Source organism: Muscardinus avellanarius (genome assembly GCF_963383645.1).
Source record: "Muscardinus avellanarius genome assembly, chromosome: 16".
Classification (NCBI taxonomy): Eukaryota; Metazoa; Chordata; class Mammalia; order Rodentia; family Gliridae; genus Muscardinus; species Muscardinus avellanarius.
Genome location: NC_137802.1, coordinates 69,478,004 through 69,607,030, shown reverse-complemented (window position 1 = coordinate 69,607,030; position 129,027 = coordinate 69,478,004). Strand labels below are relative to the sequence as shown.

Below are 129,027 nucleotides of genomic sequence, written 5' to 3'. Positions count from 1 at the left end.
GCTGAGGCTGGTCGAGAACCTGTGATCTTCTTGTCATAGCCTCCCAAGTACTGGGACTGGAAGTGTGCAACCACCACACCTAACTCCAACAGCCTTTTGGGCCTGTGCGTGTGAGCGTGGTATTTGGAATTGACCCCAGGGACATTCTGCTTCCAAGCTATACGTGTGTACTTGTGTGATTGAACCCAGGGGCATTCTACCTCTAAGCTACACCCCCAACCCGATTCTTTTTATCCTTTATTTTTTAAGCAAGATCTAAGTTTCTGAGAGTCTCACTAAGTAGCTGAGGCTGGCCAAGAACCCAGATCCTCTCGTCTCAGTCTCCCAAGTACTGGGATTACAAGCATGCGCCACCCTGCTCAGCTCCCCTGGCCCTTTTTTTTTTGAAACAGGGTCTCACTACCACTAGGTTGCTGAAGCTGGCCTCAAGAATCTTCGATACACCTGTCTCAGCCTCCTAAGTAGGGGGATTACAGGTGTGTGTCACCCCACCCAGCTTTTTGTTTTTTTGTATTGGAGACTGAATCCAGGGGAGCTGAGTACCCAGACTATCTTATTTTGAAACAGAGCCTAAATTGCTGAGGCTGGCCTGTGTCAGGCTCCCAAGTACTAGGATTACAGGTGTGCCCACCTCACCAAGCTTACAGCCCTTCAGGTCAAGGCCACACAGCAGGTACCTGGTGATACAGCAGGGTGAGAAGAGCTGGGTCCAGGTGGAAGTCGCCAGGAAGGCCACTGGGCAGAAAGGGCAGTGCCCTGGGTGGCCCACAGAAATGGCTTCCAGGCTGAGCACTGGGGCTTTGGTGTCCTGGGCTCCGCAGACAAGGACCAAAGAGGGCTCCAGCCTGGAAGCCAGGATTTGCCCATATCCCGCCTGCACTATCAGCCCCCTGGTATGGACACCCTCTGGACACAACCAGAGCAGTAGGGTGTCAGCGGGGCACCCCAGCACATGGCCCCCACGGCCCCACCCCTAACCGAGGCAAATAAAAAGCACCGCAAACCAGGGAACTTAGAAAAGTCTCTTTTAAGTTTTTAAATTCAAATTTCACCCTGGTGAGAGTCTGACTTGGGAACTCAACCCAGGGGCGAGCTCTTCTGTGCACCCTCCTCTCACCCTGGGTGCACTGGAGAGGGGCTGGGCAGACGCAGGACACTCAGGTCCCACAGTGGGCGGAGCCTGGCCTCCATCCAGGCCAGCTCTTCAGTCCTATTGGCCCAGCTGGAGACAGGTGCCCACAGGTACAAAGCCACCAAGAGCTTCAGCCAGCAACTGGGGGCGGCAAAGAGGATATGGGAGGAACCCAGGGCATGGCAGTAACAGAGCCAGGAGGCAGGGAGAGCCCCGTGGTGCCAAGAGGGTCCATCTGGAGTCCTCCCTGCAGGACCAAGTGGCCGCCCCCAGGGGGGAGCAGGAGGGGTCTTCGCCCTTTGGTAGGTGTGACTTCTCAGATACCTGTGAGATCATTCCGCCTGGCTTTGAGGCACCCCTTTGTACCCCAAGACTGGGGCAGGGTGCTGGCAAAAGATTCTCGTGGCCTTCCCCTCTGGCCCCAGCACCTCAGATGTGCCAGCCCCACCCTCGTACATTAGTTATATTTCTATTTCCATATATATTATAGTTATATATTAAAAAGAGAAAAAAAACTTGCCCAAAGAGAAACTCCTAAGGGACCCAAGTGGCCCAGGAAGTTTACTGCCCCCCCCCCACAAAAATTCTTTTATAAAATCTTCCAGTGCGGTCTTCAGGAAACCCCCGCCCTCTCCAACTCCCCCCTCCCTGGCCCTCCTGTGTCCCCACAACCCTGGACTGCTACCCTGCTCCAGCCCAGTGCCTGGCGGCATCCAGTCTCATCTCTGGCCGTCCATCGCTGCCACGGCTTTCTGCGGGGCACCCCCCTGCTGCGCTCCAGGGGGCCAGGTGGGCTGTGGGCAGTGGAGACGATGGAAGGAGGTAGTGGGGGAGGAGGGCGGGATCCAGTGGGCCTGGTGGCTGGGGGGGGACGAGGCCCAGAAGGGGCTGAAGTTTGCAGGGGGGGAGCAGGCCACGGCTGTCATGGGGCTGTTGCTGCTCTGCAGGCCCTCAGAGGCTCGAAGCTTGGAGAACATGACCAGCGCGTCGGGGAAGTTGGGCGGTGTGGCAGGTGTGTTGCTGGGGGTACACATCTGCGGGGAGAGAACACAGGTGTAGGGAGGGCTACTCACCAGGCCCTCACACGCCCCTTGGCTCGCACCGCTCGGCCATGGCCAGCTTCCACGGGACTGAAGCACCCCTCTCCCCCAGAGCCAATAAAAATGAAAAGCCAGGGCAAAACCCAACACTCCCATCAAGGCGGAAGGAGTGCCGCGTGGCGCTTGGAAACGACAAGGGCATAAGGAGGGAGTGGCCGATTCCGACACGCAGCTGAGGTGCCAGATCAAAGTGAAAGGACAAGGAGTAGCTGGGGACACCACTGCCCAGCGCCTCCCCTGGCCGAGGAGGCAGCTGCCTGCCTCCATCATCCAACCTCAGAGGTCCCAGGGTAAGGAGAGCGCTGGCTACCGGGAGGCCGCTTTTTGGCGTTGAGTCTGGCTCGTGCTCACAGGCATCAGGCCTTGGGGACTGTGCCTCCGAGGTCTGACTTACCCACAGAAGGCCCGGCTGGCTGGATTACTCTTTACTCTTGTTCTGTGCGTGTGTGGGGTACTGGGGATTGAACCCATTCTACCTTCAAGCTACACTCCCAGCCCTATTTTATTTTTATTTTGAACCGGTCTCGCTAGGCTAATGAGAGCCTCACTACTTGCTGAGGCTGCCCTGGAACCTGTGATTCTCCTGTCTCAGCCTCCCAAGTACCAGGTTTATAGGCCTGCGCCAACACACCCAGCTTACTCTATACTTATTCTTTACAAAATGAGTAAGAAAAATGAGGCCCAAGGTCAAGTTTTGAGAGAAAATGCCAGCTAGGCCTGAGCGTGAGTCCAGCAGATGGAATTTCCAGGCTCTCAGGTCTGCGGGCCCAAGTTCTAAACCTGTGTCCAGGCCACACTCTGCGTGTGCCCACTCGTTTGCTCACTGGAGGGTGATTTGGGCCTGGGCTCCCGCTGTCCTTGGCTAGAAAATAGCAGATCTGCCAAAACAGCCCCTCCCAGCCCTCCTCCAGGGGGTAAGTCCCAACAATTCTAGGGCCTTCCTCAGCCACAGCCCTGGGGGTGGGGCATGAGCAGCCCAGAGACCTACACAAACTGGTTCCAACCTCAAAGCCGCTTCTCCCTTTCCCAGGAAGCCCTGGGAGTCCTTCTCTGAATTTCTCCTAATTTTAGCAGCACTGGCCCCTCCCCTAGGCACAAGGCTGGGGTGGGGTGGGCATAAGACTCCAGGACTTCACCTGGAAGGAGAGCCCAGGAGCAGTTCTGTGATTAAACCCAAACCAGAAACTGAATGGGGCTCCCACCCCAGCCTGCTTACAGAGGCTGGCCCACATCAGCTCGGGGAGCTCTGGCCATTGTCTAACCCACGGGCCCTCCCAGGAGGCTAAAGGCCTGGGCCTGAGGCACAGCCCCACCCAGACATTTCCCTCCCCCCTTCAACCATTCCCTGCCCCCCCAGGGCTGACTTCTCCGCAGCAGGAAACAATGAATGGGGTGGGGGTGGGGGCCAATTGCATCACAGCATCGTGACCGACTTCCCCAGTTCACCCAGCCAGTGAGGCCTATCTCCCCCGACAGCCGCTGGCTCCAGAGAACAGCCTGAATGGCCAACAGGGCCTGTGCCCGCCTGCCTAGGTGAGCCTGGGCAAGTTCCTGCGCCTCTCTGGAGCTTCTCTACTTTGCTAAGCCAGGGGTTTGGATCAGATCCCCTAAAGCCCCCTCCCGAGGCTCTAGTGAACCCGGTGTCCCCAACCCTGGCCAAGGTCCTCTGCTTCCAGTCTGAATTGCCCTTCTCCTCCATCCCGTCCAGACCCCAAATGGGACTCTCGCTAGGCGCCTGCCTGGGAAGCTTCCAGCACCTGTGGGGATCTCCAGCCATCTACAGGACCATCTTTTACCAGTTAATCATGTCTTGGGTCACTTCTGGTATTGCCGCTCTGCAGTGACCAGTCCCTGGTGTTTTTATTTAACGAGTTCCTTTGGTTTATTTTGTCTAAAGAAACTGCCAACTCCGAGGGCAGGGACTGTGAGCCCGTGCTGATGAAGCACCTTGTCTGTCACTGATGCACACACTGATTACAAGGTCTGGTAACAAAACCTGCCCTCTCTCCAGGGAAGCTCCCAAAAAGGATTACAACGCCCCAGGGATTTGCAGAGCCAGGGAAAGAAGCAGCAAACAGGATGCCTGTCGCTGGCTCCTCTCCCTTGCAGCCACCCGGGCTCGCTCAGAAGGCTGTGCTGGACACCCTGGCCTTTTCAGGGCGGCCTCGGTCTCCAGGCTCTTTAGAGGAGGGGAAGGAGGCTGGGAGCGCCCAGGGTTTATTTCCTCAGATACTGGGGAGGGTGTCCTCTTAGAAATGAGCCCCCCCTGGGTTTTGCTAAGAACCTGGCCCCAGCAGCCAGCACCACTCTCATTATCCTCCAAATGCCACTCATTTGATTCATTCAGGAGCTGGTTCAAAAGTCCACAGAGACCCCTCTCTACCTGTGAGCGGAGGAAAACAAGAAGAGACCAGGAGAAGACACAGCAGAGGCCTCGAGGGAGCCGTGGGCAAGGACACCCAAGTGTAAAAATGCCAAAAATGCACCCTGGAAGCCCCAGCACCAGGCTCGGTCCCTCCCCCACGCCGGAGCTAATAGGTAACTAGGCAGGTGGGGTGGAGGGACGTCCTGGGCCTCAAGAAAGCAGGGTACCCCCTGGCCAGGAGGGCAAAGGCTCCGGCCTGGGGCCAGGCTCAGGGAGAAGAAAACAAATCCAGCCCTGAGCCACTTCAGTTTCCCGGATCGTGTGTCTCCTACCACCACTGAGATTAAACAAAATTCTTGGCCTTATCTTGGTCAAAATCCGTGTGTCCTCCAGGAGCTGGGTACCTTCCCCCGGGCTCTGGAGGGCCAGCATACCTCTGTGAGCAGGGCCGGCCTTCCGGAGCCAGGGTGGATTTATCCTTTCCCCGTTTCCTGCAGCGCAGGGTGTGTGTGGAGGGGGAGGGGGCCGCGCTGCACACAGCGAGAGGGGTTCCTCGGGACCGCGCAAATGCCCCAACTCTCAGTCGCCCTTTCCCCGGGGCTCCCCCGACGTCTGGCGACCACGGAGCCCCCTCCCCAGCCCTGACCTCCCAGCTCCTGCGCCCCTGCTGAGAGCCCAGAGACCACTCCCCGCTCGCCCCCCTAATCCCGGCGCCCCTTCCTCCCGGGGGGGCCCAGCCTCGGGCCCAGGCCCGGCCACCCGGAGGCGGGTCCCAAAGTTAGGCGAGGCAGCGCCGGGCCGGGAGCGCTCTTTCCTGGAAGACATTTTGGCTCTTTGTTTACATTCGCGGAGCGGCGCTCCCGGGCAACATGGCTGTCACCGCCGCGGCTGACAGCCACACTTACCATCTGGGGGTGGTGGTGACTGCCGGGAATGTTGGTTTCTTGGAAAAACGTGCTCAGGGCGGTCTGCAGACAAACACGGCAGAGCGGGTCAGCGCGGCGCGCCCCGGGGGGGTCCCCGCGGCCCTCCAGGCCCCCCCCCGGCCCGGCCCGGCCCGGCCCGGCCCGCGCACCTCGAACTGCCAGTGGGCCGCCTGCAGCAGCTGCTTCGCCTGGTCGGCCGCGCAGCCCGCGGCCAGCACGAACTGGTTGATCATGACCTGGTGCCGCAGCTCGTCCATGTTCACCGACATGGCGGGCCGGCCGGCTGCGTGGATCCGGGGTGCGCGGCCGCGGGAGGCCGCCGTGGGCTCGCGCTCGCCGCCGCCCGGCGAATGTTGTGGTCCGGCTCCCGCGGCGCGGCGACACCACAAACAACAGCGCGGGGCGGGGCCGGGCCGCCCCAACGTTCGGGGGCCGCGAGCCGCCGCCGCTGATTGGCCGGCGCGCCGCTCCGCCGGCTCGCGGCTCCCCGGCCGACGTTCGATTCGAATCCTGCGGCCAACCCGGCCGCTCTGTTTCTCTTTTGGCCCGGCCGCGCCCATTGGCGGAGCTCCGCGCCGTGCGGCTCCTCGGGATTGGCCGGCCGCTGTGTTTTGGCTAATCCGGGCTTGTGGTTGGCCGCGGCCGGATGTTGGGGGCGGGCCCGAGCGCGCGGATTGGCCTCGCGTGGGCCCGTTTGAACGCAACTTGAAAACCCCGAGTGCGTGCTGATTGGTCGAGGGCCCTCTGTTTGCTGTTGTAGGCTTGGGGGTGGTGCGGCCAAGTTCATTCATTACTTCATTGAAACTGAACATGCTCGGCTGGAAAAGCAAGACAGAGAGGCTTTGACTCATTTCCTCTAAAAGATGTGGTCATCTCGAGAAACAGAGTGATCAAAATAGAAAACAGACAGAACCTTTGCAGCTGCCCAAGTCTCAGAGTCTTTTGTTTTTAAAATAACTTTCAGTCTTTTTTTTTTTTTTATTAATTTGACAAATGTACAACATGAGGCCCAAGGTTCAATTCCCAGCGCGTGCGCGCGCACACCCCCCCCCACACACACCACGCAGAAAAAAAAAAAATAGACGAAGCAAGTTGGGCCGGGCGTGGTGGCACACGTTTGTAATCTCAGCATTAGGGAGGCTGAGACCGTAGGATCGCGGTTCGCGGACAGCCTCAGCTACTTAGTGAGGCCCTCTGCAACTCAGTGAGACCCTGTTTCAAAATAAAGAATAAAAAATAGGGCTGGGGGTGTAGCACGGAGGTAGAATGCTCTTGGGTTCAATCTCCAGTGCTAAAGTCAATCAATCAATTAACAAATAAATAAATATAAAGTTTTATATTTTATAAAGGTGTAGCTCAGTGGTAGAATGTCCGTGGATTCAATTCCCAGTAACCACACACACACACACACACACACACACACACACACACACACACACACAAGGGCAGAGGAAAAAGTAAAAATAAGTATTATGAGCCAGGGTTGGTGGCACACGCTTGTACTCCTAATACTAGGGAGGCTGAGATAGCAGGATTGCAGATTCTAGACTGGCCTCAGCAATTTAGCAGGACTTCCAGCAACCTGCAGAGACCCTGTTTCAAAGTAAAAATAAAAAATTGAAAAGAGGTAGGGGTGTAGGGGTTTAGCTCAGACAGAGAATGCCCCTGGGTTCAATCCCCAAAACAAAACAAAAAAACCCAAAACAAGTATTATGTGCATAAAGGAGAGCCATGTTCCAGGTGCAGCTCACAGACTTCACATAGTAAACGACACCTAGATTAATTAACAGAACATGGTTCAAAATCCAAGAACCCCCCCTTCCTGTTCCCTTCGAATCACTACGCACTCCAAGGATGTAGGGGTAGAACCCAGGGGCTTTTCTACCTCTGGGCTATACTCCCAGACCTATTTTATACTTTATTTGGAAACAGGGTCTCACTAAGTTACTGAGAGCCTCACTAAGTAGCTGAGGCTGGCTTCGAACCTGCGCGATCCTCCTGTCTCAGCCTCCCCGCGCGGGGATTACAAGCGTGCGCCACCATGCCCGGCTTCGTCTACATTTTTAAACCCAAACCTGGCTCTCTGAGGATGTAAACCAGTATCATTGCTACTGAGTTCTGAAGATAACTGCAAAAGGAAAAGTTACTTTCTCAAGTGACTAATATCTCAAGCTGATTTTCTTTTGGTGGTGCTTAGAATTGAATCCAAGGCTCCATGCCTGTTAAGCAAGTGTTCTACCACTGAGTTATACCCCAGCCCTAAATTGTGACTATTTATTTATTTATTTATTTATTGTAGTACTAGCGTTTGAACCCAGGAGTACTCTACCTCGAGCTACACCCCCTAGCCCTGGTACTGGGGTTCCTGGAAGCCCTTCTACCTCCGGGCTACACTCCCAGACCTATTTTTACATTTTTATTTAGAAGCAGGGTCTCCTAAGCCAGCGCACGCGGCTGGCTTCGAACCTGCGCGATCCTCCTGTCTCTGCCTCCCAAGCACGGGGATGACAAGCGTGCGCCACCACGCCAGGCTGTTTTGATTTCAAAACAGGGTCTTGCTAGGTTGATGAGAGTCTCACTACTTTCTGAGGCTGTCCTAAAACCTGTAATCCTCCTGTCTCAGCCTCCAAAGTACTCAGTGTGCAGTGAGACCGTTTCAAAATAAAATCATAAGCTGGGCGTGATAATGCACACCTAGTACTTGGGAGTCTGAGGTAGGAGGATGGCAAGCTTGAGGCCAACCTCAGCCACTCAGCAAAGCCCTTGGCAACTTGGCAAGACCCTGCTTCAAAATAAAAAGTAGCTCAGCAGTAGAATGCCCCTGAGTTCAATCTCCTATATCACAAAAATTAAAAAAAAAAAAAAGTAGAAAGGGCTGGGGGGTGTGGCTCAGTGATAGAATGCCCCTGGATTCAACTCACAGTACCCCCAAACAGCCTTGGGCAGTCTAATGAGTTTTCCCGTTTAGTTTGTCTTTGGGTTTGTTTGTTTTGAAAGAGTGAGAGTACCCGGATTGCCCTTGCACGCCCTGAAGTGCTAGGAGGCTGAGACCCTGAATGTGGCTAGAGGCCCTCGGTGTCTACAGGGGATCGGTCCCAGGACCCCTGGGAGATACCGAAATCTGTGGACACTCAAGTCCCTTAGATAAAATGGTTTAGAATTGCATAACCTATGCACGTTTCCTGTATACTTTAAGTCATTTCTAGACAACTTATACTACCCTATTCAATGCAAATGTTATGTAAATAGTAAACTGTATTGTTTTGTTCAGAGAATAATGACGTGGAAAAAGTCTGCATGTGTTGAGTGCGGGCTGTCTTTTCCCTGAATGTTCCTTCCTCTCTCTCTCTCTCTCTCTCTCTCTCTCTCTCCTCATTTCTTTCTCTTTCTTACCGGGGATTGAATGCAAAGGCATTTTACCTCCAAGCTACACCAGCTCAATTTTACATCTTATTTGGAAACAGGGTCTCACTAGGTTGCCAAGGCTAGCTTTGAACCTGTGACCCTCCTGTCTCCGCCTCCCAAATACTGGGATCACAAGTATGCACCGCCACGCCCAGCTTCCCCTAAATATTTTCAGCCCAAGGCTGGTTGAGCGCAGGGATGCCGAGCTCGCACATAGGAGGGGCAACTGGACAGCTTCCAGCCCTTCTCTTCCATAATTGCAAGGTGAAAATAAAAGCTAGCAGCCAGCAGCTTGCCCTGCCAGGGAGCTCAGACCACAAGCAGCCCCGGAACAAGGAAGGACTGTCACTGTGGGGTTCCAGGTTTTCACTGGGATGTGCAGGCGTCGAACATGCCAGAGCCGGGAGGAGTAGAAGCGAACACGGATGCAGACAGGACGAGCTACGGGAGAATGTGCCGCGCGCCGCGGGTCTTAATTAGCAAGTTCTCAGCAAGTCTCGAGAATTACCAAGCCTGTTATTTCCTGGACATCCAGGCAGTGTCTCCCCAAGGTCTGTTTGTTTGTTTGTTTATATGTCTTTAGCAGTACTGAGGACTGAATCCAGGACTTTGGACATGCTAAGCAAGCACTTTACCACTGGGCATTATTCCTAGCCCTTTTCATTTTTATTTTATTATTATTATTATTATTATTATTATTATTATTATTATTTGCAGTACTGAGGGTGGAACCCAGGGGCATTCTACCTCTGAGCTACATCCCCAGGCCGGTCTTTCTTCCTTTCTTTCTTTCTTTCTTTCTTTCTTTCTTTCTTTCTTTCTCTCTTTCTTTCTTTCTTTCTTTCTTTTCAGTACTGAGGATGGAACCTCTGAGCTACACCTCCAGCCCTATTTTTTATTTTTTTTTTTGGTGGTGGTACTAGGGGTGGAACCCAGAGGCTTTCTACTTCCAGGCTATATTCCCAGACCTATTTTATATTTTATTTGGAAACAGGGTCTCTCTAAGTTGCTGAGAGCTTCACTAAGTAGCTGAGGCTGGCTTTGAACCTGTGCGATCCTCCTGTCTCAGCCTCCCAAGCGCGGGGATTACAAGCGTGTGCCACCACACCCGGCTCAGCCCTATTTTTTATTCTTTATTACTAGGTAACTGAGGCTGGCCAAGAACCATGATCCTCCTGTCTCAGCCTCCCAAATGCTGGGATTGCAAGCGTGTGCCACCATGTCCCAGCCCTTTTTAAAATTTATTTATTTATTTATTTAGCAGGTCTGGGGATGGAACCCAGGGGTATTTGACCTCCAAGCTACATCCCCTGTCCTATTTTTTATTATTTATTTTGAAACAGGGTCTCACCAAGTTGCGGAGGGCCTCACTAAATAGCTGAAGTTGTCTGTGAACTGTGATCCTCTGGTCTCAGCCTCCCAAATGCTGGGATTACAACTATGTGCCACCACGCCCATCCCGGCCCTTTTTATTTTGAGACAGGGTTTCCTTAAATTGCCCAGGCTGGCCTTGAACTTGCATCCTCCTGCCTCAGTCTTCTGAGTAGCTGGGATTACAGATATGTGCTTCTGTCCCTGGCATCAAGGTTTATTTAATGTTTACCATTTGTGCTGGGCATGGTGCCACATGCCTGTGAACCCAGTACTCAGAAGTCTGAGACAGAGGATTGCAGGTTTGAGGCCAGCCTCAGCAACTTAGTGAGATCCTGTTTCAAAATAAAAAAATAAAAGAAGCCAAATATGGTAGCACACGCTTGCAATCCCAGCATTCAGGAGGCAGAGAACGGAGGATGGGGGTTCGCGGACAGCCTCAGCTACTTAGCCAGGCCCTTTGCAACTCAGTGAGACCCTGTTTCAAAAATAAAAAGACTAGGCCGGGCGTGGTGGCGCACGCTTGTAATCCCCATGCTTGGGAGGCTGAGACAGGAGGATCGCACAGGTTTGAAGCCAGCCTCAGATACTTAGTGAGGCTCTCAGCAACTTAGTGACACCTTGTTTCCAAATAAAATATAAAAAATAGGTCTGGGAGTATAGCCCGGAGGTAGAAAGCCTCTTGGTTCCACCCCCAGTATCACTAAAAATTTTTTTTAATTTAAAAATAAAAAACAGGACTGGGGGTGAAGCTTGGAGGTATAATGACCTTGGGTTCCATCCCCGTACCACAAAATAAATAAATAAATTTATTTGTATATTATTATTATTATTATTATTATTATTATTATTTGGTGGTACTGGGGTTTCTGGAAGCCCTTCTACCTCCGGGCTACACTCCCAGACCTGTTTTATTTATTTATTTATTTATTTATTTATTTATTTTTGGAAACAGGCTCTCTTATGCCAGCGGGGCTGGCTTCGAACCTGCGTGATGATCCTGTCTCTGCCTCCCAAGCGCGGGTTTTACAAGCGCGCACCACCAGGCCCGGCTTAAATAAATAAATTTTAAAATTAAAAATTGAAATAAAAAGGGTTGGGGGTGTGGCTCAGAAGTAGAATGCCCCGGGTTCCGTCTCTAATACTATTACTTCTACTGTTGCTACTGCTACTACTACTACTAATAATAATAGTAATAATAATAATGCTTACCACACACAAGACACAGTTGCGGGCAGCTGGGACAGACACATTGGTCAGGGCTCCCAAGCCAGGTGGGCTGGGGGCTGGTGATCTGCAGTGGGCATTAAGTCACTCCGAAAAGCAGGAGGGAGCCCCTAGAGTTCTGCCTGGGAGGTGGGGGTGCTTAATCAATACTTGGGCTTCTGAGACTGCTGGAAGGTGAGCTGTCAGGCCACGTGGGCGTGCCCCTCCCGGGAGCCAGGAAATGTATGAGCTCATGTTTGCTAGAGGACTTTGAGCTGCTGGGATGAAAGCAACTCCTCTAGTGCAAGGTATTATTAACTGAAGGTGTTATTATTTTAATCTGAGAGGACAATGTATGGCAGGTAAAAAAACAGCAATAAAAACATGTCCATTAATAACAAATAAAACACGGTCGTGGCTTCTGAAAGAACAAAATCCTCCCGACATCAATAGCCGAGGCTGCCCAACCACCGCTGATGGAGCAGCCGGGAAGGGAGCCACTCTCCACGCTCCTGCGGTGGGTGCGCTGTCTGATCCTCGCAGGCAGATGGCCGCCGGACCGAGCAGGTGCCTCTCTCCGGAGCTTAATGTCTGGGCACCCTCTCCACCGTCCAGAGATCCCATTTCATGGGCGAGGCAGCCAAGGGCCCGGGTGGGGAGGAGTTTCCCCAGGTCGGGAACCAGTGGTGCCACAGGCAGTAGTGATACACACACAGTCTACCAGCCTGGACGCCTGCTCTTCAGCTCAGCGGGGTCCCCCCAGCTCATCTCTGCAGCGGGCTGAGTTCCTATTCCTGTTCCTCCTCTCCACTAGAGCCCAAACAGAGCCAGCAAAACCGAGAAAGGGAACTTGAAGGCCGGCCTAGCAAGTCCAAGGCTCAGAGGGCACTGACCACCCCAGGCCACACAGCCCCCCATTCATGGTAGCGCTGGGATTAGAGCCAAGTTTGTAGAACCAAAAGCCGATTTCCTTCCTTCCCTCCCTCTTTTCTTTCTTCTCCTTTCTTCTTTCCTTCCTTCCTGCCTTTATTGTGTGTGTGTGTGTGGGGGGGGGGTCCTGGGGATTGAACCCAGGGGGACTCTACCAGCTCTTTTTTTGTGTGTGGTACTGGGGGTGGAACCCAGGGGCTTTCTACCTCAGGGCTATACTCCCAGCCCTATTTTATAATTATTTGGAAACAAGGTCTCGCTAAGTTGCTGAGAGCCTCACTAAGTAGCTGAGGCTGGCTTCAAACCTGTGCGATCCTCCTGTCTCAGCCTCCCAAGCGCTGGGATTGCAAGTGTACACCACCACACCTGGCTACCAGTCCTTTTTAATTTTAATTTCTTATTTTTATTTTTTGGCGCACCAGGGATTGAATCCAGAGTCATTTTACCTGAGCTAACCCCCCAGCCAAATTTAATTAATTAATTAATTAATTAATTTATTTATTTATTTATGGTCCTGGGGATGGAACCCAAGGGCCTCTATCTCCGGGCTATGCCCCCAACATATTTTACATTTTATTTTTTAAATTTATTATTATTATTATTATTAGTAGTAGTAGTAGTAGTAGTAGTAGTAGTGGTGTTGGTACTGGGGTTCCTGGAAAACCTTCTACCTCTGGGCTACACTCCCAGACCTATTTTTTATATTTTTATTTGGAAACAGGGTCTCTTAAGCTAACGTGGCTGGCTTCGAACCTGCACGATCCTCCTGTTTCTGCCTCCCAAGTACTGAGATTATAAGCGTAGGCCACCACTCCCAGCTTATTTCTTATTTTGAAACAAGGTCTCACTAAATTGCAAAGGGCCTCAGTAGCTGAGGCTGGCCACTAACCTGCCATCCTCCTGTCTCAGCCTCCCAAGTACTGGGATTACAAGCGTGAACCACCATGCCTGTCTTTTTTTTTTTTTTTTTTTTTGCGGGTCTGGGGATGGAACCCAGGGCATTCAACCTCCGAGTACACCCCCTGCCCTGATTTTTATTCTTTATTTTGAGACAGGGTCTCACTGACTTGCAGAGGGCCTCACTAAGTAGCTGAGGCTGTCCGTGAACCGTGATCCTCTAGTCTCAGCCTCCCGAATGCTGGGATTACAAGCGTGCGCCACCACGCCCGGCTTTTTAATTTTTATTTTGAAACGGGGTCTCGCTAAGTTTCAGAAGCTGTCCTCGAACTTGCAATCCTCCTGTCGCACCTTCCCAGGTCCTAGAATCACAGGGGTGCGCCACCGTGCCCAACTCCAGCTTTTTTCCTTTACCAAGACCTATATTTTGCTGCTAATTGCCCATCACAAATTGATGCTCCTTGTGCTCTGCGGGAGATGGGGTGGGGAGCACATTCTCCAGTTTGAAAGCATTTCCCCCTGGCCTTTTGCCTCAAAGAGGAAGGAGACTCAGCGCAGAGACGCTGCTTCTCCCTGCAAAGCCCAGACCTCCCCAGGGAGAACGGCACTGGTTATTGAGAACAGGCCACCGTCCGTCCCAGCTCTGCACTGGATTCTTTACTGGGGCTGCCTAATTTAACACGACCACATGATGCGGTGGGACTGTGCGAGTCCCCAGCTACGTAGCACAGGAGGAAAGCAAGAAAGTCAGAGTGGGTAGGGGATTCGTCCAAGGTCGTTGGCTCCTTCAGAGCTGAGAAATTCAGCTCAGGTGGCCATGTTTGCCTCCAGAGGCAGCACTCTGTGTGTTTGCACGTGCGCGTATGTGCGCGTGCGTGTGTATGTACGTATGTACGTGTGTGTGTGTGTCTGGGACTTGGACCCAGGGGTGTCCTACCTCTTGAGCTATACCTCCTAGCCATTTTTTTTTTCTTTTCTTTTTGCGGTACTGGAGATTGAACCCAGGGGCATTCTACCTCCAAGCTACACCCACAGCCCTATTTTTTATTCTTTTCTTTTCTTTCTTTCTTTTTTTTTTTTTGGTGGTACTGGGGTTCCTGGAAGCCCTTCTACCTCCGGGCTACACTCCCAGACCTATTTTTACATTTTTATTTGGAAACAGGGTCTCCTAAGCCAGCGCGCACGGCTGGCTTCGAATCTTTGCGATCCTCCTGTCTCTGCCTCCCAAGCGCAGGGATTACAAGCGTGCACCACCACGACCGGCTTTTATTCTTTATTTTGAAACAGGGTCTCGCTATGTTGTGGAGGGCCTCATTAAGTAGCTGAGCCTGGCCACAAACCTGTGATCCTCCTGTCTCAGCCTCCCAAGTACTAGGATTACAAGCGTGCACCACCACACCCGGGTAACCTCGGCCATTTTTATTTATTTATTTATTTTTATTTTACTTTTTTGGGTCTAAGTAGTTGAGGCTGTCCATAAAGCGCCATCCTCCTGTCTCAGCCTCCCAAGTGCTGGGGTTATAAGCGTGCGCTACCATACCTGGCTGAGGAGGAGCTCTTAAAGATCACATTCTAGATGGATGTGATCGCACACACCTGTAATGCCAGTACTTGGAAGGCTGCAACTGGAAAATTGAAGGTTCAAGGCAGGCCTCCGCAATTTATCAAGACCTTCGGCAATTTAGTGAGACCCTGATTTAAAAAAAAAAAAAAAAAAAAGAGCCAGGTGTGGTGGCACATGCTTGTAATCCCTGTGCTTGGGAGGCAGAGACAGGAGGATAGCGCAGGTTCGAAGCCAGCCTTGCTGGCTTAAGAGACCCTGTTTACAAATTTTTAAAAATATATAAAATAGGTCTGGGAGTGTAGCCTGGAGGTAGAAGGGTTTCCAGGAACCTCAGTACCACCAAAAAAAAAAAAAAAAAAAAAAAAAAAAAAAAGGGATGGTATATATCACAGCCTGCCTGGGGTCCCAGAGCTTTCCTAGATGGTACTGATGATCAAAAAGCTGTTTGCGTTTCCGGCAGGAGGCGGCAGGAGGGTCAATCTTAATCCCTCCAGGACGGCTTCATGCTGGTTTATACCAGATTACATTTTTCCACAAAATGTCACCTGTCTCCCCGGGACACAGCTGCACCACTCCCAGTACAGCTCACGACATTTCCCACAAGCCGCACTCCGGCCTGTACGGTCTGTCCTGCACCTGCCACCCCGTGATAAGGTGGCCCCACCTCCAGCCAGTAGGTGTGTCCTGTAGGTGAGTCTTGGCAGCCCTTTTGAGGGAGCTTAGCCAGACCCGAGAGGGGGAGAGGCCGGGAGGACGGAGGCCCAGCCTCCAGAGGAGGCTCCTCCTCAGGGAACGCCAATGTCTGCCCAGACACAGGCCTGAGCCCGTGGTCCCTGGACGGGACCTGAATCAATAGGCCTGGAGCTGGGCCACCCTTGTGTCCAAAACACAGGAGGCCCGTTACTATGGCAACCACTGACTTCTGGCTTTGAGCCAGCCTCTTTTAAACCTGAGAAATAAATCATCCAGAAAGCATGTATATAGCCTACATACACAATTTAAGAAAAATAAACAGCCACCCATGTATCCAAGAAGCCCCTTAAATGTCCCTTCCACAACACACACCCTCTTTTTTTTCACTAGGGGTGCTCCTACTCCTTAAATTTACTGGGCATGGTGAATCACATCTGTAATCCTAGTACTTGGGAGGCTGAGACAGGAGGATCACAGGTGGAGAGTGGCAAGGATCTTTTTTTTTTTTTTTCTTCTTAAAAAACAATTGTTTTAGCCAGGTGTGGTGGCACATGTTTGTAATGCCAGTACTTGGGAGGAGGCTGAGACAGGAGGATCGCAGATTCGAGAACAGCCTCGGCAAGTAGTGAAAGGCTCATCAACCTAGCAAAACCCTGCTTCAAAATAAAAATAAAGGCCGGGAGTGGTGGCGCACGCTTGTAATCCCCGCGCTTGGGAGGCGGAGACAGGAGGATCGCGCAGGTTCGAAGCCATCCACGCTGGCTTAAGAGACCCTGTTTCCAAAAATAAAAAAGTATAAAATAGGTCTGTGCGTGTAGCCCGGAGGTAGAAGGGCTTCCAGGAATCCCAGTACCACCACCAAAAAAAAAACAAAAAAAAACCCTCTTTTATTTGTTTATTTGTAATAGGTATTGAACCAAGGGCATTCTGCCTTCCAGCTATACCCTCAAATCTCTTATTTATTTATTTATTTATTTATTTATTTATTTATTTATAATGGGAATTGAACCCAGGGGCATTCTACCTCTAAGCTACATCCTCAGCTCCTTTTATCCATTTTTATCCTCCTATCTCAGCCTCTTAAATATCGGTAGGTGCCACTCTGCCTGGCTGAATATCAGTTCTTTTCCGAGGGGAGTGTTCCTGGAGACTGAAAACAGGGGCATGCTTCCTCTGCACTATACTCCAGCCCTATTTTATTTCAGAGTTTGAAAGAGGGTCTCGCTAGGCTGCGGGGATCTTGCCACCTGGCTGAGGCCTTGACCCTGTGGTCCCCTGCCTCAGCCTCTCCAGTCCTGGGATTACAGGTATGCGCCGCCGCGCCCAGCTGAGTGTCATTTCTTTTCTTACCTGTCGTGAGGTTGGTTCAGAGAGGCTTCAAATTCACCGGGAGAGGTTAAGCTGGGCTAAGGTAACACAATCCTACAGCTCTTCTCCTCACCCACATGAGGTTTGCCCGGCTCAAGAAAAACTACCCTCTGGGAAGTGATATCATGGTCCAGCCTGGAATCTTCCGTCGTCATGAAGTTCTGAGTTGGCAAACTATAGCCCTAGGTCTGATTTTCTTTCTCTCTCTCTCTCTCTTTCTCTTTTTCTTCTCTCTCTTTCATTCATTCATTTATTTATTTGTTTGCAGTACTGGGGATGGAACCCAGGGAATTCTACCTTTGAGTTACACCCCCAACCCTATTTTTTATTCTTGATTTTTTTTTTTTTTTTTTTTTTGGTGGTACTGGGGGTGGAACCCAGAGGCTTTCTACCTCCGGGCTATACTCCCAGACCTATTTTATACTTTATTTGGAAACAGGGTCTCACTAAGTTGCTGAGAGCCTCACTAAGTAGCTGAGGCTGGCTTCGAACCTGTGTGATCCTCCTGTCTCAGCCTCCCAAGCGCGGGGATTACAAGCGTGCGCCACCACGCCCGGCTTTTATTCTTGATTTTAAAAGAAGGTCTCACTAAGTTGCAAAGGGCCTCACTAATTAACTGAGGCTGGCTGCAAAACTGTGATCCTCCTGTCTCAGCCTCCCAAGTACTGGGATTAAAAGCCTGTGCCTCCATGCCTGGCTTTTTCTCTCATTTATTGTAATTATTATTTTCAGTACTGGGAGTTGAACCCAGAGGTATTTTACCTCTGAGCTACACCTCTAGCCCTATCTTATTTTTTATTTTGAAACAGGGTCTTGCCAGGTTAATGAGAGTCTTACTACTTGTTGAGGCTGTCCTCGAACCTGTAATCCTCCTGTCTCAGCCTCCCAAATACTGGGATTGCAGGCTGGTTGTACCACCATGCCCGGCTATGGGGCCTGATTTTGTGAATAAAGTTTTATTGGGACATAACTATGCTAATTTGTTTACATATACCCCATGACCACCTTAGTACTGTAGCAGAATTGCGTGGATACACGACAGACCACAAAGCCAAAACTATCTTCAGTCTAATCCTGTGCAACATCTGGGACAGGCCCGCAGGCAGGGAGCATGCGCAGAAGTGAACCGCCTCTGCTCACCGTTCCCGGTCCAGAAGAGTCACGTGACTTCTCGGAACAGCCAGGGGCGGCGAGCAGATGCTCCACATACCCAGAAGTGGAGAAGATGGGGTGTGGCCGTCCTGGCCGCTCTCCCTCCCACCGCCAGGCTGTTGGGCAACCTGGATCTATCCCTCTCACTTGATTATCTCCAAATCTGAGTCACAGAAGGAATTCTTTTATTATGCTTTTATTGGTGCATTATAGCCCCACATCATGATGTAACTCGTGTTGACTGTGTCATACAAGCTCTCACTATTTCGTGTGTATACCGTCTCCCCAATACAGAGTACCGGGGCTGACGCTGGTATTTTCATGTAATACGCGTTGTCGATGGTAGGATTTCCATTCAGGAACCTCATTCTTCCCCCTCTGCTTCCCTTAGACAACCTACCTCCCTGGCTCCACTGAGGTGTTTTCTCCATTACCTGGAGTTCCCACAGAGGGAATTTTTAAAAATTATTATTTTATAGCCAGGCGTGGGGGCACATGCTTGTAATCCCAGCATTTGGGAGGCTGAGACTGGAGGATCGCCGTTCGCAGACTACTTAGTGAGGCCCTCTGCAACTTAGACCCTGTTTCAAAATAAAAACAAAAAAATAGGGCAGGGGCGGGGCGTGGTGGCGCAGGCTTGTAAGCCCCTCGCTTGAGACGGGGAGACGGAGAATCGCACTGGTTCGAAGCCAGCTGTGCTGGCTTAAGAGACCCTGTTTGCAAATAAAAATATAAAAAAATAGATCAGGGAATGTAGCCCAGAGGTAGAAGGGTTTCCAGGAACCCCAGTACCACCAAAAATTTAAAAAAAAGAAAAAAAAAAAAAAGAAAAAATTGGGCAGGGGATGTAGCTTGGGGGTAGAATGCCCCTGGGTTCAATCCTCAGTACCACAAATAAGTAAATAAATAAATAAATAAAGCCCTGATTGTTTTTGCAAGTTTAGGGGGTGATAGATTGATTCCCTTCTTCGAAAACAGGGCAACCCCAGGACAAAACAATGGAGTGCTATTTCCTGACCCCCAAGAGCCCAAATCACACTGATTATTTTTTGGCGGGGTGGTGTTGATAAACACAGGGCCAGTGTTCTGCATAAAGGGGAAGGAAGGAAGGGTTTCCTGCACAGCCTCAGCATTGGGAAACCCCCGAACTACATCTGTGCCCAGCATGCCCTGCGGCCCGGAGCAGCCCAGAAAATCCTGTGTCTTACCCTCAGGCAGCCCCCAGACCAGAGCCGACCCCGCAGGGGGCTGCGCGAGGAGACGGGGCGGCTGTCTGTTCCAGAGGCAGGCAGGGGCTTACTCAGTTCAGGGCAGCATCCAGACTGCTCATTTGCCAGGGCTCCAGCAAAGAGGTTTAACACCCCAAAGGCCTTCCGCCCACACAGGGAGCCGCAGGTTCCTAGGGCCTGCAAAGAAAAGCACCCCAATTCAGAGAAGAGATGCTGCAGGAGGAAGTGGGTACGACAAGAACAGTAAACATGGGCAAGGCATGGTGACCGTGATGTCCCCACCTTGGCCCTCGATCGCTGGCGCTGTCCCGCAGCCTCTCTGGCAGCTTGGCAGCCAGCAGGCCTGGGACTCGGCAGCCAGCAGGCCTGGGACTGGAGAGGTTTTCCACTCCAGGCTGTGGATAGCCGTCTATGGGTATGACAGGAGCTTGACTCAGATGAACCTCAGACAAGTTCCTGCTCCCTATGCCTCGCTGGGTTTCAACTTCCTCAATCCAGAAACAGGAAAAATAATAGTACTCACGTCCTGGGGCTACGGGGACACAGGCCTGTGATCCCAGGACTTGGGAGGCTGAGACAGGAGGATCGCAGGTTCAAGGACAGCCTCAACAAGTAACTGAGTCTCATCAACCTAGCAAGACTGTTTCCAAATAAAAATAAAATAGGGCTGGTAGTGTAGCTTCGAGGTAAAATGCCCTTGGGTTCAGATTATACACACACACACACACACACACACACACACACGTGCGCACACACACACACACACACACACACAGTATATGTGTGTGTTACTGAGAATTGAATTTAGGGGCATTCTACCTCTGAACAACACCCCAGCTCTTTAAAAATTTTTTATTTTGAGGCCGGGCACGGTGGCGCACGCTTGTAATCCCTGCGCTTGGGAGGCTGAGACAGGAGGATCGCGCAGGTTTGAAGCCAGCCTCAGCTACTTAGTGAGGCTCTCGAAACATAGTGAGACGCTGTTTCCAAATAAAGTCTAAAAAATAGGTCTGGGAGTATAGCCTGGAGGTAGAAAGCCCCTGGTACCGCCAAAAATAAATAAATTAATTAATTAAAATTTTTATTTTGAAATGGGATCTGGCTAGAGCTAGAAAAGCTGGATGTAGTAGTGTACACTGTTTTCAAATTAAAAAATAAAATAGAGCTGGGGTATAGCTTAGAAGTAGAATGCCCCTGGGTTCAATCTCCAGTACCAAAAAAAAAAAAAATATGGCTGGGTATAGCTTGGAGGTAGAATGCCTCTGGGTTCAGGCCCCAGTACCACACACACACACACACACACACACACACACACACACACACGAACCTGAGAATATTTTTTCCCCCGTATTAGGGATTGAACCCAGGGGCATTCTACCTCTAAGCTACACCCCCAGCCCTATTTTTTTATTATTTATTTTGAAACAGGGATTCGTTAAGTTGCAGAGGGCCTTACTAAGTAGCTGAGGTTGTTCAGGAACCTGCGATCCTCCTGATCCTCCGGTCTCAGCCTCCCAAGTACTGGGATTACAAGCGTGCGCCACCACGCCCAGCTGAGAATCATTTTTATTTTATTTATTTATTTATTTATTTATTTATTTATTTATTTATTTTGTGGGACTGGGGATGGAACCCAGGGGCATTCGACCTCCGAGCTACACCCTCTGCCCTATTTTTTTAATTTATTTTTAAATTTGAAACCGAGTCTCACTGAGTTGCAGAGGGCCTCACTTAGTAGCTGAGGCCGTCCGCGATACGCGATTCTCCGGTCTCAGCCTCCCGAATGCTGGGACTACAAAGCGTGCGCCACCACGCCCGGCTGAGAATCATTTTTAGAACAGATAAAGGTAGGAATATCATCAGGTAGGAAAAGAAGACAGGACATGAAGATGAAACTGTCAAACCCCTTCTTGCCTGCAGGTTTCATCTTGGAACATAAAAGGTAACAGTATACAACTATATAATGTAATAAGTATAGACCTTATGTTATCTAGAAAAGATCTAAGGCTTCCAGCAGCTTACTGGGAGAGCCACAACCCTGAACAGTATCTGTTTATTGCTTTGTCAGGTGCAGCGAATGGTCTTTGAAGTGTCCTAATAGGACAGCAGTTATCATTGAAATAAACAAGCAATTAGCTCAAGGACAGTGTGTCACTGTCAATGAACTGCTGGCCCGTGGCTGGACTCTGGGGTACACCATGGTTTATATGTGAAGCTCACTGACCATTTGTGTGTGTGTGTGTGTGTGTGTGTGTGTGTGTGTGTGTGTTTGTGTGTGTGTGTAGTAGGGGTTGAAACCAGGGGCATTCTGCCTTCAAGCTATATGATAGCCTTATTTTTTATTCTTTTTTTTTTTTTTTTTCTGGTACTGGGGATGGAACCCAGGGGCATTCTACCTCTGAGTTACACCCCCAGCCCTAGTGTTTATTTATTTTTTTCTTTTCTTTTTGGTGATACTGGGGGTGGAACCCAGGGGCTTTCTATCTCCAGGCTATACTCCCAGACCTATTTATATTTTATTTGGAAACAGGGTCTCAGTAAGTTGCTGAGAGCCTCACTAAGTAGCTGAGGCTGGCTTCGAACCTGCGCGATCCTCCTGTCTCAGCCTCCCAAGCACGGGGGATTACAAGTGTGCGCCACCATGCCCGGCAAGTGTTTTTTCTTTATTTGGAAACAGGGTCTCACTGAGTTGCAGAGGGCCTCACTAAGTAGCTGAGGCTGGCCTCGAACCTATGTTCCTCCTGTCTCAGCCTCCCGGGTACTGGGGTTACAAGCGTGCGCCACCACGCCTGCTTGTTAAGAGTCAGGTCTCCTAACCCTCAGCGGCCCATCTCATTTCTCTCTTCTCTTCTGCCCTTCGGCTCCTGTGCCTGGGTGGGGTTGGGTGCTGGTTGAGGTGGATGTTGATGGGCTAAGGGCTCCTGTTCCGCAGTCCTGACCTCAGCTCCATTTTCAGCGGGAGGGAGGGCGTCGGACCCTCCAGCTGAGAGCAGCTCCGCGTGTTGCTATTTGGGCCCAGCTCAGCTATGGAGGAGAGCTTTTGGGCAAGCATAGTTTATTACTTGTTGGCACTGTTACTGCAACAGCTGAACCCTTAGGCGCCACCTGGGTTGGGTTTCTGGGCTGCTTCTGTGATTGGCTGGTACTCCTACACCAGCTGTAGGAGACAGCTCAACTCGAAACACAGCGCAAGAGAAAGGAAGGGAGGAAGGAAGGAAGCGAGGGATGCCAGATCCCTCCCAAGGAGGGAGGGAGGAAGGAAAGGAAGAGAAAAGGAGGGAAGAAAGGAAGGACGGAGGGAAGAAAGGAAAACAAAATCAGCACCACCAGCTCTCAGAGCCATGCGGGGTGCGCAGGGAGTTGGGGTTCCCGGGGTCTGAGCCATTGCTGCCCCTGGTACGGCGCTGGGCAAGTCCCTTCGCCTATCCAGACTGCAGCTGGCTCACTGTCAGTGAGGGGCCGTGTCTGTAAGGCTCCTTCCAGATCTGGTGATCCAGCCAGGGCTAGCATTCTTCTCTCAGTCTCTGTCTCTGTCTCTTGCTCAGAATGGCCTCAGACTTAAGATCCTTCTGCCTCAGCCTGATGAGTATCTGGGATGCCAGGAGAGTACCACCATGCCTGGCTAAGAGTCATTTTCAAGAGGAGGGGTGTGGCTCCGAGGTGGCGGTACTCTTCTCTGACTGCACAAGGTGCTAGATCTGCAGTACTCTGTGTGTGTGTGTGTGCGCGCGCGCGGCGCACGCATATGTGTACAGGATGGTGGTGATGGTGGACCGCAGGACCCTGGGAGAAGGAAGACAATTTGTTCTCACTTTCTTCCTTTGATTTTTTTTTTGGGGGGGCGGGTTGGGGGATGAAACCCAGGGGGCATTTGAGCTCCGAGCTACACCCCTCTGCCCTATTTTTTATTTATTTATTTATTATTATTATTATTTTGGTGGTACTGGGGTGGAACCCAGAGGCTTTCTACCTCTGGGCTATACTCCCAGACCTTTTTTTATATTTTATTTGGAAACAGGGTCTCACTAAGTTGCTGGAAGCCTCACTAAGTAGCTGAGGCTGTCCGTGAACCCCAATCCTCTGGTCTCAGCCTCCTGAATGCTGGGATGACAAGCATGCGCCACCATGCCCGGCTTTCCTTTGATCTTCTAAGGACCTACAGGTTATTTGTTTTGTTGAAGGAAGGTTTTGGGGGCAGCACCTCTTCCACATGCTGGCTTCTCTTGGTGCTGAGAGACAGATGCTCTGCTTCGTTTCCCCGAGAAGGGCAGCAGAGGCCGCTGGATGAACACTGGGCTGAAACGTAAGGGGCACATTCTTTTCACATTGGGTTTACCATGCAGAAGCGTGCAGCCCCAGGTGGGGTAAACCCAGAACCCAAGAAGGGCAGGGCCATCCATGAGGGAAATCGAGGCAGAGGTGATCATGCAGGGCAGGAAGCAGCTGGCAGGCTGGATGTCATAGAAACAAGCTGTGACTTTAGCAGCGAGAACAGAACGGACCTCTTCATTTCTCTCTCTTTTCCTTCCTTCCTTTTTCCCAGCCCTATTTTTTTTTTTCATTTTTATTTTGAAACAGTCTCGCTAGGTTGAGAGTCTTACTACTTACTGAGGCTGTCCTTGAACCTGAGATCCTCCTGTCTAACCCTCCCAAATACTTGGATTACAAACACCTGCCACCATGCCCAGTTTATTTTTATTTGGAAACAGGGTCTCACTAGGTTGCTGAGAATCTTACTATTTGCTGAGACTGTCCTTGAACCTGAGATCCTCCTGTCTCAGCCTCCCAAGTACTGAGATTACAGGCATGGGCCACAATGCCCGGCTTCCTAATTTCTTTAAATTAGTTACTGAACAGGACTAATGTTCCAGGCCTCTCATTTTTTTCCAAATGCCAGATGCCGGACCATCAGGGCCAGAGGCAGAGGAGGCAGAGGAGGCAGAGGAGGCAGAGGAGGCAGAGGAGGCAGAGGAGGCAGAGGAGGCAGGTGAGGCTTCCTGGAAGGGCAGACACTGAAAGTGAGATTTAAGCAGCACCCCCCCCCCACACACCCAAGGGTCCCCAACAACCCGGGCGGTGTAAACATTGTCTCTTATTTCTCTTATTTTGCTCTGAATTTGAAAAGTAAAGGAAGAAGCTACAGACTCAGTTGAAGTTTGTAGCAGCTTGGACAGTTCTCCTTTGTTAGCGATCACAGCTGAGGGCGAAAATAACAATGAGGAATTCACATTTGGCAAGAAGCAAAATAGGAAAGGCTGACCGCTAACTTCCTCCCCCCCTTGTGTTTGTTTTTTTTCTTTGGTTCTGGGCATTGAACCCAGAGCTTCCACCATGCCGGACCATGCCCGACGAGTGCCCTACCACGGAGCCAGAGCTACATCCCTAGGCCTTTTAAAAAAGTTTTTATTTTGGGAAAGGGGCTCACTAAATTGTCCAGGGTAGCCTTAAACTTGCGATCCTCCTGCCTCAGCTTCCCAAGTAGCTGGGATTGTAGACATGCACCAGGAGCTACACCCCCTGCCCTATGATTCCTGACCTCGTGTGTGTGTGTGTGTGTGTGTGTGTGTGTGTGTGTGTGTGTATGGGGTGGGGGGAGGGGGAACTGGGATGAAACCCAAGGCATTCTACCTCTGAGATATATGTCCAATCCTTTTTCCCCAAGCTATACCCCCAGCCCTATTTTAAATTTCTTCCCTATATACATTTTTTCTACATATATATATATATATATATATATATATATATATATATTTTTTTTTTTTTTTTTTTTTTTGGTGGTACTGGGGGTGGAACCCAGGGGCTTTCTACCTCCAGGCAATACTCCCAGACCTATTTTATATTTTATTTGGAAACAGGGTCTCACTAAGTTGCTGAGAGCCTAAGTAGCTGATGCTGGCTTTGAACCTGTGCCATCCTCCTGTCTCAGCCTCCCAAGCTCTGGGATTACAAGCGTGCGCCACAATGCCCCAGCTCCTAGCCCTATTTTTTATTCTTAATTTTGAAACTGAGTCTCACTAAATTGCAGAGAGCCTCACTAAGGAAGTAGCTGAGGCTGGCCACAAACCTGTGATCCTCCTGTCTCAGACTCCCAAGTACTGGGATTACAAGTGTGTGCCACCACGCCCGGTCTTTCTTCTTTCTTTCTTTCTTTCTTTCTTTCTTTCTTTCTTTCTTTCTTTCTTTCTTTCTTTCTTTCTTTCTTTCTTTCATGGGTCTGAAGATGAAACTCAGGGGCATTTGACCTACAAGCTACAACCCCAGGCCCTTTTTTTTTTTTTTTTTTTTGTGGTACTGAGGGTGGAACCCAGGGGCTTTTCTACCTCTGGGATATAGTTCAGACCTATTTTTATACTCTATTTGGAAACAGGGTCTCACTAAGTTGCTGAGAGTCTCACTAAGTAGCTGAGGCTGGCTTCGAACCTGTGTGATCTTCCTGTCTCAGCCTCCCAAGAGCGGGGATTACAACCATGCGCCGCAATGCCTGTCTGTCTTTCTTTCTTTCTTTCTTCCTTTCTTTCTTTCTTTCTTTCTTTCTTTCTTTCTCTCTTTCTTTCTTTCTTTATATTTTTTTTGCAGGTTTGGGGATGGAATCTAGGGGCATTTAACCTCCAAGCTACACCCCCTGCCCTATTTTTTATTCTTTATTTTGAAACCGGGTCTCACTGAGTTGCAGAGGGCCTCACTAAGTAGCTGAGGCTGTCCGCGAACCGCGATCCTCAGGTCTCAGAGGATCCTCCCAAATGCTGGGATTACAAGCTTGCGCCACCACGCCCGGCTTTTATTCTTTATTTTGAAACAGGGTCTCACTGACTTGCAAAGGGCCTAAGTAGCTGAGGCTGTGTGCAAACTGCAATCCTCTGGTCTCAGCCTCCTAAATGCTGGAATTATAAGCGTGGGCCACCACATCTGGCTTCTGCTTGGCTTTAATTCTGTATTTTGAAATAGGGTCTCACTGAGTTGCGAATGGGCTCACAAGTTGCTGAGGTTGGCTGCGAACCTGCGATCCTCTTGAACTGCTGGCTGTGTGTGTGTGTGTGTGTGTGTGTGTGTGTGTGTGGTACTTGTGGACTGGGGATGGAACACGGGAATTCTACCTCCGAGAAGGACACCCACAGCCCTATTACTTATTTATTTATTTAGTTATTTTTGCTGTACTGGGGATGAGACCCAGGGAGCATTCCACCTCTGAGTTACACCCCCAGCCCTATTTTTATTCTTTATTTTGAAACAGGGTCTCATTACATAGTAGCTGAGGCTGTCTGTGAACGGAAATCCTCCTGTCTCAGCCTCCAGAATGCTGGGATTATAAGGGTGCACCACCACACCTGGCTTTATTCTTTTTTACGGTTTTTTTTTTTTTTTTTTTTTGCGGGTCTGGGGATTGAACCCAGGGGCATTTGACCTCTGAGCTACACTCTCTGCCCTGTTTTTTATTCTTTATTTTGAAACAGGGTCTTATTAAATTGTGGAGGGCCTCACTAAGTAGCTAAGTAGCTGTCCATGAACCCGAATCTTCCTGTCTCAGCCTCGCAAATGCTGGAATTACAAGCGCGCACCACCACGCCCTGCTCTGTTGACTTCTAAATGGATATAAGGTTATTTCCCTCTACAGAGAGCCAGAGAAACCTTCGCAGGGTCCTGATGCATTCAGTAGTAGAGGCTGGCCTCAAATCTTCAATCTCTTGTGTCAGCTTCTCCAGTACTGGGCTTACAAGCGTGCACCACCACGCCCCGCTGGGCATTATCTATTGGAGAGACCCATACGTTCTATTTTGGGTCTAGAAAGGTCCTCAGAAGCTCACGGTTTGCATGGTCCCCAGTGCAGTAAAGCTCAAAGGTGGTGCTGCATAGCTAAAAAGATAGACATGGCTTAAGGACTATATCTGTCCCGGGTCCCCTCCCTCCCAGCTGCCGGGAATTAAGCAGCTTTTCTCTACCACACCCTACTGCCATGATATTTCTGCTACTTTAGCCAGAAGAACATGGACGGAAACTCTGAAACCATGAGAGAGAATCTTTACTCCTCTAAGTTCGTTCTTTCTTTCTTTCTTTCTTTCTTTCTTTCTTTCTTTGCAGTACTGGGGATAGAACCCAGGTGCATTCTAGCTCCAAGCTACACCCCCAGCCCCATTTTTTATTCTTTATTTTGAAACAGGGTCTCACTGAGTTGCAGAGGGCCTCACTAAGTAGCTGAGGCTGTCTGTGAACTGCGATCCTCTGGTCTCAGCCTCCTGAATACTGAGATTACAAGCGTGCACCACCACGCCCAGCGTAAGTTAATACCTCTTGTCAGGTTTTGGTTCGAGCGACAGAAAAACTGACGGACACACTGGACTCATTTGGAACAGCCAAGACTCCAACCTCCTTGTCCCCGGCAGAGGCCCATCTGAGGGCCCGAGGTCACGTGAGGCCCCAGCTTGCCTAGTGCCCTGCTGTCTCTGCATGCTGCGCTCCAGGGCAGTGTCTGTTAGCTTTTACCTGCGGGCAGCCTGTTCCATGGGTGGAAAATGAACATCTGGGCTGAAACCAGGGCAGCCGAAGTGAATAAAATTAAAAGCTCAAAGGAACTCACTGACCTAGAAATTACTTGTCCTTCTGTTTCCTTTGGTCTTGGAGAAGGGCTCCAACCTGATAAAATCCTGGGCTTCCACAGATGTTTCAAGGAAACCCTGAGACCCACTGACTGCTGGGTTCTCTGCAGGGATTCTCCCAAGGGCCACAGCTCCACCATGGAGGCTGGTTACACAGAGACGCCGTATTCATGGGTAATTTCCCTTCACACAGTGCGCGATCCTCCTCAGATCATTTTTCTGAGTTAAAAGCACTATTATGACTCTCCTGAGAGCAGTCACTTCTAGAGTCTTCTTATCATCTGGGCCTTTTCCCTGGGGCACGCTCCTTGGCCCAGATCTCTGGCAAGAGGGCCCAGCAGAGCCAAGAAAGGAGCAGATAAGAATTCAGGGCCCGGCCTGCCTCAGTGGGGCTGCTGGGAGACTTAGACCCTTATCTCACCTGTACTGAGGTTATATTATCTCACCTGGCTGAGGTTATATTCCCAGAACCTCAACGCTGATTATACTATAGTGTCAGACTCTAAGTAGTCTTAATACTATAGACTGTGGGACACTAAATCAATCCACAGAAGGTCTCTTTGATCTAGAAGTATTATTTATTTATTTGAAGTACCGGAGATGGAACCCAGGGGCATTCTACCTCGGAGTGACACCCCACCCGTATTTTTTTATTCTTTATTTTTATTTTTATTTTTTGGTGGTGGTACTGGGGTTCCTGGAAGCCCTTCTACCTCCGGGCTACACTCCCAGACCTATTTTTACATTTTTTAAAATTTGGAAACAGGGTCTCCTAAGCCAGCGTGCGTGCGGCTGGCTTCGAACCTGCGCGATCCTCCTGTCTCTGCCTCCCAAGCGCGGGGATTACAAGCGTGCGCCACCACGCCCGGCCTTTATTCTTTATTTTGAAACAGGGTCTCAGTGAGTTGCAGAGGGCCTCACTAAGTCACTGCGGCTGTCTGTGAACCGCCATCCTCCAGTCTCAGCCTCCCGAATGCTGGGATTACAAGTGTGCGCCACCACGCCCGGCTAGAAGTATTCTGAATTATCCCCTCTGCCTCTTCTGCCACTGTTCATCACTTCTTTTTATAAGGAGTCTTGAGTTACTTATTACAGACAAAGAAAGAAAGTTTCTTGGGGATTAGCCCCAAATTATACAATTGCTTAGAGTCTTGGTTTTGTCCAACTTGGTGTCCCATTTTCTTCCTCTGCCTTGGTCTCTTCAGTTGAAAAACAGGGGTATTAATAGCATGTACTTCCTGGAATCCAAGTACTTGGGAGGCTGAGGCAGGAGGACTGAAAGTTGGAGGCCAGCGTGGGCAATTCAGCAAAACCCTGTCGCTAAAAAATAAAAAAAAAAGGCACTGGAACTGGTGGTGCACACTTGCAATCCCAATACTTTGCAGGCTGATAAAGTAGGAGTGCAGGTTTGTGGTTCAAGACCAGGTTCAGAATCTAGCCAGACACTCAGCAATTTAGAAAGACCCTGTTTCAAAATAAATAAAAATAGGGCTGAGGGTTTGGCTCAGAGGTAGACTGCCTCTGGGTTCCATCACCAGTATCACAAACAAACAAATAAACCCCAACAACAACAAAAAAAAAAACACCAAAGTTGGGAATGAACCCGTTTCCTAGGCTTGGGGCAATCTGAGGTAGGAGGAGAAGATACCTCTAAGCAACTGGGACATGACACCCATAAATCCATAAGGGGAGGGATGACCCCAGGAAGAACAAGGGCTTTTGAAACACAGCCCCAAATTATAAGGCAATATTTTATTCTGTGACATGCTGAAGGTGTTCTATTTAGAGCCTTCAGGGCTTGGATTTTACCTTTACCGACTAATTGCCAGGTAGGACGTGTGTGTGGAGAAAGGTGTATGGAGGAGGACCCAGTTTCCTCCCAAAGGTATGTCTGGAAGGCTTCTAGCGGTCAGAGCCCGCTGCTATGGGAAAGCTTGCAACTCGGGCTGGGACTTGCCCTGTCGCTCCTTGCCAGCGGTCACCCTACATGACAGGGATGGCTTCCTGCCACCCTGGAGCCCTCGGAGAAAATCAAGGCAACTGTGAGTAGGTAACTTTAGTGCCAGGTTGGTTGGCTACTGCTGAAAAGGGGGTGACAGAAGATGGAAAACATGATCAGGAAAGAAGACTCTAAAAATAGCTTTGCAGACTTGATCAAGAGAAGGCTTAATCCCAGCATTCGGGAGGCTGAGACAGGAGGATCATAGTTCGTGGACAGTCTCAGCTACTTAGTGAGGTTCTCTGCAACTCAATGAAACCCTGTTTCAAAATAAAGAATAAGAAAATAGGACTGAGGGCTGGGGGTATAGCTTAGAGGTAGAATGCCCATAGATTCCATCCCTAATACCGCCAAAAAAAAAAAAAAAAAAGTCTTAACCCAAAGCGTACTACTACTCTCAATGTTGACAGTCATCAAAGTCACGTTCTATTTTTTTGTGTGTGTGTGGTTTGTGTGTGTGTGTGGGGGGGGTACTGGGGGTAGAACCCAGGGACTTTCTACCTCCGAGCCACACTCCCCCAGCCCTATTTTTTTTTTTATAATTTATTTGGAAACAGGTCTCACTAAGTTGCTGAGAGCCTCACTAAGTAGCTGAGGCTGGATTCGAACCTGTACGCTCATTCTGATTCAGCCTCCCAAGCGCTGGGATTACAAGCGTGCTCCACCACGCCCGGCTCAAAGTCACGTTCTAGCAGTTGAAATTTCTGCTGACCAGTCAGTCTGTCCTTTCAGAAAAAAAAACAAAAACAAAAACACCAGAACCGCAGATAAAAGAAAAAGGTCGAAAACACACATGACTGTAATTAAGCTTTGGAATGACGTCTTCTGCCTGCCCTAGCTGCCCACTGCAGGGAGGAGGGGGGGGTGCTGTGTTTATCCAGGGAGCCCCCGGGTTCACCCTGCTCGATCCCTTTCCCCGATTCCTCTTCGCGGGCCGCAGACCACACGCACAGCCTTTGCAAAGGTGTCCAAGAACAGGCGGAGGGGCAATGCGCCATCCTCTGGGAGGGATGCTCTCCTAACTCTAGGAGCCATCAGCAGCGTGCGGAGTTCCGAGCGCTTGGAGATGCCCTGGAGAGGACCGGCCACATCTTCCCAGCCGGTCCCCAGCATCCACTGGTCCTCTGGCTCCTGGAAGATGGGCTTCGCGGCGCGCTCGGGCTTCAGCGCTGGGGGACGCGCCGAGGCTCCTCGGCTGGGGGCGGCGGGCGCCCTCCTCTCGGGCCCCGGCCTGGGGTCCCCGACCGCTGGGGCCCCGGGGTGCTGCGAGGGCAGCGCCGGGACAAAGGCGGCGGGGGAGCCGGGGCGCCGCCGGCCGCGAGTCCCGAACCGCGAGTCCCGGGCCGCCCGCCCCGCCGCCCGCTCATTGGCTGGCGCGGCGCGGGCGCTCCCGCCCCGCCCCGCGATTGGCTGAGCCCCGCGCGAGCCGCCGTGACGTCACGCGCCCGAGGCGGCGGCGCCCCCGGCCCAGCCCGACCCCTCGGCAGAGGCGCCGCGGCCGGGCGGGCGGAGGATGCTGCGCGGCGCGCCGGGGGCCCCCGCCGCCACAGCCGCAGCGCCGCAGCCCCGCCGGCCGCGGCGGGCAGCCGACCCCGGCGGCCATGGGGGCCCTGACGAGCCGGCAGCACGCGGGCGTGGAGGAGGTGGACGTCCCGTCCAATTCCGTGTACCGCTACCCTCCCAAGTCCGGTGAGCGCCGGGGCGGCGGCGGGGAGGGCGGCGGGCACCTGCGGGCGGCAGCGGCCGGCCGGAGCCCGGGGTGCCGGAGCCGCCGCGGAGGCCGGGCCTTCCCCAGGAGCTGTCACTGGGGGACGCGGGCGCCTCAGCAGGGAGGGGGGCCCCTGCCCGGGTTGTGGGGTAGGACAGCTCCGCGGTGGAGGCCAGGCGTGTTTCAGATGTGTGGGGTGTCAGGTGTGTTTGCAGCAGCAGCAGCAGCAGCTGAGCTTCACTTTAAAAAGGCAAATAAATGCCTCCCGTCCCCGGCCGCGGCGGCCTCAGCATCGCGGTGCGGGAGGATCTTGACGGCGGAGGAGACAGGGCAGGGGGAATCAGCCCGTCCGAACTGTGGGCGCATAACCCAACCTACCCGGCCTTTCTTTCTTTCTTTCTTTCTTTTTTGAGGGTCTGGTAATGGAACCCTGGGGGATCGACCTCCGAGCTACACCCCCTCGGCCTATTTTTTATTCCTTTTTTTTTTTTTTGGTGGTACTGGGGGTGGAACCCAGAGGCTTTCTACCTCCGGGCTATACTCCCAGACCTTTTTTTTTACATTTTATTTGGAAACAGGGTCTCACTAAGTTGCTGAGAGCCTCACTCAGTAGCTGAGGCTGGCTTCGAACCCGTGCTATCCTCCTGTCTCAGCCTCCCAAGCGCGGGGATTACAAGCGTGCGCCACCACGCCCGGCTTTTTTATTCTTTTTTTGGAAACAGGGTCTCACTAAGTTGCTGAGAGCCTCACTAAGTCGCTAAGGCTGGCTTCGAACCCATGCGATCCTCCTGTCTCAGCCTCCCAAGGACGGGGATTACAAGCGTGCGCCACCACGCCCGGCTTTTATTCCTTATTTTGAAACAGGGTCTCACTAAGTTGCAGAGGACCTCACTGAGTAGCTGAGGCCGTCCACGAACCGCCGTCCTCCCGAACGCTGGGATTACCAGCGTGCGCCAGATGCTCGGCTATCTATCCGATCTTTATTTTTACTTGTTATTCGCCAGACTTCTGGGGACTCCCACCTTTCTCTCTGGCGTAGGACCTGATGGCGATTTTGGCGATCTTGCAGTGAGGTGTCAGAATTGGAGCTGAGCCGATTTCCTCTGGGTAGAATAAAGACATGCTAATGAGAAGCGCTGGTTTCTCAGCAGTGAGTCCAGTTTGTGCCAGGTGGAAGGCAGGCCAGACAATGAACCTGTCTCCCTGCAGAGTGTCTGCTGGAGCTTCCCCGCTCCCCCCACTCCGCACTGCTTTTGTGCCAAAGAATGAATCCTTGCAGAGATGAGTATGTGTAAGCGCTGTTTTAGGAAGGTCTGAGATAGAGCTGTGGACCATTACAGTTTTTTTTTTTTTTTTTTCCCGGCACTGGGGATGGAACCCAGGGGCATTCTTCCCTCCCAGCTCCACCCCCAGCCCTATTTTTTATTCTTTATTTTGCAACAGGGCCTCACTGAGCTGCAAAGGGCCTCCCTAAGTAGCTGAGGCTGTCCGTGAACCGCCATCCTCCTGTCTCAGCCTCCCAAACGCTGGGATCATAAGCGTGCGCCACCACGCTCGGTTGGACCATTAGAATTTTAATAAAACTCTGGCTAATTATGATTGCGAAGCCAGTGCTAAAGGAAGCACACGTCTTTTTTTAATAGACAAAAATATGCAGCAGTATTTGTGGATTTTTTCTTTAATCGCTTGGCTTTATTGATCAGAATCTGCCGCGTGTTTTGCTAAGTTCGGAATTTTCAGTGGTTTGCTGCTTCAGGAGAGCGGTGGCCCCTCCTTCCAGATGGAAATTAACAGAGGTAAATCTCTGGAAGGCTGCGCTCCAAAGGATATCAGTACAACTAACTCTAAATCTTGGATGATGATAATAAAAGGATAATGGACCAAAAGAAAGCCTTCTCTTCACTCTGCCAGTCTTTTCTTTTTGAGGTACTGGGGATTGAATCCAGGGGCATTTTATTTTATTTTTTTTTTGTGGTACTGGGGTTCCTGGAAGCCCTTCTACCTCTGGGCTACACTCCCAGACCTATTTTTACATTTTTACTTGGAAACAGGGTCTCCTAAGCCAGCGCACGCAGCTGGCTTCGAACCTGCGCGATCCTCCTGTCTCTGCCTCCCAAGCGTGGGGATTACAAGCGTATGCCACCACGCCCGGCAAATCCAGGGGCATTTTACCTTCCAGCCACACTCTCAGCCCTGTTTTTTTTTTTTCTTTTTCTTTCTTTCTTTTATTTTATTTATTTATTTATTTTGGTGGTACTGGGGTTCCTGGAAGCCCTTCTACCTCCGGGCTACACTCCCAGACCTATTTTTACATTTTATATTTGGAAACAGGGTCTCCTAAGCCAGCGCGCGGGGCTGGCTTCGAACCTGCGTGATCCTCCTGTCTCTGCCTCCCAAGCGCAGGGATGACAAGCGTGCGCCACCACGCCCGGCTCTTTCTTTATTTTGAAACAGGGTCTCACTAAGCTGCGGATGGCCTCACTAAGTAGCTGAGGCTGGTTGTGAACCCAGATCCTCCTGTCTCAGCCTCCCAAGTACTGGAATTACAAGCGTGGGCCACCACGCCCGGCCAAGAACAAATTTTAAAAGCATATATATAGATAGAGCCGGGCATTTGGGAGGCTGAGACTGGAAGATCGAGTTTGTGGACAGCCTTAGCTACTTAGGCCCTTCACAACTTAGTGAGACCCTGTTTCAAAATGAAGAATAGGGCCAGGCGTGGTGGCGCACACTTGTAATCCCAGTACTTGGGAGGCTGAGACAGGAGAATCACATGGGTTCGAAGCCAGCCTCCGCTACTTAGTGAGTCTCTCAGCACCTAAGTGAGACTCTTTTTACAAATAAAAATATAAAAATAGGTCTGGGAATGTAGCCCAGAGGTAGAAGGCCCCTGGGTTCCATCCCTAGTACCTCAAAAAAAGGCCCATTTTTTTTTAGTCTTTTTAATTAATTAGTTTATTTATTTATTTTTGGTGGTACTGGGGGTGGAACCCAGAGGCTTTCTACCCCTGAGCTATACTCCCAGACCTATTTCAGATTTTATTTGGAAACAGGGTCTCACTGAGTTGTTGAGAGCCTCACTAGGTAGCTGAGGCTGGCCGTGAACCTGGATCCTCCTGTCTCAGCCTCCCTAATGCTGGGATGACAAGTGTGCGCCACACGCCTGGCTAGGATGGTGTTCTTTTGTTCTTCAGTATCTTTCTCTTTCTACTTCTTACCATCAGCACATTTTATTGGCCACCTGCTGTATATTATGCATTGTGCTGCACCAGTGTATAGATTTTGACTCACGTGTTTATGGTTCATGCCTATGGCAAGCAGCAGGATAAAAGCCCTCTAATCAAATTTGTAGATAGCGATGTGGGCCATAGAAGGTAATATTAGTAATACAAGGTATTTGGTGGCCGTGCCAGCAGAGTAACAGAACCAATAAGCAATATATGTGAAATTTATTTTGAGGAATTAGCACACGTGATTGTGGGGGCTGGTAAGTCTGAAATTTCTATAGCAGGCTGGCACACTGGTAGATTTCTATGTTACGGTCTTGAGGCAGAGTGGGGCGCGGTGGTGCACGCTTGTAATCTCAGTACTTGGGAGGCTGAGATAGGAGGACTGCAGGGTCCAGGCCAGCCTCAGCAAGTAGTAAGACTCATCAACCTAGCAAGGCCCTGCTTCAAAAATAAAAATAAAACAGGGCTGGGGGTGTAGCTTGAAGCTGAACACCCCTGGCTTTGATCCCCAGCACCACAAAAACAACAAAAAAGTATTGAAGCAGAATTCTTTCCTCTCTGGGAAACCTCAGGTTTCTCTCTTCAGGCCTTCAGTTGATTGAATAAAGTGCACCCACATTATCAAGGATAATCTCCTTTACTTAAAGTCAGCTGGTAAAGATGTAAATCACACACTCAATATCCCTCACAGCAGCATCCGGCTAGTTCTAGATAGACAGCTAGGCACAGTAGCCTGGTCAAGTGGACATGTACAATGTCATGGTGGCTTCCTCTTTTTTTTTTTTTTTTTTTTGTGGTACTAGGAATAGAACCCAATGGCATTCTACCTCTGACCTATACCCCCAGCCCTATTTTCTTTCTTTCTTCTTTCTTTCCCTTTCTTTCTTTCCTTCTTTCTCTCTCTCTCTCTTTCTCTTGCTTTCTTCTTTCTTCTTTGCAGTACTAGGGATGGAACTCAGGGGCATTCTACCTTCAAGCTATACCCCCAGCCCTATTTTTTATTCTTTATTTTGAAACGGTCTCACTGAGTTGCAGAGGGCCTCACTAAGTAGCTGAGGCTGTCCTGGAACCGCGATCCTCCTGTCTCAGCCTCCCAAATGCTGGGATTACAAATGTGCGCCACCACTGGCTTCCTCTTTTAATGATTCTTGCTAACTAGGTGCCAAGCTTGAATTTTTAGTTGCTGAAAGAATGCTTGAACATGTAAAACAAAATAAAAAATGACAGTCTTTGTAAATTATTAAGTGCTGGGCATAGTGGTGCATGCTTGTAATTTTAGTACTCGGGAGGCTGAGACAGGAGGATCACAGGTTCAAAGCCAGCCTCAGCAATTTAGCAAGGCTCTTAGCAACCTAGTGAGACTCTGTTTCCTTTTTGTGTGTGTGTGCATGGTACTAGGGATGGAACTCAGGGGCCTTCTACCTGCAGGCTATACCTCTGGACCTGTTTTATATTTTACTTGGAAACAGGGTCTCACTAAGTTGCTGAGAGCCTCACTAAGTAAGTAGCTGAGGCTGGCTTTGAACCTGCCGTCCTCTTGTCTCAGTCTCCCAAGTCCTGGGATTACAAACATGGGCCACCACGCCCAGCTGACTCTGTTTCTTTTTTTCTTTTTTTTTTCTTTTTTACGGGTCAGGGGATGGAACCCAGGGGCATTCTATCTCTGAGCTACACCCCCTATTTTTTATTCTTTATTTTGAAACAGGGTCTCATTGAGTTGTAGAAGGCCTCACTAAGTAGCTGAGGCTGTCCTCGAACTGCGCTCCTCCTGTCTCAGCCTCCCAAATGCTGGGATTACAAGTGTGTACCACCATGCCCAGCTCTGACTTTGTTTCTAAATAAGGAATAAAATTGGGCTAGGAGTGTAGCTTAGAGATAGAGTGCCTCTGGGTTCATTCCCCAGCACCCAAAGAAAATAAATTATTTAAGCTGAGTAGAATGGCACACACTTGTAATCTAGTACTTGGGAAGTTTAGATAAGAGGACTGTAGATTGGAGGACAGCTTGGGCAATTTAGTGAGACTTTGTTTCAAATAAACACATATTTTTTCTTTTTTGCAGGTCTGGGGATGGAACCCAGGGGCATTCAACCTCTGAGCTACACCCCCTGCCCTATTTTTTATTCTTCATTTTGCAACAGGGTCACACTAAGTTATGGAGGGCCTCACTAAGTAGCTGAGGCTGTCCGTGAACCTGCAATCCTCCTGTCTCAGCCTCCCGAATGCTGAGATTATAAGGGTGCACCACCATGCTCTGATGAATGCAATTTATAAACGCACTGTGGTAGCTGGGTATGGTGATGTACACCTGTAATCCCAGTCCTTGTGAGGCTGAGACAGGAGAATCACAGGTTTGAGGCCAACCTCATCTACTTCTTGAGGCCTTCTGTAACTTAGTGAGACCCTGTTTCAAAATTAAGAATTAAATATAGCTGGGAATATAGCTCAGAGGCAGAATCCCCTGAGTTCAATCCCCAGTAACACACACACACACACACACACACACACACACACACACACACACACAGTGTGGTAAATTCATACACTAGAATGTTATTTGGTAATACAAAGGAACGAAGCATTGAAACTTGCTACATCATGGGTAAACCTTGAAAACATTATGCTAACTGAAAGGAGATGTGCAAAAGGCCATCTATTGTATAATCCCATTTATACCAAATGTCCAGAGAGGTAAATCCATAGAGACAAAGTAGATTAGTGACTGTGAGGGGCTGGGGGGAGGGAGGAATGAGGAGCGACTGCTAATGGGTTTCTTTTGGGGTAATAAAAAGTTCTAAAATTAGATAGTGATGAATGGTTACATAACTGTAAATACACTAAAAACCTCTGGATTGTTCCCTGTAATCCCAGTATTCGGTAGGTTGAGACAGGATTGCAGGTTTGAGGCTAGCCTCAGCAGTTTTTCAAGACTCTTGGCAACCTAGGGAGACCTTGTTTCAAAACTAGATAAATAAATAAATTAATAGGGCTTGGAGATAGAATGCCCTTGGGTTTAATCCCCAATATCGCACACACAAAAATCAGTGAATTGTATAATATATAAGTTATATATCAAAGCTATTTTTTTTCTTTTTGATACTGAGGCAAGCGCCTGGCATGGTAGTACATGTTTGTAATTCCAGTACTTGTGAGGCTAAGACAGGAGGATGTCAAGTTTGAGGCCAGTTTTGGCAATTTAGCAAGACCTTGTGTCAGTATAAAAAGGTTTGGGGGTACATCTCAAAGGCATAGCACCCCTAAGTTCAGTCTCCATTACTACACCTGAGTTCAGTCTCCATTACTACACACACACACACACACACACACACACACACACACACACACACGGGCTGTAATTAGTGGGAAGTATAATGCCTCAATAACTTGACTGCATGTTGAAATGATAACATTTTGAATGTATATGGCGTCATAAAATATATCAAAATTAATCTTGCCGGGCGTGGTGGCGCACGCTCGTAATCCCCGCGCTTGGGAGGCAGAGACAGGAGGATCGCGCAGGTTCGAAGCCAGCCCCGCGCGCTGGCTTAGGAGACCCTGTTTCCAAATAAAAATGTAAAAATAGGTCTGGGAGTGTAGCCCGGAGGTAGAAGGGCTTCCAGGAACCCCAGTACCACCAAAAAAAAAAAAAAAAATTAATCTTACCTGTTTTTTTTAGTGTGTGTATGTGAGGTGCTGGAGATAAACCCAGGGCCTTGAATACGCTGATCATGTACTGCACTACTGAACTGCACCCTCAGTCTCATTACTTTTTTGTGTGTGTGGTACTGGGGGTGGAACCCAGAGGCTTTCTGGGCTATACCCCCGGACCTATATTTTTATATTTTATTTGGAAACAAGGTCTCACTAAGTTGCTGAGAGCCTCACTCAGTAGCTGAGGCTGGCTTCGAACCTGTGCGATCCTCCTGTCTCAGCCTCCCAAGGGTGGGGATGACAAGTGTGCGCCACCACCCGGCTCATTACTTGTTTTAAGTGGTATTGAATTTTTTTTTTTTTTTTTTCGGTACTGGGGATGGAACCCAGGTGCATTCCAGCTCTGAGCTACACCCCCAGCCCTATTTTTTATTCTTTATTTGGAAACTGGGTCTCACCGAGTTGCAGAGGGCCTCACTGAGTAGCTGACGCTGAGAATCACGATCTCCCGTCTCAGCCTCCCAAGTGCTAGGGTTACAAGCGTGCGCCACCAAAGCGGGCTATTAAAAGTTGTTAGTGACATATGTGGGCTTGGGGATGTAGCTCAGTGGTACAGGGTATGCTTCAGATCCATGAGATCCTGGGATCTATCCCTATCCAGCACTATAAAAAATCAAACCTGTGGCTTGCATTTGTGGAACACAGTACATTTTTGTTGGACAGGGTTGACTTGAAAGAACAGTGGCTAGTTGAGTCAGTCGGCAGCATTTTAAGTGTTATACTTCAAAGAAATGAAAGTATGGATATTAGTTATCTAATCTGAAAGCTTACAGCCACAGATAAAGACATCAAAAAGACTAGTTGGTGGCCATCTTGTTATTTAGGATGATTTTTTTTTTGGGGGGGGGGACAGTGAGTGGCATGATAGATTTGTTTTTTTTTTGGGGAGATAGGAGATCTCGAGTTATCTGGATAAGCTCTTTGTATAAATTAACTTTATGAGCCAGGCATGGTATTCCACGCTTGTAATTGCAGAATTTGGGAGGCTGAAACAGGAGGATTGCGGTTCTCGGACAGCCTCAGCTACTTAGGTCCTTTGCAACTCAGTGAGACTGTGTTTCAAAATAAAGAATAAAAAATAGGGCTGGGTGTAGCTCAAAGGTAGAATGGCCCTTGGTTCCATCCCCAGTACCACCAAAAAAAAAAAAAAAAAATTAACTTTATAGATGTTGGCAATGCTCAGTTTGTTTTATAGGCTTGCTCTTATAAAATGACTATTTTATTTTTATTTTATTTTATTTTTTTTTTTTTTTGCAGTACTGGGGATGGAACCCAGGGGTATTCTACCTCCGAGCTACACCCCCAGCCCTATTTTTATAATTTATTTTGAAACAGGGTCTCACTGAGTTGCAAAGGGCCTCACTAAGTAGCCGAGGCTGCCGCAAACCCATATCCTCCTGTCTCATCCTCCCAAGTACTGGGGTTACAAGCGTGCGCCACCACGCCCAACTTGTTTTACTTTTTAAGAGATGAAGTCTGGGTATGATGGCATATACCTGTAATTCCAGTGTTTAAACAGAAGGATCACAGGTTCATGGCCAGCCTCCAGAACTTAGTAAGACCCTCAACAATTTAGCAAGACCCTATCTCAAAATAAAAAAGAAAAAGGGTTGGGAATATCCCTGGGTTCTATCCCCAGTACCACATGTACACACAAAAAAAGACATTTTGGTTTCCTAATTGTTATTGGTATATAATTGAATTGATCTTACAATTTTTTTTTTCACCACACTGGTTAGAAATACCTGATGTAGCTGTTTACCTGGAATTAAGTAATCTGTTCTGTCTTCTCCTCTCCTCTCTCCTTCCTTTCTTTCCTCCCCCCATTGAACTTTGTGCACATACTGTACCACTGAGTTATATCTCAGCCCTTAATTATCTCCTTCCCTTCTTCCTTCCTTGTTTCTTTCCCAAGGGCATTCTACCTCTGAGCTACACAACTAGCACTTTTTATTTGTTATTTTAAACAGCTATGGTGGCACATGCCTATCATCCCAATACTTGGGAGGCTGAGACAGGTTTGAGGACAGCTTCAGCAAGTAGTGAGATTCTCATCAACCTAGCAAGACACTGTTTCAAAATAAAAAATATAATAGGACTGGGGGTATAGCTTGAAGGTAGAAGGCCCCTGGGTACCACTTTCAGTACCACTAAAGAAATTAATTAAATTAAATAAAAAATAAGAAATTCTGGGGATAGAGTTTGGAAGTAGCATGACCAGGATAATCTACAGATATATTTCATTATAGGAAAAAAAAAAAAAACACCCTGAAAGCAATACAGAACAAAGCAGAAAGATGGAGGAGTAAAAATTACCATAAGCCAGGCGTGGTGGTGAACCCAGCATTTGGGAGGCTGAGACAGGAAGATCACGGGTTCACGGACAGCCTCAGCTACTTAGTAAGGCTCTTTGCAACTCAGTGAGACCCTGTGTCCAAAAAAATACAGAAGCCGGGCGTGGTGGTACACACTTGTAATCCCAGTGCTTGGGAGGCTGAGACAGGAGGATCACACAGGTTCGAAGCCAGCCTCAGCTACTTAGGCTCTCAGCAACTTAGTGAGACCCTGTTTCCAAATAAAATATAAAAAGGTATGGGAGTATAGCCTGGAGGTAGAAAGCCCCTGGGTTCCACTCCTAGTAACACACACATAAAAATAAAGAATTAAGTAATTAAAAAATAGGGCTGGGGGTATAGCTCAGAGGTAAAATGCCCCTGATTTCCATCCTTAGTACAGGAAAAAAAAAAATTGATCTTTGTAATTTCTGTTATTAGAACTCAGAGTTGGTATCAGGTTTTGTCTTATATCATTAGTATATTTGCTTTTTTGGGGGAGAGTACTGAGAATTGAATCCAGAGGCATTCTACCTCCAAACTATACTATTTGTTATATACCTTTTTTTTTTTCTTTTTTTACTTTGGAAACAGGTTCTCACTAAGTTGCAGAGGGCTTCATTAAGTTGCCGAGGCTGTCCTTGAACCAAGCGTATGCCACCATGCCTGGCTATACTTCTTTCTGGTAGTGCTTTGGAAAACTGTGTGATAATTGTATATATGTTGACAACATTGCATTTTTTAAATTTTACCTACAACTAGAGGTCTTTTGCTTTTCTTTGTAAAAATAGAAAGGATAGTGCTGTGTTGTTTGTTTGATACTGAGTATTAAACTCAGGGGCATTCTATCTTTGAGTTATAATGAGAGCCCTTTTTCAAATTTTTATTTTGAAAAAGTCTAAGTTGCTGAGGCTGACCTTGAACCTGTGATCTTCCTGTCAGCCTCCGAAATATTGGGGCAGGCATGAACCACCATCCCTGGCCACTCAGGTTTTTGTTTGGTTTGGTTTGGTTCTGTGGTTTGACCCCCAAGGGCATTCTACTTCTAAATTAGACCCCCAGTCATATTTTGTATTTTTATTTTATGCTAAATTGCTTAGGGCCTTGTTAAGTTGCTGAGGCTGGTCTTGAACCTGTGATCTTCCTGTCTCAGCCTCTCACATACTGAAATTACAGGCGTATGCCACCATACTTGTAATTTTTTTTTTTTTTTTTTTTTTTTTTTGCGGGCTGGGGATGGAACCCAGGGGCATTTGACCTCTGAGCTACAACCCCTGCCCAATTTTTTATTCTTTTTTTATTTTTTATTTATTTATTTATTTTTGCGGCTCTGGGGATGGAACCCAGAGGCATTTGACCTCTGAGCTACAGCCCCTGCCCTATTTTTTATTCTTTATTTTGAAACCAGGTCTCACTGAGTTGCAGAGGGCCTCACTAAGTAGCTGAGGCTGTCCGCAAATCACGATCCTCCAGTCTCAGCCTCCCGAATGCTGGGATTCTGAGCGTGTGCCGCCACGCTCGGCTCCCTATTTTTTATTTTTTATTTTGAAACCGGGTTTCACTGAGTTGTAGAGGACCTCACTAAGTAGCTGAGGCTGTCCACGGGCCATGATCGTCCGGTCTCAGCCTCCCAAGTGCTGGGATTACAAGCGTGCGCCACCACGCCCGGCTACTTCTCTCTCTCCCTTTTTTTTTTTTTTTTTTGCTGTTTTAGTTCATATTTTATTCTGGACAAGAAAGCTCTATATTAAATATACTGGTTCTTCTACTAGACAAGTAAAGCAAAATATCTCAAGTTGGTTTTGAAAACAAAATGATTTTGAGACTAAAGTGTCTGATGAACAATTAATGTTTATCTTTGCCAGAAAGGAAAAAAAAATCTTTTTTTTTTCAGGGTGGGCATTTTATCATCTAATTCATTGTTGCTCCTTTTTTTTTTTTTTTACAGTACAGGAAAAAGAAATCAGATAATGTATTCCATAAAGGACTCTATAAACCCTTCACTTCTCTTCCACATATATATGAAATAATATACACATTAAAATTATATATACGTGTGTGTGTGTGTGTGTGTGTGTGTGTGTGTGTGTGTATGTGTATAGAAAGAGATGTTGGTTTTGTCTTTCCTTACCCCATTATTTGCCTTACTCAGATGGTCAGATGATATATTTTATTTCTTTTTCTTTTCTTTTTTTTTTTTTTTTTTTGGTGGCACTAGGGATAGAATCCAGGGGCATTCTACCTCCGAGCTATACCTCCAGCCCTATTTTTTATTCTTTAACTTGAAACAAGGTCTCACTGAGTTGCAAAGGGCCTCACTAAGTAGCTGAGGCTGTCCTTGAACCACGATCCTCCTGTCTTAGCCTCCCAAATGCTGGGATTACAAGTGTGCGCCACCACACCCAGCTATATTTTATTTCTTACATATATATATATTTTCCAGCACTGGGGATTGAACCCAGGGGCATTCTGCCTACAATCTACACCCCAGCTCTATTTTTGTTATTTTAAAACAGGGTCTCACTAAGTTGCAAAGGCTCCAAGTAGCTGAGGATGGCTGTGAACCTGTGATCCTCTTGTTTTAGCCTTCCAAGTACTAGGATTACAAGTGTGCGCCACCATGCCCGGCCAGTTATATTTTTAATTTTTTTTGGTGTGTGACACTGGGGATTGAACCCAGGGGAATTCTACTTCTAAGCCACAACCCCAGCCCTATTTTATTTTTATTTTGAAATCGAGGTCTTGCTGGGTAATGAAAATCTCAGTATTTGCTGAGGATGTCCTCAAATCGGCAGTCCTCCTGTCTCAGCCTCCCAAGTACTGGGATTACAAGCATTCACCACCATGCCTAGCTTTACAGTTACTTTAGAAGAACTAATGAAAGAGTATGGACAGTAGCTAGGACTAGGAAAGTCCTGTTCTTTGCAAATTGTTTATTTTAAAATGTTGAAAATAATCCGGGGGTGATGGCGCACACTTGTAATCTCAGCATTTGGGAGGCTAAGACGGGAGGATGGTGGTTCAAGGACAGCCTCAGCTACTTAGTGAGGCCCTTTGCAACTCAGTGAGACTTTGTTTCAAGTTAAAGAATAAAAAGTAGGGCTGGGGGTGTAGCTCGGAGGTAGACTGCCCCTGAGATCCATCCCCAGTACTGCAAAAAAAGGAAAAGAAATAAAAAATAAATAAAATAAAATGTTGAAAATAAGCTTGATGTGGTGGCACACATGGCCGTAATCACAGTAATTGGGAGGCTGAGAGAAAAGGATCACAGGTCTAAAGCCAGTCTTAGCAACTTAGTGAGACCCTATTTCTTTTTCTTTTTCTTTTCCTTTTTCTTTTAAGGTGGTCCTGGGGATGGAAACCCTTCTACCTCCGGGCTACACTCCCAGACCTATTTTTACATTTTTATTTGGAAACAGGGTCTCCTAAGCCAGCGGGCGCGGCTGGCTTCGAACCTGCGCGATCCTCCTGTCTCCGCCTCCCAAGCGCGGGGATGACAAGCGTGCGCCACCCTCCCGGCTGGAGACCCTATTTCAAAACAAAAATAAAATAAGGCTGGAGGTGTAGCTAAGAGGTAGACTGCCTCTGGGTTCATTCTCAGTATCCCCCCCCCAAACACAAATGAGAAAATAAAGAGTTGATTAAAATAAAGTCTGTACTTTGGGTTTTCTGTTCCTATACTTTCCCCTTGCAAAATATTTGTTGAGGAAACCTGGTCATTTGTTTTATGGAATTTTCCATATCCTGAATTTGCTGATTGCCGTCCTGAACTGTCATTAATCATGTTCTTTTCTATTTTCTGTAAGTCAGTGGTTGGATTTAGCAGCTTAATTAAATTAGTTTTCTTCTTACAGCTTTAAAAGTGCACGCATGAAGCCGGGCGTGGTGGCGCACGCTTGTAACCCCAGTACTTGGGAGGTTGAGACAGGAGGATTACGCAGGTTTGAAGCCAGCTTCAGCTGCTTAGTGAGATTCCCAGCAACTTAGACCCTGTTTCCAAATAAAATATAAAAATAGGTCTGGGAGTGTATTCCGGAGGTAGAAAAGCCCCTGGCTTCCACCCCCAGTACCGCAAGAAAAAAAAAAGGTGCGTGTATGGCTAGGCCTGGTGGCACACTTGTAATCTCAGTCATTGGGAGGCCGAGGCAGGAAAAGTGTAAGTTCGAGGCCAGCCTCAGCAGCTTAGCAAGACCCTGTTTCAGAGTGCAAAGGACTGAGGGGTAACTCAGTCGTAGAACACCCCTGAATTAAATCCCTAGTACCACATAAGGTGCAGCTCAGTGGGTGAATGCTCTGTGGTTCCATCCCCGGTGACACACACACCCTGACTCTTGTATTCTTTCTTCATCATTAGGCTGGTATCTGGTTGGCTTATTAGAGGAAAGGGAACAATAATTTGTTCAGGATTGTAAAGCTAAGCCTTCTTTATTTTTTAGTTGGAATATTACTGTAAGGAGAAACCTGCCCTATTTGTTAGCGGTCACTCGTTCTGCGGTCTAGTTTGTATGGGAAAGGTGAGGTGCATGCTTCAGACCTTCTCAGTTTTCAAAATCGTCTGCTGTCCATAGCCATGGGTTATGTATCTGTCTGTAGAGCTAACCAAATATGAGCTAATAGATTCAGAAAAAAGTACGTACTGAACATGCGCAAACTTTTCTTGCCATTATTACCTATACAGTATAGTACACAATTATGTGGCATCTACCTTGTATTAAGGGTTAGAAGTAACAGATGATTTACAGTATATCAGAGGATTCTATAACTAAATGATATGACCAGGTGTGTGTGTATGTGAGCGTTTTACTGGGATCGAACCCAGGGTATTCTACCTCTGAGCTGCATCCTTGGCCCTTTTTATATTTTTATTCTTACTATTTGTTTATTATTTATATTTTTGTGGTACCAGGGATTGAATCCTGGGGCAGTCTACCTCTAAGCTACAGCCTCAGCCCTATTTTCTTTTATTTTTTTATTTTGAAACAGGGTCTCGTTAGGTTCCTGAGTCTGACTACTTGCTGGGGCTATCCTTGAACCTGTGATCCTTCTGTCTCGGCCTCAGCTTGTACTGAGATTACAAGCATGTGCCACCATGCCCGGCTTTATTTATTTATTTATTTATTATTATTATTATTTTTTTTTTTTTTGGTGGTACTGGGGTTCCTGGAAGCCCTTCTACCTCCGGGCTACACTCCCAGACCTATTTTTACATTTTTATTTGGAAACAGGGTCTCCTAAGCCAGAGCGCGCGGCTGGCTTTGAACCTGCGCGATCCTCCTGTCTCTGCCTCCCAAGCGCGGGGATGACAAGCGTGCGCCACCACACCCGGCCTATTTATTTTTATTTAACCTCTGAGCTACACCTGTAGTTTTATTTTATTTTGAGATTTGAAACACTCACTCACTAAGGTGTGGAAAGCCTCACTAAGTTGCAGAGATTGGCCGCAAATCTGTGATCCTCTGTCTCAGCTTCCCAACTTTGGGATTATAGTAGGCGTGCACTACCACACCTGGCTTTGTTTTTTTTCTTTTATCTTCTTTTTTCCTTTATTTCTCTCTTTCTCTTTCTTTCTTTTGCAGAACTGGGGATAGAACCTACGTTCCAAGCTACACGCCCAGCCCCCCCCCCCTTTTTTGCGGGTCTGGGGATGGAACCCAGGGGATTTTTTTGACCTCCAAGCTACAACCCCTGACCTATTTTTTTATTCTTTATTTTGAAACCGGGCCTCACTAAGTTGCAGAGGGCCTCACTAAGTAGCTGAGGCTGTCCGCAAATCACGATCCTCCAGTCTCAGCCTCCCAAATGCTGGGATTCCGAGCGTGTTTTTTATTCTTTATTTTGAAACAGGGTCTCATTGAGTTGCAAAGGGCCTCACTAAGTAGCTGAGGCTGGCTACGAAAGTGATTCTCCTATCTCAGCCTCCTAAATGCTGGGATTACAAGCCTGGGCCAGCACACCTGGCTTTCTGTTTTTGTTTTGAAACAGAGCGTTGATTGCTGAGCGGTCTTGCTCTTTTGCAGAGGCTGACTTTGAACCTGTGATCCTCCTGTCTCAGCTTCCCAAGTACTGAGATTATAGGCAAATGCCCCCACACCTAGCTAAAAATAGGACCTTTTATACAGGGATTTATGCATCTACAGATTTTGGTATCTGCAAAAGGTTTTGGAACCAATTTCCCATGGACACTGAGGGATGAGTAATGAACTGGGTCACTAACATCCTCCAGTGATGGCCATTTGTATTTTGTTTGTTTATTAAAGTATCACTTGCCTTTGCCTGCATGTAAGAGGCCCTGGGTTTAATCTCTAGCACTAAATTACAAAAAAAAAAAAAACACCAAAAACCCCATCATACAGATTTCTGTACATCAACTGAACTTTAGTCCTTGCTGTAATTCCCCTGAAGAAGCTTGATGTAGTCCATGTTTGGTCAGTGGCAATCTCTGCAGGTCAGCCCTGGAGTCCTTTTGCCATGACTCCAGCAGGCTTTGAGGGAGCCCGTGTTATCTGCACAGACAAATGTTCCAGGTCCAGCCTGTGCATTTCCTGCCCCAGACTTGGGATGTGGCCTGCACACGGCCCTGGCTCTCGTTAGCGGAACATGACGTTGGGGACCACTGTCGGGGCCGGAGTGCTCTGCCGCTTTGTAGGTCCTTGTCCCTAGGCCTTCCTGGAGGACAGAGCTGGAAGACATTTGTAAAGACAAACCGCATTATGAGCTTTTATTGAAATTTTAAGTTCAAATCCAGCATGCTTTTTTTTTTAACCTTAGCTTCATTCAGTGTTCTCCCAGGTGAGAATCGCTACCCTCAGTGACCCCAGGTACAGTAAAATTAAAACATTGCAGAGTCACTCATTTGTGTTATATCACATGCTCGGAATAATAATGCTGCCACCAATGTAATTACTGTGAATAGTTTGAGATTCACACGTGCACTCGTATGTACACACGTTCTTCCCTATAGGGGTGCATGCCATTAGAGATCTAGAAATAATTTTCTTTTGTGTGTGTGTGGTACCGGGGATTAAATCCAGGGGCATTCTACCTCCAAGTTACACTCCCTGCTCTATATTATTTTTTATTTTGAAGCAGTGTCTAAGTTGTGGAGAGTCTCACTAAGTAGCTGAGACTGACTTCAAACTTGAGAGCCTCCTGTCTCAGCCTCCCAAGTCCTGGGATTACAAGTGTGCGCCGCCACGCCCGGCTCTCCCTATGCAATTTTGAAGAAATTGATCCTAATCATTAATTCTGCAGCTCTTTCTATTACTTTGTTCAATTAATGTATTTTTTCTAGAAAGTTTGTCTACACTAATGTTTTTTTCTTTTCCGGTACTGGGGATTGAACTCAGGCTTGCATGTTAGGCAGTTGCACTACTACTGAGCTACATCGCTCACCTGGTTGATGAGAGGTTTTTTTTTTTTTTTTTTTTGGTGGTACTGGGGTTCCTGGAAGCCCTTCTACCTCCGGGCTATACTCCCAGACCTATTTTTACATTTTTTAAATTTGGAAACGGTCTCCTAAGCCAGCGTGTGCGGCTGGCTTCAAACCTGCATGATCCTCCTGTCTCCGCCTCCCAAGCGCGGGGATTACAAGCGTGTGCCACCACGCCTGGCCATTCCTAGGCTTTTGAGGAACCTCCATACTGATCTCCATAGTGGTTGTAATAATTTATAATCCCACCTACATCCTCATCAGCACTTATTATTTATTATTATTATTATTATTATTATTATTATTAATTTATGTTTTGTGTGTGTGGTACTGGGGTTCCTGGAAGCCCTTCTACCTCTGGGCTACACTCACACACATATTTTACATTTTTTAAATTTGGAAACAGGGTCTCTTAAGCCAGTGTGGCTGGCTTTGAACCTATGTGATCCTCCTGTCTCCGCCTCCCAAGCGCGGGGATTACAAGCGTGCGCCACCACGCCCAGCCAGCACTTAATGTTGTTTGTATTCTTTTTCTTTTTGTGTTTGGTAGTGGGAATTGAACCCAAGTTACACTCCCAGCCATATTTTATTCTTTTTTTTTAATTTTTAAATAGGATCTCACTAAGTTGTAGATGGTCTCACTAAGTTGCTGAGGCTGGCTGTGAACCTGTAACCCTCCTGTCTCAGCTTCCCCAGTACTGGGATTACAAGCCTGCGCTACCACGCCTGGCTGTCTTCAGACTCTTAATTGTATCCTTCACTGCACAGAATCTTTTAATTTGATGGCATCCTGTTTATGATTTTCTGTTTTATTTCTGAGCTTTTGGGGTCTTATTGGAGTGTCTATATGTTGAAAAATTAGTCGCTGGTTTGTTTATTTATTTATTTATTTATTTATTTATTATTTTTTGGTGGTACTGGGGTTCTTGAAAACCCTTCTACCTCCGGGCTACACTCCCAGACCTATTTTATATTTTTATTTGGAAACGGTCTCTTAAGCCAGCACGGCTGGCTTCGAACCTGCGCTATCTCCTGTCTCTGCCTCCCAAGTACGAGGATTACAAGCGTGCGCCACCACGTCTGGCCTTGGTTGCTGGTTTAATTTCTAGGTCTTTGATGATCCATCTCAAATTGACTTTTGTACAGGGTAGAGAGAGGGGCCAACGGGTGTGTTAGGGCTTATATTTTTATCTTCTATGCTCTTCCATTGGTCCACACATCTGTTTTTGTGCCAGTACCATGCAGATTTTGCTACCATTTTTTTTTAGTTCATTATAATTCTTCAACAAAAAATTGCAAGTGACTAAGGGAGTTTCGATATATCCTAGCAGTTTAACACATAAAGAAGCCTATTGTCATTTCATAAATTCTCTGTATTAATTTGAGGGTTGGGGTGTGAGAGTATTGACAAAGGCTTATTATGGTATGCATTCTTTTCTTTGAATAGTTTAGAGTCAGATCATTGAAATTTGGGGTAAGAGGCATTTGTGTGATTATCAGAATTAAGACATTCCCAGATGGGATTGTCAGTATCCCTAGACTTCATTGGTGATTATCGGTGCCATCTATCCTGGCATAGTTCCTAGGTCGTCTGGTAAGGCTGAGGGGAACTGTGACTGAGTTACGCTTAATTTCTGTACGGCTTAATATCTATACCTGGCTGGTAGCGGTGGGGCACAGAGAACCTGCAGTGATGAATAAACCTGCAGTCCTGGACATTAGCCCTGGTAGTGAAGCTGAGAGTGTCTGCCTGGCTCCTCCCATAGCCCTGGGTTCACTAAGTGCCCTGACTGAACCCCGTAGTCTCTGTGGCACTGGTAGGTAAGCCAGGGCCAGCTACTTTATTTAAATTCATATTTTCTGCCAGGCGTGATGGTGCACACCGGTAATCCCAGTACTTGGGAGGCCAGCCTCAGCAAATAGTGAGACTTTCATTAACCTAGTGAGACCCTGTTTTAAAATAAAAATAAAAAGCCGGGCGTGGTGGTGCATGCTTGTAATCCCCGCGCTTGGGAGGCTGAGACGGGAGGATCGCACGGGTTCGAAGCCAGCCCCAGCTACTTAGTGAGGCTCTCAGCAACTTAGTGAGACCCTGTTTCCAAATAAAATATAAAAAAGGTCTGGGAGTATAGCCCGGAGGTAGAAAGCCTCTGGGTTCCACCCCAGTACCACCAAAAAAAAAAAAAAAAGCCAGGCGTGGTTGTGCACACTTATAACCCCAGCCCTTGGGAGGCTGAGACAGGAGGATCACACAGGTTCAAAGGCAGCCTCAGCTACTTAGTGAGTCTCTCAGAAACTTAGTGAGGCCCTGTTTCCAAGTAAAGTATAGAGTATATCCCGGAGGTAGAAAGCCCCTGGGTTCCACCCCCAGTGCCACCAAAAAAAAAAAAAAAAAAAAAATAGGGCTGAGGCTATAGTTTGACCACTAAATTGTCCAGACTGGCTTCCAACTGGTATGATTACCATACTAGCTGGTACCTCGGCCTCCCAAGTAGCTGGGATTATAGGAACGTACCACTGTGTCCTAATAATTTTTTCCCCCAGTACTGGGGATGGAACCAGGGGCATTGTACCTCCGAGCTCTACCCCCAGCCCTATTTTTTAGTCACTTTTTAATTCTTTTTTTTTTCAGGTCTTTTTCAGTACTGGGGATGGAACCCAGGGGCATTCTACCTCCGAGCTATACCCCCTGCCCTATTTTTATTTTTATATTTTGAAATAGGGTCTCACTAAGTTGCAGAGGGCCTCACTAAGTAGCTGAGGCTGTCCATGAACCAAGATCTTCCTGTCTCAGCCTTCCACATGTTGGGATTATAAGCATATGCTACCATGCCCAGCTACTTTTTAATTTTTGAAACAGGGTTTCACTGAGTTGCAAAGGGCCTCACTAAATATTAGCTGAGACTGTCCATGAGCCAGGATCCTCCTGTCTCAACCTCCCAAATGCTGGGATTACAAACATGCACCACTACACCTGGCTCAACACATACCCGGCTTCTAATGACATTTTTTTTTTTAAGCTGGAGATAGAACCTAGGGTTTTTTTTTTTTTACCTCTGAACTGTACCTCCAGCCTCCCCTTTTTGTGGTACTGAGGATGGAACCCAGAGGCCTTTTGTCTCCAGGCTACAGCCTCAGATCTATTTTATTTTTTATTTGGAAACAGGGACCCACTAAGTTGCTGAGAGCCTCACTAAGTAGCTGAGACTGGCTTCAAACCTGTGCGATCCTCCTGTCTCAGCCTCCCAAGTACTGGGATTACAAACATGTACCACCATGCCCAGCTTCCTTTGTATTTTTAATTTTTATTTTGAAACAGGATCTCACCAAGTTGCTGAGGCTAGTCTCGAACCTGCAGCTCTGACTCGGCCTCCCAGGTACTAGGAGCATAGGTGTGTGTTACCATGCCTGACACTTTTTCTTTTCTTTTTTTTTTTTTTTTTTGCGGGTCTGAGGATGGAACCCAGGGGCATTTGACCTCCTAGCTACACCCCCTGCCCTATTTTTTATTCTTTATTTTGAAACAGGGTCTCACTGAGTTGCAAAGAGCCTCACTAAGTAGCTGAGGCTGTCTGTGAACCGCGATCCTCCCGTCTCAGCCTCCCAAATGCTGGGATTATAAGCATGCGCTGCCACACCGGCTTTTTTTTTTTTTTTTTTTTTTTTTTTTTTTTTTTTTTTTTTTTTTTTGGTGGTACTGGGGTTCCTGGAAACCCAGACCTATTTTTATACTTTTTCATTTGGAAACAGGGTCTCTTAACTTCGAGCCCACACGATCCTCCTGTCTCCACCTCCCAAGCAGGGGGATTACGCGTGTGTGCGCCACCACGCCCGGCCTGACACATTTCTTAATTGACTCTCTTTTCCTCGTCTTCAGTCTGATTGCCTCCTGCCTGTCTGATTGTTTTGTTTTCCTCTGTAGGCAGCTACTTTGCCAGCCACTTCATCATGGGGGGAGAGAAGTTTGACTCAACCCATCCCGAGGGCTACCTGTTTGGCGAGAACAGCGATCTGAACTTCCTGGGGAACAGACCAGTCGCGGTAGGTTTGTAGTCTCCAGTGGCCGGTTCACAGAGTCGTGTAAAAAGCAAGTCTGCAGTTGCTGGCTCGGCAGAGCGGTGGCTTGGTCTGCGCTGCAGAGTCTAGGCGTCTGGGTCCTGGAGGGACCCACAGAGGCCACTGCAGGCGGGAGGGCTCAGAACGTGAGCCTTGCCGGGCCCGAAGGCCACCTCGTCCGACCGCTCACCTGCCTCCTGCCTTCACTTCCTCCCCTCAGGACACTGAACATGAGCTTCTGTGTATATTTATTTTGTGGTATTGGGGATTGAACCCAGGGGCATCCTACCTTTATGCGTCACCGCAACCCCGTTTTATTCCTTACTTTGAAATGGTCTTGCTGTGTTACGGAGGCTGGCCTCCAACCTGTGACCCTCCCGCCTGAGCCTCCCAAGTGCTGGGCTATTCAGCGCAGGCCCCGTGCCTGCCGAGCTGCTTCTGTTCATATGTTCTCCTGTTTCCTGCCCATCTTCTCCTTCAGGAAGCGTTGTCACGTGCCAGACGTGGAGCCAAGTCTGGTGTGTAACGGTAAGACTCCTAAGTGTTGGCTGAAGTAGGGATCTGAGTGATCAGCTGTTGTAGGAATGGGCAGGCTGCTTCAGTGCTGTCTGTGCAGAGGCATTTGAGGAGGGCTTTGAAGACGACCAGTGCACTAGGTGGTGGAAAGGGGGCTTCCCAGGAGGGAGGCGGAGTTACAGGTTAAAGCGTTCATGGTTTTTGTTGAATCATCAGATATCTACTGAGCAACTACTATGCTCCTGGTACTGAGAATGCAGAGCTGAGATGAGAGAGAGAGAGAGAGAGAGAGTGTGTGTGTGTGTGTGTGTGTGTGTGTGTGTGTTAGTGTTACTGGGGATTAACCCAGGGGATCCTACCTCTGAGCTACATCTCAGCCCTGCTTTATTTTTTATTTTGAAACAGGGTCTCTGCGGGTTACTGAGAGCCTCACTAAGTTTCTGAGGCTGTCTTCGAACCTGCACTCCTCCTGTCTTAGCCTCTAAAGTACTGGGACTGCAAGTATGTGCTCATGCCTGGCTGAGCATAGCTTTTTGTTTTATGGTACTGGAATCCAGGGCCTCGTTCATGCTAGGCAAGTGGTACCGAGCTATACTCCAGCCCATGATTTGTTCTTTCCTGGAACCAATAAGACAGCCATTCTGGCCTAATAGTGAAGTCAGATTGGTAAGGTGGATGGGGCTCTGTTACCTTGAGAGGTTTTCACTCTTTTTTGTAGGCTTTGGGGAATGTTTAAGATTTTGACATAGGCAAGTGACCTGGAGAATTTTTTTTTTAAGATGGAACCTAGGAGTGTTCTACTTCTGTGCTATACCTCCAAGCCTTATTTTATTGACTGATTGATTGATTAATTCATTGATTTTTTTGGTGGTACTGGGGTTCCTGGAAACCCTTCTATCTCCGGGCTACACTCCAAGACCTATTATATATATATAATTTTTTTTTTTTTTTGGTGGTACTGAGAGTGGAACCCAGAGGCTTTCTACCTCCGGGCTATACTCCCAGACCTATTTTATACTTTATTTGGAAACAGGGTCTCACTGAGTTGCAGAGGGCCTCACTAAGTAGCTGAGGCTGGCCATGAACCACGATCCTCCTGTCTCAGCCTCCCAAACTCTAGGATTACAAGCATGTGCCACCACACTTGTCCCCAGCCCCTACTTTTTATTCTTTATTTTGAAACAGGGTCTCACTGAGTTGCAAAAAAGCAACACTAAGTAGCCAAGGCTGTTTGTGAACCTGATCTTCCTGTTTCAGCCTCCCAGATGCTGGGATTACAGGCCTGGCTTTTTTTTTTTGTGGTACTTGGGTTTCTGGAAACCCTTCAACCTCCTGGTCTACACTCCCAGACTATATATATATATATATATATATATATATATATATATATATATATATTTTTTTTTTTTTTTTTAATTTTGGAAACCGGGTCTCTTAAGCCAGTGAGAGGCTGGCTTTGAACCTGCGTGATCCTCCTATCTCTGCCTCCCAAGCGTGGGAATTACAAGCTTTTTTTTTTTTTTTTTTTTTTGTACTTGGGTTTCTGGAAGCCCTTCTACCTCGGGCTACACTCCCAGACCTATTTTTTATTTTTGGAAACAGGGTCTCTTAAGGTAATGAGGCTGGCTTTGAACCTGCGCGATCCTCCTGTCTCCACCTCCCAAGCGCGGGGATTACAAGCGTGCGCCACCACTCCCGGCTCTAGCTTTTTTTTTTTTTTTTTTTTAAGGAATATTGATCTGCTGATGGTCCTCCATCTTGGGCCTAAATTAATTTTATTTATTTATTTATTTTGCGGTACTGGAGATGGAACCCAGGGGCATTCTACTTCCAAGCTACACCCTTAGCCTTGTTTTTTATTCTTTATTTTGAAACAGAGCCCCACTGAGTTGCAGAGAGCCTCACTAAAGTAGCTGAGGCTGACTGCGAACCCCCATCCTCCTGTCTCAGCCTCCCAAATGCTGGGATTACAAGGGTGAGCCACCATGCTTGACCTCCACCTCTATTTTTTATTCTTTATTTTGAAACAGGGCCTCACTAAGTTGCGGAGAGCCTCACTGAGTAGCTGAGTCTGGCCGTGAACCGAGATCCTCCTGTCTCAGCCTCCCAAATACTGGGATTACAAGCGTGCGCCGCCACGCCCGGCTAGCAAGTGCTTAGTTAGGTTTGCGCTGGCAAACTCCTCATGTTGAGTCACCTTGTTTACACCTCTGTGGGAGCCTGAGCTCTTCCTGAATTACTGGGTGGCAGCCTTGACCTTAAGTTTGAACTGTTTTTCTTCTAAGGGATTGTTGACACTAAGGATATTGTTTTTATGTAGTAATTGTTAAGTATGCCTAATGCTTGCTATACAGAGCAAATTTATCAAAAAACATCATGCTGGCCGGGCATGGTGGCGCACACTTGTAATTCCCGCGCTTGGGAGGCTGAGACAGGAGGATCGCACGGGTTCGAAGCCAGACTCAGCTACTCAGTGAGGCTTCCAGCAACTTAGTGAGACCCTGTTTCCAAATAAAATATAAAAAAGGTCTGGGAGTGTAGCCCAGAGGTAGAAAGCCCCTGGGTTCCACCCCCAGTACTACCAAAAAAAAAAAAACCAAAAAAAAAAAACCCATCATGCTGTCATTTCATGTTAGGAAAGCAAGTCAGTAACTTCAAGTGACTACATAGAAATATAGAATACAGAATACACGTAGCCTGGGTTCCTTTTCTCTCTCACACGTTATTTAATAGCAATGACTAACGGTCATTGAACAGTTCCTCATTTCCCCGCCTGCTTGCCCTGAGCACGTCATATGTTTCATCACAGCATCCTCCTGTCCTAATGAGGAAAGTCCCCACTTGACAGGTGAAGAACAAGAGACCCGGAGAGTTTAAATGCAGATCACTGAGCTTGTAGGGAATGGGTCAGGACTTGAACCTAGCTGTTGGGCTCCGGAGCGTGATCTGCTCTGCCATTTCTGTCAATAAGGTCAGGCGTGCTTGGGATCGGTGTCCGTGGAGCCATTTTTGTGGATCATCGAGGGAGGTTTGTGAGATTTGGGTAGAGACCTAAAAGTAGAACGGGGGAGTGACGCGCCCCTGGTGCGTTTCTCGGAGAGGGCATCTGTGGTGTGTAATTCCATCCCTGAGCTGGCCTCTGGTTGTGCCAGGACTGCCCTTCACACTTGGTCAGGGGATGGCCCAGAAACAGGGCTGACCTGGAGCTGGAGCTTGAAGGACTGGCGTCCCCTCTCGAGTGACAGAGCTGGGTGTCAGCAGCGAGCGTCGGGTTGCAGAGCAGAGAAGACAGCCTTTGAGAGCCCTCCAGCTTAAGGCCATGCCGCCGCTGCCGCAGCAGCTCCGCTTTCCAGAGAGAAAGAGCATAGGCAGAGAGATATGTTAAAATGAATTCACATGTTAAAATATAAATGCCATAGAGTTCTAGCTTCTGAGATTTGTGGCATTTCCTGTCACTTCCAAACCAGCTGACTAAAGTGCATTATTTGACTGAGCGGTCACTTAAACTGTAGCGTTCTGTTTTTTTGTTTTGTTTTGTATTTTGTTTTGTTTGTTTTTTTTTTTTTTTTTTTTTTTGTGGTACTGGGGTTCCTGGAAGCCCTTCTACCTCCGGGCTACACTCCCAGACCTATTTTATACTTTTTTTTTTTTTTTTTTGAAACGGGGTCTCTTAAGCCAGCACGGCTGGCTTCGAACCTGCGCGATCCTCCTGTCTCTGCCTCCCAAGCGCGGGGATTACAAGCGTGCGCCACCACGCCCAGCTCTGTTTTGTTTTTGATAGAGGAGGTTGAACCTAGAGGTATTCTACCTTCTCGCTACACCCTCAGCCCTATTTTATTTTGAAACAAGATCTCTTAAATTGCTGAGGATGGCCTTGAAGCTGCAATCCTCCTGTCTCAACCTCCCAAGTACTAGGATTCCGGGCACGCGCCACCACGCCTGCTTGAACTGTGGGTTTTCATGATTGGTTGGCTCTTTGCACTCTCGGAGGTTGAATCCAGAGCCACCCTATCCCTGAGATTCATTCTCAGCCTTATTTATTTGTTTGTTTGTTTTGAGACAGGGTCTCACTAAGTTACCCAGGCTGACCTGAAGTCTGCCATCCTCCCACCTTAATCTACCAAGTAGCGGAGATTACAGGCATGCACCCCCATAACTGGCTTAGTCTGTAGTTTTTACTGAAGTGCTACAGACCTTTCACATAGGATAATCTTTTGAAGCCAATTAATTATCAAGTCTTAAGGGTCAAATTTAAAGAAACTAGAGAGTGTATATATGTAGAAAGATAGTTGAAAAGAGCAGGAATCAAGATTGCAAGTTTTATTTATATCTTGCCATTAAACTCTCTGTAGCCTTGGCAAGTCTGTTACTTAGGCTCTCGAGTTACCCACTTAGAAAGTGAGGATGGTTCTGACTTTGAAGGAACGCCGTGCTCGGAAGGTGCGCCGGGCTTTCTGGACGAAGAGCAGCCTGAAGCTTGGCTAGCTATACTTGTTAGCCTTTCAAGTCAGTTATGTCTGTATCTACTGATAGTTGTGGGTGGAGGGAATATGTACTGAGCTTTTGGTTTTGATGGTGCTAGGGATAAAACCCAGGGCCTCATATACTCTAGGTCAGCACTGTGCCACTGAGCTCCATTCCTTTTCCATACCCTGGGGTTTTTGTTTGTTTATTTGTTTGTTTGTTTTGTGGTACCAGGGATGGAACCCAGGGGCATTGTACCTCCAAGCTACACCCCAGCCCTATTTTTTTGTCATGTTTTAGTCTTTCTATCTTTGAAACAGGGTCTTGCTGAGTTGCGAAGGGCCTCGCTAAGTAGCTGAGGCTGTCCACGAACCGCTATCCTCTGCCTCCGCTTCCCAAATGCTGGGATTACAAGCGTGTGCCACCATGCCCAGCACCCCATGCCCTGGGTTTTAAGTCCTGTTGTGAGTGAGGTCCAAGGCTTCTTAAGGCCTTTGCTCTAGTCCCTGCGTGAGGAGTGATGGCCTCTGGGAACAGCAATAAAACATTAGCTGAAGACCACCCCACCCACCTCGGCGCTGGAATTGCTGCTGCTGCGGCTTTGCTCCCTTATTGAATTAGCTCTCGTTTTGCTGAGATAAATGACCAAAGCTCCAAGTTATTTAGAGGTTTAGCGAACCTTGTCAGAGTTTAAACAATACCTTGATTCTACCTGCCATCTGTAGCTAGGAATTTGCAACCTTCCTCTCATTATCTTAAGGGAAGCCACTGAGCTGTAATCCCCCCCTTCGAGATCCACACAGCCTGCGCGTTCCTTGGCTGCCTGACAGCTCCTTCCTTCTCACGCTCTCTGCACCAGGCCCACACAGCTGAGGGCACTGGTGAGAACTAGGTGCACGCCGGGCGTGGTGGCGCACGCTTGTAATCCCCGCGCTTGGGAGGCGGAGATAGGAGGAACGTGCAGGTTCGAAGCCAGCCGTGCTGGCTTAAGAGACTCTGTTTCCAAAAATAAAAAAGTAAAAAATAGGTCTGGGAGTGTAGCGTGGAGGTAGAAGGGCTTCCAGGAACCCCAGTACCACCACCAAAAAAAAAAAAAAAAAAAAAAAGAACTAGGTGCACATGGTATGCTCTTCTTTTTCTGCTAGAGGTATAACAGAAAGTCATATTAAAGCCAGCCCTGTGAATTGACTGCTCTCACTCACATATGTGTTGGGAGAGCAAGTCCCCCTCCCAGTGCTGGGGACCAGACGCCGGGCATCGCATGTGCTAGGCAAGCACTCTGCCACTGAGCTGCACCCAGTCCAAGAGCAGGTCTGTTTTGCCTTGTTAGATAGGGCCTTGCTCTGTTGCCCAGGCTGTTCCTGAACTCCTGAGCTCAAGCAGCTTTCTTCAGCCTCCTGAGTAGCTGAGTCCATAAGCACGGACACTATGCCCAACTGTAGAACAAGTTATTTAAAAGGAACTTGATGGAGCCGAACGTGGTGGCGCACGCTTGTCAGGCTAGCTTTCGGAGGCTAAGATGGGAGGATAGCTTTTTTTTTGGTGGTACTGGGGTTCCTGGAAGCCCTTCTACCTCCGGGATACACTCCCACGGGCTACACTCCCAGACCTATTTTTTAACTTTTTTATGTGGAAACAGGGTCTCTTAAGCCAGAGAGGCTGGCTCCGAACCAGCGCGATCCTCCTGTCTCCGCCTCCCAAGCGAGGGGATTACAAGCCTGCGCCACCATGCCAGGCTAGGGAGGATCGCTTTTTACAGCCAGCCTCAGCTACTTAGTGAGGCCCTCTGCAACTTAGCAAGACCATTTGAAAATAAAGAATAAAAAGTAGGGCTGAGCCGGGCGTGGTGGCGCAGGCTTGTAATCCCCTTACTTGGGAGGCTGAGACAGGAGGATCGCACAGGTTCAAAGCCAGCCTCAGCTTCTTAGTAGCTCTCAGCAATTTAGTGAGACCCTGTTTCCAAATAAAATATAAAATAGGTATGGGAGTATAGCCCGGAGGTAGAAAGCCTCTGGGTTCCACCCCCAGTACCACCCAAAAATAAATAAACAAACAAACAAATAAATAAATAGGGCTGAAGGTATACCTCGGAGGTAGAATGCCCCTGGGTTCCATCCCCAGTACTGGAAAACAGATTAAAAAAAAAAAAAAAGAAAAGAAACTTGATGGATATCCATTTGTGAAGTAGAGTTTTATACATATAGAACTTTGTGGCAAAAAAAGAAAATATTCTGTTAGCCGTGGTAACATTCCTTTACTTACCAAGTATTTGAGTCAGACACATTCTAGGGAGTAGATGGGAAGATATGGCTTCTGCTCTAAGGAGCTTTCACAGAGTAGGAAGGCTGTCTCACCTCTGACCTGATGTGCTGAGTAAGTGCTGTGGGAGGAGGACCAGAGTGCCCAGGACCCAGGGGGCACCTTCTGTCCAGGCCAAGGCCTTCTGAGAGACGCCTCCTTGAACCTGAAGTGCTGAGTGGGCTATCTCTGACCCGGGAGAGCAGGAGAGGTGTTTGAGGTAGAATTAATAAGGAACAAGGAACCCAGGCTCGGTGGCGTACACTCATAATCCCAGTACTTGGGAAGCTGAGACAGGAGGATCGCAGGTTTGAAGCCAGCCTCAGCAACTTAAGTGACACTCTCAGCAACTTAGGGAGACCCTGTTCCCAATAAAAAATAAAATAAGTCGGCCGGGCGTGGTGGCGCATGCTTGTAATTCCCGCACTTGGGAGGCAGAGACAGGAGGATCGCGCAGGTTTGAGGCCAGCCTCGCTGGCTTAAGAGACCCTGTTTCCAAATAAAAATATAAAAATAGGTCTGGAAGTTTAGGCCGGAGGTAGAAGGGTTTCCAGGAACCACAGTACCACCAAAAAAAAAAAAAAAAAAAGTGATACCTATTATTATCTGATTACTATTTTGGAAAGTTAATTCTATAAATTACTTCATTTATACTATAGAGAATGAATCAGAAAGACAGAAAGCAAAGAAATCAATTAGGAAGTTATTAATCTTAGTTAAGAAAAAAAGACACAAATGCCTAACCTCTAGGATAACAGCATTAAAAATAAACGTGGATCACTGGGCATGGTGGCCTGCACTTGTGATCCCAGCATTCGGGAGGCTGAGACAGGAGGATCACAGTTCACGGACAGCCTCAGCTACTTAGTGAGGCCCTTTGCAAATCAGTGAGACCCTGTTTCTAAAAAAAGAATAAGAAATGTGGCTGGAGGTAGTTCGGAAGTAGAATGCCCCTGGTTCCATCCCTAGTACTGCAAAATAATTAATAATAATAATAATAATAATAATAATAACATGGGCCTTGAATAGTGGTGCACACATGTAATCTCAGTACTTGAGAGGCTGAGATAAGAGGATTGCAGCTTCACAGCCAGCCTCAGCAGTTTAGCAAGGCTCTCAATAACTTATGAGACCCTGTTTCTGAACAACAACAAAAAAAATAAGACTGGTAGTGTAGCTCAGAGGAAAAACTCTCTGGCTTCAATACCTAGGAACACACACACACACACACACACACACACACACCCCTAATCAGAGATCAGAGTTGAGAACTGTGGGCAGTGTGAGTTGAGGGAAGGGGACCCTCTGAGTGTGTGGGAGGCCATCACCTCTCCTGGATGCTGTGGGCAGACTGCTTGGAGATTCATTGTCCCCGCCCCCGGGGTTGCCAGCTTTGTGTGTCCTTGTCTAAGTTCCCTGGAACTTGCTTCCCGCAGGCCTGAGGCCGTGATGGGACTGGCCTCTTCCTGTGCATGTGTGGGGAAGGAGGGTGTGTTAGGTTACGTTAGATTTGCCTTTTGCATGCTGTTTTCTTTCCTTCTCCTTTTTTTGGTACTGGGGATTGAACCCAGAGGCAGAGGTGTTCTACCTCTAAGCCACACCCTCAGCCTCATTATAGTTCCTATTTGGAAACAGGCTCTCACTAGGTTGCTAAGTTACCAAGGCTGGCTTTGAACCCGTGATCCTCCTGTCTCAGCCTCACAAGCACGGGGATTACAAATGTACATCACCACACATAGGTCTGTCTTTCTTTCTTTCTTTCTTTTTCTCTCTCTTTTTTTTAGTACTGAAGATTGAACCTAGGGGCATTATACATCTGAGCTATACCCCTTAGTCCTATTTTTTATTCTTTATTTTGAAACAGTCTCACTAAGTTGCAGAGAGCCTCACTTAGTAGCTGAGGCTGGCTGCAAACCTAGATCCCTCCCAGGAACTCCCCAAGTACTGGGATCACAAGAGAGTGCCACCACGCCCGGCTCCCTGACAGTCAGAGTTGGCTTTACATTTCATTGCCTCTGGTTGTGGTGTTGCCCGCCCGTAATCCCAGTACTTGGGAGGGTGAGACAGAATCGAACGTTCTAGGATAGCTTCAGCAACCTAGAGAGACCCTGTTTCAAAACAAAACAATATCAATAAGAAGGGCTGAGGAAGCCGGGCGTGGTGGCACACGCTTGTAATCCCAGCATTCGGGAGGCTGAGACTGGAGGATCGCAGTTGGTAGACAGCCTCAGCTACTTAGTGAAGGAAGCCCTTTGCAACTTAGTGAGACCTTGTTTCAAACATAAAGAATAAAAAATAGGGCAGAGGGTGTAGCTTGGAGGTCAAATGCCCCTGGGTTCCATCCCCAAACCCGCAAAAAAAAAAAAAAAAAAAAAGGGCTGAGGAATAGGTTAGAGGTAGAATGTACCTGGGTGAAATCCCTAGTAACTAACACAAAAACACGCATTTGTGGTGCTGTGCGTGCGCGCGCGCGCGCACACACACACACACACACACACACACACACACACAAAACAAGCAAATAATTGCTTGCTATACCTAAGACTGTCATTTCCTCTTTTAATGAATGGCTGACTTAATAAAAGCCACCCAGTTCCATAGTCCTTACTGAAACCGTCTCTTCTGTCCTTCTGTTCCAGACATACATCCAACTAGCCAGTGTATTCAGCTGCCTGATTCCCATCCCCCTTCACCTCAGAGGAAGTTTCATAACACGCCAGGACCATACATCCTCCCCCCAACATCAGTGACGGGTCCTTTTGGTCATCCAGCCAATGGCCGATCCACCCCCAAATCCCATCCACAGAGTCCGTCCACTCCTCCCAACCCCTGCCCGGTACTGGAGATCAAACCTGAACCCAAGCCACTCTGCCACTGGGCTATATATCCCCAGTCATTTTTACTTTTTATTTATGTATATATGTATTTATTTTTTGGTGCTGGGAGTTGATCCCAGGGGCACTTTATCTCCAAGCTGTCCTCAGCAGTTTTTATTTTGAAACAGTGTCCTAGTAAGTTGCGGAGGGTCTCACTAAGTTCTTGAGGCTGACCTCAAATCTGTAACCTTTTGTCTTAGAGATACTGGTATTACAGGCATGGACTACCAGGACCCATTTATTGTCACTGTTCAGGAAGTCTCTCCAATACCAAAATCATGAAGGTGTTCTAGTTTTCCTCTTATAACATTGTTTACCTTTCATATTTATGGTTGCTTCCTATTTTCAGCTCATTTGGGGATATGTCTGTTTCAGCGTCATTTTCTCTTCCATTCTTTTATCTTGTGGGTTTATACCTTTGGTCTCTTTACAGCTCTTTCTTCCCTTTCAGTAGAAGTTTGGGTGCAGAGGTGAAAGTATGTGTTTAATCTGCCATGTTACCTGGGAGGCCTGTCACATATCTTTACCACCTGTTCTTTTAAGTTCTCAAATGTGTGCGCTTGGGAGCTAAGGGACACTGACTGAAATTTCCGTCACTTCTCCAAACTGCACTTCAAAATCTGGTGACTAGTCCCATACAGGTATAATTTTTTTCATACTGGGAGGATTGAATCCAAGGGCATTCTACCTCTAAGCTATACTGTCAGCTTTTATGCTTTTATTTTTTATTTTTATTTTTTAGTGGTACTGGGGGTGGAACCCAGGGACCTTCTACCTCTGGGCTACACTCCCAGACCTATTTTATATTTTTATTTGGAAACAGGGTCTCTTAAATCAGCTGAGGCTGGCTTTGAAAGCTTCCCAAGCTCGGGGATTACAAGCGTGCGCCACCACGCCCGACATATTTTTTTAATTTTTTTGTGGTACTGGTGATGGAACCTAGGGGCATTCTACCTCCGAAAAACACCCCCCCAGCCCTTTTTTTTTTTTTTTTTTTTTTGGTGGTACTGAGGTTCCTGGAAACACTTCTACCTCTGGGCTACACTCCCAGACCTATTTTACTTATATTCATTTTTTTAATTTGGAAACGGGATCTCTTTTTTTTTTTTGGTGGTACTGGGGTGGAACCCAGAGGCTTTCTACCTTCGGGCTATATTCCCAGACCTATTTTTTATACTTTATTTGGAAACAGGGTCTCACTAAGTTGCTGAGAGCCTCACTAAGTAGCTGAAGCTGGCTTCGAACCTGTGCAATCCTCCTGTCTCAGCCTCCCAAGCACGGGGATTACAAGTGTGCGCCACCAACGCCCGGCCTAAACAGGATCTCTTAAACCAGAGAGGCTGGCTTTGAACCTGTACGATCCTCCTGTCTCCGCCTCTCAAGCTCCCAAGCGCGGGGACTTGCACCACCCTGCCCGGCGTCCAGCCCTATTTTTTAATTTTTTATTTTGAAACAGAGTCTCACTAAATTGTAGAGGGCCTCACTAAGTAATTGAGGCTGTTCACGAAGCACGCTCCTTCTGTCTCAGCTTCCCAAATGCTGGGATTACAAGCGTGCACCACCATGCCCGGCTTATTTTTATTTTTATTTTGAAATGGGGTCTCACTAAGGCTGCTGAGACTGACCTTGAACCTATGATCCTCCTGTCTCAGCTTCCCAACTACTAGGATTACAGATGTTTGCCATCATATTGAGCTGATGTGAACTACACATCATATATAGTTGTGTTTTTTTTTTTTTTTTTTTGCAATACTAGAGATTGAACCCAGGGCCATTTTGTCTCTGAGCTTACACCCCTTACAGTGTGTGTGTGTGTGTGTGTGTGTGTGTGTGTTGGGGATTGAATCCAGGGATATTCTACCTCTGAGCTACACCCCCAGCCCAATTTTTTTTATTCTTTATTTTGAAACAGTGTCTCACTAAGTAGCTGAGGTTGGCTGCAAACCCACAATCCTCCTGTCTCAGCTTCCCAAGTACTGGGATTACAAGCATGTGCCACCACGCCTGGCTTTCATATTCATATAAAATATAAACTATAAATAAAGTTTATTGTATAGACTAGTTAATGAGAAAACAATTACAGTTGAAGCTTTGAAAGTGTAGGACAAGGATTTTCCTTCTATAAAAAAAAGCTTTCAGCCAGGCATGGTGGTGTATGCTTGTAATCCCAGTACTCGGGAGGTTCACAGCCAACCTCAGCTACTTAGACCCTCCACAACTTACTGAGATCCTCTTTCAAAATAAAGAATAAAAAATAGGGCTGGAGGTATAGCTCAGAGATAGAATGCCCCTGTTTTTTTTGTTTTTTTTTTAAGCTTTTAAACTTTTCAAGTAATAGCAGTTATGTGATCTTCAATTATGCCTGAAAGTTATTTATAATTGCCCTGGCTACAAGTGTGCCACAGGGCTCTTCTCGTCCCACCTTACCTTCATACGGTCTGTGTGCTTTCCCTTGTGTACTGGACTGCCTGGAGTTGTGCAGGAAGCTCGAGCGATTCTTGCCAAGTTCAGTAAGATCCCAGTATTTCACTAGACACAAAATAATGCAAAGGGCCCTCAAGCCAAATCTGACAGGAAGAATGGTCTAGTGAAACTCAAGCTTTTGCCTGACATGGTGTTGCATGCCTGTAATACCAGTACTTGGGAAGCTGAGGCAGGAGGATTGCAGGTTCAAGGCCAGCCTCAGCAATTTAGTCAATTATTCAAAAATAAATATTTATTCAAAAATAAATAGGGCCGGGCGTGGTGGCAAACGCTTGGGAAGCGGAGACAGGAGGATCACACAGGCTCGAAGCCAGCTGCTTGCTCTGGCTTAACAGACCCTGTTTCCAAATAAAAATATAAAAATAGGTCTGGGAGTATAGCCCAGAGGTAGAAGGGCTTCCAGGAACCCCAGTACCACCAAAAAGAATAAAATAGGGGCTGGGGGTATAACTCAGTTGTAGAGTCCCCCTGGCTTCAATCTTCAGTACCACAAGGAAATAAAAAAAGAGAGAGAGAGAAAGGAGAAAGAAAGAGAGAAAGAAAGCTTATTAGTATAACAGAAATTTCTTATTAATCTATCATTTAGTTCAGCTTCAGTAATGTTTTCTTTTAATGTCAAGGTTCATGTAAAAAGGGAAGGAAGGCCGGGCGTGGTGGCGCACGCTTGTAATCCCCGCACTTGGGAGGCAGAGACAGGAGGATCGCGCAGGTTCGAAGCCAGCCGTGTGTGCTGGCTTAGGAGACCCTGTTTCCAAATAAAAAATGTAAAAATAGGTCTGGGAGTGTAGCCCGGAGATAGAAGGGCTTCCAGGAACCCCAGGACCACCAAAAAAAAAAAAAAAAGGGAAGGAAGCCAGTTTTGCTTAGTACTCTGCAGTCATAAAAGAGGACACTAGGCACTGTCTATAGGACCAATTAAAACAATCCCAGCCGGGCGCGGTGGCCCACGCTTGTAATCCCCGCATCGGAGACTGAGATGGGAGGATCGCGGTTCCCTGACAGGCTCAGCTACTTAGGCCCTCCGCAACTTAGACCCTGCGTCAAAATAAAGAATAAAAAATAGAGCAGGTGGTGTAGCTTGGAGGTCGAATGCCCCTGGGTTCCATCCCCAGCCCTGCAAATAAACAAATAAGTAAGTAAATAAATAAACAAAATAAGACACGTTTCACCAGGAGTGTCCTGCTTTCAGTGGAGCCTGTCACGTGATCCCGGGCTGTAGAATTAATTGTCCTTTCTGCTCATTAAATGCTGGCTCCACCTGTCCTGATGCAGGCCTGGCTGCTGCACGCATGGTGTTCTGTGCAAATCCAATGAGGCACTTGGCTGTTTTATTTAAGCATTGCAAAGAGTATCTTGTCACTCTGGAAAGAGCAGAGCTGTAAGGACAGGAAACAGATCCATGGTTGCCAAGGACTAACCGGGGTGTGTGGAGGGGTTGACTACACACATAAAACGATTGTTGGGGGTGGTAGAAAAGTTTATGTTGGTTGGGATGGTGGTTACACAGTTACATGTTGGTCAGAATTCAGAGCACTGTGTATTTGTGATGAATTTTACTGTTTAAAGATTCTGTTTAATAAACCAAACTTAAAATAAATGTGTCTTGGAAAGGAGGAGTGATTAATAGAAAGGCCGTAGTGCCTGAGGCCTGATTCCCTCGTGCCCTGGAGTCTGAGGGTAGGTGTGGCCTCTGAGTGTGGATGAGGCGGTGGCAGGGTGGCAGGACAGCAGCGCTTTGGGCATCAGCCCCCTCAGCCCAGCCACTGACCCCAGGCCCCAGCGTGCGTCAGCCGTCTCGGACCTGTGCTTTGTTTTCTCTTGGCTCATAATTGCTTTGAGTCCCGGTACAGGAGTCCTGGTTGTTAGACCACCAGGGACAGGACAGATGAGGAGAGCTTCATTGCTCAACTCCTTAGCCCTCTACTTCCCTCTAATCACTGAGAAACAAGCAGCTTCCAGTCATCACTGGGGTAGGAGTTTATGCGTCTCCTTGGGGAGGGGTGCTGTTCTAAGAGGTTAAGTTGCAGTAAAGAATGAGCAGATTTGTAGTAATTCTCCAGGGTCACAACAAAGTAAAATATACCCTAATTGCATTTATTCCAAATCTTTTGGATTTTAGATAAGAAAAAACATTTAATTGCTTATATCTTATTTTTACCTTCCCCCCAAGCATTCAGAATGGCATTACAAATACAATTCTTTAATATAGTGTTGTCAGTAATAATAATTACTAATAAATGATCAGCCTATATTTTCATACCATGATATGATTTTTACAAAAATTTTTCTTTGATCTCAGTCACCTATGAGATACGGGCTTTAAGTCCCACTTTTTTTTAGGTGGGGGCACTGATGTCCAAAGATCTTATCGTATGTGTCGTCCTACCAGCTCTGCCTCCTTCTGGTGTGCTGGTCTAATCATCCAGGCATTCGGGGTGGTTCAAAAAAAACTCCAACATGGATTTTTGTCTCCAAGCTTAAAATCTCAAAGAGCAGATCAGACACAAACACACAGAGCTTTGATACAAAGGGGAAAGTAAAAAATAAAGTGTAGACATGGTCTTACAGAAGTGTGAGAAAAAACTTTACAAATTTAGGTGGATTTATTATTATTATTAATAATAATAACGTACAAAGGCATTACTTGTCTGAAATGTCATATATAAGGTAAGCGGGAGAACGGAGGCAGGACCTGGACCTTCCGGCCTCTGGTGTTATTTTTGTTTCATTTAATTATTTCATCTTCTTTCTCCAGGCTTGCCACAGCTCACTGGCAGAACAGGAGAATCTTGGCTTAAGAAATATTAAGTCCTCCTTAAGCTTTAGAAATATTATTCCACAAGCTTTTAATTAAAAAACATTTGGTGGCCCCCGTTTTCCAGTTATTTTGTGAGCAGTAATTGTGCCAGTCTGTCATTTAGTCTGAGAGGCAAGTACTGAGATTCTAGCCAGTCACCGTGGCCCGTGCGGGGCTCAGCAGAGGATCTCATCGTACACGTCGTCCTACCAGCTCTGCCTCCGCCTTCTGGTGTGCTGGTCTAATCATCCAGGCATTCGGGGTGGTTCAAAAAGAACTCCAACATGGATTTTTGTCTCCAAGCTTAAAATCTCAAAGAGCAGATCAGACACAAACACACATAGCTTTGATACAAAGGGGAAAGTAAAAAATAAAATGTAGACATGGTCTTACAGAAGTGTGGCGCACGCTTTGTAACCCCAGCATTCGGAAGGCTGAGACCGGAGGATCGCTGTTCGCGGACAGCCTCAGCTACTCAGTGAGGCCCTCTGCAACTTAGTGAGACCCGGTTTCAAATTAAAGAATAAAAAAAAAACTAGGGCAGGGGGTGTAACTCGGAGGTCAAATGCTCCCGGGGTCCATCCCCAGACCCGCAAAAAAAAAAAAAAAAAAAAAAAAAAAAGAGAGAGAAAAAAATTTACAAATTTAGGTGGATTTATTTTGGTTTTTGGTACTGGGAATTGAACCCAGCAGCATTCCACCTCTGAGCTATACTCCAAGCCCTCTTTATATTTTATTTTGAAATAGTCTTGCTAACTCTGGCTTTGAACCTATGATCCTCCTGTCTCAGCTCCCAAGTGTTGGGATGATAGGCGAGTGCCGCCATATGCAACTTGTAAGTTTCATTGGCGCATGTGTTTGAACTTCTTTTTCCTTCTTTGTGGTACTGACGATGGAACTCAAGGGCATTCTACCTCCAAGCTACACCCCCAGCCCTATTTTTTATTCTTTAATTTGAAACAGGCTCTCACTAAGTTACGGGGGGTCTCACTAAGCAGCTGAGGCTGGCCACGAACCTGCGATCCTCCTGTCTCAGCCTCCCAAGTACTGGGATTATAAGTATGCCTGCTTGCATTTGAACTCTGGTTTGTTGTTTAATGCACAGAAAACAGCTCGGGTAATCAGCAGATAACTAAAGCATCTGAGTTGTAGGCATTTCCTCGAAGCTTCTCAGGCTTGCTGAAACCCAGGGTGCACTCTCAGCTGTTTCCTGCTGTCGTGGTACAGCCGTCTTACAGGAGACTGTACTCAGTCGTGTTGTACTTCAAAGAAAACTTGGTTAACCTTTGCAATTTCTAAAGATTGCATACCGGTCTCAAATTTTAATGAAATTGTTCTACAAAAGTTTGTAAAAACCAAGACTTCTGAATCCAATAGCATAACAGCCGGGTACGGTAGCACACACCTGCAATCCCTGTACTTGGGAGGCTCAGACAGGAAGAGCAAAGGTTCAGAGCCAGCCTCAGCAACTTAGCGAGGCTGTCAGCAACCTAGCAAGGCCTTGTTTCAAAATAAGAAGTAAAGCAGAAGCCGGGTGTGGTGGCACACACTTGTAATCCCAGCATTCGGGAGTCTGAGACGGGAGGATCGCGGCTCGCGGACAGCCTCAGCTACTTAACAAGGCCCTTTGCAACTCAGCGAGACCCTATTTCAAAATAAAGAATAAAAAATAGGGCTGGGGGATATAGATCAGAGGTAGAATGCCCCTGGGTTCCACCCTCAGCACTGTAAAAAAAAAAAAAAGTAAATAGGTCTGGGTGTATAGATCAGAGGTAGAACATCCCTGGGTTTAATCCCCAGCAACACACACACACACACACACACACACACACACACACACACACACACACACATACCACAGTGTCATTACATAGCATCCCTGAGTAACACACCTATTTCACTCTCTGACTTGGTCCTGGCCAGGCCTCAGTCAGGTCAGGTAATGGCTCTATTGCAGAATTAGATATAAGCTTTCTCTTGAGAAGGCAGGGCTGATAAATGAATGGGCCCTGTGCTTAAGGCTCTTATAATCATAGAATAGAAGGTAGTCCTCCACTGTATTTCCCACTTACTAAAAAATATTTTTTTTACAGTACTAGATATTGAACCCAGGGGCATTCTACCTCTGAGCTACACCCCCAGCCCTATTTTTTATTCTTTATTTTGAAACAGGGTCTCACTGAGCTGCAGAGGGCCTCACTAAGTAGTAGCTGAGGCTGGCCGCAAACCTGGGATCCTCTTGTCTCAGCCTCCCAAGTACTGGGATTACAAGCAGGCACCACCATGCCCGGCTTTCAGGTACATTACTAATTTAAACAAATAAACAACAAAAACACTACAGATTTTATTAGAATTTTACCATATTTCACTAGTGTCTCTCTCTCTCTCTCTCTTTTTTTTGGTTCTGAGATTTGAACCCAGGGCTTCATGCATACTAGACAGATGCTCTATTGAGCTACATTCCTATCCATACTAATGTCCTTTTAGTTCCAGAGATGAATCCAGGATGCCATTTTGTCTTCGGATATTTTGTCTTCTTTTTTAGAAAAGTCTGCCAATCGATGACTGTGTCTCAGTTCTTCCTTATTTTGAGATGTACCTGTTGGTTTATCTTGTAAAACTTTCCTTGAGTTTGTCTGATATTTTCTTGTGAAACATCACAAGGTCAGAATTGAGAATTTTGAGTAAGAATACCCCTCATTGCATTCTATCAGAGGTACGTGGTATCACATGACTCATTACTGTTCATATCTTCCCTGAGCCATTGGTTAAGACGATGCAGGTTTATCCACCATCAATCTTTTCCTTTCTATAATTTTTTGTTTTGTTTTGTTTTATTTTGTTGGTGGTACTGGGGGTGGAACCCAGAGGCTTTCTACCTCCGGGCTATACTCCCAGACCTTTTTTATATTTATTTGGAGACAGGGTCTCACTAAGTTGCTGAGAGCCTCACTAAGTAGCTGAGGCTGGCCTCGAACCTGCGCGATCCTCCTGTCTCAGCCTCCCAAGCGCGGGGATTACAAGCGTGCGCCACCACGCCTGGCTCCTTTCTATAATTTGACAGGGGACAGTCACTAACTGCTTTTGCTGAACTTCTAACTTCTCAGTTATGGAGCTGTGCTTTCTTTACAGATTATTACCTAGCATAAAAGAATCTTTGTATAAATGGCCAGGCTGAGAATTCCAATCCAGACTGCTGATGTAAGGAGATACTAGTATGTATTGCTTCGTGGAAAATTACTATATGTTGCCCTGTCTCGTTTTGTACCTTGCCGTACTTGGAGTTGCACTCTGAACATGAAATATTGTGGATGTTTGTATTTTGCCTCTTAAGTTTCACCATCTAGAACATAATGGCTCTAATCATTAGATATTTGCATGTATAGTATTTAAATGATCCTAGTGCTGTGCACAGTGGCATGCACCTGTAATCCCAGTACTTGGGGGACTGAGACAGGAAGACTGAAGGTTCAGAGTTTAGCAAGATGCTCAGCAACTCAACAAAACCTTGTTTCAAAATAAAAAGGGAGCCAGGTGTGGCGCGCACGCTTGTAATCTCAGCACTTGGGAGGCTGAGACGGGAGGATCACAGTTTGCAGACAACCTCAGCTACTTAGTGAGGCCCTTTGCAACTCAGTGAGACCCTGTTTCAAAATAAAGAATAAAAAATGGGGCTGGGATGTAGCTTGGAGGTAGAATGCCCCTGGGTTTCATCCCTAGTACTGCAAAAAAATAAAAATAAATAAAAAATTTAAAGGGCTGGGAGTGAGAGTATAGCTCAGATGTAGAATGTCCATGGCTCAATCCCCAGTACCAAAACAAACAAACAAAAAGACAAAATTATAAGACACATGTATGGTTTTTTTTTTTGTTTGTTTTTTTGTTTTTTTGTTTTTCGTGGTACTGGGGGCAGAACCCATAGGCTTTCTGCCTCCAGGCTATACTCTCAGACCCATTTTATATTTTATTTGGAAACAGGGTCTCACTAAGTTGCTGAGAGCCTCACTAAGTAGCTGAGGCTGGCTTGGAACCCGTGCGATCCTCCTGTCTCAGCCTCCCAAGCATGGGGATTACAAGCGTGTGCCACCACGCCCGGTGGCGTGGTGGCGCCGCGCTTGTAATCCCCGCGCTTGGGAGGCAGAGACAGGAGGATCGCGCAGGTTCGAAGCCAGCCGCGCGCGCTGGCTTAGGAGACCCTGTTTCCAAATGAAAATGTAAAAATAGGTCTGGGAGTGTAGCCCGGAGGTAGAAGGGCTTCCAGGAACCCCAGTACCACCAAAAAAAAAAAAAAAAAGAATTTAACCCAAGGCCATTCTCTGTTTGAGCTACACTCCTAGACCTCTTTGCTCTTTTATTTTGAAATAGGGTCTTGTTAGGTTGCTGAGAATTTCACTAAGTTGCTGAAGCTAGCCTCAGACCTTTGATCCTCTTGTCTCAGCCCCTCAAATACTGGAATTACAGACATGCACCACTATGCCTGGCTAAGAAAATGATATCCTCACTGCTAAGAAGCCAAATAACCCAGTCTAAAAATAGGCAATTGAACTAAATAGACATTTCACAAAAGAAATTCAAATGGCCAATAAATGTATGAAAAAATGTTTAACATCATTAGCAGAGAAATGCAAATCAAAACAGCCCTGAGATTTCACCTAACTCCAATTGGAATGGCAGTCTTAAAAACACAGCAACGAGCTGGGTGTGGTGGCGCACACTTATAATCCCAGTACTTGGGAGGCTGAGACAGGAGGATCGCACGGGTTCCAAGACAGCCTCAGCTACTTAGTGAGGCTCTCAGCACCTTAGTGAGACCCTGTTTCCAAATAAAGTATAAAATAGGTCTGGAAATGTAGCCCAGAGGTAGAAGGCCCTTGGTTTTCAAATCCTTGGCACCCCCCCCACACACACACCTACCTACAGCAAATGCTGGCAAGGGTGTGGAGAGGTGGGACTCTAATATATTGTTACTGGGATTGCAAATTAGTGCAACCACTTTGGGAAAACAGTATGGAGGATCCTCAGAAGAATGGGAATGAACCTACCATATGATCCAGCAATATTATCTACCCAAAAGAATGGAAATCAAACCACCAAACTAATGCATGTGTATCTATGTTCATAGCCACACAATTCACCATAGCCAAACTATGGAACCAGCCAAGATGTCCATCAACAGATGAATGGATTACAAAAGTGTGGGATATGCACACAGTGGAATTTTACTCAGCCATCAAAAAGAACAAAATGACATCATTCGCAGGAAAATGGGTGGAATTGGAGAATATTATGCTAAGTAGATTAGTCAACAGTCACAAAAAGTAAAAATTCAGGTTTTCTCCCTAATACACTAGGGAGAAAAAGGGTCATAGAAGGAACTCTGGACAAAGACGGAGAAACCATAAATGAGCAAGTTAGGTGACCTAACTGAGGGGAATGGGAGGGGGGAGGAAAATTCTCCTAATGTACATGACATACATTCACAAACATATCAAGTCAATCATTAAGCCAAACATGAGAAAGAAGGCGGGAATCGGGGAGGGCTAAATGAGTGATGTGTGCATGTGTGCCTTTACCATCTTGTACCCCATTAAGATACATGACTACAATGCAATATCAAAAAATAATGTATTAGGGTTACTAATTGAATAATGGATTTCTTTCTAGGGCTGTATCTGCAAATATATAGATTGCCAAAGTAATCAGATCTTGCCAGGGCTTTGAATTCTGTATATAATTGGCTTACAAACTTAACTATTTCTGTTTGTTTATTTATTTATTTATTCACAGGTCTGGGGATGGAACCCAGGGGCATTTGGTTTCCGAGCTACACCCCCTACCCTATTTTTATTCTTTGAGACAGGGTCTCACTAAGTTGCGGAGGGCCTCACTAAGTAACTGAGGCTGTCCTGTGAATCGTAATACTCCTGTCTCGGCCTCCCAGATGCTGGGATTACAAGCATGCGCCACCATGCCCGGCTTATTTCTGTATTTTATAATCTTTTTTCCCAAGCCAAAGCTGAGATTTATAACTTAATAGACTTCAGAGCATATTTTCCTTTCAGGAAGGAAAGAGACTTGACAACTAATTAATCTTGCATCTCACATAGATAGCTTTAGTGTTGATCTATTTCCCAGGGTCACAGTAGGGACAGCTCAGAGTTTTTGAACCTGAATAGCTGCTTACGGTTTTTATTTTTTGTCTTTGAAACGCAGAATGGGGAAGATTTTGGTCTCTTGCCCTTATCAGCAGTTGAACAAGAAGAAATGCTTCTTTTATATCTGGAAAACCAGCACTGGGTGGCATTAGAACTTTTAAATCCTTCTTTGGTTAAAAAATTATATATGCATAATGTTATATATATATATATATATATATATATATTTGTTTTGTTTTTGTGGTACTGGGGATGGGACCCAGGGGCATTCTACCTCCGAGCTATACCCCCAGCCCTATTTTTTTATTCTTCAATTTGAAACAGGGTCTTGCTAAATTACGGAGGGCATCACTAAGTAGCTGAGGCTGGCTGCAAATCATGATCCTCCTATCTCAGCCTCCCGAATGCTAGGATTGCAAGTGTGCGCCACCACACCCAGCTAATGTCATACATTTTTGAACACTTATCTCTTGCCTAAGTGGATGCAAATTTATGAGCTGGGTTGAGTCTCCTGACCAGAGGGAGTCAGGAAGTATGGCTGGAGAAAGGTGATTTTTCTAAAGTAGTTCTGGCCGATCGTCACTGTTTACCACTGCTGGAGGGAAGAAAGGACTGCCTGCTGTACTAAAAGCGCTGCCTTTTCCCTTTGAACCACTCTGGTCTTCGAATCCTTTGCATCTATGAGCAGTTCCATGTTCCGGAGGGGAATGTTGATGTTGGGAGCACAGCACGACGGGGTTGTGTTTTGGTCCACTGAGCAGGCAGGCGTGAAGTGGAGTAGGTTTCCCTTGTCATCTCAGCGGTCCATACAGCCCCTAAATGTGCTTGATGTCAGAATGGTACTGAGCATCTCAGTGATGCTTGGTGAAGTGAGCATCCCAAGAAGTGAGCGGAGACCCAGACTCAGAGAGAAAATGGGTTTGCAGTGGTCATTAGCCGAGGTCCCTGAGTTTGATGATGTAGGTAGGTTGTTCACACGCTCCTGATCCCCTGTTAGGGCGGACAAAGAGAATTGCTTAATTGGGAAATTGCTTAATTTAATTGCTTAATTAAGAATTTAATTAATTATGACATTAGTGATGTCATATAGCCATGACATCATGCCTGGCAACTTTTACTTTGAAACGGGTCTCACGAGGTTCACGAGTGTCTGACTACTTGCTGTGGCTGTCCTTGAATTTAAGATCTTCCAATCTCAGCCTCCCAAGTATTGGATTACAGGTATACATCATCAGGCCCAGCTCCAGACCCTGTTCCAAAATTAAAAAGTAAAAAAGGGCTGGAGGTATAGCTCAGAGGACAAAAGCCCCTGGGTGACACTCATTGGTTAATCCCAGTACTTGGGAGGCTAAGACGGGGGGCTCACAGAACAATTTAGTGAGACCCCCTGCAACTTAGTAAGACCCTCTTCAAAATCAAAACATAAAAAACTCTGGGGTGTAGCTTACAGGTAAAATCCCCTTGGGCTTGATCTCCAATACCGTGTGTGTGTGTGTGTGTGTGTGTGTGTGTGTGTGTGTGTGTGTGTGTGTGTGTGTAATTCTTTTTTTTTTTTTTTTTTGGTGGTACTGGGGTTCCTGGAAGCCCTTCTACCTCTGGGCTACACTCCCAGACCTATTTTCTGTATTTTTGAAACAGGGTCTCTTAAACCAGCGCGGCTGGCCTCGATCCTCCTGCCTCTGCCTCCCAAAGCGCAGGAATTACAAGCGTGCGCCACCACGCCCGGCAAGTATGTAATTATTTCTAATAACTGGAGAAAAGCAAGAGAATTATTGTTAATATGAAGTAGTCAGAAAAAGAAAGCACACTAAGCAACAGAAACATTCAGAGTCAGCGTTTTACCTAAGGCCGACAGGATAATATTGTCGTTTACACTGACTTATGCTAACGCATGTGATCACGACTGAGGTTACTAGCAGAAGACAGCAAATTATGTACTTTCAAGAACTTTTCATTCAAGTTAATAATGTGTAGATTACTAGGAATTGCCTAATAATTTACAAGTAGAGTAAAATACCCCTTTCTCACATGTACTGTGATCGTATTTTCTTTTAAAAATGTGAGTGTAAAAGTAGGGTAGTTTAAAAGACATTTGAAATCAGCGTGGTGAAACTCCCGTGCCGTATCGTGTGCATGTGTCACTATCACTGTGACTTATATCACGATGTGAGGCTGTACTGCACCAGCAAAAGCATATGATAAAGAAAAAGCTCAGAGTATCTGTTAGATGTTTCCATACACACATGTAATGAAATGTGTGCACACACGTGTGCCCTTCCGGACGAAGGTGTAAGCCGGCAGTCCCGCCTTTGGGCACCAGGTGGCACTTAGCCTACGCAAGGTGAATGCGAAGAAATAGGAACGCGGGCTTAAAAGCCAGAGCCCTGGCTGGCAACCCCTGGGTCCCCCAGCAGAACTCTTTCTGGCTGAGCTGAAACGGCGCTCTGGTCCCGGGTTTGAGATGTTTGGGATCAGGGTGTCGTCAGACTTGGGTTGTTTTAGTACAGACACAAGCAGGCCGCCCCATGCAGGCTCTGCCCCAGGACTGGGCTGCCTTCGGACAGAACTGAAAAGCTTTGCGGGGTCTTCATAGGTACCCAGGCCTGGTTCGTGCATGACAGAGTGCTGAGGGAAGCGGCAGTGGCCTGGTTCTTTCAAAGCCACATAGAGAAGAGTTCACCGCACTTCAGCAGTGTCTGTCAGTAACGTGTCTCTGAGAACCATGAGCAGAAGGTGAGCAGGTGCTGCAGCTGCTGAGATATCCTCTGACATTCCTGAGCCCTAGATGTACATTGTGTCCTCTGCAGTTTCTGTAAGGTCTCACAGAAAATGATTTTGTCTGCTGTGCTCCAGGAAAAAATGTCTTTGAAGACCTCATATATACCTATTAATATTTAAAAGGAAACCAGGCATGGTGGCACATGCTTGCGATCCCAGTTCTTAGGAAGCTGAGACAGGAGGGTCACAGGTTTGTAGTCAGCCTCAGCGACTTAGGCCCTCTGAAACTTAGTAAGACCTTTTTTCAAAATAAAATAGGGGCTGGGATGTCACCCATAGGTAGAATGCCCCTGGGCCCAAACCATAGTACCACAAAATGAATGAATGAAGCCAGGCGCAGTGGCACATGCCTGTACTTGGGAGGCTGAGACAGGAGGATTACAGGTTTGAGGACAGACTCAGTACCTTAGACTCTCAGAAACCTAATGAAACCTTGTTTCAAAACTAGTTATAATAATAAGGGCTGGGGTATAGCTTGGAGGTAGAATGCCTCTGAGTTCAATCCCTAGTACCATATACATACAATAATAATAAAATAATAATAATAATAATAATAATAATAATAATAATAATGGGCTGGGGTTGTAGCTCAGAGGTAGAATGCACCTGAGTTCAATCCCTAGCAACCCCACCTCCAATTTCAAAGACGTGATGCCGGGCGTGGTGGTGCATACTTGTAATCCCAGTATTTAGGAGGCTGAGACAGTAGAATCTCAGGCTCACAGCCCATCTCAGCTACTTAGTGAGGCCCTCCACAACTTAGTGAGCCCCTGTTTCAAAAATGAAGAATAAAAACTAGAAAAATAGTGCTGAAGGTATAGCTCAGAAGTTGAATGCCCTGGGTTTAATCCCTAGTACTGCCAAAAAAAAAAAAAAAAGAAAAGTGACATGCCGGGCATGGTGACACACGCCTGCAATCCCAGTACTTGGGAGGCTGAGACAGGAGGATCACAGGTTCAAGGACAGCCTCAGCAACTTATTGAGACCCTGTTTCAAAATGTATAGCTCAGAGGCAGAGCACCCCTGGGTTCAATCCTCAACACACCGTGCGTGCACACACACACACACACACACACACACACACACACACACACACACACAGTGATATTAACTGTTCTTTTGTGTGAACTGCTACTTGAGTATAAGGGTGTAGTCCAGAGAGTTTTGACTAGCTTCCAGAACCTGAACAGAGCTAGGTACTATTTGCAGTGATCATATAATTTATGGGTTCTCTGCCCCACTCAGGTTCCTAGGATGCCCCTAGTCAGAGCAGCCTGCACGCCCTGCAGCACCAGGCAGCCCCATTGGACAGAGCGTGGCTTTCACAGTCACACTCACCTGGGTTCAGATTATGGTTCTGCTATTCATGAGCCCTGAGATCTTGGGTAATGATACCATATTTTAGCCTTTTTTTAAAATCTGCACAATGAGTGTGTTAAGCTAGCATTCCTTCTTTACTCCGTTGGCTACCGTATTTTAGTTCTTCCTCTGTGTCAGTTTTCCTGACACAGGGGATTACAGTTGGGTGGAGTAGAAGCATGTCTCTTCATGTTGAGAATAGGAAACGAGTGTATCTGACCTGTGATGGGTGGTTGCACAATAATGTGAATGTACCTAATGCCACTGCACTGTATTGCTTGAAAATAGTAAAGATAGCAAAGATAGCCAGGCGTGGTGGTGGCGCAGGCTTTAATCCCAGTACTTGGGAGGCTGAGACAGGAGGATCACAGTTCCCGGACAGAATCAGATACTTAGTGAGACCTTTTGCAACTTAGTGAGAACTTGTTTCAAAAATAAAGAATAAAAAATAGGACGAGCTGTTAGTGTATCTTGGAGGTAGAATGCCCCTGGGTTCAATCCCCAGTACCACAAAGAAAAAAAGAGTCAAGATCGCTAGGCGTGGTGGTGCACACCTGTAATCCTAGTACTCAGCCCGCGGAGACAAGAGGATTGCAGATTTGAGGAAAGCCTCACCAAGCAGCAAGACTCTCGGCAACCTAACAAGACCCTATTTCAAATAAATAAAATAGGGCTGGGGGTGTAACTCAGAGGTAGAATACCCCTGGATTCATTCCCCGGTATCAAAAAGAACGGGGCTGGGCTGTAGCTTTGTGGTGAGGGCTTGCCCGGTGTGCATGAGACCCTGGGTTCAATCCTGTTTACGTATGTATGTAAATATATACTTATGTACATACAAGGACTTTACTCCAGAATGATGCTTGAGTAACAGGAACATCTTATATAAGCCCTGTGGGGCTAAGACAACGCTCAGTCTCCTTCCTGGGAATGGGAGTAGTTGTGTGCAAGAAAGCGGCTACTTCTTGTTTACTGGTCTAGTGGTGCCAGGTGCTCGTGTCTAAGAGAGAGGATTGTGGTCTTCCTTGGTAACACTCACTTCCTAACTCAGTGGACCAAGGGCTGAAAAGTTTAACACCCTCAGGGGAAAAATAGACTCTGGAAGTGAATGCAGGAAAGGATTGCTTCAGAAATGTACTGAAACTGGGCAAGGTGACGCACACCTGCAATTCAACAAGACACTGTCGCAAATTTTTAAAAATTTTTTTAAATGGCTAGGCTTGTAGCTCACGGATGGAATGCCCCTGAGTTTAATCCCCAGTACTAAAGAAAGAAAAGAAGAGAGGGAGAAGAGGAAAAAAGAAGCATATTGTACCTGAATCAGATCAGTACCTGAATCAGCTTCATCTTCCTCAGTCCCAAGAAGACATTAGTTTGCTTTTTACACTTGCCTGATAGTATAATGAATTAAACCTCTGGTTTTAAATTGAAGTGTGGTACTTTGTGTGTGTGTGTCCACGTGCCTACACACGCATACACATTCATTCATGCACATGTGTGGTACTGGAAATTGATTCCAGGACAATCTGCCTCTGAGCTACCCCCCAGCCCTGTTCTGTTATTTTGAAACAGAGTCCCAGTGAGTTGCAGAGGGCCGCACACAGTTGCTGAGGCTGGCTGCAAACCTACCGTCCTTCTGTCTCAGCCTCTCAGATTCTGGGATTATAAGCACGCACCACTGTGCCCTGCTTTGTTTTGTCTTAAATATGACAAAAGAATAATGGGATGTATATTGTAGACAAGCAAAAAATTTTGTTGTTGCTATTGTTACTGAGCACGAGTCCAGGGCCTCGTGCATGGTAGGCGAGTACTCTGCCACTGAGCTACACCCAGCCCTGAAAACTTTGAAAGGAAAATGACTGAGAGTCTAAGAGAGTAATGGTGAGCTAAGCTGGTTTAGAGAAGGGGAGACGACTTTAGTGGAGGCAGGAAACTGCTTCCTTCAGTCTGTCGTCTCCGAATTGCCGAATTTCACTTATCCTTCAAGACTGCAAATCAACTACCTCCTCCAAGAAGCCTTCCAGGTGGCCCCAGCCGGAAGTGATTGCTTCCTTCATTTTTGCCTCTGTGTGTGTGTGTGTAATTTCTCACTCTGATGTTTCACTCACATAGCTATAGATTCATCTTTTCCACTTTGACTCTCTCCTTACACTTCACATGATGTTGCTTACGACTCTAATGTGTAACTGAAAAGCCTCTAATATTCAAGCGACGGGTAGGCGGGAGCCATGGGCAAGGTGAGGTTCTCCCACACAGACTCTCAGTTGTCTCCTTGGAGGCAGGGGGAGCAGACACAAAGTATAGGAGTGGATTTATTTACTGTCCAAACTGTCCCTTTCAGTACTCTCTCTCCTTGAATAACCTTGTTTCAGTTTTATTACCACAGCTATCATGGAATAAATATTCAAATTGGAAGATGGAGAGATTCTTTTTATTCTTTTATGTGGGTGCTGTGTATGAGGGAGTACTGGGGATTGAACCCGGGGGCATTCTTTTTATTATTATTATTATTATTTTTGTGTGTGTGGTACTGGGGGTGGAACCCAGGAGCTTTTCTACCTCCAGGCTATATTCCCAGACCTATTTTATATTTTATTTGGAAACAGGGTCTCACTAAGTAGCTGAGGCTGGCTTCGAACCTGTGCGATCCTCCTGTCTCAGCCTCCTAAACACTGGGATTACAAGCGTGCGCCACGGCTCCCAGGGGCATTCTTACTTCTGTGCTACATCCCCAGATCTATCTATCTATCTATCTATCTATATCTATCTATCTATCTATCTATCTATCTATCTGTTGACTCTGGGGATTGAACCTAGGGGCATTCTACCTCTGTGCTACACCCCCAGCCCCCCCCCCTTTTTTTGCAGTACACAGTACTGGGGATTAAATTCAGGGGCATTCTGCCTCTGAGCTACATCCCCAACCCTGTTTTTTATTCTTTATTTTGAAACAGGGTCTCACTAACTTGTAGAGGACCTCTTAAAGTAGCTGAGGCTGGCAGAGAACCTACGATCCTATCTTAGCCTCCCAAATACTGGGATTACAAGCATGTGCCACCGCACTGGAGTTTTTTGTTTGTTTGTTTGTTTGTTTGTTTTGTTTTGTTTTTTGTTTTGTTTTTGGTGGTACTGGGGGTGGAACCCAGAGGCTTTCTACCTCCGGGCTATACTCCCAGACCTTTTTTATATTTTATTTGGAAACAGGGTCTCACTAAGTTGCTGGAAGCCTCACTGAGTAGCTGAGGCTGGCTTCGAACCCGTGCCATCCTTCTGTCTCAGCCTCCCAAGCGTGGGGATTACAAACCACCACACCCGACTTTTTTTTTTTTTTTTTAACAGCGTTTCGCTAGGTTAATGAAAGTCTCACTGTTTTTTGAGACTGTCCCTGAACCTGTAATCCTCATCTCAGCCTCCCAAGTACTAGGATTATAGGTGTGTGACACCACACTGGGCTTTTTTTTTTTTTTTTTAAGAGACACAGAGGAAAAGGAGTGAAGACTAAGCAAAATCAATCTTTTTTCTAACTCAGATAGGAGTTATGGACAACTCCCAAATACCTGCACAAATGAAGTGATTAACTTTGCTACTCCAGAAAAAAATTTTAATCCCAAAGTCATTTATTTGGGCTTTAGAATAGGCTAGCATTTGTGTCAGATTTTCCAGCCTAATTACTTTTTTGCTTAAGCTTATTTTTAAATTGTTTTAAATTCCTTTAGTATGACAGCCTGGGAAGCGGGGGGTGGAGAAACAGGCTACAGATGGGATCTGGATCAAAATTCCCATTTTCGTACATCAAAGCCTCCTATTGCACTGCTCTTACGAGAGCCGTGCTGGAATCAGCTCTGCATAGAACAGTTTGGCAAAATGTTTGTTAAAGTCTTAAAAATATGCTTACTCTTTGATCCAGTAATTCCACTTCTAGGAATTTGTCCCAAGGAAATAAACAAGCATGCAGAATGTAGAGACAAGGATACTCACCACAACATTTGCATCAGCAAAAAAGTAAAACCAACTTAAAATACCAAATGATGTGGGATTGACTAAGTGCAGTTATCTGTGCATGTTGTCAAGATTATAGACTTTAAAAAGGTTTATCATATCCTTCTGAGTGAAAAAGATATGGTATCATAGTATGTACAGCGTGACACAGCCCGGACACAGAAGGGGGAGCAGGGGTGTGATGAAATTACGACTGATGTTGTATTTCTGTGTTTTTTGTTTGTTTGTTTGTTGCAGGTCTAGGGATGGAACCCAGAGGCATTTGATCTCTGAGCTACATCCCCTGCCCTAATTTTTATTCTTTTTTTTTTTTTTTTTTTTTTTTGGTGGTACTGGGGTTCCTGGAAGCCCTTCTACCTCCTGGCTACACTCCCAGACCTATTTTTATACTTTTTTTGTTTGCAAACAGGGTCTCTTAAGCCAGCTCGGCTGGCTTCGAACCTGCTCGATCCTCCTGTCTCCACCTCCCAAGCACGGGGATTACAAACATGCACCACCACGCCCAGCTTTATTCTTTATTTTGAAACAGGGTCTCACTAAATTGCAGCGGGCCTCACTAAGTAGCTGAGGCTGTCCACTAACCGTGATCCTCCAGTCTCAGCCTCCTGAATGCTGGGATTACAAGCGTGCGCCACCACGCCCAGCTTACTTTTGTGGTTTTCAACACACAAAATGAAAGTATAATGGTTTTTCACTATAATGAACAAATCAGCTACTAATTCCAGTATTTTTGGGAGTGGAACCCAGAGGTTTTCTACCTCCAGGCTATACTCCCAGACCTGTTTTTATATTTTATTTGGAAACAGGGTCTCACTAAGTTGCCGAGAGCCTCGCTAAGTAGCTGAGGCTGGCTTTGAACCTGTGCGATCCTCCTGTCTCAGCCTCCCAAGCGCGGGGATTACAAGCGTGCGCCACCACGCCCGGCTATAATTCCAGTATTTGAGAGGCTGAGACAGGAGGATCACAGATGAGAAGCCAGGCTTGATGGCACATACTTTTAATCTTAGTATCTGGGAGGCAGAGACAAGAGGATCAGAGGTTTGAAGCTAAACATGGCAACTTAGTGAGGTCCTCAGCAACTTGGAGAGACCCTGTACCCAAATAAAAAATAAAATGGCCTGGGGCTGTAGCTCAGAAGTAGAAAGCCTCTGGGTTCATGCCCCAGCACCAAACAAACAGAACAACCACACAAAAGCAAGTGACCCTTGTCTTTGTGTGTGTGTGTGTGTGTGTGTTCATGCACACATGCGCACACTTGTCAGTCACTGGAAATTGAACCCAGAGGAATTCTACTTTCAAGCTCCCCATCCAGCCCAATTTTATTCCGTATTTGGAAACAGCGTCTCACCAGGTCGATGAGTCTCACTATTTACTGAGGCTGTCCTAGAACCTGTGATCCTCCTGTCTCAACCTCCCAAGTACTGGAATTACAAGCGTGCACCGTCACACCCAGCTAACGATTGTCTTTTAAAAATCACACGTCTCCATGTGACTGAGAACATAGGTATTGCTGTGTAACTGCCCACAGCCTCACCGCAAGGGGGAACCTGAGCGATTAGACCAACCGCAGGTGTTTTACATTGGTCCTAGGGCCTTGAGCTGTATCTCCAGTTCTGAATGCATTTTCTTTGTTTCTTTTTCTCCATGAACTGGGGGATTGAGCCCAGGGGTACGCCACCACTGAGGTACATTCTTAGCCCTTTTTTATTTTCAAGACAGGGTCTTACTAAATTGCTGAGGCTAGTGGACTTGTGATCTTCCAGCCTCAGCCTCCTGAGCCACCTGAGTTATATGAGTGTATTTTCATGTGTGTGTGTGGTATGCTGGGGAATGAACCCAGGGACATTCTACCTCTGTGCTATACCCCAGACCCATTTTATTTTTTATTTTGAAGCAGGTTTTCTTATTAAGTTGCTGAGGCTAGCCTTGAACCTGCCATCCTCTTGTCTCAGCCTCTCAAATACTGGGATTAAAGGTATGTTCCACCATACAAGTTATATTAGGAACTTTTCTGGGGGAGGAGGGTGGTACTGGGGATGGAATCTAGGGGCATTCTACCTATGAGGTATACTCTAAAACCTTCTTCTAGCTGGGCGTGGTGGCACACACTTGTAATCCCCACGCTTGGGAGGCTGAGACAGCAGGATTGCATAGGTTCAAAGCCAGGCTCAGCTACTTAGCGAGGCTCTCAGCAACTTAGTGAGACCCTGTTTCCAAATAAAAATATAAAATAGATCTGGGAGTATAGCCCAGAGGTAGAAAACCCCTGAGTTCCGCCCCCAGTACCACCAAAAAAAAAAAAAAAGAATTCCTCCTTCTTTTTTTTTTAACTCATGTTTATTTCCCGCCAACCTCATTTCCACTTCACTGGTGTCTTTAGGCAACTTAAGACCACTCGGTGGTTGTTCCGACCCACTCTGTGGCCTGGGCAGTGGGAGCTGCCGACCAGTCTTCAGTGGCTGGCTGGGCGCTCCAGTCTTCAGTAGGGAACTGCTGAATGGGCACCGAGGGAACCTGGACACCCTCCGACCAGTCTGCAACCTCAGGCTGGGCAGCGGCGAACTCGGGCACCTGTGCCGTCCATTCGCCCTGGAATTCCTCCTTGGTCGCCGCCTTCTCAGCAGCGGCCTGCTCTTCCTTTTCGATCTCTTCAGGATCTCTGTAGAAGTAGAGATCCGGCATGACCTCCCATGGGTGCTCCCGGGAGATGGTGCCACACATGCGCAGGACTTCTCAGGCCAGCATCCACCACATCAGCCCCACAGAGTGAGCTTCCTTGTTGCGGGGAATGGCGATGTCCACGTAGCGCAGGGGAGATTCTGTGTTGCAAAGTGCGATGGTGGGCAGGTTGACATAAGACGCCTCCGTGAGAGGCTGGTGGTCAGCCCGGGGGTCAGTCACCACCAGAAGATGCGGCTCCCGGAAGGCGGCCTGGATCTGGTTGGTGAAGGTCCCAGGAGTGAAGCGGCCAGCGATCGGGGTGGATCCAGTGGCCACAGCAAACTTGAGCACAGCCCGCTGGCCAGTGTTCCTGGAGGATATGACACTGACATCAGCAGGGTTCTCAATGGCGACAATGGCTCGAGCCGCCAGCAGAAGTTTCTCCCAGGTCCTCTTCAGGTTTATGATGTAGATGCCATCGCTTTTCCTTTTGTAGATATATTGTTCCATCTGGAAATCCAGGTTGGTGTCACCTAAGTGGGTTCCTGCTGCAAGGAATTTGAGGACATCGAGGGCTCTGGACATTGTGATAGTTTCCCTTTAAGTTACACCAGGAATCAAGACAACGCTGTATGGACCCCTCTCTGGGCAGTGCGGAAAGCAAGAGTTCCTCTTTTTAAACAGGGTCTCACTGAGTTGCAGAGGGCCTCACGAGGTTGCTGAGGCTGGCTGTGAACCTGCCCTTCTCCGTTCTTAGCTTCACAAGTACTGGGATTATCAGCATGTGCCACTGTGTCCAGCTTTGGGAAAATTTTAAATCACTCTTGACCTACTGAAAGTAATTCCTAGTGATTTTTTTTTTTTTTTTTTTTTTTTTTTTACTGTTTTCCCGTTATTATCAACTCAGAGCTCAAAATCCAAAGGTCCAAATGGGGAAAGGGAAAGTGTGTGATAAAGGTAAACCATAAACCTCTGATGACATCCCCACACACAAATCTCTGGATGCACATGTTAAAGAACTCTGTTTTATATCATCAGCTTCAGGGGAAATTTATTTCTTATTGTTTGCAAGCTTCGGCTCTGTACACAGGATGAGGTTCTCTTTTATTTGCAGTCCCCAAATTCCTAAGATACCATGTGGCTTCCCTGAAGGAAAGGGCCTGCAAGTGGCTCCCTGTTGGTGAAGGTCAGATGGAAAAACCTTTTGTGATTAATTTGGCCACATTGTGACCTTTGGTATTTGGAAGTTCAGTGGGAGTTTTTGATTAGTTCTCCAGGTTTTTAATACTAACCCCAATAAGCTTCATATAATGGAAAAAGCAGATGAAGTCTAGGTCTTTTGATGCTAAACTGAATCCAGTTTTCCCACTGGCTGTGACACTGAGCAGCTGACTCTGTGTCCGTTCCAGGCTCCTCAGTAGGAGAGTGGCCCTTCCACCTCCCCTTCGGGGTCCTTATGAACACATGGCCTTCTGCTTTGTTTCCGACAGTTTCCTTACGCTGCCCCGCCTCCCCAAGAGCCTGTGAAGACACTAAGAAGCCTGGTCAACATCCGGAAGGACACGCTGAGGCTCGTCAAGTAAGTCCCCAAGGCTCAGGCCAATCTGCCTTCTTAGGGCAGATCAGATTCCCCGTGGGGCTCGCAGAGGCCAGGCCCAGAGCCTGCTGCCTGGCTCTAGGATGCCACCACCAGGCACTGCCCAGACGCCAAGCCTGCTCAGACTAGGTCTTGCCACACCTGTCGTTCAGAATTCATGCACTAACCTGTGTTACTCATGTGCTAATATGTTTTGGAAAAACCTTCACTTAAACGTAGTCACTATTTTTTTTATTTTTATGGATTAAAAAGGGGGGAGCAGGCGTGGTGGCACACACTTGTAATCCCAGCATTTGGGAGGCTGAGACGGGAAGATCGTGGTTTGAGGACAGCCTCAGCTACTACTTAGTGAGGCCCTTTGCAACTCAGTAAGACCCTGTTTCAAAATAAGGAACAATAAAATATAGGGCTGAGGGTGAAGCTCAGAGGTAGAATGCCCCTGGGTTCTATCCCCAGTACCGCAAAAAAAAAAAAAAAAAAAAAAAGGAAGTCAGGCATGGTGGCACATGCCTATAATCCCAGTACTTGAGAGGCTGAGAGACAGGAGGATAACAGGTTTGAGGATAGCCTCTGCAGCACAGTAAGACTTTCAGCAACCTATCAAGAACCTGTTTCAAGACAAGAAGTAGAGATCGCCGGGTACAGTGGCACAGTCTGTAGTCCCAGTACTTGGAAGGCTAAGGCAGGAGGATTTCAGGTTCAAAACCAGCCTCAGCAATTCAGTAAAACCTTGTTTCCAAATAACAAATGAAAAATAAGGCTAGGGGTGTAGCTCAGAGGTGGAGGATTCAGTCTCCAGCACCACAATAAAAGGGGGGACTGGGGTGTGGCATGGAGGTAGAATGCCTCAGGTTCAATCTCCAGCACCAAAAAAAAAAAAAAGAAATAGAATTACTGAGCAGAAGGAGAATTTGCTTGTGTCCCAACAAGCCTATGTAATAAGGAGAGGTTGGATTTTTGGAATATAAAATTCCTATTTTATTGTCCACATTTCCTTTTTATTTCTAACTTTGCATACCTTTCCTTTAAGGAATTCATGGTGCCCTGGATTGGTTGGTCTGTTAATTCTTCTTATCCGTGTTAATTATCATTTGCTTTCTTTTGGTCATCCTAAAATAGGGTAATTTTTTTTTTTTTTTTTTTTTTTTTTTTTTTTTTTTTGGGCAGTAGTTGGGATGGAACCCAGGGACTTTGTACCTCTGAGCACCATCTCCAGACCTATTTTTTATCTTTCATTTTGAAGCAGGGTCTTACAAAGTTGCAAAGGGCCTCACTGCCTAGCTGAGGCTGGCCATGAACCTGCATTCCTCTGATCTCAGCTTTCTAAGGACTGAGATTACAAGGGTGTGCCACCAGGCCCAGTGGTTCTGATGATTTTTAATATAAAAGCTTTAGTGAGCCAGGAGTGGTGCATGCCTGTAACTCCAGTACTTGGGAGGCTGAGACAGGAGTAAGATACTGTTTTGTAGTTATTGCTGTTTGTGTACTTTTTTTTTTTTTTTTGGTGGTGGTACTGGGGGTGGAACCCAGAGGCTTTCTACCTCTGGGCTCTGCTCCCAGACCTTTTTTATATTTTATTTGGAAACAGGGTCTCACTAAGTTGCTGAGAGCCTCACTAAGCAGCCGAGGCTGGCTTCGAACCTGTGCGACCCTCCTGTCTCAGCCTCCCAAGCGCGGGGATTACAAGGGTGAGCCACCACACCCGGCTCATTTTGTTGTTTTTTTTTTGTGTGTGAGGGTGTCTGGGGATGGAACCCAGGGGAATTTGACCTCTGAGCTACACCCCTTGCCTTATTTTTTGTTCTTTATTTTGAAACAGGGTCTCACTGAGTTGCAGAGGGCCTCACTAAGTAGCTGAGTCTGTCTGTGAACCACGATCCTCCAGTCTCAGCCTCCCGAATACTGGGATTACAAACGTGCGTCACCACGCCCGACTTGTGTTTTTTGTGTGTGTGTCTGGTGCTGGGGATTGAACCCAGGGGCATTCTATCTCTGAGCTACTCCTATAGCCCTTTTTATTTTTTGTTTAGAAACAGGGTCTCACTGGGTTGATGAGCGTCTCACTACTTGCTGAGGCTATCCTCAAACCTGCAATCCTCCTGTCTCAGCCTACCAAGCACTGGGATTACAAGTGTGTGCCACCTTGCCCAGCAGGACTCTGTTTCAAAATAAAAATAAAATAGGGCTGGGGTTGTAACTCAGAGGTAGAATGCCCCTGAGTTCAATCTCCAGCACCATACATAAATAAATTAATTCTAACATTCAGCCAACTGTTTTAGAGAGAAGAAAGCACATAGAAAGAAATCATCAATGAGAAATAATTTAAGAACATTTCCCAGAACTAGAGAGCACATGCTTCTAAATGGAAGGAGCCAGCAAGTGCCAGCAAGTGCCATCAGTGGATGCTAAAGAGGGCTTCTGTCGCCTTCAGAGGAAGGATGTCAGCAATCGGAACCATTCTGGCATTGTGAGAGCAGTACTAGGAGCCAAAAGGTACAGCAGTGAGACTCTCAGTTTGTTTTCAAAAGTATTGAAAACCAAGAATTCTTTGGTTAGACGAATTTTCATCGAAGCCTAGGTGTGAAATGGAAGCCGTCAAGAAGCGTCACTGGCACGCCCTTTTCAGAAGCGAGGGAGGATGTGCTCTAGCAGAACGTAAGAGCAACCAAGGAGAGAAGTCATGACGTGCAAAAGAAAGCTTTATAGGAGGCAGGCGTGAGGGAGCCCGGGTGGTGGGAGAGTCCAGGATGGCAGCTTGTGCCAGGGACAGAGCCCCCGGGCCAGGCGGCAGCGGAACAGAGGCTCCGGAGGGGGCCTCTTCGAGAAGCCAAGCTGACCAAACCACTTGCAGCGTCTGAACGTCTGGAGGCAGGCAGACTGCAGGTGAAGCACTTGGCTTGGACTTTAGGATGAGCCCGTAGAAAACTAAGCAGCTTTTGAGGCCAACAGTACCACTAACTCTAAGAAAATGTTAGGCAGGACAAAGAAAAATAATCATAGATGACTCTGGCCAAACCGAGTATTTATGTAGTCACAGTATTGTGCTATGCTAATGAAATTCTGGTATGAGGAAGTCACGGGGGGGGGGGGGATGGAGTGTCTCTATGGGGCAGAGGAGGAAAAACGGGGATTGTCATTTCTACAGCAGGAGGCCAACAGGTAAAGCCTGGAACCGAACAATGTCTATAGAATCACAGTGATCGAGCTGCGCTAATGAAACCACAATATGACTAGGTTGTGGGGACGATACCCCTGTATGGGGCAGAGTGAGGAAAGATGAGAATCGTCAGCTTTACAGCAGGAAGTCAACTGGTAATGCCTAAAACTGAAAAATCAAGAAGCAGCAACCTGGCATGCATTTAGAAAACACGGCTGAATTCTGGACACTCAACTAGAAGGGGCTTCCTCTGAAGAGGAAGAAAGAGTAAGGCCTGCTGGTTTTTAACAAGCCTTGTGGAAACTATTTCAACTATGCTATTAATAACCTTGATTACAATAAAAACAAAAAAGTCTGGCAAATGCACAAGAATATTAATTGTAGCACAGTAAAATATCAGAAATAACCCAAGTGCTCACTAATAATGGTAACGAAATCTGTGCTCATTCAGAATGAGGATGTAGCCGGGCGTGGTGGCACACGCTTGTAATCCCAGAATTCGGGAGGCTGAGACCGGAGGATCACGGTTCGCGGACAGCCTCAGGTACTTAGTGAGGCCCTCCGCAACTCAGTGAGACCCAGTTTCAAAATAAAGAATAAAAAATAGGGCGAGGGGGTGTGGCTCAGAGGTCAAATGCCCCTGGGTTCCATTCCCAGACCTGCAAAAAAAAAAAAAAAAAAAAAAAAGAATGAGGATGTAGACATATGTTAATGACCATGAAGAGAAGTTTATAATATAAAGCCTTTTTTTTTTTTTCTTTAGTCGTACTGGGAGTGGAACCCAGAGGCTTACTACCTTTGGGCTATACTCCCAGACCTATTTTTTTTTTTTAAATTTGATTTGAAAACAGGGTCTCACTAAGTTGCTGAGAGCCTCACTAAATAGCTGATGCTGGCTTCGAACCTGTGTAATCCTCCTGTCTCATACTCCCAAGCATGGGGATTACGTGCACCACCATGCCTGCCAAGTCTTTTTTTTTTTTAAAGAAGATAAACGGCTGGGTGTGGTGGCCCATGCTTATAATCCCAGCATTCAGAAGGCTGAGACAGAAGGATCGCGGTTCGCAGACAGCCTCAGCTGTGAGGCTGCATAAGGAGGCCCTTGGCACCTCAGTGAGACCCTGTTTCAAAATAACGAATAAAGGCCGGGCGTGGTGGCGCACGCTTGTAATCCCCGCGCTTGGGAGGCGGAGACAGGAGGATCGCGCAGGTTCGAAGCCAGCCGTGCGCGCTGGCTTAGGAGACCCTGTTTCTAAATAAAAAATATAAAAATAGGTCTGGGAGTGTAGCCCGGAGGTAGAAGGGCTTCCAGGAACCCCAGTACCACCAAAAAAAAAAAATAAAAAAAAAATAAAAAAAATAAAAAATAGGGCTGGGGATGTCACTCGGAGTTAGAACACCCCTGGGCTCCATCCACAGTACTAAAAGAAAAAAAAAAGAAGATAAGCTGGGCATGGTGGCACATACTTGTAATCCTAACTACTCTGGAGGCTGAGGTAGGAGGATCGCAAGTTCTAGGCCAGCCTGGGCAACTTAGCAAGACCCTGTCTCAAAATGACAAAAAAGAAGAAAAATAAAAAAGGAAAGAAAGAAACATTCTGAAGCTACGGCTCAGTGATGGAGCACGTGCCTAGCCCCAGCATGTGTTAGGTCTTTGGTTCAATCCCTTGTACCACCAAATAAAAAAGAAAGTGTCTTGAAACCCCGATAGGCTGCCCACAAACGCTGCGTCCTCCTGGATTTCTAGATGTGCCGAGGAGGTGAAGAGCCCTGGAGAAGAGGCTGGCAGACCGAAAGTGCACTACAACGTCGAGTTCACCTTTGACACGGATGCCCGGGTAGCCATCACCATCTACTATCAGGCCACCGAAGAGTTCCAGAACGGCATTGCCAGGTAGGAACATGCGACCAGGGGAGCTCCTTCCTTCCTGCACAGGTAGGGTCCATGTCCATGTGCTCGCCTGTGGAGGAAAACATTTTGACATTCCAAGTGAGATTTGATTGAAAGCTAAATTTAGGTTTTTTTTTTTTTTTTTACAAAGCCCTACTGTTTTGCATTTTCCCTTCATATTTTGCCATCTTCGTACAGGGACAGATGGCAGCATAGTCCCTCAGGACCCTAAAATGCTATTAAAAACTGCATAGCCGGGCGTGGTGGCGCACGCTTGTGATCTCAGCATTTGGGAGGCTGAGACAGGAGGATCGCGGTTCGCGGCCAGCCTCAGCTACTTAGTGAGGCCCTTTGCAACTCAGTGAGACCATTTCAAAATAAAGAATAAAAAATAGGGCCGGGTGTGGTGGCGCATGCTTGTAATCCCTGTTCTTGGGAGGTGGAGACAGGAGGATCACGTGGGTTCGAAGCCAGCCTCGCTGGCTTAAGGGACTCTGTTTCAAAATAAAATATAAAATAGGTCTGGGAGTGTAGCCCGAAGGTAGTAGGGTTCCATCCCCAGTACCACCATAAAAAAAAAAAGAATAAAAATAGTGCTGGGAGCTGGGCGTGGTGGCACATGCGTGTAATCCCTGCACTTGGGAGGCTGAGACAGGAGGATCGCACAGGTTTGAAGTCAGCCTCAGCTACTTAGTTAGGCTCTCAAGCGGCTTAATGAGACCCTGTTTCCAAATAAAATATTTTAAAAATAGGTCTGAGAGTATAGCCCGGAGGTAGAAAGCCTCTGGGTTCTACCCCCAGTACCACCAAGAAAAAAAAAAAAATAGGGCTGGGGTGTAGCTTGGAGGTAGAACGCCCCTGGGTTCCAGCCCCAGAACTGCAAAAAATTATAAAATAAAATAAAAAGACTAAAATATAGGGCTGGGGGTATAGATCGGAGGTAGAATGCCCCTGGGTTCCATCCCCAGTACCACGAAAAAAAAAAAAAAAAAAAGGACTGGGGGTGTAGCTTGGAGGTACAATGCCTCTGAGTTCCATCCCTAGTACCACAAAAAAAAAAAAAAAAGGAAAAAAATCCATCCTGCTGCCTTTCTTTGCCTGTGTGGGGCTGAATAGGTAAGCTTAACAGGATTACTAGGTAAGAGCGAAGGAGTGGGTAAAAGAAGCCTTTGTTCCTGTGCTGGGACCTGTCGGAGCTGAGAATGGACCTGAAACAGGGTAGTCAGACCTACCTGGGCTGGGGTCTGACGTTTTCTCTGCTTCCCACTCCGCCCATAGCTACATTCCAAAAGATGACAGCCTGCAGTCGGAGACTGTGCACTACAAGCGGGGCGTGTGCCAGCAGTTCTGCCTGCCTTCCCACACCGTGGACCCCTCGGAGTGGGCCGAAGAGGAGGTAAGTGCCTGTGCTCAGCGTCTCCAGGTGTGAGGAGGCCCGGCCGGCAGCAGTCTGCCTAGACGCTCGAGGGCCATGCTCGCTTTATCCATGTTGACCTCTTCATGCCCTTAAAAATTCTGCTTATTTCACATCAAGAATATACTGCCGGGCGTGGTGGGCACGCTTGTAATCCCCGCGCTTAGAAGGCGGAGACAGGAGGATCCCACAGGTTCGAAGCCAGCCACGCTGGCTTAAGAGACCCTGTTTCCAAATAAAAAGTATTAAAAAATAGGCCTGAGAGTGTAGCCTGGAGGTAGAAGGGCTTCCAGGAACTCCAGTACCACACACACACACACACACACACACACACACACACACACACACACACACACAAAAAGAAGAATATACCTAACCTTGCTAGCTCTTCTATTCCAAAGCAGCCCATTAACTTAGGATACTGGAGAAATCCAAGCTCAAAGAATAGAAGCTGTAGGTTAGGGCCTTTAATCCCATGAGATTTTAGAAGAGTCGGTGGGCTCTGGGTAAGCCACGTGGGTAGCTGCGAGGTTGAGTGAAAAGCTGGATGAAGCTGACGCTGCCCGGCAGCGCCGGCCTCCGCACGCTCAGCCTCTGATTCCTCTTCTTCCTCAGCTTGGCTTTGACTTGGACCGAGAGGTTTACCCTTTGGTGGTGCATGCTGTGGTGGATGAAGGAGATGGTAAGGGTACTTAATGTCCTTTTTTCTTTTTTTCTGTGTATCCTGCCCTTTGTGGCAGAGTCCTGGCAGAAACCATGGCCCCAGAGCTCTACACCTGCTTTGCGGGTCTCCCTCAGGCAGGGTCCGTAGCGGCACATCTGTGCCTCCCATTAGCCTGGGCTGCTGTGAGATTGTGCCCACGGGCGAGGGCGTGCCGGCGGCTCTGCCCTTTCTCGCACAGCCCAGACGATTGGCTTCCAGACTGTGGGAATCGGGAGAGAGGGGCGCTGCGTTGTGCTGCTCGGCACTCTTCATCCGCGTGCTTTTGTTTCTTTCAGAGTATTTTGGCCATTGCCATGTGCTACTTGGTACTTTTGAAAAGGTGGGTAACTTTGTAATACCTTTATTTTATGTAAGCTGGCCGAGCTGAGCAGAGTAATCCATCTTGAGAAGCTGTGGTGGTGTTAGAAGGGCATCCCACTGGGGTCTGCACTCAGGCAAGGGCCAGCTCTGCACTACCTTGCTGAATAACCTTCAGCCCCGTAAGCCTCAGTCTCCTCTTCCAAAATGAAATGGTTAGATTCAACCCTAGTAGGACCCTTACACTTACAGATTCTGTAACTCCGCCCTGTGAGTGGAATTTGTAATTGAAAAAACTAACACTCACGCCCGTCATCCCAGTACTTGGGAGGCTGAGACAGGAGGATCACAGGTTCGCCGCCAGCCTTAGCTACTTAGGCCCTCCACAGCTTACTGAGACCTTATTTCAAAATAAAGATTAAAAAATAGGACTGGGGTGAAGCTTAGCGATAGAATGCCCCTGGGTTCAATCCTCAGTACTGAAAAAAAAAGTAACAGGAAAATCTGCTCTGCTCTCTTGCCCTCCTGTCCAGTCATAACCATGCCATCTTTCTTTCAGCACACAGACGGGACCTTCTGTGTCAAGCCTCTCAAACAGAAACAAGTAGTAAGTATTTGAGTGCTGTTGGTATCCTCTCCTTTTTCCTGATTTCTTTAAAACTCTTTTGCTAAGCACTCTTCTTGCCCTCCCCACTTTTTTTTTTCGGGGGAGTGCTTTTATGCTTTAGATACTACTTGGGTAGCCTGAAAGGAATACAGGTTTTCGGTGTCTTTATTTTTCTAAAATTGCTGATGTTAAGCAAAAGACTTGAGAAATGAAAGGACAAGATTTGTCTCCTGCATTAGATTTAGAGAGAACTTTTTTCGTGTGTGGTACTAGGAATTGAACTCAGGGGTATTCTAGCTCTGAGCTATACTCTCATCTGCTTTTTTTTTTTTTTTTTTTTTTTCCTTAAAACAAGGTCTTACTGAGTGCTGAGGGCCTCAATAAATTACTGAGGCTGATCTTGAACCTGCAGTCCTCCTGTCTTGGCCTCCCAAGTATTGGGATTACAAATGTGTGCCAACATGCCTGCTAGATTGTTTTGCATTTTAAAACAGACTCTTGCTGGGCGTGGTGGCCCACACGCTTGTAATCCTAGCATTCGGGAGGCTGAGACAGGAGGATCACAGTTCGCGGCCAGCCTCAGCTACTTAGGGAGCCCCTTTGCAACTCAATGAGACCCTGTTTCAAAATAAAGAATAAAAAATAGGGCTGGGGATGTAGCTTGGAGGTAGAATGCCCCTGGGTTCCATCCCCAGTACTGAACAAAACAAGCAAACAAACACCAGGGTCTTACTGAATTGCTGAGGCTGGCTTTGAACCTGCACTCTCCCTGTCCCAGCCTTTCAAGTATTGGAATTACATTCATGCACCACTACACCTGGCTTAGGTAGAACTCTTTTAGTTGAAAACGCCAGGGTGGGGAACATTTTAAGCAAATATTTTAAGTATAATATATAGTGGTCTAGTTGAGGGTTAGAGGCTCTGGCTTAATTTATTCCACTATTCCTTTTCTAAAATTCAGTTTGTTGACCACTGCTCCTTCTAGAAAGATCAGCAAGTTTTGCCTACGTCTGCTGAAAGGCCTGGTTCCCACCAGGGGCCAGCACTCTTCTGTCCACTCTTCAGAGGCAGGAAGAGACGCCATGGAGAGTAAGGGAGAGCGACCAGGGGCATTGGTGAGGAGGGAGGCTGGCCTTTGTTGAGATGCAAAGAGAGGCCCACTGCAGATAGGTAATAGATATCTGAAATTCTCCATCATTCATCCTTTGGGGTTAAGAGCATGCTCCTCTTTTAATGAGGTTAGTAGTAATTAGTTATACCGTAGTGTTATGTGATTATGTCCTTTTCAGTATAATGGCTGGGTTAAAACAAGTTTTAAGAGAGGAAGAGGAGATCACAGATCCTGAGCCCAGGATACTACCCGGGCAGGCACATCCTTAGAGAGTTGCCTGGTGAGGAAGACCTCATTCTCCCGAGGCCTGGATACAATAGAAAGGCTCAGACAGCTAGAGGGAAATGTTTTGGCTATCTTCCTGTTGCTAGAGTTGCATTAGGACCAGACTGTTAAATTGGAGTGTGGACTGTGAAGTCAGAGACAGCCTAGGTCTGTGGGGAGGGGATCACTGGGAACAAAGGTGAGGCAAGGGAGGAGTGGGCTCCTAAAGGGACGTAAGGGAAGGGCCGGCTGAGCCACTGACATGGCCCAGGCTCGCGGCCCCACGCGGGGCTGGGCATTGGCAGATGGAGTTTCAGAAACAGAGCCGACTTTGCTGCAAGTTGGGAATAGGGTGGCTAGCTGGTGTAGTGGTGCCTATAAGCCCAGTATTTGGGGGGCTGAGACACAAAGACCACAGGTTCAAGGACAGCCTCAACAACCTTCAAGACCCTGTTTCAAAGTAAATATAAAAAGGGCTGGGTATAGCTTATAGCTCAGAGATAGAATGTCCCTAAGTTCAATCCCCAGTGTCACACACAAAGAATAGAGTGGCCTCGTGGGGTATGCCATTGGTGTGGCTCTGCTCCAGGTCTTCGGTCCATCTCCTCTCATTTAGAACTTTCGATCCCTCTTTTTCCCCTGTCCATTTCTTCTTTCTCTTTTCTATTCCTTTATTTTTGTAATGTCTGAAAATTTATAATATTTTTATATAATTGTGCTTAGATTTGTGTGGGGGGGGAGTACTGGGGTTCCTGGAAGCCCTTCTACCTCCGGGCTACACTCCCAGACCTATTTTTTATATTTTTATTTGGAAACAGGTCTCTTAAGCCAGCACGGCTGGCTTCGAACCTGCGCGATCCTCCTGTTTCCGCCTCCCGAGCGCAGGGATTACAAGCGTGCGCCACCACGCCCGGCTGATTGTACTTATATTTTGATGCATATCCTTCTAGTATACTTTTTTTTGTATCAATAATTGAACCCAACAGGGTCTATTCGGTTAATGAGTCTTACTATTTTCTGAGACTGTCCTTGAATTTGCAGTCCTCCTAGCTCAGTCTCCAAAGTACTGGTATTACAAGTGTGTCACCATACCCAGCTGAAAAAGGATATTATTTAGGTATCCAAGTAAAAGATCACAATCAACATGTTGGGCTGTTTATTTTTGTTTTTTTGTTTGTTGGTTTTTGTTTGTTTGTTTGTTTGTTTGTTTTTTGCAGGTCTGGGGATGGAACCCAGGGGCATTCGATCTCTGAGCTACATCCTCTGTCCTATTTTTTATTCTCTATTTTGAAACCAGGTTTCACTGAGTTGCAGAGGGCCTCGCTAAGTAGCTGAGGGTGTCCGCGAACTGTGGCCCTCCGGTCTCAGCCATCCGAATGCTGGGATTACAAGTGTGAGCCACCACACCCGGCTGGGCTATTTTATGCAAAAGGTTTCCCAGTTTTAAAAATGTTCATATTTTGCCATAACCAGCCAACTTAAGACACTTAGTAGGATTTGTTAAGTGAATAAGTTATTAATGGAAAATTACTATTCAAAATAAACACTGACCTTAACATTAAAATAATAATAATAATAGAACCCAGAGATATTCTATCCTCAAGCTACACCACAGCCCTTTTTTGGGGGGTTACTGGGGATTGAGACAGGGCCACTCTATCTCTGAGCTACATTCCTCCAGCCCTATTTTGAAACAAGGTCTCACTAAGTTGTGGAGGGCCTCACTAAGTAGCTGAGGCTGGCTGTGAACCTGTGATCTTGTCTCAGCCTCCCAAGCACTGGGATTACAAGCGTAAACTACCATGCCTGGCAGCTCAGCCCCCCTTTTTTTTTTTCTGAAACAGGGTCTTGCTAAGATTCTGAGGGTCTCACTAAGTTGCTGAGGCAGGCCCAAACCTGCAATCCTCCTGACTCAGCCCCTCAGCCTGTACTGGGATTACAGGCGTGTTCCACAGTGCCTGGCTCCATTCACTTGTGTGTGTGTGTGTGTGTGTGTGTGTGTGTGTGTGTGTGTGTGTGTGCGCGCGCGTGTGTGTGTGTGTGTATGTGTGTGGTACTGGGGGTAGAACCCAGAGGCTTTCTACCTCTGGGCTATACTCCCAGACCTATTTTATACTTTATTTGGAAACAGGGTCTCACTAAGTTGCTGAGAGCCTCACTCAGTAGCTGAGGCTGGCTTCGAACCTGTGCGATCCTCCTGTCCCAGCCTCCCAAGCGCGGGGTTCACGAGCGTGCGCCACCACGCCCGGCTCCTTTCGCTCTTTATGCCTTCCATGACTGTGAGCTGCAGCACAGATATTACTTTTGCATCTGTAAGATTTTATGTTCTGTGTTAGACATAATGGTGGACAAATTAAACATTTGATTTTTTTTTCCCCCTCTTGAAGAGAAAGCCTTGGTAAATAAAAGCATCTTTTTCCTGTCGGGGCCCTGAACGTTTTCCCTGTGACTCCGAGTCCCGGTTACTTGCGGAGGTTGGGAAGCGCCCCCCTCCTCTCGGTAGAGGCACCCTGCCCTGAACTTCTCCGTTCGCCCTTCAGGTAGATGGAGTCAGCTACCTCCTCCAGGAGATCTATGGAATTGAAAACAAATACAATACGCAAGATTCTAAGGTGAGTTGTCCTCAGAGTCCTGAATGCTCCCTTCCCAGGAGGCACAGCGAGGATCAGATCGAGGAATTCAGTGAGCCCGAGTCTGCGCTCAGTTAGAGCCTGGGGGAAAGTGTCTTGTTCCCACCTAAGATGGACCTGCTTCTGTCACGTCGGAGATGAGACGAATCCTTGGGATTGCTCTTCTGCCCTGAGACTCTTTGGACTTCTGCCTCTTCTGAGGGTCTTTCTTTAATTGCCCACCCTGATCTGTGGAGCTCCGACTGTCAGAGGCCGAGGCAGGCCTCGGAGGATGGGCTCACTTGGTGATCTGGCCTCGGCCTTAGATAAGCCGTTCCCAGAAGCAGCGGGGCTGGGCATGTGAAAGCTCTGGTGAACTGTGAAGCCCAGAGTCGGCTTAGACTCTGTGCCAGGCCGCCTTGTGAAAGAAGTACTGGGCACAAAGTGCTTCGCGTCACGGGCTGACTCTCTCTCTCTGGCCAGGTGACTGAGGACGAGGTGAGCGACAACAGCGCTGAGTGTGTGGTGTGTCTCTCTGATGTCCGCGACACCTTGATCCTGCCCTGCCGCCACCTCTGCCTCTGCAACACCTGCGCAGACACCCTGCGCTACCAAGCCAACAACTGCCCCATCTGCCGGCTGCGTGAGTCCCAGCCAGGGCGGGCGGGCGGGCGGGGACCTGAAGGCCTTCTCCAGCATCCCATGCCTCCGCCGCTGGGTCTGGCACAGCACCCGGATGCATGCGGGGAGGGAGCGGGGTTCTGGCTGGGCTCTCGCTTGTCTTAATCCAGCAGCAGGATGTCCTGATGGCCTCTTTTCTTCCTCACAGCCTTCCGGGCACTGCTTCAGATTCGAGCCATGAGGAAAAAGTTGGGCCCCTTGTCCCCAACCAGCTTTAACCCTATTATCTCATCCCAGACATCTGACTCTGAGGAACATTCCGTAAGTTGGGCTCAGAAGCATGGTCCCTCCGGGGCAAACGCAGACACTCTCGGTACCTTCACTGTTCTTGTTTTTCTTGGGGGGGGGGTTGTCCTCTTTTATATTCTTTACACGGCACTGTAGCAGAGAATTAAACGTGGGCATGCTGAAGGATGTAGTGGCTGGCTGAGATCGTGCCATGCTAAAACCAGCCAAGGTTCTGACGGAAAGGTGAACACAGGTCCTTCAACCCTCCTCTTTCTCCTTGGGAACTTGGGTTCCAGTTATAGTTCCATTCCTGGAACCATCTGCTTAAGGTTCACTGGAGTGGGCTCCAGCTCCAGAACTTCCCCAAGCATAAGCAAGGGAGATCGCTCTGGATCTGAATGCAGTTCGCCGTCTTTATTGAACCCTTGAAGAGGGTGCCTGTTCCCGAGCTTACTGCATGACTTCAGTGCCAGGGCCAAACAGAATTATTAACCTCCGTGCCATGATGTAACAGCAGCGTCAGAGTGACCCTTCACGTTTTGCAGCTCTGGAATAGTATAACTTTCTTTATATCAACGCAGAGGTAGGAGAGGCATATTATTTAGCCAATGATATTTAGTTAACTATTTAGGGAGGAAAAAAAATCAGTTTACCACTTTAAACCTTGCCTGATAGCAAATTCTAGGTGGAGTAACTAGTTAGCTATGTTAAACCAAACAAAACTAAGCATTTAAAAACCTAGGATAAATTATAGTTGGTTATTTAGTTGACTTGGGATGAAGAAGTACTAAGTTCAGAAGCAATAAAAAGCCACAAGAATCTGTAGATTTGGCCACATAAAAAAGTTTAAAACTTGCCCGGCCTGGTGGCCCACGCTTGTAATCCCAGTACTTGAAAGGCTGAAACAGGAAGATCCAGGTTCACAACCAGCTTCAGCTACTTATATCCTATGCAACTCAGTGAGACCCTATTTCAGAATAAAGAATAAAAAATAGGGCCCAGGATGTAGCTCAGAGGTAGAATGTCTCTGGATTCCATCTCTGCAAAAAAAAAAAAAAAAAAAGAGTCAGGCGTGGTGGCGCATGCTTGTAATCTCAGCATTCAGGAGGCTGAGACCGGAAGATCGTGGTTTGTGGACAGCCTCAGCTACTTAGTGAGGCCCTCCGTAACTTTGTGAGACCCTGTTTCAAAGTAAAGAATAAAAAATAGAGCAGTGGGCATAGCTTGGAGGTAGAATGCCCCTGGATTCCATCCTCAGACCCGCAAAAAAAAATAAAAATAAAAAAAGTTTAAAAATTCAGATTTCTAAAAGGTGACCAAAATTAAAAAGCAAACAATAGTTATTTAAGAAAGAACTTCAGCTGGTCTTGGTGGGGCACACTTGTAGTCCCAGCATTTGGGAGACTTGAGTCAGGAACATGGCGGTTCACAGACAGCCTCAGCTACTTAGTAAGACCGTGTTTCAAAAATAAAGAATAAAAAATAGGGCAGTGGGGTGTAGCTTGGAGGTCAAATACCCCTGGGTTTCATCCCCAGACCCACAAGAAGAAAACAAACAAACAAACTTCACAAGAAATTTATCAGAAGAAAGTCTGGTGTCTTTGCTGTACCTCATAAGAATAAAACAATGTTTGTGCGTGCCTGTAATCCCAATACTTGGGAGCTTGAGATAGGAAGCCACAGCTTCAGTGACAGCCTCAGCAACTCAGCAAGGCTCTCAGCAACCTAGTGAGACCCTGTTTCAAAACAAAAATTAAAGTGAGCTGGGGGTATAGCTTGGAGGTAGAATACCCGGTTCAATCTTCAGTACCATAAAAAAATAAAATAAAAAGGAAAGCAGTAGACCAAAAAAAAAAAATTAAAAGAATAAAGTGGTAAATGAGCACAGGGAAGAAGACAAAAAATTCTCAAAAAGAAAATATAGCCAGGTATCATGGCTCATACTTTTAATCTCAGTTCTTGAGAGACTGAGACAAGTTCACAGCCACCCTTAGCAATTCAGCGAGACTCTCTACAACTTAGTGAGACACTATTTTAAAATTTACAAAGTAAAATAAGGTTGGCATAGCTCATAGGTAGAATGCCCCTGGGTTCAATTCAACCCCTAGAACCTACCCCACCAGCCGCCCCCTCAATAAAAGAAGAAATATAGCATCTGAGCATGGTAGCATATGCCTATAATTTCAGGACTTGGGAGTCAGAGACAGGTTCTTAGCCAGCCCCAGCTACTTAGTGAAGTCCTCTACAACTTAGTGAGACCCTGTTTAAAAAAAAAAAAAGCCAGGTGTAGTGACGCAAGTTTGTAATCCCAGCATTTGGGAGGCAGAGACTGGAGGTTCATGGTTCACAGACAGCCTCAGCTACTTAGTGAGCCCTTCGTAACTCAGTGAGACCCTGTTTCAAAAATAAAGTAACTCTAAGCCGGGCGTGGTGGCGCACGCTTGTATTCCCCGCGCCTGGGAGTCAGAGACAGGAGGATCGCGCAGGTTCAAAGCCAGCCGCGCGCGCTGGCTTAGGAGACCCTGTTTCCAAATAAAAATGTAAAAATAGGTCTGGGAGTATAGCTCGGAGATAGAAGGGCTTCCAGGAACCCCAGTACCACCAAAATAATAATAATAATAATAATAATAATAATAATAATAATAATATAAAATAACTCTAAAAAATAGGTCTGGGAGTGTATACTTGGAGGTACAATGTCTCTGGGTTCCATCACCAGTACCGCAAAAAAATAAAAAGAGAAAGAGAGAGAGAACTAAAAATAGGGCTGGCAGTATAACGCAGAGGTAGAATGGCCCTGGGTTCAATCCCCAATTACACACACACACACACACACACACACACACACACACAGAGTTCATCCATGACTGGGGATGCAACTCAGAAGTAGAGTTTGTCTAGTGTATGTGAGGTCCTGGGTGTGATCCCCTGTATAACAGACACAAAAGTTCAGCCATATTAAAAATCCACACGCAAATTAAACAATTTTTAAGCCAGGTGTGGTGGCTCACGCTTGTAATCCCAGTACTTGGGAGACTAAGGCAAGAGGATTGCAGGCTCAAGACTAGCCTCGGCAACTTAGTGTGGCCCTCTGCAAATTACTGAGGCTTTGTTTCAAATTAAAAAAAATATAGTTTCCAAATAAAAATATAAAATAGGTCTGGGAGTGTAGCTCCTTGGTTCCATCCCCAGTGCCACCAAAAAAAGAAAGCCTGGCGTGGTGGCACACACAGTGCCACCATTCGGGAGGCTGAGACAGGAAGATTGTGGTTCGTGGACAGCCTCAGCTACTTAGGCCCTTTGAAACTCAGTGAGACCCTGTTTCAAAATAAAGAATAAAAAATTGGGCTGGGGGTGTAGCTCGGAGGTAGAAAGCCCCTGGGTTCTATCCCCAGTACCACAAAAAATAAAAATAGAGCATAACTGTGTTAATAGTACACTTGAAGAAAATATGATAGAAAGCTAATAGTTATTTTAAGTGATTAATTATTGGTGATTTTTCCCCTTTTATTTTGCTATCCCAAATTTCCTACAATGAGTAAATCTATTATCATCAGGAAAAATAGACATTATTGCTAGGTGTGATGGCACATACCTGTAATCCCAGGACTTGAGAGGCTGAAACAAGAAAAAATCACAGGTTTGAAGCCATCCTCAACAATTTAGTGAGACACTGTTTCAAAATACAAATGGCTGGGGGTATAGTTTTGAGGTAGAATACCCCTTGGTTCAACCCCAAGTTCCCCCCCAAAATAGAGATTATTTATTTATTTATTTATTTGTGGGTGTGGGGATGGAATCCAGGGGCATTCGACCTCTGAGCTATACCCCCTTCCCTATTTTTTTATTCTTTATTTTGAAACCGGGTCTCACTGAGTTGCTGAGGGCCTCACTAAGTAGCTGAGGCTGTCCGCGAACCGCGATCCTCCTGTCTCAGCCTCCCGAATGCTGGGATTACAAGCGTGCGCCACCATGCCCGGCAAAAAATAGACATTATTAAGAAAAAATTCACCCATAAGCAGGATCTAGGAATGTGTGGTTCTTTGACATTTTTTCTCTGTGTCTAGTATAGAAGTTTTTCTTACCAGATCACCTCCCCAGGCCAGATATAAAGAGAATATTTTTATAGTATCAAGTAGGAAACATGAGTGTGTCATAAAAATGTACGTAATTAACTTTCAACCTTTCTCTGGTTCCCCTAGTCCTCAGAGAATATTCCACCAGGTTACGAAGTGGTGTCTCTTCTGGAGGCCCTCAATGGGCCCCTCACCCCCTCCCCTGCGGTCCCTCCACTTCACGTGCTTGGAGATGGCCACCTCTCAGGAATGCTGCCTTCCTATGGCAGTGATGGCCACCTGCCCCCTGTCCGGACACTGTCCCCCCTCGACCGCCTGCCCGACTGCAGCAGCCAAGGACTTAAGCTCAAAAAGAGTCTCTCCAAGTGAGTAGCCGGTGCTCACCAGTGTTGCCCTGGTCCTGGGTGAGACGCTTCAACCCGCCTCTCCCTCCGCGGGGGTTGGGTCCTGGCCATGGTAGACTCTCTTGGTGTTCTCAGAGCTGTCCAGTGTCATGGAAGACCTGCCAGAAAGATTATTCCCTCCCTAAGGGATGGAAGCAAGATATGTGTGGGTACTTAGGAGCATTCCCATTGGACAAACCTCTCTTGTGGCTTTTGTGAGGAGGGGCTCGGGTATAGGGAAGAGGATGCTCCACATTTTGGTTGGACAGGACTTTCGAGACCCTGGGGCGCAGGCTTAGTCTGAAGACCGAAGGAACTTTGTGACTCCATCTCTTAAGCATTCGAATCCAGTAGGGCACAAGTAAAGGAGGGTGTTTTGCCCGGGGTGTGTCTGTGGTTCCCAAGTTCGGCCAGCAAGTCACTGCAGATCCTGAGGCAGAAGTGTCAGTCCATCCTGGGTACCTCCACCTCCTGCTTCTACTGATGCTGGGTCCCTGATGGTCTTCCTCGTGTGGAGTCTGGTTGAAGCGAGTGTGGAACACCTCAGGTCTCTGGAGTCAGCTCTCCCCCCTCTGGACTTTTACAGATCCGTTTCCCAAAATTCCTCTGTACTGCACGAAGAGCAAGATGAACACTCTTGCAGCGAGTCGGAGACTCAGCTCTCGCAGAGACAGTCAGTCCAGCATGCCGGAGAGGTGATTTGCTTTCTTCTCCCTCCTTGGGTGCTGGCCACCAGGCACTGTCCTTCTGCCTGCGTGGCTCCGCACCCCCTTTTATTCATTCATCCGACACCTTTTACCTCCTCCAAGTCGGCAGCTGCAAAAGTTTAGTGAGGTTCCTGCATTCACAGTGTACCAAGCCTGTCTGCTCCGCAGGCCCTCCTCTACGCTGAGATAGCAGCAGAGCGGAACCCACAGAAGCGCTAATGGCGTTTGTACTCTTGTGAGCTGGGGTGGGTTTGGACAGGAAAGACTGAGTGAAACTGTACTCGTGCCAGGTGACGGTGTGAATCATGTGTTGGACCAGGGCGGGAGTGGAGGCTGGGAGGGGGTTGCCATTCTCTCCAGGAACAGGAATGGGAGGGGGTGAGAGAGCGGAGCGAGCTGCCCGGGAGCTGAGAGGCGGGCTCTGGTGCAGGAGGACAGCTCTGGGGACGTGCTGGACGGCCAGTGCGGTGGGGTGCAGAGGGCTGGGGCTTTCTACCCTGCTAAGGCCTATTAGCCACCCACTGACAGGTCACGGAGCTAGGCACAGTGGGACAGTCAGAAACAATAGTGTCCTTGTCCTCAGGAGCTCAGGCCAGCACGTGTACTCAGACACCTGCATGGCACCTGGCCACTGTCCTTGCCCAGGGAGCACTTGATGAATGAATGAGTTCTAACTAGAGAGATGAAGAGCTCCCGGGGACCATACAGCATCTTAGTAGAGGCGTACGAGGTTTCACTAAGTGCAGGAAATCAGGAAATAAGTTATAGGCAAGTAGCATTTTAGCCGGGCGTGATACAGGAAGATCACAGGTGTTTTGTTTTGTTTTCTTTTTTGGTACTAGGGATTAAACCCAGGGGCATTCTATTCCCAGATACACCCCCAGCCCTCTTTTTTCTTCTTAATTTTGAAACAGGGTCTCACTAAGTTGTGGAGGGCCTCACTAAGTAGCTGAGGCTGGCCGCGAACCTGCGATCCTCCTGTCTCAGCCTCCCAGGTACTGGGATTAAAAGCGTGCGCCACCGCGCTCGGCTTGGATCACGGGTTTGAGGACAACCTCAGCAGTATAGTGAGACACTTAGCAACCTAGCAAGCAAGACCCTGTTTCAAAACAAAAAATAAAATAGGGCTGGGGAGATAACTCAGAGGTAGAATGCCTCTAGGTTCAATCCCCAGTGCAAAAACAAAAACCAAAACCAGAGGTAGCATTTGAGCTGAATCTTAAACTCTCTTAGACATGAGAGAAAGGGGAAGAACGCATCCTGGCGCAGGACGGGAGCGGGCCGGGGTGCCAGAGCCAACCCAGACACAGGAGAGCAGGCGGCAGCTCAGGAGCCCGGCCGAGCTCCAGTGCCAGGAGACGAGGGAGCAGATTATGGTGAGGAACAGCCAGAAGGATTTGCCTCCGCCTGCGCTGGAGAAGCTGTGTGCCCAGCCCACTGACAGATGGGGTGCAGGGAAGGAGAGGTGATGCTCGTTTCAGGTCTGTGGGGCTGGAGCTCCCTGGCATCCCTGAGATGTCCTGCAGGCAGTGAGGCCCTCTGCCCTTGTGTTCCTTTCCTTCTGAGGGAGGCGGCTCATAATCTTGGAGAAACCGGGGTGTCCCCATGTCACAGCTGCTGGGTGACCTGTGTCACCCGAGACGCAGTCTTTGTATGGCCTCGGCAGGTGCTGGGCCTCGGTCAGGAGGTGCTGACTGAAGTGTGCACCTCCCCTGGGAGACAGTCCCTCCAGGCAGGGACTGAAGAGGGGTGTTGACAGAAGGGAAGCTGTGCCGCCTCTCGTGTCCGCCATGCCCACGGCGACAGGGGCTTGTCCTCCCCGCCCCTCGCCCGCTCTCACCTGCTTTCTCCCACGCGACTTGCCCTGGCTCCATGTCCGTTGCTTTTCCCACCCCAGGAATGTGGCGAAACTCCAGAGAGTGAAAATCTCACCCTGTCATCATCGGGGGCTGTTGACCAGTCATCTTGCACAGGAACACCGCTCTCTTCCACCATTTCCTCCCCAGAAGGTACACCAGGGAGCAGCCGCATGTACTTCCCCACACTGCGAGCTCAGCAGGAGCAAGCAGAGGCCTGGGCTGGTGCCAGAGCAGGACCCAGCCGGAGGGGAGGGGTCCTGTTCTCCTACAGTGAGCACAGGCAGGCCCCTTCTCTTAGTCTGAGTCAGGCCATCTGGAGGTTGCCTTTAACACATGGGAAAAGCAAAGCCCTGGTCCCTGAGGGTGAGCTCTGAGCTCTAACACATAAAGGTGCACACCTGGAATCTCAGCAGCTTGAGAGGCTGAGGCAGGAGATCACATGTTTGAGGCAGCCTCAGCAACTTAGCGAAACCAGTCTCAAAATAAAAAGGGCTAGCTGGGCATGGTGGCACACGCTTGTAATCCCCGCTCTTGGGAGGCTGAGATAGGAGGATCACGTAGGTTCAAAGCCAGCCTCAGCTGGCTTACGAGACCCTGTTTCCAAATAAAATGTAAAATAGGTCTGGGAGTATAGCCCGGAGGTAGAAGGCCCCTGGGTTCCACCCCCAGTACTACAAATAAATAAATATAAATAAATAAATAAATAAATAAATAAATAAATAAATAAATAAAAATAAATAAATAGGGCTAGCCAGGCGTGGTGGCACACGCTTGTAATCCCCGCGCTTGGGAGGCTGAGACAGGAGGATCTCACGGGTTCGAAGCCAGCCTCAGCCATTTAGTGAGGCTCTCAGCAACTTAGTGAGACCCTGTTTCCAAATAAAATATAAAATAGGTCTGAGAGTATAGCCCAGAGGTAGAAAAGCCCCTGGGTTCCACCCCCAGTACCACCAAAAATAAATAAATAAATAAAAATAAAAAATGAAAAGGGCTGGGGATATAGCTCAGTGGTAGAAAGCCCCCCTGGGTTCAGTCCCCAATACCACAAGAAGGAAGGAAGGGAAGGAGAGAGGGAGGGAAGAAGGGTGGGTGAAGGGGTGGGGAGAGAGAGGGAAGGAGACAGGAGAGGGAGAGAGGATAGATGGATGGCTAGATGGATCTTGGAAAACCTAAGTCTAAACCTTTTGGGGAGAGGGCAGGATAAGACCCCTGTACTCTTTCTGGCCTCAAGGCAGGGAGGGGGCTCTTCTTATGTCTCTTTACTCAAACTCCTGTCTCTAAAGATCCTGCCAGCAGCAGCCTGGCCCAGTCAGTCATGTCCATGGCGTCCTCCCAGATCAGCACTGATACGGTCTCCTCCATGTCCGGCTCCTACATCGCCCCTGGTACTGAAGAGGAGGGAGAGGCCATCCCTTCCCCCTGCGCTGCCAGCAGGGCCCCCTCAGAAGAAGGAGAGGTAAGGGAAGGGCACTCCGCTTGCCCTTGCTGATCTGTGCCCTGCGTGTGGCCGCAGCAGCTTAATGAAAGGTGTGCCTGGGAGAGCCCCCAGATGCTTACTTAGAAGGAGCGGGCGGTGGAGAGCACGGCACTCCCCCAGCTCTGACTCCTTCCTGGTGCCAACTTTGTACTGAACAAAGCTGGGGCTTGGGTGTGCTGTCGCAAGAGCCCATCATAACCATGCTCTCGGGCTTTGTTGCTCTTTTGCAGGGGATGCCAGCGGAGTCTCCAGACAGCAACTTTGCTGGTCCCCCAGCGGGAGAGCAGGACGCGGAGGTAACCTTGAGACCAGACAGTGGCACCCCTCCTCGCAGCCAGAGAACCTGCTGGAGGTGCCAGTGGGGAGGGGACTGAAGAAGCCTTTCTGAGAGCCCACCTAGATGAGTGAAAAGTGGAATGTGGGTTCCAGCTGCGATGGCGCACGCGTACGATTCCAGCCTCTGCAACTTAGCGAGACCCTGTCTGAAAAATAGAAGGGCTGGAGGTGTAGCTCAGTGGTAGGGCACCCCTGGGTTCAATCCCCAGTACTTCAAAAGAATGAGGAAATAGAATGTGGGCGGAGGTTAGAGCAGCCACGCACTCCGGCCTGTGCACTGTCCAGGGAGCAGGGGCGCTGCCGGGAGGCACTAGGGCAGTGTGATCAGTGTGGAGTGAGCTCACAAGGAGCCTTCCACCAGGTGTGGTGGTATACACCTGTAATCCCAGTGCTTGGGAGGCTAAGAAGGAGGACCACAGGTTTGAGGACAGCCTCAGAAATTTAGGGAGACCTGGTTTCAAAAATAAAAAAGAGCTGGAGGTATAGCTTGAAGATAGATACCCCTGGGTCTGATCTCTAGTGCCAAAAGAAAGAGAAACCTTCCCATGACAGACCCTGAAGCTTGGAGACATGCTGGCCTCTGTGAAAAAAGAAACCTAAGGTGCCTCTGAGGATCTCGTTATTTACTTTTTTATTTAATAGCTCTTATTTCCACCTTACAGAAACAGTATCAGAGCCAGGCGTGGTGGCGCACGCTTGTAATCCCAATACTTGGGAGGCTAAGACAAGAGGATAGCAGGTTCAAGGCCAGCCTCAGCTACTTAGAAACAAAAGAATAAAACAGCGCTTGGGGCATAGCTCAGAGGTCGAATGCCCCTGCGTTCAATCCCCAGCATGAAAAGAAGAAAGGGAGGGAGGAGGGAAGGGAGGTGGCTGTCACCATCAGTCAAGGTATCAGCAGGGACGTTTCTGACACCCCTGCGGTGTGGCTCAGACCTGATCCCCATAGACTAATCAAGCCTCCTCTGGCCTCCTTAGCATATTAAACATGGGGAGGGGGCTGCGTGCTTGTTATTCCAGGACTTGGAAGGGCTAAGCTTCATCAAGTAGTGAGACTCATCAACCTAGCAAGACCCTCTCTCAAAATAAAAATAAAATAGGGCTGGGGGTATAGCTCAGAGGTAGAATGCCCCTGGGCTCATTCTCCAGTAACAGACACACACACACACACACACACACACACACACACACACCACATCGCCCCAACCCACCCTACCCCATAGGTAGGGAAGGACGTGGGCCCTGGAGGCAGGTATCATGGGAATGATTATGTCTGGCTTTGGTGGGTCACTGTGCTTCTCTGACTGCTGTGTAGACTCATAGACTTCCTGTCTCCTAGGGAAATGACGTCATGGAGGAAGAGGATGGATCTCCCATGCAAGAAGATGGTAAAAGACCTGGCTGGTCCCACCTATGCTCCCTCGTATCGCGTCTCTTTCCTGGGTATTCTCGAGGGGTAAAGAAAGGCGAAGGGGAGCCGCTTTGACTTGGTGGCAGAGCTCAGTTGCGTGGCCATTGGGAAAACGGTTATCTGCTACGGATATATCAAGGCACGCAAGGTATCAATGGCCTCAATGATCTTCCCAGCTCTTCCTTGGGCTCAGAGCCCAGGGAGTCAGGATGCGGACGCTGCAGAGGACACACCTTGTTCAGCACGTGTACTTAGTAGACCCTGAGACTTCCCGGCCACTCCCACACCTGCCTCCGCGGCTGTGCCGCTGAGCCCAGGGAGCTGCCCCAGGCGGAGCGGTGTCTTCCGGCACGCCACGGGAGGCAGGGCTGTTAGGCAGCTTGTCTGGTCTTGTTTTGTGGAGAAAATGGTTGAGCTTACTGTGAGGAGCCCTCAGGAGGCAGCAGGCACAGGAAGGGAATAGTTGAGGAAACGCTAATTTCTTCAGCAGCTCAGCCTGGGCAAGAACCTGGCAGGTTCCATATCAATAGCTTCACTTAGGGTTTGGTCTTGTCTTCAGTAGCAAGAGTTTGTTTCCAGGGAGGCTGGCAGAGAAGAAATGCCCAGGGTGCGGGAGGAGGAGAAGGTGCTGGAGAGGTCACACGGACTCCCTCCCTCGTGCTCTGGGCACTCCCAAGCACACATGTGCCCCGGGCCCTGCGGTCGGCCCAGCAGATGTCATCCCCGTTGCTTCTGCTTTAGCGCTGGCCATTGCTTCGGGGTGCCGGGGGTGTGCATGTGGACTGGACAGTTCCCACCCCGGCAAGAGCCTGAGGAGAGCACGGCCGTAGAGGCTGGGTCCTTCCACTCCTGCGCGCCAGTCCAGGGCTCGAAGCTTCGCCTCCTGGGCGGGTGGCCTCAGGGCCTGAGGCTCTAGAGCCCCCGGAGAAGTGCAGGGTGGCCAGGTTGTTCCACCTACTCTCTGAGCCCTCTGCAGTGGGTTTATGTTTCTTCTCTCCCTTTCACTAAGGACAAAGGGGAGCTCGAAGAAAATCACTTCTGCAACTTTCCTTTCCCTTCCCTTCTTACGTGTCTGTAGATTTTTGGGCAGTCACTGAAAATATACTCAAAATAACAACTCTGGTCTCCTAAGAGAGTAAATCATAATTTTGTGAATGTGCCATTCTGATCTGATATGCAAAATTATGGCTCCGAAGGCGTCCGGTTGTTGTTTTATGTATTTATCATTTTGCAGAGCCTCGTGGTCATAAGCACATCCTGCTTAGACCCAAGACGAGGCACGAGCAGGGTGCTGTCCCCAGCTTTCTCCGGCTTCTGCCAGCCACAGTGGAACACCTGACCTGAGCACAGCTGCCCTGCTGGTTTCTGTCGAGCCTGTGTCCCGGAGCCCTCCGCGCTGACCTGAGTCATTAGGGAACAGAGCTAGAAAGGGGCCAGCTATGGGGAAGCCAGGACGGTGCGAGGACCCAGACATGCCTGCACAATTCGATTCCTTTATTTGTCCACCCTTTCCCCACTTAGTTATTGTCTTTTTTTTGACATATGATTTTATTTTTTGTCTCCATCCTTAAGATTTTTATTTTAAGGACAGCAAAGCAGAGAAAAACACAGCCAGCCCCTGTCTAACTGCATTAACTCCCTTACAGGCCAGAGGACATGCGCGTTTCTAGGTATGGAGTGTGACAATAACAATGACTTTGACATCGCAAGCGTGAAAGCACTGGACAATAAGCTGTGCTCTGAGGTCTGCTTCCCCGGTGAGTGGCAGTCTGCCGAACGTGAACTTAGTGGGAGACGCGCCTCCCCTCTCGTCCTGCTGTCACCGCGCGCCCTGCCCCACAGTGCCTGGCAAGAGGGCCTGGAGTGTGCCGAGGCGCGGGGACCAGCGCTGAGAGGAAGTGAGCAGGCCTTGGGAGAGTTCTGGAGCTTTTTACAGAGCGCCTCTTGCTCTGAGGCTATTGGGATAGGAAGAAAGGAGCAATGCCCCTCTCAAAATCTGACCTAACCGCGCCCTCCATCACCATCCTACAGAGACCCGGCGGTGGCCTGTCTCGTTTTTATCAACAGGAAATTGGAGCAGACAAACACCTCTTCTTGAAGGTCTTTAAAGTTAGCCTGCGCTCCTTCAAGTGAAACTGTAGCTCCTCAGAGGACGTGCGTTTAAGTCAAGATCTGATAGAAGGAAAGCCACGTTGTACGGGCCCGTGAATGGCTTTGGGATCCAGTGAGCTTTAGGTTACTAGTTGCATTGTACGTACTGGATTAGGGTCCCAAAGAAGAGGCCAAGAGTCAGGGGTGACTCTGCTCCCTGGAACCCTGACTTTAAATTTGATCAGGGAGCCGGGCGTGGTGGCGCACGCTTGTAATCCCCGCTCTTGGGAGGCCGAGACAGGAGGATCGCGCAGGTTCGAAGCCAGCCTCGGCTACTTAGCGAGGCTCTCAGCAACCTAGTGAGACCCTGTTTCCAAATAAAATAGAAAATAGGTCTGGGAGTATAGCCCGGAGGTAGAAAGCCCCTGGCTTCCATCCCCAGCACCACCAATCAATCAATCAATAAACAAATAAATTGAATCTAGGATAATATTATATAAAGCAACAATGTTGATCAAACTTGGAGCACCGATCTCAGTGCGCCCACTCAAGGGCTCCAAGACCATCTCTCTAAAAGCTCAGCCTTGCCCAAGTGGGGCCAGGTCAGATGTCCCTCTCAGTTTAACTGAAGAGACGTCCTTCCCACTGTGCGGTTTGTACCCCTCTCCACCATTCCCCAAGTGAAGACCCGTTTCAGCTTCAGAACAGCCACGCCTGGGTCCAGTGCTTTACTCGCTCAGCGAAGTGGCGGAGGCGTTGCAGCCACACAACCCCCTGTGGTCGCCACTCTACATCAGCCTGTGCCACACAGGGCCCCAGCAGGCCCTGGCCCCACGTAAGCTCGTGGTGGGGAAAGCCAGAATCCTCAGGAGACATTTTCTCCAGCCTTTCAAAGGGCACTTTGGTCATTATTTAGTTTATCCTAAAAGTACTGTCCAGGGCGTTAATCGTCAGCAGGGCCCCCAAGAAACAGTATTATCAGAGCTGGGCATGGTGGTGCATGCCTGTAATCCCAGTACCTGGGAGGCTTAGACAGGAGAATCACAGGTTCGAGGCCCGCCTCAGCAATTTAGTGGAACCCTGTTTCAAAATGTAAAATGGGGACTATCCCCTTTCGACAGCCCCCTCCTCCGTGCGAGAGCTATTATTTCTATTTTCTAAACTTTTCTATTCCTATACCCTTCAGAGCAAATTTAAAAAGGGCTATGGGGTTAGCTCAGAGGAAGAACACCTGGTCCACTCCCAGTACCACCAAAAAGGCAGCGTCGGTGAGCCTGCCCCTCGTGGAGGCCAGGGAAGAGCCCCCGGCACGCCTCCTGCCCAGTTGGGCTGCACCAGCTGCCTGGGCCAGGGCACACTCACTGCCTGCCTTCCCACTCCTGGCCTTGCTTCCGTCTGTCCGTTTGTGTTTCACGTCTTTTTGCCAACTGTAGATCTGTCTGTCTGGTTTGTTTATTTTTACCTCATTTGCGTTATCTGACTCTGTGTGAAAGCTCATGTTCACTCTGTGCCAGCACTGTCCTCCCCGCCTCGCTCGGTCCCACACCAAGCTTGCTGGCGTGCGCGCGCCGAGGCCCTCGCCCGGGCTTGGAGACGAGCTTTCTGTTCCTAATCAGCAAGGGCCCGGACTCAGTATATTAAGATTTTTCCAAGAAAATATATTGATGAGAATATATTTCTAATAAAAACGGGCACACCTCAGTGGTGAGGATTAATGGCAAGGAGCTTCTAACTGGCATCCTCGAGTTGGGTGAGGCTGGTGCCTCTGGGGAGCCTGCCTGCCTGCCTTCCCTTCCAAAGGCTCCCACACACACCCTGTTTTGGCAGAGGCTGCGGCTTGAGCTGTGCAGCCAGCAGCGCAGTGGGAACCACGCTGTTCTTCCCAACTCCCTCCGGCCGACCTGCCTGCATATACTTACTCCATTTTTGTGATTGCGGGAGGGCAGCAAGGCCAGGAAACAAGAAAGCAGCCCTGGGGTTCCTTATGACTTCTGGAGCCAGCGGTTTTGAGAGGAAACTGAGTTCAGTGACCGGGTATGAGGGCAGACGCCTGTGGCAGCTGTCAGAGGGGGACTCGGGCTGCAATAAGCACCCTGTCTGTCACGTCCTCAGCAAGAGGCCCAAGGGCTCGGGGGGCCGGGGGGAAGGTACGTCTGCTCTCTTGGCAAAATGTGCCTGGTTCTGCTGTTGGCATCACACTGGTGGCAGGAAGCTGGGAGGCACCCCGCAAGTGAAGTGTCGGGTCAGATCACTTGGTAGCCCCCAGACTCATTGGGCCTCTTCACACTGAGCTGTGGTCAGACTCGTCGACCGAGAGAGCTGGTCCTGCAGGCAGCGCTCTCCAGGGGCCCACCTTACACACCTTACACGCCTGGCTCTGTTTCTCTCTTCAAGTGCATGACAGTAGGGAGCGGAGCCCAGGGAAGCACCTGCGCATGCCCACACCACTGCCAAGGGGCCCTCCGCGCCACTGTCCACACGTGTGAGGGGCCCAGAGCTGTTCGGTCACCTCGGCCCCTCTTCCCCTCAGGGGCTAAAGGGTCTTCTGAGGCCCTGACACCCAGCGTGGACTTCTGCTTCACACTGGGGGAGATGTTCTGAGACTCTTCTGGGAGGACAGGATCTAAGCTGACAGGTGGTAAGATTGGAATCGTGCAGCCATGCTAAGTCAGTGTAGTTCCAAGGAAATGGTGGGTAATACACAGCCGGCAGCAGCGTGGCAGGCAAGCCATAGTTCTGGGTTAGTGTATGTGAAGAGACGGCAAACTTGGGCTTTTGTTTGTTTAGTGGAAATACAGTTTTAAATGACTGCATGGTATAGGAGCGGGTATATCCAGTGAAATATAAAATACTATGCCAGGTATGATAGCACACACTTAAGATCCCAGTACTTGGGAAGCTGAGACAGGAGGATCACAGGTTTGCGTCCAGCATCTGCAACTTAGAGAAACCCTCTGCAGCTTAGTGAGACCCTGTAAAAATAGGAGGTATAGCTTGGAACTAGGATGTCCTTGGGTTTAACCCCCAGTACCACAAAAATAAAAAAATATGTATGCATACCTGAAGCTCAGTTCACTCTTCAGGCCCCATAACCCAAGATTAAGGTGCTACTAGGAAAGTTTGCACATCATGAACACTAAGGGAAAATCGAAATTGTTCATCTTCCCCAGAAGAGAAACTATGGAGCCAGTTGGACTATAGCCCTTAAATTCAGTTAGTATCTTGATAGAGGCAGTTGGCCAAAGCTCCCCTGGAGTGCTGCCTCCCCTCCTGTAGGGCTCTCTTTATTCTCCTACGTATGATTCCTCAAAGAGGACCTGAATGGAAGCCACCTTTACCAACATCTCTGGAGAGATTTCAAGTCCCCAAGTGCCATTTTCTGGCCTGCAGGCCTGGACTCAGCCAGGCACACAGCAGCCCTCAGGGGGGGCGTCCTCAGCACTGGGCCTGCACTCGTGCCAGGCCGCACCCAGGGGAGGCCAGGAGGGTGGCAACAGGGCTTTGCCGGGGGCCTTTCAGACCCTTTCCCAGAGAGAGGGCGCTCTATCCCGGCCACGTCTCCCTGTGATGCAGACTTCCCACCAGAGGCTTGAGTCTGCCCTCAAGGAGCTGATCCGAGCCCTGGCCGGGGCTCCGGGACCCCTGCGACTCAGTCGGGACATCCCTCGGGCAGCTGCCCCGTCCTAGCGCCCGGTGTGCCGGCGGCCGTGGCGGCGGTGTTGCGGCTGCTGCTGTTTTTATTTGTGCGTGCATGTGTGTCTTCTCTCGTTTACCATTTGCTTTTGGTCTTTCCTACTAAACAGCCGCAGTTCCGGAGTCCTGCCCCATAAACATTGAAGAATAGGTATGAGATCTACCAAATTATATAAGCAAAACAACTCATCTTACTATGGGTTCCTAACTGACTAGGCAGAAGGGCCTGCTCCCCTCCTGCCACCCTCGGAGGGGAAGAAGCGCCTTCAATTCATGCCCTAGCGAGTGGAGATCCATGCGGTTTGGGTGTGAAAGGCTGAGACGGCCTGTTCCTGCCCTCCCCTCCACTCCCCGCAGCCACCTCAGGGTGGCTCGCCACACCAGGACTTGATACCTGCTTCCTTCTGTGTCTCGGCGGCCGAGCCTGAGGCTGACCGCAGTCGTGTGCGCGTGAGTGGCCTCAGGACCACAGGAGGAGCCCTCCAGCCGGCCAGGTGCCCGTGAGCCCTGAGGCCAGCCCTGGGCCTCGCATCTCATGGCAGCCTGAAAGGGCCTGCAGCTCAGAGTGTGAGGAGAGAAGTGGGGTTCCGGCTGCTGGGGAGCCACAGGGCCTCCCCTGCCAGGATGTGTCTTGACACGGGAGGCCGCAGGACCCACAGGACAAGCCACCCTCCCTGAAGGCAGAAAGCCCGCTTCCTCCCAAGAGTGGCGGTGGCTGAGGCCTGCCTGCCTGGTGGAAGGAACTCTAGCTGCCCTGGAGGGAATAGGCCAGGTGGAGCCAACAGCGGGCTGGGGCAGAATAAGCAAAGAGTGGCCTGAAGGCACAAAGCGGGACGGTCACTGACGGTCTGCGAGTCAGGTTCTCTGCTCAGCACCCTCAGTGGGTGCCCCGCACAGTCCTCACGGCACACCCGCGAGGGGACTCACCTCCCACGTGACAGTGAGGAAGCCAGGGCTTCCCGTCCGTGTGCCTAACCTGGGCGTGAAGTCTGAGAGCACACCTGCAGGTGTCCACACGGCCAGGCAGCGAGCGGAGGAGCGGCCCTGAGTGGTGCACCGCACGAGCGGCCAGGACGGCCTGCGCCTGGTGCAGGGGCAGCCGGGCACGCGGGGCAGGAGTGGCGCCCGTGCCAGCAGGCTAGCCTCTGCGGGCTTGGCCCCCCATAGTGTGGGACCACCAGAACGTCGCACTGTCCTCCTCGCCCCAGCTCCCATAGCAAGCGCCAGGCCTCTCAGCTGGACCCAGCAGGTCCGTCTCCTCTTCCCGCTTCTGCCCGCCCTGTGGAAATAGCACACCTAGACCTAGCTTTCTTTCCTTCGTCCACCATAACATAGAGGCTGAGCTCAACCAAGTCATGCCAAAATGAGTGGGCCCGAGGGTGCCTGCACAAGCAAGGGGCCTGTGTCAGTGCCTGTCTGCAGGCCGTACTGGAGTGGCTGCCTCGCCCACGGGCGGAGGAGCCCCACACGCCAGTGTCTGCGCCTTGCTCTGTCTCATGCACTGCGGCTTACACTCAGGAGTTTCAGGTCACACCTCCAGGCTGCCCTCCCGGACACACTGTATGGATGGCCTAGGGGATGGCTCCTGTAACCTTTGTCTTCTTTTCTCCAGATACCTGGCAGGCGGATGACAATGTTGTCAGTCGCAGGCGCTTATCATCTGGCAGCCTGGAGGACCCTGAGAGCAGGTCCTGTGTGTGGGGTCCTTTGGCTGTCTGAGAGTGCCTGCCCCCGTCCCCAGGCTCCCCTCCTGTCCTTGCATTCCATCCGTCCTCACTGGACTACTGGCCTTTCCCGGCATCCTCGGCAAGATGCGTCTGGACTTTGATACTCGCCTGAAAGCTGGATGTGCAGTTCTGCCTGCTCCTGCGCCCAACCACGTCTCCTATAGCCACGATCCTTCCCCCCTCAGATGGACTGGAAGCCCTTTCTGCTTGCCGGCTGGTGCCATGGAACTGCAGCTTAGAGGGCCTCACGGAGGCTGTGCCCGGTGCCCGCTGTGCCGACCAGCAGGTGGAGCTGAGCTCCTGGGCCTGGTGGTTCCTCCGCAGCTTCATCTCCACGGGGGGTAGACCAAGCAGAGTCAGAGTTTTGGCAGCTTCGGTATAAACACCTATGGAAATTTCTAGTTTCTGGCACCTCATAACCAGTCCAAAACCTCCAGTTTGGAGTGGTCGGGACGCTCCGTGGAACAGGAAGGCTATCTTGCACTGTAAGCAGTTTCCCTCCCAAAGCTCCTTTCTCAAGGACACAGGAGATAATGGTGACCAAAAGGTTGGCAAAAAAAAACACAAAAAAAAAACCTCTGTTAGCAGAGCTGGGCTCCTGGTCCCCGTGTGCCTGCTTCTGAAGGAACCCTAAGCCTGAGACCCACAGTTAGGATGATCAGGTGCAGACAGGAAGGCTGGGGTTCCATCTGAGGCAGTAGTTAAAGTCATTTCTATAGACCACCTCTATATGCAGTGCTGCCGCCCTGAGAGCAAGGAAGCATCCCTGTTGCCCCATCCCCACCCCCTTTAATAGCTGAAGACGTAGGTTGAGAGCGCTATCAACCAGTGATTCTCAAACTGGTCCCCAAAGAGAGGTGTGGGGAGCCTTGGGCTGAGTCCAGGCAGTAGCCCAGGCTAGCTAGCACCAGTGGCCTAGGAGCCACAGGGCTAGCGCCCGGCCCTCCGTGAGGACCGTCCCATCCTGAGTGTTTTCCTCCCCGGCCCTCCAGGTCCGCCGGGCCTGGTCAGTGGGAGGCTGGCCGGTGACCGAGCGAGCCTTCCGGTCAGCTCATAAACAGCCTGCCACAGCAGGCTGGCCTGGGAGCTGTGGGCGTCACACCTTTCTCACCTCAGTGGATTCTGCGTGGCTCTTAGACACCTTGTCCCCTGGCTTTTGGAAAATGTGGTTATTTAGTGGGGCGTGGGATTGTTTGGGAGACAGAATAATTGTGAGGGTAAACCTACAGCTCTCCTGACTGCGACAGGTTGTCTTAGGATTTTCAGTTGTCACTCCAGGCAGGTTTTCAAAACCAAGAGCCCAGTGCCCAGGGTCCTCTGCACCTTTTGTGTGACTGCAGAGGTCAGGACTCTGGAGACTCACACTGCCCGTGGTGGCGCCGCGCTCCTGCCCTGCTGGCGGGAAGCCACCTGCTGGCCGGCTGCAGCACAGCAGGCCGTTCTAGCTCCTGCCTCTGCCATCCCACTGCTGCGGTAGACTCTGCCATCCTGCGCCACGCCTAAGGCCCTGCCCTCCCCCTGGCATTCTGACAACCCCCTCGCATATTTAGGATTCAAACCAGTATATGTTAGCAATAACCCCCCTCCTGACTTGAAGTATGAGCTCTGAGCCCGGCGTGGTAACACACCCACCCCCTCTAGAGCAGGCAGTAGTCACAGTGTGGTGTGAGCCGGGAGGATGGGGACGGAGCTGAAGAGGACGGAGATGTGGGCAAGCAGGAGCCACGGTGGCCAGGACCCTCAGAGGAAGCTGTCTGGGCAGTCCTTCCTGGAGAGTCCATGTCCTCTTTCACAGCAAGTGCTTGGTCCCCTCCCAGGAAGGCCGCAGTCGGCTGCCACCCTCCTGCCCTGCCGTCATCTGGAGAGAAGCACGTGGTTAGCCTTTGCTCAGAGGAGGTGGTGGTCCTGCCTCTCCCTGAGGCACGGACCAGGGGCGTCTTGCCACCATGCTAGGCCTCCCAGGTGCTGCGGTGACCCAGGTTTCCTCGCAGAGCCCCTTTGCCTTCTACCCAGCTCCATCCACCAGTTTATGCCCCTGCTGGGGCGTCTCCTGGTCACAGACCCAAACACAGCCATCTCATGGAAGCTAGATCCTGTCCACCCCACTTTGCTTTCGGGCCTACACCCCTGGTGTGTGCAAGTGTGCGTGTATGCACTGTGTGTGCCGTCTGTGTACCCCTCGTTCTCTGGAGTACACTCATGGGTACGCTACAGTTGGGACATCAAGAATGCAATATTTATGGATTGCTGCATGATTCTTCAAAATGAATAAAACTGTTTACAGGGAAGGAGGCCTGTTGATTCAAGTGGGCTCATTGTCAGTTTCCGCCAGTTTCTCAGGGGCTCCTATCTGGAGCTAGAGGAGCTGGGCTGGAGGAGGGCGCAGCGTGTATGTTCCTGCGCGGAGCCGCTGCTGGCTTTCTGCGTGGCCTCCCGGGCCCAGGCCCGCAGCCCCCAGCCCTCCGCTCCCGGGCAGAGCACGACCCCTGTTCCTGCAGCGGCCTTAAACCGGAGAACGTCCAACACTGCAGCTTCTCAATAATTAAAGAGTAGGAAGGCGGGTGACGGAGGGAGGCTGGGGGAGGAGGGAGAGCCAGGCCCCTGGAACCTTAGTCTTCACTCCTGTGGCCTAAAGGCTGGTGGAGTTAAGGGGGCAGGTGACTCCCGCTAGGGGGACTTGGCAAGCCCTTAACTGTTTTGCCTACTGGCTCTGCTTCGGGGGCCCTCGGGAAGGGAGGGCCCCTCTGCGGAAGCCTCGGGCATGTTGAATGTCTAGGTTTCGGGAAGCTCTGCTCAGAGTTGGGGACTCTACCCTGCCGTCGCGTCTGCAGCAGTGCGGCGGACCTGAGCGGCAGGTGGCGGCGGAGAGTCACACTGGCCTTCGGGCACCCGAGAGGGCACCCCGGGGTCGTGAGCCAGGGGAAGGCCACAGAAACTTGAGAAAGTGCCACTCGCAGCCCAGAGGGGAGGAAAGAAAACCCCAAGGGTACGGTTCCCAGCCCAGCCCGAGCCGGTCCCCCGACCTCCGCCCCAGAACGCGGGCTCGTCCCGGGAGCCCCGGGGGCCGAGGGCGGTTCCGCGGCCGGCGGCGGTTCCCGGGGCTCGAGCCGCAGCCGCGCGTCGCCATCCCCAGCGCGGGGCTCCGCGGCGGGAACGCGCCCGTCCCGTCCCGGTGGCGGGTAGGGGGCTGGGTGGCGCGGGAGAGGGCGGCAAAGGAGGGAGTTCGGAGAGAGTTGCCGCCAGAGAGAGTAGCCAGGGCCCGCGGTCTCCTTGGAGACGCGCTGGCCAATGGCAGCAGCGGAAGCTGTTTACGGGGGCGGGGCGTCGCCATGGCAGCAGCAGAAGCCTTTGGAGCGGCTACTTAATGCCGGTCCCCGGGCTGCGAGCGCTCAGAGTGGCGCCGTCGTGCGGGGGGGCGGCGAGGGGCACTGCTGGGGCCCTTGAGCTGGAGCAGAGCGCCTCGGGGGTGGGAGGAACTTCTTCCAGAACCTTCCTCTGGCGCCGTGAAGCAGGTAAGGAACGCGGAGCGCAGCGTGGACGGGCGGGCGTCGGTCGCTGCGGTCTCCCATCGGTCGCCGACGGACGCGGGCCCGGGGACTGACAGCTGAGGAGTTTCGGGAAACTCGCTCCCCGCGCCCGTAGCCCAGCCCGTTTCCTCCCTCTCCCGTGGTGTGGCCCCTCATCCTGACATCTTTCGAGGATCAGACGACCGCCCCATTCCCGCCCCACGGTGCTGCCCTCTGGGGCCTCTCGCCCCATTTCCATCTGTTGCGGGGGAAGGCTCCTGACTCCCGCTTTTCGGGAGAAAGGGATGTCCTACCCTCTTCGCCTAACCCTCCGCCACTCTACCCTCTTTCCCGGTGTGGCCAATAAAACCTCCAAGGAAAAGGGGAGGCGGAGCGCCGGGGGGCGGACTTCTGGCTCAGGACCCCCCCCCCCCGCTGCGGGACAGCTGCGGGAAGGCCGTCCCTTACACACACCCTCTCCCCTCCAAGGTGGGGGGACCGCGCTCAGCTCCCGCTGTGGTCCCCGCAGGCACTCTTTGGTCTTCGAAAAAGACGACCCCCGCTTGCAGGATGGAGGTGCGCGTCCGGGAGGCCCTGTAACCGGAGCCGCGGGGCTCGGCGAGCGGGAGAGTCGGCGAGCCTCTCGGCTCGGCCGGTGGGTGCTGGCCGCCCCCTCCGAGAGTCCCGGCAGACATGGCGGAGAGCTGGCTGCGCCTCTCGGGAGCGGGGCCGGCGGAGGAGGCCGGGCCGGAGGGCTGCCTGGAGGAGCCCGACGCCCTGGATGACAGCCTGACCAGTCTGCAGTGGCTGCAGGAATTCTCGATTCTCAACGCCAAGGCCCCCTCCCTGCCCGCGGGGGGCACCGACCCCCACGGCTACCACCAGGTGCCCGGCTCGGCCGCGCCCGGCTCCCCCCTGGCGGCGGACCCCGCCTGCCTGGGGCAGCCGCACACGCCCGGCAAGCCCACGTCGTCCTGCACGTCGAGGAGCGCGCCCCCGGGGCTGCAGGCCCCGCCCCCCGACGACGTGGACTACGCCACCAACCCGCACGTGAAGCCGCCCTACTCGTACGCCACGCTCATCTGCATGGCCATGCAGGCCAGCAAGGCCACCAAGATCACCCTGTCGGCGATCTACAAGTGGATTACGGACAACTTCTGCTACTTCCGCCACGCGGATCCCACCTGGCAGGTAGGGGAGGCTCGGGCGCCGCGCTCCCTCCCCGCGCCCGGCTCCCGCACCGAGCCGCCCGGACCTGGAAGCCTGCAGGCCCCACACAGCCGGGCCCTGGGAGGTCCTGGAGGACGAGGACCGGGAGCCCAGCTCTTGGACCAGCCCTCCCTCGGCTTCCAGGAGGGAGGAGGGTCAACGTCCTGGGTCCAGTCAGTGAGGTCCAGGTGGAAGGAGCTCACCCAGCAGGCCCAGCCCACGGCCAGCGAGACTCCGCGTGGACGCAGCCTCCCGGGGCTGTGATGGGCCGAGGGCGCATTCTTGTCCCAAGTCCTAGAATTCCCAGACACTGCCCTGCCTAAAGACAGTTTTCAGGGCCAGATGCAGAAACGGAGGAGCTGGCCCCCTGTCAGGCTCTGCACCCTTTTTGCAGCTTTTTTTTGGGGGGGGTGAGTTGTAGGGGGGGGGCACTGGGGCTGTAAAGGACAGGAGGGGGAATGGCGCCTTCCTGAAGCTGCTGTCCCAACCCCCCCATGCCTCCCCAGTTCCCGCCTCCACCCCCTTCTCAGTCCCCAAGAGGGACAATTACCTGAGTCAGGTGCTTCCACAGGGGCCCCCGCCGGCTGCTCTAGCTCCACGCTCAGAGTCTCTGGAACCTGGCACAGAGCAGCCAAGGGGCCCAGGCCACCGCGTAAACATCCCAGCCCTGCTGGGGGCGCCACCCACCCCTCTGCCCTGCTCTGCGGGCCTACCCCTGCCCCCCACATGGACTGGGCAAAACCAAGCACCCAAAAGTGGACAGGTCAGGAAGATGCCGGGGTTGAGGCCGAGCACACAGACCTTGCTCTAAGAGTCCTCAGTCTTCAGGATCCTGGGCTACAGACAGGCTAAGGATGCCCACTCTTCCCTGGGGTACCCAGAGGGGGCAGGCACAGGGTCGCAGGCCTAAGCCATTCCAGAGGACCCCGCCTGTGGGCCAGAAGACCCCCACCCTCACCCTAGGCTTCCCAGCTCTTGGCTGGATAATAATCAACTAGTTTGGGGTGAGAAGAGAGAGCTGTGGGGGGGTGAAGACCCAGGCAGGTCCCCCACCCTCATCCCGAGACCACACACACACACACACACACACACACACACACACACACAGAGTCAGAGGGAGATGGCCATCCAGTGATTCGGGCCCTGGGGGAGCCAAGGGCTTTGGCCAGGGGCCGCAAGCAGCAGGGGAGGGGAGGGAGGGCGGGCGATGGGGGAGCCACCCTGCCGCTCGGAGCTCGGATGACTGAGCAGGCAGATATCCCAGCAACAGAGAACAAAAGCCCCCGCCAGCACTCCGGGCTCCCAGTGCCCGGTGGCCGGTGTCCCAGAGTGGCAGCGCTGGGTCAGAGCACTCGGGCTGCCCCCCCTCCCCCAACAGAGAGGTGCAGGAGCGTGCGGAGCGGCGGGTGCCGCCCCACCCCTGCGGCCGCTGACCTGGCGCCTCTCTCCCTCTCCTTCTCTCCTCTCCTTGTGCTCAGAATTCCATCCGCCACAACCTGTCCCTGAACAAGTGTTTCATCAAAGTACCGCGGGAGAAGGACGAGCCGGGCAAGGGGGGCTTCTGGCGCATCGACCCTCAGTACGCTGAGCGGCTGCTGAGCGGGGCCTTCAAGAAGCGGCGGCTGCCCGCGGTCCACATCCACCCGGCCTTCGCCCGCCAGGCTGCCCAGGAGCCCAGCGCCACCCCCTGGGCCAGGCCGCTGACCGTGAACACAGAGGCCCAGCAGCTTCTGCGGGAGTACGAGGAGGCCACGGGAGAGACGGGCTGGGGGGCGGGCGAGGGCCGGCTGGGGCACAAGCGCAAACAGCCGCTGCCCAAGCGGGTGGCCAAGGTCCTGCGGCCCCCCAGCACCCTGCTGCTGACCCAGGAGGAGCAGGGTGAGCTGGAGCCCCTCAAAGGCAACTTCGACTGGGAGGCCATCTTCGAGGCCGGCACTCTGGGCGGGGAGCTGGGCACGCTGGAGGCCCTGGAGCTGAGCCCGCCGGCGAGCCCCGCCTTGCATGGGGACGTGGACCTCACCGTCCACGGCCACCACATCGACTGCCCTGCGACCTGGGGGCCTCCGGCGGAGCAGGCGGCCGACAGCCTCGACTTCGATGAGACCTTCCTGGCCACGTCCTTCCTGCAGCACCCCTGGGAGGAGAGTGGCGGTGGCTGCCTGCCCCCGGAGCCCCTCTTTGAGGCAGGAGATGCCACCCTGGCCGCTGACCTGCAGGACTGGGCCAGCGTGGGCGCCTTCTTGTAAGAGGCCAGGTCCCACCCCACCTCTGGACAGTGGCCAAGTCGAGGCCCAGAACTGCTCCCCTGACACAGACCCTTGGACCCCCCACCGCCCTGGCAGGGGCTGGGCCAACTCTCCCTAGGCTGGTTCCATGAGGCCGCCAGCACGGGACATCCTCACATTGAAGCCCAGGAGGCTGCGAACTGGGGCTCCAGGACCAGAATTGCTGCCTCCCTTCACCAGCCCCACTACACAGTGTTTGCTGGTCCGTTTCTCGCCACCCCGGGGCCCGCCAAAGGGCCCTGTGTGTGAGCTGAGGCCTGGAGGGGCCCTGGCCAGGCAGGGGCGGAAGAGAACGGGCCTCCTCGGAGCATCGCGCCCACCCCTCTCCCACCCTCTCCCTCCTGCTGCCCCAGGTCTCTATCCAGAGAAAGTTCCCAGGTACAACAGATGCTAATTAGATGACCGCAAATTAACCCCCCAGAGGCCTCTCCCGGAGGAGCCTCCCGGGGCCTGGGCTATAGGGGCTGGGGCGGAGCTGCGGGCAATGGACGGGGGAGGGGGCTGGAGAGAGGCTGAAACTGAGGTGGGGGTAGGAGGCGGGCGAGGAGAGGTTCTCCACCTGGCCCCAGCCTTAGGGGTAAGGCACTGTATGTCTGGACGCAAAACCCTAGTCCGTGAGCCCTAGGAGACTGAGAGCGGCCGGAAGTTAAGGTTTTGGGGGGTAGGGCAGGGGCAGCTGAGCTGCAGGGGGGGCAGGCAGACTAATGTAGAGCGTAGTATAGCTGAGACTTAACTGAGAGGGCCCATGAGCTTGCTGGAACCCTGGGGCCAGGAAGGGGGCAGGCCCACCCCGACCTGCACTCAGAAATGGGGTCTCCTCCACCCTGACCCCTAGTCCTGCATCTGCCCTCCGCCTGGGGCAATTTAACCTTTTTCGTGGAAAGTTATTTACAATAAAAAAACGTTTTTAAACTAAAATTTTTTAAAGCCCGAGCACGGTCTTCACAGCTTTCTTGGGACAGACAGGGCCCCGTGGTTGGGAAGGGGGGGGACTTCTCTTCAGCGTCCCTGGGGAAGAACGGTCAGGAGGAAGATGGACGGTAGGGGACCCTGACCAACTCCCCACGACCTCAGGATCCCCGGGGAGGAGGTGGCTCTAGGAGTCCCCTGCAGCCTGGGCCTGAGGGCCTGCATTGGGCAATGGGATGACCATACCCCACGGCTCCGGGGAGGCAGGAGACCAAGGGAGGAGGTGGCCCCTGCCCCCACCTGGTCCCGGCCCTGGGGCCTTGTGCCATCCCCACCACAAGGGCCTGCCCGGGCTCGCCCGCCCTTGGCCCGTTCCAGGTCCGTATCCCTGGTCTGGGCCTGACTCCAGCACCTCCTGTCCTCTCCTGGAGGGAAGGGGTGTGAGGTCAGGGGGCCCCAGCCCTCCCCACCCCCGGTCCACTCTGCTGTGTATTTACTCAGCCTGGCCCAGCGCCCACTTGGGGAAGAGGGAGCCACCAGGGGGTGGGGAGGGTGCTCAGACCGCCTCCCCCACTCAGCCACACCGGCAGGTCTGCTCTGTGCAGAGTTGTGATGGGGAAGCTGAAGCACAGGCCGCGCGTGTGTGTGTGTGTGTGTGTGTGTGTGCGCGCGCGTGTGGCCAGCACCCTTCAATCCCTCATCCCAGGCTTGCCTGGAATCCACATCCCTTCCCAGCCCCCAGCCCTGCTGCGCCCCTCACCGCGGGTGCACACGGAAACAAACGGGCACTGTCACTAGCAAAGCCGCCGGCCTCCGTGGACCCCTTTCTCCCGTGTCCTTTCTTCCTCTGTCCTCAGGCTGGCTGCAGGCCAAGCTGGCATTCCCCTGGCTAACTCGCTGCTTTCACTTGTTAATTATTCCAAATATTCCAGAAGGGCACAAACACTGCCGGAGGGGCGGGGCCCGGCGCAGAGTCCAGAGCCCAGATGCCCCTCCGCACAGCGCACGGCTGAACCTCCACGCCAACGGCCCCCCTTCCCACCACCAACCCGCCACAGTGCTGGGGGAGGAAGGGGCCGCCTCCTTCACCAGCCCCCGGGTGGGTATGGCAGGGATTGGCCTGGGGGTGTCACTGCCCTCCCCAGGCCCATGCTGGGAGGAAGGGGGCAGAACGTGCAGGTGCACCAGGCCCAAGAGGCTCCTGATAATCCTGATGGCCAGTACAGGGGCTGAGGCTGTACCTCGACCAACGGGACCAAATCTCCAGTCTGGGGCCCAGGGCCAGCATGGCAGGCAGCGCGCCAGTGTGTGTGTAACTGGGAATTAAACCCAGGGTAGGGCTGAAGTTGTTAGAAATTAAATTTCCATAGCCAGGCATGGTGGCGCACGCTTGTAATCTCTCAGTACTTGGGAGGCTGAGACAGGAGGATCACAGGTTCCCAGCCAGCCAAAGCTACTTAGTGAGACCCTGTTTCAAAATAAAAAGCCGGGCATGGTGGCACATGCTTGTAATCCCAGCATTCGGGAGGCTGAGACAGGAGGATCATGGTTCACAGACAACCTCAGCTACTTAGTGAGGCCCTTTGCAACTCAGTGAGACCCTGTTTCAGAATAAAGATTAAAAAATAGGGCTGGGGGTGTAGTTTGGAGGTAGAATGCCCCTGGGTTCCATCCCCAGTACCGCAAAAAAAAAAAAAAGACAAATTTTACTTTTCGCAAAGTGGGATCCTGCCACCGGTAAAGTTGGGTCGCAAGGGCAACGTGGCAGGAAACTGCTGGACGTTTTATTTTCAACACAGGGCCTCTGTGCTCTCCTCTGATTGGCGGGAGCATGCCGCACCATCGTTGTGTCATTGGCTGGAGGGGGGTTGGCACTCACAATTGTCAGGAAACATTATCTTTACAAAAAATACAGACTTGCACACAAGGTTACACAATAGCGTTTCTACAAAATGGAGCCTAAGTCAAGCTATTCCTTTGATAGGAAAGATCTAATTACATTCTCACAGGGTTAGCACCGCGCGCGCGTGTGTGTCTGTCTGTCTGTCTGTCACGGTGGATTGAACCCAGAGGCATTACACCTCCAAGCTACACCTCCAGACCAATTTTTTTTTTTTTTTTGGTGGTACTAGGGGTGGAACCCAGAGGCTTTCTACCTCTGAGCTCTACTCCCAGCCCTATTTTATATTTTATTTGGAAACAGGGTCTTCCCAAGTAGCCAAGAGCCTCACTAAGTAGCTGAGGCTGGCTTCAAACCTGTGCGATCCTCCTGTCTCAGCCTCCCAAGCGCGGGGATTACAAGTGTGCGCCACCACGCCCGGCTCCAGACCAATTTTTAAAATTTATTTGGAAACAGGGTCTTGCTAGGTTGCTTAGAGTCTCAGCACTTGCTGAAGCTGTCCTCGAACCTGCAATCCTCCTGTCTCAGCTTCCCCAGTAGCTGGAATTACAGGCAGGTACCACTATTCCAGGCGCAGGAACACATCTACATGGCCCTAATACAACCATCAAAATCCAGACTTCAGCCAGGCATGGTCAAAGCACACTTGTAATCCCAGTACTTGGGAGGCTAAGACAGGATTGCAGTTTCAAAGCCAGCCTTGGCAGCTTAGCGAGGCCCTCCACAACTTAGTGAGACCCTGTTTCCAAATAAGAAATAAAATTGGGTTGGGGGCATAACTTGGAGATGGAATGCCTCTGAGTTCAATCCCCAGCACCAACAACACCAACAAAAAAATTCAGACTTTATCATTGACCTGCTAACCCCATCCAACCTACAGAGCCCATAAGCTGTACGGTCCACCTCAATAAAGCTCCTCTCTGCACCCGAGTCGCCATCCAAGATCACGGATCATGGGACACCTTCAATACCTTTGCTGTTCTACCTCTTGTGAGCTGTGTGGCTTCAGGCTCCTGACTCAAGTGTTCTGTAAACCCCACTTTTGCGATGCCCAGCCCCTCTTCACTCTGTCCTGAGGCCCTGGGGAAACCCTTGCCCAAGTCGGCGAGCCACTCCTGCCCAAAAGTCCTGCCTTTCCAACTCCCCCCAAGGGTCCCCAGCCAGGAGTGTCAGCAGAGGGGAGAAGAAAGGCCGAAGCTTGGGCGTTGGGGGCCTCCCCTGCCCAGCACACTTCCTGTTCACAGGCCAGGCCAGAGGGGTCCAGAGACTCTCACATGGAAGCCCCCCCCCACCCTTAACTTAATCCTGCCTTCCTGGACTGGACAGTGCAGGCCCCCCGCAGAGCTGAGCTAGCCCCGGGGTGGGGGTTCTTCAGCCCCACCCTGGCACAGACAACCCACACCCAGGATGGCTGGGAGGAAGAGTCGTAGGGGAGGGCAGAGACAGGTGCAGCTCCATCCTGGGCCAGGTAAACAGGTGTATTTGGGCGGCAGCAGGGGGTGAGGGCCCGGCCAGTGGGGCAGGCCTGGGCCTGTCCAGGGTGGGGATGGGGTGTTGTTAACGATGGGGTGGGACTGTGGCCTGGGTCCTGCTGACACATTCTTGTGTGAGAAGGAAGAAGAAAAACACAGGTGGCAAAGGGGGGAAGGGCGTGGGGCAGGGGAGGGGGCTTTGTGAGTCCCAGGCAGGGAGCAGGGAAGCTGGGAGGGGGTCACCATCCTCCAGGGCTCCAGTGTCTGCTGCTCCCAGTGGGACAGGTCAGGGCCACCTAGACCTGCGGGCATGCTGGGGCCTGAACCTGCCCTGCGTGGGACGAGTCGGAAGGACGCTGCCCCCAGAAGCAGCCTGAGCTGGCCAGTTAAGGGGGGGGGGCGTGTAGTTACCAAAGGGGACGACAGGGCCGAGGTGTCCTGCTGGCTCCTCCACTGGCCAGCCCCGGCCCCCACCTGCCCCTGGGCCTTATCACCCGCTCTGACAGCAGCCTGAGCCCCCGGCCTGAGCCCCCTGAAAGGAAGCAGCTCTGCTGAGCTCCCAGGGAGTTCCAGGAATCAGCAAGGGCATGTGGCAGCCCACCCCCAGGCCCACCGCCCCCAGGGCCTT

The 129,027-nt window shown here is 49.3% G+C and overlaps 3 protein-coding genes and 1 pseudogene across 10 annotated transcripts; 2 read left to right on the top strand and 2 right to left on the bottom strand.

Moving 5' to 3' along the window:
• Nucleotides 1-1,851: 1,851 nt before the first annotated feature.
• Nucleotides 1,852-5,792, bottom strand: UBALD2 (UBA like domain containing 2; the record flags this gene model as incomplete). Its single annotated transcript, XM_080712851.1, has 3 exons — nucleotides 1,852-2,166; nucleotides 5,503-5,565; nucleotides 5,673-5,792. 3 exons carry the CDS (start codon nucleotides 5,790-5,792, stop codon nucleotides 1,852-1,854), a joined length of 498 nt encoding a protein of 165 aa, XP_080568977.1.
• Nucleotides 5,793-31,529: 25,737 nt separating this feature from the next.
• Nucleotides 31,530-117,110, top strand: RNF157 (ring finger protein 157; the record flags this gene model as incomplete). Of its 7 annotated transcripts, none has more annotated exons than XM_080713336.1 (19): nucleotides 31,530-31,617; nucleotides 52,261-52,379; nucleotides 86,269-86,357; nucleotides 91,280-91,426; nucleotides 92,702-92,819; nucleotides 93,453-93,519; nucleotides 93,837-93,880; nucleotides 94,418-94,465; nucleotides 98,381-98,452; nucleotides 98,933-99,092; nucleotides 99,279-99,391; nucleotides 103,561-103,799; nucleotides 104,404-104,512; nucleotides 106,422-106,533; nucleotides 107,667-107,839; nucleotides 108,091-108,156; nucleotides 109,536-109,584; nucleotides 111,254-111,364; nucleotides 117,004-117,110. In XM_080713336.1, the coding sequence occupies 19 exons, from the start codon at nucleotides 31,530-31,532 to the stop codon at nucleotides 117,108-117,110; spliced, it is 2,031 nt and encodes a 676-aa protein (XP_080569462.1). The 7 variants fall into 7 exon arrangements, with proteins under 7 accessions (XP_080569462.1, XP_080569465.1, XP_080569464.1 ...); XM_080713339.1 differs by lacking the exon at nucleotides 117,004-117,110 and adding an exon at nucleotides 115,502-115,542 and having other exon boundaries at nucleotides 52,261-52,376; XM_080713338.1 differs by lacking the exon at nucleotides 117,004-117,110 and adding an exon at nucleotides 115,502-115,542.
• Nucleotides 84,503-85,448, bottom strand: LOC308275228 (small ribosomal subunit protein uS2-like; annotated as a pseudogene). The gene has a single exon. The product of its transcript is annotated as a small ribosomal subunit protein uS2-like (transcript).
• A 4,207-nt stretch (nucleotides 117,111-121,317) lies between the features above and the next one.
• FOXJ1 (forkhead box J1) lies at nucleotides 121,318-124,079 on the top strand (the record flags this gene model as incomplete). Its single annotated transcript, XM_080712341.1, has 2 exons — nucleotides 121,318-121,815; nucleotides 123,312-124,079. 2 exons carry the CDS (start codon nucleotides 121,318-121,320, stop codon nucleotides 124,077-124,079), a joined length of 1,266 nt encoding a protein of 421 aa, XP_080568467.1.
• Between the last annotated feature and the right edge of the window lie 4,948 nt (nucleotides 124,080-129,027).